Source organism: Tiliqua scincoides, chromosome 8 (genome assembly GCF_035046505.1).
Source record: "Tiliqua scincoides isolate rTilSci1 chromosome 8, rTilSci1.hap2, whole genome shotgun sequence".
In the NCBI taxonomy this organism is placed as follows: Eukaryota; Metazoa; Chordata; class Lepidosauria; order Squamata; family Scincidae; genus Tiliqua; species Tiliqua scincoides.
Genome location: NC_089828.1, coordinates 52,562,338 through 52,706,516, shown reverse-complemented (window position 1 = coordinate 52,706,516; position 144,179 = coordinate 52,562,338). Strand labels below are relative to the sequence as shown.

The following is a 144,179-nucleotide window of genomic DNA, read 5'->3' as shown; positions in this document are numbered from 1 at the left end:
CGGTTTGGCAAGGAAAGCAAAGCAGTCCAGGTCTCGCATCATCTCTGGTGCACTCTGCCATGCACTTCTGTTCCAGGCATCCCCAACATTTGCTCTAACCAACGTGTCAGGTTTTTGTTCTCTTTCTTTTTTTGCTTTCTTCGGCTGCGAGGTGTTGCTAGTAGCAGCTACAAAGACCTGCCAAATTGGAGACAGAACAAAGTGGCGCTACCAAGGGAGGAGGGGGAGAAGGCAGCTGCAGCTCTCACATCTAGGAAGAAGAGGAGAGATGTGCGCATTGAGCATAGATATTCACATCTGTCATCGGTGCACAGCGAGGATAAGAAAAGCAATCAACCTCGCTTTTATTATTGGGCCTGTTGATAATATTGGGAACCTGGCTCTGTGAACAAGCTCCTTACGAGGTGGGCGATAGACAAGCACTAACAAGGAATGAAGCCATAATTCAGCCCAAAGCTACACCAACACCTGATTCTGAGTCAAGTTTCACAAGCCGAAGCAGAGCAAAGGCATGGGAAAATTCCAACAGAGTGATGCGTTGGGAGAGTCTCATGGGAATGGCCAAAGGTGGCGCATGAATTTTGTGCAGGGCCTGCCCATCCATGCAGCCACTTGAAGCGGGTTGCATTGGTGGCAGAGTCTGAGGAATCTGAGGGAGTGGTGGATTTGGGTTGCCTTTTACCCCAGGTCTGGTTCCACCACCACCCTCCAACATGCCACCAAACCAAACCGTACCAAAACATTCCTGCTCACTTGAGTGAGAAGCAGATAATTCCCCTACTTACCATGTCCCTCGTGCACTGCTGTGAAGCCTGGCATTCATGCTGTAAATGAAACCAGAAGTCCTGCACTTCTAGGTTTCCTGGCAGTGCTCAAAGAGCATGGTAAGGGGTTTGTTGTTGTGCAGAGGTGGCAGTCCCAAGACAGCCTCAAGCAGTGTTCTGGATTGCACCACTCCTGCTTTGTGTAGAGAAGGTCCTGGGTTCAAACTCTAGCATCTAAACTTAAAAACAAGGATAACAGGGTCAACTTGTCCCTGAGGCCATTTCAGGCAGTCACCTCAGTGACAGCTTGGCAGAGGGTGTCCGCCTACTTGCCTCCCCTGTTCTTCTTCCCACTCTTTGGTATAGAATAGTATAGAAGACAAGTGGTGGGCTAAAGAGTCTCCAGTACCCCCTAACCCACCTCTTCCACCCCATCCCTCTCTTCCATTTCCAACACAGAAGAGCAGAGGCTCCAGATAAGGGGGGCATGTGCTTAGTTATCTCAGGCTGGCTCTGGGTGTAACTGAAGGGATATTCCATGTACCACATTTCACAGTGAGACACAGTGGTGTGCTTCTTAACATCTCAATTTTTATAAGGATGACTGCCTGAGACCCCACACCCAGTTACTGCATGTTTCTAGAACCTTGCTCTGAGCTGTTCACTGTACTCATCAACTTGCAGCAGAATTGTCTTAGGCTGCTTTAAAAACGTAGAGAGTGTTCTCTGTTTTGGTTCAAAAGGGTCAGACGTTTGTCAAAACTGACCCTGGTTCTCAATTTCTTCTTTTTGTTCTTCTTCCTCAGGTGATTGGAAGGTTACTCTCAGGCCGTTTGGGGTTGGCTGCTGGAGTCTGCAGCTTTATAGGGCTCTACCCCAGTTCCAGATTTGTCCTCATGCCTCAAGGATTGGCAGTCATGTGACATCACCAGAAGTCTCTGGTTTTTGGATATAACTGTAGATAGATACACTTGTCCACGTGTGCACATGTAGGTAGATACATTCACACGCACAAACATATTTTCCTGAAACCAGTGGACATCATAAATCAGTGGAAACAGGTCATCACAGTGTAAATGAATACAAATAAGGAGACTGATGTTAGTACTCTTCAACCATGTGTGGTGGTAGTGATGAGGCCCCTCTGGCTTGAGAACAGGAGTGTTCCATGTTCCCAGTACACCCCTATTTTCCTTTGGGAAACACTGGAAAATATGAAATTGGGGTGAGAGATTTCTTGAAGGTCAGCTGATGTTTATGTAGCTAGCAAGCTGCCAACTGATCTGTATCTTTCCGCAGGACAGGTTGAGGTTTTCATGGATAAATCGCCAACTATCCTCCTGGCCCCACAGTGTAAATGACACCAAGTTCCCATGTAATGTGATGCCAATGATGACACCAGGTGAGTGGCTGAGCAACGGCAAGCCCCAAATAACAATGTATAATTCAGTGAGGCTTTGGAGTTTGGCATTCATTAGACTGCACAGAACATCCCAACACACTCACACCTTTGTTACTAATGCCCAAAGTTCATCCACAAGGTCATTCTGATGTTGGCATGACAGATGTGCAGTGCAGCTATGTACATGCAGCTAGAAAGAAAGGACACTAGGCCATAAAGTTTCAAGCTCATTGTTGTGGACATGCTCCTGTGATCCAGAATGAAGCTGCTGTTATGAATGACTTGTAGTAGTCATATTTAATTAATATAGCATTACTAGAGGTGGTAGAAAATGATTTTTTGGGTGGATTTTGATATTTTCCAAAGTTCAAAGTGCAGAAAGCAGTACTGTGTGTTTTTATTCAAAATTTACATTATAATTACAATTATAGTTGCTTTAAATGCATACTAAGTAGGTGATATCGGTAATATCGTGTCAGCAGATACAGTCATAGTCATTACTGCTACAATCCCATTAAATACAAACCAAATAAAACAGTTTAATTTTTTCTCTGATTTGGGTTTTTTTGTTTGTTTGTTTTACAAAGTTGAGAAGTGCAGAAAGTGGTGTTCTGTGCTTTTATTTTGTTATCACTGTTTTCACCCACCTCTAAGCATTACCCATGTGTATGGCATGTGATAGAGAGAGAGATGATAGATCCCGGTCATAAGAACATGAGTCCCACTGGATCAGTCCCAGGGTCTATCTAGTCAAGCTTCCTGTATCTCACAGTGGCCCATCAGATGTCCTGAGGAGCACAATGGACAACAAGATACCAGTATCCTTTTGCCACTCGCTTAAGAAGCCACTCCTGAAGACTCATAATCTAAAAGAGACACAAGGGAGACACCATGGCTGGATACCTGGATACCTGTCCAGCCATGCCTATCAACAGGGAAGCTGGGCCACCAGTCCAGAGCTAAGGTTGGAGCAGGAAGCAAGAGAGATAGATAAGGCTACAGGCAGGGAACGGAAAGAGCAGGGCAAAATATTGGTTGTGCTTGTAGATGGGCTTTAACATTTGAGCAATGTTATAAAATTATGATTTGTGTATTGATTTATTATGCTATGTAAACCACCTTGTGAACTACTTTTTGTTGAGCAGTGGTATATAAATAACCATCACCATCTTCATCATATTCTCCTCCTACCTGCCTACATTTTCTCTTTCATTGGTTCTCTGCCACCAGCCAGCACTTCTTGAATTAGCCTTGGGGAGGGGAGGGGAGAGGCAACCAGAAGGGATTTGGGTCCTGGCTGCAGAGATGCATGCCTGGCAGGGAGACATTAAGAAGGTCAGTTGGCAACTGATTGTACGCCCAGGAAGCCCTGGACAGCCCAACCAGCCAGGCAGGCATTTTGCTGCTGGTTCTGAATCTTGGTTGGAGCTCAGTGTCACCGCTGCTTTTGGCTCTTGAGGGTGATGGAGGGGTCCTTGAGGCTAGACCAGGGGTGTCCAAACATTTTGGCAGGAGGGCCACATGATCTCTCTGACACAGTGTCAGGGGCCGGGAAAGAAAGAATTGATTTACAATTTAAAATTTGAATAAATTTACATAAGTGAATATATTAGAGATGGAACTTATATGAATGAATGATGGTCTTGGAATAGCTCAAGGTCTATAAAAGGCCTTGCACAAAGCAAGGCCAGCCTTTCCTTCACTGCCACTGCTGCATCACAGACGTGAAACAGCAAGTAGTGAAGGGAGCCCCCATCCCACAGCTCAGATGAGAGGTCGAACAGTTGTCCTCATGCTGAGAGCAGCTGCATTGGGCCAGTGCAAGCTCCAGCAAGTCTTCGGAGGGCCACAGGCTCATTGGAGACTGGGGGCTCCCCGAGGGCCTGATTGGGAACCTCTGAGGGCACAAGTGGCCCCCGGGCCGGGGTTTGGGCACCCCTGAGCTAGACTGATGATCCTGATGGAGGATGCTAATTCCCAGGGCTTCTCAGAGGGGACATCTCCATGAGGGGCTCTGTCTGCTCAGAGCTTGTGATTCTCATTGGATACCACCCCCCAGTCAGTGCAGGACACTGAGCTTGGGTCTCCACTGCCTCCTTTCTCCCAAAGATCTCATTTAGGGTCTGAGTCTTAATGGATTCTGACACAATAAAGGAAGGGTAGTGGGTGCAGAGAAAAATGGGTGGATGTTATTTAATGTACATTTACTGAGACCTGGACCTAATGAATGGTGCATTCAGCATTAAGGGTGCATTCAGCATTAAGGGTGGATATTTAACAAGGCCTTGTTTGAGTCTTCCTAAGCCCAGTAGCCAAAGCAAACCATATCAATAGATTATCTAGAAAAAAAACACCCACATTCCAGTCCTCTTGAGCCTGCAGGCACATAGATCAAAGATGAAAGGGAAGGAATCATGCCAAACAAATGGAACTCTTTTTGGCTTGGACGGCCTCATCTGCAGAATTAGGAAAGATGTCAGGCACCAATGGAATTCTGCTGGAGCTGTAGATGGTCACAATTTGAATGCCACCACATACAGGAGGAGGAGCTCCCCAATCCATGTTATGCTCTTGTTCTGCAAGTAGAGGCTTTCAGTGGCAAGGGCCATAGCCACAGGATTTGCATTACCTGGTGCGAGAGCTCATTGTATCACCCCCATGATGAACCCCATACAAGATCATAGAGCAGGGGTGCCCAAACCCCGGCCCTGGGGCCACATGTGGCCCTCGAGGCCTCTCAATGTGACACTCAGGGAGCCCCCAGTCTCCAACGAGCCTCTGGCCCTCTGGAGATTTGTTGGAGCCCGCACTGGCACAACGCAACTATTTTCAGCTTGAGGGCGACTGTTTGACCTCTCGCATGAGCTGTGGGATGAGGGCTCCCTCCACTGCTTGCTGTTTCACGTCTGTGATGCAGTAGCAGCAGCAAAGGAAAGGCCAGCCTTGTGTTGTACAAGGCCTTTATAGGCCATGAACTATTTCAGGGCCTTCATTCATTCATATAAGTTCATCTTTAATATATTCATTTATATAAACTTATGTAAATTTATTCAAATTTTAAATTTAAATTAATTCTTTTTTTCCTCAACACAGTGTCAGAGAGATGATGCGGCCCTCCTGCCAAAAACTTTGGACACCCCTGCCATAGAGAATAAATTACAATATCATACGCACAACTTAAATGCAGTGACATCACTAGGGTTGGTGTAATCCCATTAACTTTATTTCTTTAAATATATAACAGCATAGGTCACCCCATCAAATCACTAACCAACAAAAAAATCAATGGACAACTTGATGGCACTAACACAACTGAATAAGGGCCCAATCCTATCCAACTTTCCAGCACCAGTGCAGCCGCAATGCAGCCCCAAGGTAAGTGAACACATGGTCCCATACCTTAAGGATGCTTCAGTGACTGCCCCTCCACCTCAGGATGCAGCACATGCCCCATTGGTATAGCTGCACCAGCACTAAAAATGGGATAGGATTGGGGCCTAAGAGTGCTATTATTAGCTGTAATACATGGAAATGAGAGCTGACATACTAACGCCTCATTGGTTCCCTGCTGTGTCATAATAACATTTCAATGGCTCTCAGAGCAATCAGTCTCAGTCAAGTTTGAGTCAAGAAAATCCTTTTTTTGTTACATAAGGCTATTGCGTTTTCCTTTTCCGGTTCTTTGTCCATAACTTTTGGCAAAATAAAGTTATTTAAATGCAGTTTGTCTCAATACATTCTGCATGAAATTCTGCATTGAATGATATATAACATGGTAGTATGATTTGAAAATACCTAGATTTCACAGTTTAGGCTAGTAGTGGTGTCACCCTCCCGAAGTGTGTCACCCAGTACGTTCTGCACCCTCCGCATCCCCTAGCAACACCACTGGCCATAGCTCAGTGGCAGAAAACCTGTCCTCTCTTTCTTAGATGCTCGTGGCCATCACCAACCCCATGTTGTACCGGTGCATGCCATATTTTAATTATGCACTGCGGCTGTTCTGAACCTATGCTAAAATAAATGTGCTAGCCTTTAAGAGCCACAGGGCTCTTTGCCCCTTTTGCTGCTCCCGACTAACGTGTTTCTACTTCTGGAACTTATTACCCCTTGGTTCCATTGGCTGACTGAGTTATTGTATTATGAAAGAGGGATTAGAATCATTATCTGTTCCTCCCCTCCTCCAGGCCATTCATAATTTTAAAAACACCTATCACATCTTAGCCATCCTTTTTTTTTTTCCAGGCAGGCCTATCTTACTGTGCTGTCTGATGGGCTCAGTTGATATTAGATCACACTTCCTTGTAAGTTGGTTGTGTCATTACTCCTTCTAAGGAAACGTTTGCTCAGTGACAAATGAGAATGCTCTTTATCTATTCTTGAGGATGCTTATTGATTATAATGCAGTAGTCTCCCACAGCATTCTCAGGGAGCGGCCTACAGCGGCAGAGAAACTCATCATGGCTTCTGACCGTTTTGATGCTGGAGATGTTTTGCCTGTAGATCTGCATGGCTCACCTGTCGTGCCCGTTTTTCCAGTTCCAGCACTTTATAGGACACCTAGGCTTGCTTCTTCAACAAGTTTCCAGATTGTGCAACTTTTAACCTGGAGTCTCTGGTAGTTCTGGAGATAAGAAGAACACTGCCAGATGAGACCAGAGGCTTATTTAGTGTAGCATCCTGCTTCCCATGATGGCCCACAAGCTGGGCATGAAGCCAATAGCCTTCCCTTGTGTTTCTTCACAGTAACTGACATTCAAAGGTGTGTTGCTTCTGAACATGGAGTTTGTTTGGAAATGACCAGCTAAGGGCACAATCCTAACAAGGTCTACTCAGAAGTAAGTCCTATTTTGTTCAATGGGGCTTACTCTCAGGAAAGTGTGGTTAGGATTGCAGCCTAAAATAACTTTCCATTGAACCATCATGACTAAGAGCCATTGACAGATCTCTCTTCCTGAATTTGTCTAACCTCCTTTGAAAGCCATCTAAACCACTGGCCATCAGTCACACCTTCAGGCAGCCACCATCATCAATCCATTCTGCACCGTATGCAAGAGGCACTTCCTTTGGTCCATACTTCCTGAATCGAGTTCCACTCTTATGAGAGAGGAAGTATGAGTTTTCTGCTTCTTGCTGTACCAGGTGTAATTTTTAAATTGCATTATTATGAAGAATAATATATACTATATTGCTTTTCAATAACAGAAGTTCTCAAGGAAGTTAAGATTGTCAAAGAAAGAAAAGATGGTTCCCTGTCTGAAAGGGGTTCACAATCTCTGAAAGGAGATACACAGCCCAATCCAAACTAAATACCATAAATCATCATCCCCCTAGTGCAGGGGTGCCCAAATCCCGGCCCTGGGGCCACTTGCGGCCCTCGAGGCCTCTCAATGCGGCCCTTAGGGAGCCCGCACTCTCCAATGAGCCTCTGGCCCTCCAGAGATTTGTTGGAGCCTGCAGTGGCCCAACGCAACTGCTCTCAGCATGAGGGCAACTGTTTGACCTCTTGTGCGAGCTGTGGGATGAGGGCTCCCTCCACTGCTTGCTGTTTTATGTCTGTGATGCAGTAGCGGCAGCAAAGGAAAGGCCAGCCTTGCTTTGTGCAAGGCCTTGAGCTATTGCAAGACCTTCATTCAGTCATATGATCATCTTTAATATATTCATTTATGTAAACTTATGTAAATTTATTCAAATTTTATTCAAAATTTATTTTGAAATCAAAATTTATTCAAATTTTAAATGTAAATTAATTCCTTTTTCCCTGGCCCCTGACATAGTGTCAGAGAGTTGATGTGGCCCTCTTGCCAAAAACTTTGGACACCCCTGCCCTAGTGCAGCACCACTGGAGTGCACACTGCATCCTGTAGAGGGGGACAATTGCAGAGTTCTCTTCTGGGGTAGCCTCCATTAGCCTATTGGGTCACCTTGGATTTGTGCCAGCTACTTTGTTGGCACAGGTCTGAGGTGCGTAAGGAGAGGGCATGGGAGAAATACAGGACAGATATCAGCGCTGCCACCAATATCTCCCTCATTCCACCCATCTTTCTGCCCCTCCTCAGACACTCCCCCATTCCTCCCCTCCATACCCTGTTCCATCCACATTCTGCCCCCCCCCCCCCGCACTGGCTACCGGCTCTAGCAGGGGCCATGGGTTGTGGTGGTGAGGCTGCAGTGCTGCTGCGGCCCCTTGGGGCAGTTCTTGCAAAATGGCCACCAGTGGCATGCTGCATGCACCATCGGCACCCATTTACACACACACACACCCCATGCTCCAGTTAGGATTGGGTCCACAAGACACAAAAGAGACCCTAACTGGGAGAGATGCTATTCAGAGATGAATAGGAACAGTTGTTCTCCCTCTGTTCCATATAAGAGAGCAACCTCTGTAAAAGGTGATTCTTTGCCCAGTTAGCAGGGAATAGTTAATTGAATTATGATGATGCTGATGCCATAACCTTTATCATGTTCCCCCCTTGTTCATTGCTTTTCTAAACTAAAACCCCAAATTTTAACTTGCCTTGCAGGAGAAATTAAGGGCCTGTTTCCCATTTTTATTACCCTCTTCTGCACAAACCAGTGACAAGAAGGGATAGACACAAACCTCTCTTCCTCCTCCTCCCCCAGGTGCCACCGCCGCTGCTCTTGTTGTTGCCATTTGGGTAAGGGAAAAGGGTTAGTTGGGTGGATGGTGGGGATGGCAGTTGGGGAGAGGTAGAACGGACAAGGACAGGGAGAGGTAAGCTGGGAATCCTTTTGGATGATTAAGTGACAATTCATTGGCTATGCCAAATACAGTATTTAGCAATCAGAGGCAGAAGCTGCAAGGAAGCCTCTAAATGGCAGTTTTAGGGGACTTACATCTGATTAAATATTGTAGATGGATCTTGGCCATGGGGGCAGGCGTACAGACTTTTTTCATCATGTGGAGCTGCCATTTAAATTCCACATCCAGCGCTAAAGGGCCTTTGTGTAGATGCAACCAGACTGACCAATGTTCCGTTATCTATCCGCTTTTGGCATTGCCTGGAAAAGAAACCTGATAGAAATGAACTGATTTCCAAAAATAGACTGCCGCCTTTAAATTTTGGTGGAGAATTTTCAGGAAAAAAAGAGCCAATGCAAGGCTTTTCTCCTTTTCCCCATAAACTTCTGGACATATTTATTTTGTGAAGGAGACAACTGTCATAAATTACCATCAAAGTTCTGAGAGACAAATCCTGCAGAGTTAATAAGGCCTTCTGTAATTGCTCTGTTGGAATGGATCCATCCCATAATTCATTTACTGGGGCTGTGTGTGTATGTTTTCTTAACTTGGTTTCTTTTATAGCGTAAGCTTTGGGGAATAGGGACTGAATGACATTCATGGGGCTAGTGGACACAGGGCGATGGAATGGGAGACTTACTTGAGACATCACAAAAGTTGATCATTTTGTGACAACACAAAAGTTGATCAAAGCAGAGATGAGTCAGAAACAGTGGGCAGATTCCAGTCTTGTGGAATCTACTTGATTTTTGACTGGAATCCTGAAGTCCATCAGCTGGACCCAAATGCAAAATAACAGCTGGGGGATGATGGTAAGTGTACACTTTGAATTAAACAACAACAGGGCACAATCCTAACCAGGTCTACTCAGAAGTAAGTCCTATTTTGTTCAATGGGGCTTACTCTCAGGAAAGTGTGGTTAGGATTGCAGCCAGAGTGCTTTTGAACTTATGCTCAGGCCCCAAAATTTGTTTCAGTGCTGGAACTGAGATCACACTCCTTTCCCACAACACTTCTGAGGTTTACCCTCAGACCTTCCTCATTTTGACAGCCAAGGTGGTATATCTATATACATGAGGTGAAGAAAGCAAATATTACTCAAACATCTCTAGAGGAAGTCAAAGCTTGAGCAAGTAGCCCTACTGCAGTAATTCCTCATCACTTGGGACAATGGGAAGCATGAAACAATATGAAGAACAGTTAAGAGGCTTGGCCCCTTAACCTTTGGTGGACTCTAGACAGGCCAGTTTACATGCTGACCACTAGATAACTACCATGGATCACCAAGTGACAAGATTTTTCTGGTTTTTCTCCAAAATTATAAGAAGCTAAACATAGACAGCACAAGGGAGGGGGCATTCAAGAGGTAAGAGTGGCCACGAGAAGGAGTTTGCACCTCATTGCTGACCTTCTGCAGTTCTTGAAGGAAAAATACTTTTCACATTCACAGTAAGTAAGTAAGGGTGCAATCCAGCCTTTGACTTGGACCGAGGAGGGTCGCAAACGTGCCATAAGGAGGAAGCTGGACCTGCGCTCAGAGAAGCCTCCATGCTGGCTTCTTCCACGTGGGTTGTTGGCCTGGCTGTGCCAACACAAGGAATACAGTAGGTGAGGGGGGGAGATGAAGAGGAGGCGGAGGGAGGCATTTCTGGGTGGGGGGGAGGGAGGGCGGTGGGCAACCCCCGGGGGTGGGTGAGTGGGGAGTAGGAAGTGGGGCTGGGATCCTGCAGTTATGCCTGATCCCAATCCCTGTTCCTGCGGAGAACGGTTCAAGCCGCTCCGCTCTCCTTGGACTTGTGCCACCTCAAGAGGTGGTGCAAGTCCGAGGAGACCCATAGGGGCCAACGGCACTTACCCAGAGGTACGGGGAAATGTTTCCCCTTGCCTCTGGCTGAGCCACTTATGGCCCCTATCCTGTGCTGGATACAGTGCAAGCCTCTTAACTTGCCTGTTCCAGCACAGTATAGGATTGTGCCCTAAGTATGTGCAAACAGGTTAAGTTGCAGGGGTTTGTATGTAAGTTGAAACATATGTAGGTCCAAACCTCCAGTTCTTATTGACCCAGTGTTATTGCACCTGCACAAATGTGCCACCAATGGACATATTGCACCTGCATGAAAGCCAACACAGCTACCCCAAAACTCAGGTATCTGTAACTCAGGGAGCCAGCATACTACTATCAGTCAAGAGATAAAGAGCCATTCTCCATTGGCTGTCTATTGGTGTCAGCACTGGGGTGGAGAAAAGAACTTGTAACTGTGAACTTGTAACTTGATCAAAACTAACAGGGCTTGTAACAAACATCACCCCTGGGGTAGGGAAGGACCAAGGGAGACCCCCAACCCAGCCAGGACTCAACCCTCCACCGCCTACACCACCTTCCACAACCCCCAAGAGCAATGCTTATTTATTTTTGCTCATTCCAAGCCCCAGGTCCCATCATACATGTCCCTGGTCAATCACTGCACCCAATGTTTTATAAAAGTTTTTTATTAAAGCTTAAGGGAGCTTCAATTGCTCCAAAAAGACATAACTACATGCATCACAATAGCTTTAAAAACAAGAAAGATCTTACCTAAATAGAGGCTAAAACTACCATCTACAGGTCTCAGTATTACTTCCAATATAAAAGCTGTAGCACCCTTCCTCCTGCTCTCTGTTTTCAGGCACCCCAACCCAGGTTTTATTCTTTAAGTTATTAATACCCTACACCTGGTTAACCAACACCCAGCCTAAATCATCTTAAAGGGAAAGGAACTTGCCCCACCCCGTGACAGGGCTTATTCCAGAGGAGATATGCTTAAGATGGGAGTATTAATGTGAAATATACCCACAGCTGGGTTAAGGTCTGCCAAAGCCTGAGATGGCATAACAAATGCTGCTTCCCCTGTTGTCTAGTGATGTAGTAGCCTCTGCTTCTCTCAATTCCCTGCACTGGAAAAGAGATGGACAGAGCAGAAGAGGAGGTGTGGAGGAGAATGGATGGGCTAGGGCAGGAATGTCAATCTTGTTTCACACAGAGGGCCAAAGTCAGCAGTCAGTGCACTGGCTGAGGGCCAGAAGTGACATCATGAAGCAGGAAGTGATGTCATTAAGCAGATGATGGCCAGAAATAAGCACTTTGTTCTCACCAATCAACTCATTAGCTACAAATGACTGAAGAGAAAATGTACAAATCTTGTTCATATCCTCAAGAGACAAGAGAACCCCATTATCAAGCTGGGAGAGCCCAATTCTAACTGGGACCTGATAAATTGTTTCCAGGGGCCGCATTCAGCTCGCGGACCTTATGTTTGACACCCTTAGGCTAGGGCATCAGAGACTCACTAGCCCACCTCTTTCCTCTTCTCCACTCTTTCTTTTCTGCTCTATCCTCTTCCTTTTCCAGTCCAGGGTGGAGGTTGAGGAGCAATGGAATCAAGTGACAGACAGAGATGGGCACCCCCCACCAAGCCGCTGCCTGAGGAAACCACCTTAGTTGGCCACATGGGTGGGCTGGCCCTGACTATACTATTGTTTCTCTTTCAGAAATCTAAGATGTGGGATGAAGCTCCTTGCCCAATGCACTTTCTCTGTGTGTGCATACCCTCCGGATTGTTTTTCTGCCGTCCCCCTGGTGTCACGCCTAATGGTGACGTTCTTCTCCCACGTGCCCTTGCTGCTGTTGTTGCAATGTGCCAATTATTCCTCTCTGCAACAGGATCCAAGCATGCCCGCAGTCCAGAAACGTCAAAAATGAATGCTTTTATTTATGGCTGTTGCATAAGGAAGCACACTCCAAGTCACTGGCAAAAAAAAATAAAAATAAAAAAAAATCACAGAAAGCATATGACCTGGATACATATTAATAAGACCCAAGAGTCATTTAATATTGGAGATTTTTATTTTGTATTTTCTTGCTATGCAGAAAAAGTGGCAGAGAAATGATGCAGAACCCGAGGAAGGCTTTGCAAACAGACCCTGCTGCTTTGACTGACTGTGACCCTTCAAAGCTTTCTGTTGGTAGGACGCAATCCTAGCTGACGCACAGCCCAACCCTATGCATGTTTCTTTGGAATTAAATCTTGGTGAGCAAAATGGGGCTTTCCTGTCCAGTGAACAAGTGCAAAGAATGACCTAGTCAAAAACTCACCTGGTTGCCTTCTGCTGTTGTAAAACGGCTGCCAATGGCGCTCTATCAGCGGCCATTTTGGGAGCACTGCCACAACAGCAGCAGTGGTTCGTGTCCGTCACTTGTGCCCACTGTGCCCACTGGACCAGGTAAGTGGGGCGGTTGGGTGGGGTGGGTGGGGAGGGTGCAAAATTGGGTGGGGAGGAACAGGGGTGGGGAGGCTGTGGGATGTGGTGGATCTGATATGGCATGCACTAAGAACATAAGAACAGCCCCACTGGATCAGGCCATAGGCCCATCTAGTCCAGCTTCCTGTATCTCACAGCGGCCCACCAAATGCCCCCGGGAGCGCACCAGATACCAAGAGACCTGCAAGGCTTCCTGGGAATTGTAGTTAAGAACATAAGAACAGCCCCGCTGGATCAGGCCATAGGCCCATCTAGTCCAGCTTCCTGTATCTCACAGCGGCCCACCAAATGCCCCAAGGAGCACACCAGATAACAAGACCTGCAAGGCTTCCTGGGAATTGTAGTTAAGAACATAAGAACAGCCCCACTGGACCAGGCCATAGGCCCATCTAGTCCAGCTTCCTGTATCTCACAGCGGCCCACCAAATGCCCCAGGGAGCACACCAGGTAACAAGAGACCTGCATCCTGGTGCCCTCCCTTGCATCTGACATAGCCCATTTCTAAAATCAGGAGGTTGCACATACGCATCATGGCTTGTAACCCGTAATGGATTTTTCCTCCAGAAACTTGTCCAATCCCCTTTTAAAGGCGTCCAGGCCAGTCGCCATCTGGATCAAATCCCTCTTTTAGCAGCCTCCCTGCCCCTTTTTTCTCCTCAGACTTGCGCCAGCAACAGAGCTGGCGCAGGTCCAAGGAGACCCATTGCAGAACAGCAGGCTTATGGAGGGGTAAAGGGAAATAATTCCTCTTTCCCTTCTGAAGCCTCCCAATTCACCCCGCCCCACCTGCTGATGCAGCTCACTTGTTTTTGGTACAGTCGCATTGGTGGGGAGGAAGGATCAGATTGGGTTCTGAGCATGTGAAAAGTGATTTTCTTTCAAGTTATCACAGGAGTCCATGAAAGGGGGGCAGTAACAGAGGGGTGAGCCAATTTTCTGGGAAGCAGTCCACCCCTTGTCCTCGTCTGTTGCCGCTATGCAGCCAGATCCCCAACATTGATATTCTATCCATCCATGACTCCACCATCCTGCCTCTCAGTTGCAGTCCGTCGTCCCAGCAGTAAACTAGTGCAAATGCACCCTTAGGGAAGATGGAACTTCTTGAGAGCTAAGTGCCATCCACTTAGCCTGCAACTGGCTATTCTTCCCGCTCCTTGTTCATCTGCAGCAGCTGAGAAAAATTGCTTACAGAAGTGGAGGGCCTGTTGTAAAAGGGATGGGTCTACTGGAGAGAGAGAGAGAGTGCATCACCAAGCCTTTCTGACATTGTTCCCGGGGGGGGGGGGGCATTTCAACACATGCACACAAGGATAAAGGGAAAGCTTTGAATTAGACACATGATTGCCCACTGAACAGCAGAAGGAGACTTAAGGGATAACAGCCTATTCTGCCAACTTGTAACTATCTAATTGGGTTGCCCTGGCTTTGGCAGCTGGCATGGTCGGGCATTTCCTTGGGCTTGAAGGCACGGTTTCAGAGGTCAGCTTGATGGGGCACTGGCCAAAGGCGCACATTCATTAGATGGCCCACGGAGCCAGGCCAACTCCGGAACTCCTCAGTACCAGTTATAACAGTGGCATGACCTGGCCAAGAGACTTGTGCCACTGCTGCACCCAGCACCCCATCTGTAACATCACAGGGTCTCTCAGGAATCTGCCCACTGGGTGGTAGCAAAGGCTGTCAGAAGCTGCCGCCTTCTGTAATCCATTACCTGCTGCTGGCAGTGGAGGGACCCAATATATGCTGGGCTTCCAGCAAGATTTCAACCAAGGACATTCCTGTTCAAATGGATGGTCACCTTTTCAATCAGCCTCTCTTAAGTGTGCCTCTAAGAGCACTTTGATCTATAGACAAATTAGCAGGTGTCTGGTGTTAAAGGTGCAATGATAGTTTTTCTTTGCTAGCTGACAACCACGTTGATCACGCTCATAGCCACTATGCTCCATTTGCACTCATTCAGGACTAGCCCCAGAACCTTTCAGCATCAGAGGCAGCACCCTAAATGCCACCCCACCACACTCAGTGGGACTCTATCCTCCTCCTCTGCTCCTCTTCTGGCTCCTGCTCCCTGGAGTTAAAAAACTTCCCTGGAGGATGATCTAGCCCACCAATCTCCTCTCCTTCATAGTTTTTCTTCTCCTCTGTTCCCCCTCTTTCTTTTCCAATCCAGGATGCAAGAGAATGAGAAAGAACAATGGAGGCAGGAGGGGGGGCTCTCCCTACGTAGTATTCTCCACCTGAGGCAACCACCCACTGGCGTACCTGGGGGGGGCAAGGGTTGCCAACAAGGCTTTTGGAGGACCAGGGAGGCCTTCAGAGGGTCTTTAAACACCACTTCTGGTTTTCGGGAGGCCTCCGAAGACTGCGTGCTGTCTCCTCTGGCCCTCAAAAGTCCCCCAGGCACAAAGGTGGAGAGAATTCTCCTTGGGGGGGGGGGCATTCTGTGGTTCTGGTCCTGGGCAGCACAGGGGTCAGGATCACCAGTGCAACTGCCTCAGTTGGCTTCATGTACAGGACAGCAGTATTTGGTTTGAAGTATCATACATTTAGTCCTGAAATTCTGGACCTTGGTGGATTTGGGGACAAAATTGTTGCTTGGCAATTAAAAGGGAATCAATTCATGACACAGAAATGCAAAAGAAATTATTTTTCTCACACGCACCTTTGTGCTCTGTATGAATTAATCTGGCAATCGTTAAGAGATTGGGATTTCCACTTGGTCTATAAAGGATGACTTAAAAGACGTGCAGGATGGGGGAGAAAACCACCCTTGTATCATTCTTTGAGTTCCCTAACTTGTACACACCATTGGGGTGGTTTAAATGTGCTACAGAATAACTGATCTGTACTTGTTCAGCGATGTTCAGGATGCGTCTCTCCACCAGACTCTGAGGAGTTAACATTTCCTGATTCACCAACAAAGAGAGAGAAGCTCCATGCCCATATATTTTCAACCAATGGTACTCAAGTGCCATGGGCTTCTAAGTGTTCTCTTGCTCCATTAGTTCCGCAGCAAGTTACGCGCGCTGCCTTCCTCCCAGGCAAATCAATGACCAGTTAACCTGAACCTGGACAAATGCGAAGGCTAGGAAATGGAAGAGCGGACAAGATTACAGTTGTGCTCGGTGAACTTTCTCATTGAAAAAAACCAAAACAGAACAAAAAAAAAACTAGCACAACATTGTCCTGCCATCCCCTTTCCCCTGGAGAGATCAGGTTGACCTTTATAGGGTAAACGTCCTCCAGAAGAGATGGCACTGCAGAGTTCTAGTGTCTTTGAAAGAACCTGTTCATTGATAATGGTTGAGTAAGTCTTACAGGGTTCAGAAGTAAGCACGCAGGTGGTACTTTATTCACAGTGATAACCATCCAGCTCAAATCTCAAAGTGTGCTGTTGCATGCTTCCCACGCTTGGGCTTCCCACCCAAGTTCCAAGGGATAATAATATCTGACTTTGATTTTCTTTGGATGAGGTAACATGGGGGATATTATGGGTTTATAATATCTGCTCTGTTTCCCTGAGCAGCATCAGAAGAGGCAAACAGGAGGCATTTCTACAAAGCAGCAGCTCTGCTATCCCACCAGAGACCCTGGACTCTCACATTCAACTCACAATTGTCCCCTCCTCTCTATGGACAACCACACTCACTCCTTTGCACCCTCTTCTCGGGTGCAGATGCCATTGTCTCTGATGGATATTCCAAAACCTGGAGAGAGAGAGAGAGAGAGAGAGATGCCCCACAATCAGGAAATCACCTACTGATCATTGGTGGAGGACCATCGACAGACCATCCTGGTTTATAAACCAGTAGCTTATTGGACTAATGGACCACTTCTATCTTCAGCCATCTCATAGTGTGCAGTAATACCAGCACAGGCTGTGCTGTATCCTATGGGCTGGCCGGGGACCACAACATGACAGAGTTAAGTAAAAGAATGTTTTACTTATCTACTCCACCACGCCATGGTTCCCAGTGAGCCTAATTGGATCTGCACCAGCTCCCTGGCTGTCGCGAGTTTGAGTGGGCCCAAGGGGGTGTGTTGAAGCCAGAAAGGGAGCATAGGATAGCAGCAGTACTGCTGCCACTGATATCTGCCCCTGCCCTCCCTGACATGCCCCTGGCTGACACGGATCCCTGCCCCTTTCCTCCCCCCCATAGCCCACCCCATTGCCAACTTACCAGCACCAGTGATAGCTGGGTGCTCTGGTGGCATGCACATGTGGTCTCCAGCCAACAGGTGTAATGCCTAGTGGTTCATGGAAGCCCTCCTACCCACCCCCCTGACCTGGGGGGGGGGTATTTGAGTCTGTCCCCACTGCAGCAACTAAGGTAGGGGAAAGCCAGCAAGTGTCTACCTTGGAAACCACCCTACCAAAAGTGATTCCCAAAATCTGGGGGAATCTCCACTTCTGCAAAAACCAGAACAACCAGTAGCAAGGGCTGATCAGTTTGGGAAAGTTTGGCAACCCTCAATTTGAGGAACAAAGACCAGGCAGGCAACAAAAAGGAGTTTATCAAAAGGATGGAAAAACGAGGCAAAAGAAAAGAAATGGGGAGGAGATGCTGATGATCAAAAACACAACAGGCAGGTCAAAAGAAAGCAGGGTTGTCCCAAAATAAAGTTTGGCAAAGTTGGCACAGTGCTTACAAGACTTTGCAAAAAACAAAATAAATCCCTGAAGGCAAGTGGCTAGATGTTTTCTATCTTTGCCTACTCGTGATCCCAGTCTGCAGAGCATCCTGGGTAAATGCGGCTGGCAGCAAGACCCAGGGGAAGCTTGTGATGTCATCGCTAGGTGACACTTGGGGTGGTGTGAAGCCATTTCACTGAGCTTCATAAAAACAGCTTTTGGTGCTCTGGGAAAGGAAGGAAATTAGAGTTAGAGGACACAGAGCTTGATAGATCAACGGTATAAGGGACCTTCATAGATTCAGCTTCCCTAAGTTTCTCGCCCTCATGAATGCGGAACACATGACTGCAATGCAACATAATTGTAGACATACAGTAATAGAGCTGGCAGAGAGGGATTTTCAATGCACACTTTAATATTTTTCATATAATTCCAAGGAAAAATATAAGCTGGGATGGCAGGAGGAGAATTATACTAGGAATGGTAAAAGGACGCTTGTCCCCAGTGGCGTAGCTAGAGAGAGTGCAAAGCACTAAGTTTTGCAAGGCACCTCACCTCTGAGTGCAAGCAGCCCCCTTCCCTTTGGAGCCCTTCTGGGCATCGGGAGCAAAACAGAATGGCTCCAAAGGGGAGGGGAAGAGGCCACTTGCACGCTGCGGTAAGACTCCCTACAAAACTTGGTGATTTGCACCCCCTCTAGCTATGCCACTGCTTGTCCCAAACAAAAGTGCCCCCGATTTTTGCTTTGTCAGCCTTCTGTTCTCCCCCTGGGTGGGATGACACTGCTTCCAACTCCTCCGGCTGTTTGCTGTTCAAAGCCTCCATCTCTCTTTGATTGCATGTGTTGGTTGTCGCTTGTGTAGAATACTGATGAGCGACAGCTTGATCCAGTTGCAACCACTTGCCCGTGCTGGAGGGTCACTCCTGCTGACAGTGGCACCTTGACTGGATCAGTTGCTGGCACCTGTACTGGGTTTGGATGGAGTATCTCGAAGCCTCTGCCCGCTTGTCTTGTGCTGCATCCCTGGTTTTGGAGCCCTGGAAGGAGAGGGAACGAAACCTCTCAGGGCTTCCATCTTGCAGCTCCCAAGTGAAGAAGCTGGTGAGAGAGAAGAAAGAAAAATCAAGTCTTTTATGCTGGCAGCTATATTCATGCAGAACCTACGGCAACATGGTGCAAAATCTCTGCGTTTACTACATCAGGTTTCAGAACATACCTGGCCTAAGATAACCTTAACATGGGAAGCAGCCTTGAGCTGAATAAGGTCCATCTATCTTAGTATTATCTAACTGGCTGGCAGTAACTCTCCAGGGTTTGGGCAGGGGTCACCTTGGGACCAAGCTGAGTGCTTCAGCTCCTGTGACCCTTCACTTCTCAGGAGTGGCGGAAATAGGTAGACAAATACGTATAGGCTTGTCACCCTACGAACTCCTATCTTGTGCACATTTACTCAGGGCTCCACTGAATTTAATGGGGCTTACTTTCTGGTATAGGACTGTAGTTTCACAAGTACAATTTAACAGCCCATCCCTATCCAGCCCCCTACCGCATCCCAGCGTTTTTTGTTTTTTTCCCCAACACTGGTGGCCTCCTTGTGGTAAGCCCCAGCCAGCACAATAGGGTAACTTGAATCTGCACCTGCTAAATGGCTAATGCCACATTACCTCATGTCGACGGCTTGGGCCCAGAGAGGGGGAGAGGATATGGTGCACACCAGGGCCACCAATCCTGCCCTCGCGTGGTCCTGGTCCACCCACCTCCAGTCTGTTGCCACTCAATCTGTTTTCAATAGCTGTCTGAGCATAAGAAGAGAGGGAACCTAGAGGCACACATTGTTTGGGCACCACTACAAAAAAGACTGTGGCTCTAGTATCCTTCTACCGTCCACATCTCCAGAAGTAAGGAGACAGATCACAGGGCCTCTGAAGCTAACCTGAGGGGATGGCCAGGTTCAGGCATAGCATTAGGGTTTGGCCAGAAGATTCACACCCATCAGAGGACCTATTTGGCCTGGCCAATCCCTCATCCCTAAGTATGAGTGGCAGTGGTACTGCCCAATGTGTTGAGGTGAGTAGGGACACTATGGAAGGCCCACTGCAGAGTTTTACTCCATGGTCCCCAGCAACCTGGGACAGCACCGGGCAGGATCATAAGGAGGTTCTTGAGGCAGATAGTCCATAGAATGGGGCTTGGTTAGACATTTTGATTGCTCTCAAAAGTCATCTCCATGAGGTATCCACTCACGGTTGCAACATGAGGAAAGAGTAAGCATTCTACCCAGCCATGAGCCCCCATGTTCCATGCCTGTCTACAGAGGTGAGCGCGGGATGTGGGGAGCATGTGATCAGGAAAGTGCATCAGCGCAGGTGCCTACTTAGCCAAAGAGTTCCCATTTCCCATCTCTCAGCGTTCAGTAAATGCTGGTAAATAATTTATAAAAAGGACTAGACTACCCAAGCATCTGTTTTGCTCAGATTGTCTAAAATTTGGACTTCTAAGAAGACTGAAAGAACCATCCACCCTCCTCTTTGGTTCTGGCGAACACACAAACAGTGGCGTCACTAGGGTTTGCATCACCTGGTGCAGGAGACCAGTGCATCACCCCTAAGATGGACCTCCACCCATGCAGTGAGCGGGGCAACGCCCTCGACGGTGGGTGTGGTGATGTACCATGGCCCCGCCCCACTTGTTTTTTGGCTCTAACTTTTGATAGAATTGAGATATTTCAATGTGGATTGTTTCATTGCATTCTGTATGAAATTCCACTTCGATTAATATATAACATGGTGGTATTATTTGAAAATACTTTACCAGTAGTAGTGTCAACCCCCCTTGCACATGTTACCTGGTGCAGTTCACACCCCCTAGCAACGCCACTGCACACAAAGCAGTTATTGCTCAGACATTATAATATCACCACATGAACAAGAAGAACTGTCTGTGGAGCTTATGGAAATCACTGGCGTTCCAGATGTCATCCTTGAAAATTATTTCTCTCAAGCTAATATTGCAAAGCTGTCCAATTTTTCTTTTTGTCAAATTCCATGTTCTGCATTCTCTCAGGAACAGAAGAACTAACCGAGCCAGTCCCATTAACTCACGCCTATAGTATTTGTACTTGAAGATTTAAACACGTAAATGCGTAGGAACCCAGAAGCAAAATACGTGTTTTGTGCAGAGCTAACCTATCCATGAGTCCAACTGAAGTAGTCACTTCAGGAAGCAAATTGGGTAGGGGCACCAACATCCACACACCCCACCCCCACTGCTAAAACTGGTATTTTACTGGTACTTTACCAAGTAAAAGGTGGAGGCAGCGTTTGGCCTTGGGCACTCGGAGACTTTGGACCAGCCATGGTTTTTGTGGCATGGGAGGAAACAGAGTTTTTTTTTATTAGAGTTGGATGCAACAGCAAGTAAGTAAATACTTCCATACAAATCTAAATTTAATTTTAACCAAAACACATCACACCACCTTAGATGTGAATCAGTTTCTTGTTGAATGCATGCAGTGCACTTCAGTGCATGCAGCATGTGTCACTATTTTGCAGTCAAACCAGGCTCATGCAGAAAGCAGTCACAGTTATAGCCAGAGAATTTAATCTTCGACGTGTTTTATTTATTTTGATACATTTCATTCCTGCTTTCTGTATGAAGCTGCTCTTAAAGCGGCTTGGGGAAAAGTATATGATTCAGCTGAAGGTAAGCAAACGCTTTTCAGTGGCACTTCTTTGTTCGGGTTGGACCCTGTTCAAATGTTCTAGGTATTAAAGAGCTGTGGTTAGTGGTCAGGGGAGAGCTAGAAAGCAGTGGGCAAGCCAAGAGTCAGCACCAAAGTGCCAACCAAAAATGTGCGTCAGGGTCAGGTCATCCCTGTCCAAGCAAAGTTCCAGATGCTCATAAGCCGGCCTGCCTCGGAGAAGCCAATAGCCAGCCTGGATGGCCAGGCCCAGTCAAGAACCTGAGAAAATGTTACTGCCCATGAAGACAGTTCTGGTGGCTGATACCATGAGACAGCCTCACACATAGCTCAGGGCTCACTGTTCCAGCCTCACTAGCTCGTTTGATGGAGTTCAAAAGATGGGCCAACAAGCAGCAGATGAAAGAGATGCTGAAAGATGGTCCATGGCAGTGGCATAGCTATGCCAGCTGGTACCCAGGGGTACAACATTTTTACCCCCCCCAAAAAGGCCTTAGAAAGGCACTTCAGTTTTTGTTAAAACCATAAGTGCCTTTCTGAGGCCTGGTGAGGCTGTGTGTAGCCTCCCAAAGCCTTGGAAGGCATGAGAAGACCTGCCAGGGGCCTTAGAAAGGCACTTCTGGTTCTTGCTAAAACCAGGCCTTCTCAGGTCTCAGGGAAGCCATGCAAGGCTTTGCTGGACCTTAGAATGGCACCCCGACACCCTCCAGGCATGGAACCTGGGGAAATTGACCCCCTAGTCCTCCCTTAGCTATGCCAGTGATCCATGGGAGAGAAAGCCAGAGGTTGGAAGAGGCCATGCTGGCTATTGATCAAGCAAAGGTTCTGGGATTGATGGGAAACGTTTATAGAGATGTTAAGACTAGGCTATTGGCTACCAAGGCTGTCTAACTTGGTGGCCTGGTTGGAAGCCATTGGTCTAAGGGTCATTGATCTAAGCCAGGGGTGCCCAAACCCCGGCCCTGGGGCCACTTGCGGCCCTCGAGGCCTCTCAATGCAGCCCTCAGGGAGCCCCCAGTCTCCAATGAGCCTCTGGCCCTCCAGAGATTTGTTGGAGCCCACACTGGCCCGACGCAACTGCTCTTAGCATGAGGGAGACTGTTTGACCTCGCGCTTGAGCTGTGGGATGAGGGCTCCCTCCACTGCTTGCTGTTTCATGTCTGTGATGCAGTAGCGGCAGCAAAGGAAAGGCCAGCCTTGCTTTGTGCAAGGCCTTTTATAGGCCTTGAGCTATTGCAAGACCTTCATTCAATCATATAAGTTCATCTTTAATATATTCATTTATGTAAACTTATGTAAATTTATTCAAATTTTAAATGTAAATTAATTCTTTTTTTCCCCAGCCCCTGACACAGCATCAGAGAGATGATGTGGCCCTCCTGCCAAAGACTTTGGATACCCCTGATCTAAGCCATTGGTCTAATTTCAGACAGAAAACTGCAGTCTGAAATTACATCCTTCCCTTTTATTTATTTATGTATTTATTACGATATTTATATACCGCCTCCATAGACTCAAGGGGATTACGTTGGCAGACCGAACAGAAATCCATTTTTTCAATTAGATCTTCACAAGTATAGTTCCATGAGACAATCTCATAGGACCTCCAGGTGCTTCCCTTCATAGCAGTGTTGTCATCCTGGTTGTTGGCTCTCACACTTTCCACACTCTCACAGGAAGCTGCAACCAGGCTTCAGACCAATTTCTCAAGTTGTTATCCATTCTTTTTTTCCCTTTTTTTGGCCAGCTGACTCCTCCACACTCCACTCCTCTGCACAGATAACGGCAGCAGCCTCTTGGTCTCCCTCCAGCAACTGATCCTGCTTAGCTTTTTCAGGCAAGGCGACAGCTCAACCTCCAAGGCAGCCCTCCTCCCCTTTTACCCCTCTTATTTCTGTTGTAGTCTGTCTCTTGTATCTGGGCACGCACCTCTTAAAAAAAAAAAAAAGACCAATAGTGTTAAATTATCCCAATAATTATTAATGCTAACAGTGTTGTTAATAATATCCCAGCCCTGTGGTTAGTAAAGTGGTCTATTATTCTCAAAAAGGTCAGGTTATCGCCATCCTTCAATATGATGCCTTAAGCACAGGACAATGGAAGGATGATGACATTGTGTGAACCCCCCTCTCCCCCTCAGTGAACAAAGTTTCCTTCTCCACGACTAATTATGCCACCACTGTGGGTGCCCCTAATCCAGAACAAGGATTTATTTTCTTGATCATATTCAGACGGATGTGGTATTCCATTCCCTGACGCCAATGCAACTATAAACAGAGCCGGCACTGCCCCAGATACCAACCACTGAAAGAAATGCATGTTTCATCAAACATTCCCTTCCGTGGTGTGGCAGAAATGGTTCATTTTCCATAATGCTACGCTGTACAATTTCTCATTTCTGTATCATTTCTGATAGCACAAAACTGACGTATGTGGAGAAAATCCGGACCAACTTTTATGAAAAAGTCCAGCTGAGAGATAGAAGGTGGAGATTCAGGGTCCAATCCAGACGTCTCAGCATCGGACCTCTGAGTGTATAGCAAACATGCTGTAAGGCATGCCTGCAAGATGCACTGCTGGGTCAGCGCTGGTGCCGGCTCAGTACCAGTCTGTGCTGGAGCCTGTCACACATTGCCTGGTGCTAATCCCTTGCTCCAGGCAGTGGAGAGGTGAGCAAGGGCAAGACAGAGGCATTCTGGGATGGGGGAAGAGCAGGGGAAGGCAGGGCAGACCAGATCCAGAATCCCGCATTGGGTCTCCTGGCCCGACACGGGTCGCTTTACTCTGTACCAGTTAAATAACCAGTGCAGAATTGAGTAGCCCCATTGTGGGGACTTCTCCCTTTCCCAGAGGAAGGGGATGTATCTCCCCTTCCCCCTGAGGAGCCAGTGGCAGCCGTTTGTGGCAGCCGTTTTGGTGCCACTGCTCCTCTAGGTTCTGGGCAGCTCAGGATTGGGCTGTCAGATTTCTTATAGCAATGGTGCTCAAGGCAATAAAATTAGGGGGCAGAGGTGGGTGGAATAGGGAGGTAACAGGGTCAGTGACGGGGGTGGATCAGCTCTGGGAATGGGGCAGGTTTGGTGGCAGTGGCGGCCACCAAATCCAAACCCCTTTCCCAGATCCAATCTCGTGACCCCGGTTCACAGGGACCTATGTCAGCAATTTCACTTATGCAGGTCCAAGTAGACCCCTATGCTCTGTGGAGAATTACCCCCAGACAAGTTGAACAAATGTTCCCTTATCCAGAGGAGACCTCCACAGCTGCACGCCTGCAGGATGCCGCACAAGTCATTTTGGCATGGCTGCATCGGCAGGGAAGGGCGGAACGATAGGATGGGGCTGAAAAACAATCATGATGCAAAGCAGGATGACAACAGCATCTGGCATTGATCAACCTTCACCTTGGGCCAGTTGTTCTGCAGAAAAGCCCATATGAAACTTGCTTTCTCCCCCAAGTAGGGTAGAAAGATGGAAGGCCTTGAAACCCAGCAAGGTGGAGATCCATCAGGCACTACTTTGTGTGCCCTCTCAAACCGAGAATCGGCCCTGCTCTTCTCCTCTTCAGAGGAGGTCTCCATAGTTCTGAGGACCACCTGTCAGCAGGTCCCGACTGGAATGCTTCATAGAGCGGTCAGTGCAGCGCTTCGGGGATACTCACACAGAGTACGCGATCAGACATTGAGTAAAAAAGAGGGCAGGGAATTTCTCATTTCTAAGCACTTCCATATGCAGTGCTTTCCAGAGGGCCAATTAACTGATGGACAGCCTGGACATGGGGGTGCTGCTGGTGCCAGAAGCTCTGAAGGATGCAATCGCAGTGAGGCTTCCCTTCTGGTCTGTTCATCTGTGATGGCATTTCAAACACGGAGGCCAAGGAAGTGGTTCCTCTCAGCAAGGCAGCTGGCAAAGGTGGAATGGCCCTTTTGATAAGTCGGTGAATAAAGACTGCTTCAATGGCTACACGCCGGCCATATTTCAAGGAAGAGTGCCTGCCATGTAGGGAACATAATAGAACCAAAGGCTATAGAAGCAGTTCAGAGGCATCCTTTTCAGCAGTTAGAGTTGCCTGCACTAGGAAGGCCTCAGACTGGCAGACAATGCTTGTCTTTTTGCGCTTAGCCCGGCTCCTGTCCAAATGCATAGTGTGAGGGAGGCAATTTAATAGCAAGAAGCTGCCCAACGGAGGAGGGGATTTCTTATTCAGAAAGCTGGAGGTGGCTTGCCAGAGACATCACTGGCTGTGATGTTTACTGGCCTCATTCTACTGCGGTCTCTGGTCAATGAGGAGTTGCAGGTGCCCTGAGTGCTTCAAAAATCTGCTTGATTGAGCAGTGAAGGGGGGCAGATAAAATGAATGAACACTGCAAGGCTGGGCAAGCTTGGCATCTGGAAACATCTTTTCTTTCTGGCCTGAGCTCAGTGGCATACAAAGGAGGAGGAAGCGGGGCCAGCTCTGGGTGCCAAGCTGTGCGGAGGTATCAAAGAGGCTGCCCCAAGATTGCAGCAGTGGTGGAGGAGACCCTGGATGCAGCCAGGATTTGGTTAGCACCGGCCACAGCCACCCGCAAGAGAAGCATGTTTATTGGGGTGATTATATATGCAAAGTTATGAAGTTATATATAAATATGGTTGGTTGGCAACCTTCAGTCTCGAAAGACTATGGTATGACCCTACAGCACCCGGTATTCCCACGCGGTCTCCCATCCAAGTACTAACCAGGCCTGACCCTGCTTAGCTTCCAAGATATGGTTCAATCATATATGAGATTGAATCAAGATTATTTCATGTAGTGAAAATGTGAAATTCTCGTGAAAGTGCAGTGAATTTTCATTGTGATGGTTTTAATTTTTGTGTTAATTGTGATTTATGTTTTATTTGTATTTAAGCTATGTTGTAAGCCGCCTTGGGTTCCTTCAGGGAGAAAGGTGGGTTGGAAATATGGCAGGTAAATAAATAAATGTAGTGTTTTATCATTGCAAGCTAACCTACATGTGCAATGGCAAAATGCCACACAAAAAGAACCTTGATGTAATTGCACTTATGATCACATCAAATTGTTTTTTCACAGTGTTTTATTTATCTGCTGGGTGAAAAAGGAGAATGTGGCTGTACTCCTATGTGGGACTTAAACTGACTAGTTTCAGCAGTCTAAGGTCCTTTATGGCTGCTGCAAAAGGTGTCATGCCAGTGGCGTACCTGGCGGTGGCGGGGGCAGAGTCCAGGGGACCACTTGGGCCTGGGTGGCTGATGGGTAGGGGCGGTATTCACTGTGTTTGAGTGGCACAGCTGCATCGGTGGGGGGGGGGATGGATATGATTTGGTTGCCCATCTTCAAAGATGGCATTTGTCACTGTAGTTTTTTAGTGTGTGTCTGTGTAGGTGGAGTAGTGTGTATACACTGTAGGTAGGCGTGTAGTGTGTAGACACGCACTCCCACACCAATTACATATTGACACCATAAAAAACAATTTAAGTCCCCAGTTTACCATAGCTGGATTATTTCATAATATACCTGATACTAAACCCCAAACCACAACACCAAATATCCAATGGGCTGGTGAAATATCCAGCAGTTGGCAACCCCAGTGCAGGTTCCAGGGTTGCCCTAGGCAACCCTAATGCACCACTGTAATTTTCCAGCTTTTAAAGCTGCATTTTATTAGATGCACAAAAGGAGCATAATTTTCACTCCCCACAATAGTCTCTTATTATTTGTTTCAAGAAAACCACTTCTGGGTTTAAGACCCTCATTGTTCCTCCTCCGGGAAGCCTTACAGTGGACAAGTCATATGAAGACACAGAGCTCTGTTCTGTTGAGTCAAGCCATCGATCCCTCTAGCTCAGTATTTTCTTTCTTTCTTTCTTTCTTTCTTTCTTTCTTTCTTTCTTTCTTTCTTTCTTTCTTTCTTTCTTTCTTTCTATCTATCTATCTATCTATCTATCTCACTTCTGTCTGGTCACTCCAAGCTGAAACAGGCAGCTCAAAGGTGGCTCTACAGCAATAAAACTATCTAAACAAAAATACTTGCTACCATTCTCCAAGATTCGAGAATCAGGGGTCTTCCCAGTCCTGGAGATTCCAGAACTTGTATATAGATTTTGTGTGGTTAATTTAAACACTGTATTACTTATTAAATTTAAAACTACGTTACATGGAATTCATTACATAGAATTTATTAATTACAAGAAGGCTCTGCACTGCCTGCAGGGGCCTGCTCACAGAGAAGAGAATGTTTTAGTGTTTTCCAGGACATGAGGCTAAAAAAGAGGACATGTCCTGGAAAAAGAGAACATCTGGTCACCTTGGTCATATAATAGTAGGGCCATTAGGAAACGTGAGCTCCTGGCTGGCAGTGTGGTGTACCTTGCCAATGGTTCAAAAACTGATGGTGTGCCTTGACAATTTTAGTGCTTTGTCAGTGTGCTGTGAGATGAAAAATGTTGAAAATCACTGTTCTGGACATTAAACCTGGTGGAATCTTCCACATCCAAAACAGATGCCCTGCTATTGATCCAGAGCCTCTTACCTTGCTCCTACCCTCCCACCACTGCCAGCCCACCCATGCAGCTGTCATCCATGCCACCCAATGCAGGGTGCAACAACAGCAGATTGCGGGCCCAATCCTTTCTAATTTTCCAGCCGCAATGCAGCCCCGAGGTAAGGGAACATATGTTCCCATACCTTGAGGAGGCTTCTGTGACTGCCTCCCCATCACAGGATGTGCCAACACACCCCACTGGCACAACTGCATCGGCACTGAAAATTTCAGTCAGGATTTGGCCCTGAGACAAGTCTGAAGGGCAGCAGGTTTGGGGTACCTTCCACCCCGAGTCTGCCACTGTCACCTCCCTCCAAACTGTCACCAATGCCAGCCACAATGTTCCACCTCCTGCTCACCTGAGTGCAAAGCAAATCATTTCCGTTCTCACAGTGCTCCTTGCGTGCTGCCATAAAACCTGGAAGTCTTGAACGTCCAGGCTTCACGGCAGAGCACAAGGAGCATGGCAGTGGTGTAGCTAGAGGGGGTGCAAAGCACTAAGTTTTGCAAGGAGCCTCACCGCAGCGTGCAAGTGGCCTATGGGGCCATTCCAAATGGTGGGTGCAAAACACCTCACACCCACCACCCGGAATGGCTCCAAAGGGGAGGGGCCGCTTGCATGCCACGGTGAGGCTCCTTGCAAAACTTAGTGCTTTGCACCTTCTCTAGCTACGCCACTGGAGCATGGTAAGAGTTTGGGGTTTTGTTTTGTAGCACAGAGACAGTGGACCTGAGATGGCGTCAGGTGGTGCTCCGAGATGCATCCCCCCTGCCTCCAACATTTCAAAGGGGAAAAGAGGGACACTGTGTTTTGCCCTGATTTCCATCACAAGGGTTAAAACTTGAGAGCTCACACCCAGTTATTACACATCATGACAACTCTGCCCTTCCATTTGCTGTGTTTGTGGACTACAATAGATTGTCCTGCGGTGCTTAAAAAGCTCAGAGGGTGTCAACACTTTTAGCTTAAGATATGCTATATACACACACACATATATATTTGTCCTAACAATATGTTAACAGCAGTTAAAAGAGATACCTCAGCAGCTGCAGTGTATGAAATGACAGCCTGAGTGGTGCCCTACTGTTTGTGAGCAGGCATTTACCTACATGTGTGGCCACCCGCTCTGCCCACTCACCCACACAAGGGATTTAACTTCTAAATCCTCAGTACTTAGTAGCTGGTATAGGTAGCAGTAAGTATTACTTGTCCTCAGCACCTAGTACAGTACTTTGAGGTAGACTGTCTCTATATATGGAGGTTTCACAAAGTCATCATAGCAAATAGGCTATAGATTGGCTCAGAGGCATCACCCGATGCAAGAGCTTACTGTGTCACCCCCATGATGGACTTCCGCCCATATCAGATCATACAAACAAGTTACAATATCATATGCAGTGGCGTACCCATGGGGGGGCACGGGGTCAAATGCCCAAGGTGCCAGGTTTGGGGGGGGCGGCTCCATGACCTATTTGTCCCCGCCACTGGTTTTTTGCGCAGTTGGGAACTACCAGTACAGTTCCATGCTGATCTCAGGGCCATCCTCTTCTCTTTAAAGAAAGGGGAGGAGAAGAGAGCGACCCTCAGAATGGCTGGGCAGCTATCCTTAAAGTGGTGTGCACCTCCTTCAATTTCAGAGGGTGCCACTTCTAGCTCCGATGGAAAGGTCCATGTGCCGCTTCTAGAGACTAGGAGGCTAGAAGTGGTGTCAGTCTCCTGGAAGTGGCTGCTAGGAGCAGAGTTGGCCTCCTGGGCACTGCTTATAGTGACACGAAGAAGCTCCGAGGGAGCCTTTTGCGCCAGCAACAACATGAGCTGCCTTCTTCCTCTGCCCTTTTTAAAGTGATGACATCACTGCTATTACTTTTTGGTCAGGGGGTGGCAGATGGGGGGGTGGCCCAAATAACACCTCATAGGCTCTCAGAACAATCAGTCTCATTGATCAGTTTTGAGTTAAGGCAATCCTCTTTTTGTCACATAAGTGGAAATCCAAGTTGTGTTTTCTTTTTCTGGTTATTTGGCTACATTTGATAGAATATGGGTATTTCAACACTGTTTCATTGCGTTCTGCATTAAATTACCTATTAAATTATATATAACACAGTGGTATTATTCATAAACACCAAGCAGGGATGTGCTCCAGTCACTGAGCCCACGTTGCGAGTCAAGTCAGGGTCTGTGACGTCCATGACTCAAGTCAACTCGAGTCACCAAAATCAGCATTTTTGTGCAACTCAAGTTGAATCACCCCAAGGTGAGTGCCCATCCGTGATACCAAGGTTTCCAAAGTTTTGGCCACTATTGGTGTCACCCCCCCAAAGGTATCACCTGGTGCAGTCCCCCCACACGTCCCTAGTGATGCCACTATAGCCCATTCTAGCTATGTTTGTCAATGTTTTTCCTCTGCCTTACCACTTCACATAGTCCACCTGTTTGAAGTACCACCAGAAGTAACTGGTGATCACCAGTTACTTCTGGGTTGGGAGGCCGGATGCAACGCAACAAACACCAGTAAGCAGCTCAGATTGAACTGGAGGGTTTTTTCAAGCACAGAAAAGTGTGCTTTGGAGCTCTGCCCCCTGAACTGAGCCTCCTTCATTGTGTTACTTTCAGTATCATCTATGTGCTGATTGGCATCAGGGTTTCAGACAGGGGTCTTTTCCAGCCCTACCAGGAGATTCAGGGACCTTCTGCATGCAAAACAGGTGCTCTGCCACTGAGCTACAGCCCTATACCAAAGGCTCTAAGTGCCCAATCCAATGCATGTCTACTCTGAAGTAAACTACATAATAGTCAATGGGGCTTACTCCCAGGTAAGTAAGGATAGGATTGCAGCCTGAGGGTCCAATCCTATTCAATTTTCCAGGGCTGGTGCAGCCATGCCAATGGGGCATGTGCTGTATCCTTTGGTGGGGAGGCGGTCACAGAGGCCTCCTCAATGTTAGGGAATATTTGTTCCCTTACCTCCAGGCTGCATTGCAGCTACACTGGTGCTGGAAAGTTGAATAGGATTGGGCCCCAAGTCAGTGGTTCCCAAAAATTTTAGCACCGGGACCCACTCTTTAAAATGACACCCTATTGGGACACACCTGGCTTTACAAGATGTTTAAAAAGGTGATGGAGGTAAAAGGTAAATATTTTTATGTATTTATTTACAGGTTATATTTTATTTATTTATTATATTTACAGTATTTATTTGCTCCCCCTGGGGGCTGGGGATAAGAATAGGCCCTCAGTTTGGCTGTACTTGTCCTAAGAGGCGACTAAACAGCCACCGGGTAGATGGGACTCGTCAGCGTGGGAAGGCAGCTCATCTGAGAGAAGGAAAACTCTGTTCCCAAACCTCCACTGCCTTGTGGTTACATCCAGTTATGGAAAAGGCTTCAGGAGTCAGTGTGTATTGGCAACCTTCAGTCTCGAAAGACTCTGGTATCGCGCTCTGAAAGGTGGTTCTGGAACAGCGTCTAGTGTGGCTGAAAAGGCCAATTCGGGAGTGACAATCCCTTCCACACCGGGAGCAAGTGCAGTCTGTCCCTGGTCTGTCTCCCTGGCTATGGGCCTTCCTGCTTTGCCTCTTTGCCTCAGACTGTTGGCAAAGTGTCTCTTCAAACTGGGAAAGGCCATACTGCACAGCCTGCCTCCAAGCAGGCCGCTCAGAGGCCAGGATTTCCCACTTGTTGAGGTCCATTCCTAAGGCCTTCAGATCCCTCTTGCAGATGTCCTTGTATCGCAGCTGTGGTCTACCTGTAGGGCGCTTTCCTTGCACGAGTTCTCCATAGAGGAGATCCTTTGGGATCCGGCCATCATCCATTCTCACGACATGACCGAGCCAACGCAGGCATCTCTGTTTCAGCAGTGCGTACATGCTAGGGATTCCAGCACGTTCCAGGACTGTGTTGTTAGGAACTTTGTCCTGCCAGGTGATGCTGAGAATGCGTCGGAGGCAGCACACGTGGAAAGCTTTCAGTTTCCTCTCCTGTTGTGAGCGGAGTGTCCATGACTCGTTGCAGTACAGAAGTGTACTCAGGACGCAAGCTCTGTAGACCTGGATCTTGGTATGTTCCGTCAGCTTCTTGTTGGACCAGACTCTCTTTGTGAGTCTGGAAAACATGGTAGCTGCTTTACCGAAGCGTTTGTTTAGCTCGGTATCGAGGGAAAGAGTGTCGGAGATTGTTGAGCCAAGGTACACAAAGTCATGGACAACCTCCAGTTCATGCGCAGAGATTGTAATGCAGGGAGGTGAGTCCACATCCTGAACCATGACCTGTGTTTTCTTAAGGCTGATCGTCAGTCCAAAATCTTGGCAGGCCTTGCTAAAACGATCCATGAGCTGCTGGAGATCTTTGGCAGAGTGGGTAGTGACAGCTGCATCGTCGGCAAAGAGGAAGTCACACAGACATTTCAGCTGGACTTTGGATTTTGCTCTCAGTCTGGAGAGGTTGAAGAGCTTTCCGTCTGATCTGGTCCGGAGATAGATGCCTTCTGTTGCAGTTCCAAAGGCCTGCTTCAGCAGGACAGCAAAGAAGATCCCAAACAAGGTTGGCGCAAGAACACAGCCCTGCTTCACTCCGCTTTGGATGTCAAAAGGGTCTGATGTGGAGCCATCGAAGACAACAGTGCCCTTCATGTCCTTGTGGAAGGATCTGATGATGCTGAGGAGCCTGGGTGGACATCCGATCTTGGGGAGAATCTTGAAGAGGCCGTCCCTGCTGACCAGGTTGAAAGCCTTTGTGAGATCTATGAAGGCTATAAAGAGTGGTTGTCGTTGTTCCCTGCATTTCTCCTGCAGTTGTCTAAGGGAGAATACCATATCAGTGGTGGACCTGTTGGCTCGGAATCCACACTGCGATTCTGGATAGCCGCTCTCTGCAAGTACCTGGAGCCTCTTTAGTGCAACTTGGGCAAACAACTTTCCTACAACGCTAAGGAGAGGCAAAATCCAGAGCTGGAGCCCCTGAGGCAGTTCATGGCTGAACACAATCATGTTCTGGCAACTCCTGCGACGCCGCTAGAACCAACCGTATTGGCCTCTGCCTTTCCATTGGACCATTTCAGCGACGTGGAGAGGGACGATTTGCTGCATGGGAAACAGCCTATCCTCCATACCTACTTTACCCAGGCTTCGCACACTGGAGAGGACACTCTGTTCCAGAACACTATTCAGAGCGCGATACCAGAGTCTTCTGAGACTGAAGGATGCCAACAAGATTTATTTGTAAAAAACCCCCGATTCATTTCTTGTAACAAGGCAGCCCTAATGAATTGAAGGCTTGAGGGGCTTAGTTATGTGACCCAGCCTTCACCTGCCCCCACTATCTGTCATTGATGGACTTGGAAAAAAACACACCAAAAAAAAAGACGCTCAAACATATATCTCTCTGTACTTACACAAGCTTGCAAACTGCAGGAGCTCAGCTCCTTGTACGGCAGTTAACAGCCCTCTGATTTTTGAATAGCCTCAGGTCTTTAGGCAGTTATCTGATCTTTCCATCACTCTGTTTTTTATTGGAGGCTCTATGGGACCAAGCAGAAATTGGGTCTCGACCCACAGTTTGAGAAACAATGTCGTGGCTTGCTGTGAGCTCTAATAGCACTGTAGCAAGAACTGTTACAAGTTTTGTCTTGAGTTCTGTTCCATTCTTAGAGTTTTTTTTCTTTTTTCCCCAGAAATCAGGATGACTAAGATGGTACACATAGCAAATTTGAGCTTTCTATGTGTTGGGGAAGTACCTTCACAATACTGACACTTTTGTTAATGAATGAGTCAGTGAAGCTCAGGTGCTGTGTTCTTACATTTATAGAAATGTATAGTATCTTTGACTTTCGGTCTTTTTCAAGGCTCTGTTTCATTCTCCTGTACCATAACGTAATTATTTAAAGAAATATATTCCAGGCCCTTCTAGGCAAAGGCAGCTGACAACCTGTGTTCAGGTTCCACGCTTAGTTATGAGCTCACCAGGTGACTTTGGGCCAATCACTCACTCTCAGCCTGACCTACCTCACAGGGTGGTTGTGAGAATAAAATGGAGCTAGCAACGCAGGCTGAACACTTTGGAGGAAAAGTGGGGCAAACATAAAATAAAATTTTATAAAAATAAAAGCTACTTGCATAAGAAAGCTAAAACAATAACATTTAAATTTGGGGGGAAAGCCCAACCAACATGAGAAGCAAGTGAAAACTCCCTGGAATTATCACATAGTTCTGTCCCACTTTACTTTGAAAACCTCCAAGGATGGACCTCTTACAAGCATCATTCTTCACTGCTGGACTTGCCTGAAGAAAAAGCAGCAAGCATCAGTACCCATTTTTCCTGTAATTGCAGCAATGTGATGGGAGAAGCGGCACTGTATAAAAATTCTCCCTTCTATGCCTGGCAGTTCTGCCCACATTAGTAATATACTCATCAGTGGAGACCTTTTGTAATGATGAAGCTTACCTGTTACCTGAACTTAGACAGGATCTTGTTCTGTTCTCAGTAGACAGGATGGCTAATTGTCTTTCTGCTTCCTGATGTCGAGATTGAGGGACCTCCAAGGACAGGAACAATCTATCTTGAATTTTTTTAAGATCTATTTTTAAGATCAAATATAGAGATAATATACTGCATCTCTATATTTGTAAAATGATATCCAAACATCTTGTGGCATCTTAAAGACTCATTTGGTTAATTCATTTCATGTACTAATAAACATTCATTAAAGAGCCCCATTGTTTTCTGTGCAATACATTAACATGACATCCCATGAGAAATAAGATGTATTCAATTGGTATAGTACAGTATATTATGACCCCTCCACCTCTCCCAAAGAGCTACTGTCCATAGTCTGGCTATGTGTTGAATTTTTTTTAGCCCTGCCTGAATTCCGGTGCCATTAGCCTTGAGGGCAGCCATGCAACAGGTGAAGCTTTTCTAGGCATAGAGATGCAGTGCTGGGGCAAGCTGCACCTGTTGCATGGCTGCCTGTGACACAGCTGTAAAAAGGACCCACACAATTGCTTATTTTTTCCCCTTGCCTGAACTCTTGTGCATTAACCTGGAGGGCAACCATGTAACAGCTGATACTTCTCTAGGCATAGAGATGCAGTGCTGGGGTAAGCTGCACCTGCTGTGTGGTTGCTGTGACACAGTTGACCATTTTTTGTTACCCCTGCCTGAACTCCTGTGTCATTAAGCTGGAGGGCAGCCATGCAACAAGTGAAGCTGTTCTAGGCATAGAGATGCAGTGATGGGGCAAGCTATACCTGTTGTGTAGTTACCTGCAACACAGCTATTAAAAGACCAATTTTTTTTTTACTTCTGCCTAAGCTCCTGTGCAACCATGCAGTGGCTGAAGTTATTCTAGGCATAGAGATGCAGTGCTGGGGCAAAGCTGTACCTGTTGCATGGCTGCCAGTAACAGAGCTGTAAAAAGGACCATTTTCTCCCCTTCCTAAACTCCTGTGCCATTAACCTGGAAGGAAGCTATGCAACAGCTGAAGCTGCTCTAGGCATAGAGATGCAGTGCTGGGGCAAGCTGCGCCTGTTGCATGACATCCTGTGACACAGCTGTAAAAAGGCCCATATTTTTTTACCCCTTCCTGAACTCCTGTGCCATTAACCTGGAGGGCAGCCGTGCAACAGGTGAAGCTGCTCTAGGCATAGAGATGCAGTGCTGGGGCAAGCTGCACCTGTTGCATGGCAGCCTGTGACACAGCTGTAAAAAGGCCCATATTTTTTTACCCCTTCCTGAACTCCTGTGTCATTAACCTGGAGGGCAGCCGTGCAACAGGTGAAGCTGCTCTAGGCATAGAGATGCAGTGCTGGGGCAAGCTGCGCCTGTTGCATGGCAGCCTGCAGCAAAAAAAGGACCAAGACAGTCGCTGCCCCAAGGAGCTTCAGAGGGGTCTGAGATGGAGAGGTGCATCAGAGCTCCAGAAAGGCCTCTCCCTCCTCTGAACTCTTTGCACCCTGATCTTGCCAAGCAGGAGCTGCAGCCCAGGGAAACCCAGGAGCCCCCCCCCACCGCGCTCCCCCCACCCCCTCCCCAAACCGGGCTCTGCAATCTCCTCGTGGCATTATGGGAGGAAACAAGATGTAGGCAGAGAAGAGCGAGAGGAGAACGCGGGCGGCCGTGGGGCCAGGCTCGGCGGCAGCCAATGGAGGCGCTGCCTGGCTGAGCCACTGCAAGGGGAGGGGCGCCTATTTCAGCCCAGGGGGGAGAGGGCGGCCAGCCAGCCGGAGGAGCCTCGCTGGGGGAGCGGAGCGCAGGGCGCTGAGCGAGCGGGACGCGCGCCTCTCCATCCCCCGCGTGGGCACCTGGAAGGGGCAGGCAGAGCCTGGGCTTGCAGCCCGCTGGTGGAGGGAGAGGAGGAGGAGGCGGCGGTGGGCGCAGCCAGCCCGAGGTCTTTGTCTGCGCGGAGGCTTTGCCCATCACTGTGACGGTGAGGATGGCTGCAGGGCGCGCTTGCACAAAGGCTCCCCTCCAGCTGCGTGTGCGTGGGGGGTGTTGCATGGGGCAGTCGGCTGGGGGGGGATTGTGGCCGTGGGTGGGAGGTCTGTGGGGTGAGCCCTCCTCCCTGCCTCTTAGTCCACGCCCCCCCGCAGGAGGGGTCTTCCCCCCCAAAGGGCTCTCTGGGGTGACTCTGGAGTCTTCCCCATTTTCTCAGCAAGGGGATCCTGAGTCCACCTTTTCTGCCCTGATCTTCCACCTGGCTGGGGGGGGAGGAGAAAAGGCTGGGTGTCCTGTTCTCTTGGCTTTGCTTCTCACCTCTGCAGCACTTGTGGGGAGGGAGAGGCACTCCTGGCTGCTTTGGGTGCAACTTGCTGCTCCTTAAGCGTTGATCCCCCTCTGCAAGGTCAAGGTTGAAACCCCAAATCTAGGGACTGGGGGGGGGGTGTAGTTGGTGTAAATATGTCCTTTGTTTTCAAGGCGTAGACAAAATCCCTTTCCTCCTCCTGGGGATGAGGATTCTTTCATGGACCAGGATCAAATCTCTGGCTGATGGTCCCTGAGGTTGCCTGGGTGGAGCCAACTTGGCCATCTCAGTCTTTCTCCCTTGGGTGTTCCCAGCAGAGTGGGATGGGGCCCATGTTACAACAGAGTGGGGTTGAGCCCTCTGGAAGTGCCTTAACCTTGCCTCTCCTTTGTGCTCAACTGCCTGCCCTGCTCTGGTTCATGGGCTGGAGCATAGATCCTTCTAGAGTGGAGGGCTGGGTAATGCCAGGGCCCTTTCTGAGCAGGGGAGATGGTTGTCTTCATCACACCTGCAGGTGGAGCTGCTCTTGGGCAGGATCCAGGAAAATGGGGGGGGGGGTTGTTGTGGTGTGTGTGTGTGGTGACCCCAGACCCCATGCACCTTGCCAACTCACTTCTGGTGGAAGAGAGCCTCCCTTTCCGCCAGCTTTTGCAGTAGCCCTGTCGATGGGCAGAAGGAAGGATGCTCTTGGGCAAAGCCACTCTGCTCCAAGTGAGAATGGAAGATGACTTTTGGCAAGCGTAGAAAAACATCCGGGCCAAGTGGAGTTCCCGCAGTTGTCCGCACAGTCTATGGATTTCTTGCTGGCTGGGCAGTGAGTAGCCACAGATGTACCATTTTGGGATGATCCAAGACTCAGCCTTCTGCCCACGTCTGCTGAACTACCTGCATGGTGCTTTTTGATTTGACTTTGTGAGCCAAGTGTGTTTGTGGTTGAGAGGGGATTCCCTTGAGTCCTTGCTCTTATATATTATCGGAGAGGGCACAGTATCTCCCCTATCCCATTGCATCCACTTGTCATCCTCCCTTGTCATTGAGAGGAGAGCTGAGTCAGGCCACCAAGAATCAAGGGAGGAGATTCAGTTCTACCTTCTGCAGCCAGGGTGTTGCAGAAGGCTTAGGAACCCTTCCTGATGTGGCCTGTGGCATCATTACTGCTGTTGCTCCTGCAGGACAAAAGGACGGATAGTTGTAAGGCTGTTATTGCATGCCACAGCAAGGTGTTAAGTGTGTATCCACAGCACGTCTTGGTTATTTTGTATACACTACAAAGGATGGCCTCTTGCTACATTGATCTCCAGCCCAAGGAATGTAGGGTGTTATACAAGGTTCTACCCATCTGAACACTGTGAGGAAGACAAGGCCAATAGAATGAGTGTTTGGAGACTATTCAGGGTGATTTCAGCCCCCAGTTGAAAGGACTGTAGGTGTGGCCCCAGGGTATTCCCTGTGTAGAGGATGTGATCCTTCAGTTCCTCTGAGCTGAGACACTTTTGCTATATCACAAATGTCCCACAGTCACAGTCCGTTCCTTATTTCTCAGGAATGAATAAATTATATAGGAGAGAAACATGGGGTGCATTTGAATGACCCTGGTGGGTTGGGTTTTGTCTAAAGGTGCTTTCTGTCGCCATGAAAAGCTGGCAGCCTCTACGCCTATGATTTTTATCCTCTCTGCAACCCTGTGAGAAAGACAAGGCTAATAGAATAACTGTTTGGAATCTATTCAGGGTGATTTCAGCAGCCTGAAATCGGCCTTTTGTCTGTCTGGCTTTTCTCCATCTTAAATTCTGTTTCTTAATCTCAGTGGGGAGTCTCATTGGCAGATCTAATATGTATAACACATCTAGCTTGCTGTGTGCTTGATAACCCTTAATTGTGCTAACTCTATGTACCCCATTTGCAAAAATGAAAGCAGTGGAGGCAGTGACTGGACCAAGGTTGTTGAGTGAATTGGTGGCAGAGTAGTGGACTTGGGACCAGCCTTCATGTTTCTAAAAACAATATTGGTTCTAGAGATGATGGGCTGGTTCTTAGCATAAGAAAAGAGCAAACTGCTTTCTAAGATTTTTTTTAATCTGACAAGTACTGGTAGAGGCTCCTCTTGTTCAGTTTCCATGAATGCAGCAGCCTTCAGTGTAAAACTGAAGTGGGTGTGTCTGTGTGCATCTCTCTCTCTCTCTCTAATAGAGAAGTGCAGGGAGGGTCAGCCCTGGAACTGCAGGCAAAGCCGAAGGCTTGGGTAACTGTAACCTTGGCCATTGCCATTGTATAACTGGTTCCTCTTCTCTTGGACAGCAGTCTTTAATTGCTGTAACAAAGCTGCTCCTTCAGTTCCTTGGGCCCTTGCCAAGAGATGCAAATCACTTGCAGTTTTTTCTGAAGGGAAAAATCCCCTTGAATTGTGCTGGGTGCAGTTGGCCTCTAGGGCAGGCCAGGTCAGTTGCCCTGGGCACTAGTGGGTGAGATGTAAGAGGTTCTGGATATAGATCTCCATCTCTCCCACCCCTTGCATAGTAGGGAGGGAATCTTATCTGGGAGGGGACATGCTGCAGACTCTGGCTCCCAGTGTTAAGTTGATACATTGCTCCTGTAATGTTACCCAGGGTTAAACATCTCCATTCTCTTCTTTGCAAGTGCCTGCTTGTGCCATAGTACTGGCTGATCTGGGGAGAGACCTGTGCAGAGAGGTCTAGATAGCTGCTGATGGGAAAGGAAGGTGCTTTTCGTGGTGGTTCATTTTTCACTATTGGTCACACCCTTGGCTCTCTCCTAAAAAATGACTTTGAATTATCATGGTTTCATGTCAGAATCATGGGAATTGTAGTCCTGGGAGGTAGTATGGAAGGTTGACTCCCTTAATGGAAGTTCCAACATGTCTAACAGAAACTGGGATGCAGGGAGGGGCTGTGGTGGCTTGCTTGTGGAGTGCCTGCTTTGCATGCAGAAGGTCCCACATTCATTTCCAGATAGAGCTGGTACCTTATCATCCTGAGTCCCTGGAGAGCAGCTGTCAGTGTAAGTGGCAGTGAGTTGGAGGGACCAAGGGTCTGATCTGGTATGGGGCGGTGTCGTACATTCATATTCCTGTTGCTGGGTTGTGCTGTAATGCTGAGGGTGGGTGATCTTAAATGTGGATTGGGGTGGGGCAGGGAGGAGGAACTGCTGGAGGTAAAACTTTGAGCTTGCCTTGCAGTTTTTTCATGGTATCTAAACGTTTTGAAGGATACCATATGTAAGAATAATAAATGGCAAATCCACCTGGCAAATACTGTATTTTGTTGTGAGTAGGCAGTGCATAATTATGTGGAGTGGCAACTTACTTAAAAGGATGGTTTTAGCTGCCCTGGCTTCTGTTGTCCCATTTGAAATTCCAGAAGTTGTGGAACTTGCCATGCAGATCTCTAATTGCATCACTTAATTAAAATTCCCCCAGGCACTACTGAAGACCCTTTATGGGTTAAGCCAGTTTAAAACTGGGGTTTAGGCTTTTGCAATGTGGACATGCCCAAAGAGCTCTTGTGTCTCCTCTGCTGCCATTGGCATTTCGCTGATTAAATCCTCAGTTGTCCTGCAGTGTTTGTGGCTAAGGTTGCTGAGTGGGGAGAGACTTTCATATTTGTGGATGTGTGTGGGTAAAGGGCTATTTATGCCCGCGAGCTCCTGTTTATGAACAAGCTTGTGCATGACCAAGTTATTTAGGTGGGTGGCGACTGTGAGTAAGTGTGAGTGCAAAAGCCTTTAATATTGCTGTTCTTGGCAACTTCAGGAGTGATCCTGCACCCAATGCTGGCTTGAAGCCCTTGGAAGGGGGTGGAAGACTGGAGTGTCTGTGTTGATTGCATAGCACCATTGTGGTGCTTACAAGAGAAAAGGTCCCTGTCTAGAGTAACCAGCAGTCTCCCAACAGGGGAGAGAAGTAGAGGCAGGGTAAACAGGAGATTGTGATGCATTGATCTCAGTGATGTGTACTGGAGCTTAGGTTGCAGTAGAATATGGGGGCCAGGAGGTTATGCTGAGTGCTTCTTGGAAAAAGGGGGATCTGAAGGCAGTATGGCACAATCTATATTGTAGTAGTAGAATTCTGGGCTGGTCTCCTTCCAGCAGCAGATGTGAGGTCAAATCGTGAAATCCAGAAATGTAAGGCTCTCAGGAAGTGCCATGCATAGAAGTGGCCTTCTAGAAAGGGTTCAGTATGCTTCCTTCGGGCATACCCTGGTGTAGAAGGCAACTTTGTAAAACACGGGTGTCGAACATAAGGCCCGTGGTCCAGAAATGGCCCATGGAAGTGTTTTATCTGGCCCTTAGGATAATTGGGCTCTCCTGGCACCACCATTAATTGCTGAGCTGTGATGTGTCGCCTTGGCAGAAGCAGTGCTGCTGAAAGGATAGCCTGTGTGATGACTAGGCTCTCCCCCATCTTGAAAATATGATGAAGTTTTGCATATTTTCTCTTCTGTCACTTGCTGCTAATGAGTTCCTGGGTAAGAAGAAAGTGCCTATTTCTTATATTTCCTTCTTAATGATGTCACTTCCTGCTTTGTGACATTATTTCTGGCCCTCAGCAGGCACCATGAGTGCTGTCTGGCGCATTCTATGAAACTAGTTTGACACCCTTGCTGTAGGTGTCAGAGCAGAAGTTGGCTGAGTCTTGTTCATTGAACATGAGGCTCACCGATACAAGCTGTGGATACTAAACTACATGTATTTGCCCCTACAACTCCCCCCCGCACTTGTTCTTTACATGCACTGGACAGAGGCTGACATGGACAGAGGCTGTCGAACCCTCTGTCCATGTCTCCCTAGCCCACACTGGCCAGCTTTCAAACATGCAAATCCTCCCCATAGCTTAAATTCTGCAAGCCAGGAAAAAGCCTTTAAAATGTTTGATTCTGCTGATCATGGAAACTGGGTCTAAGTCAGCCCAAGCAATGTTGAATACACAAATATGAATGATGACATGGTTTCAATCCCAAGTATGATTCAGTGGGTGCTGTAGTCTCCTTGGCATCCTCCCTCCCACCCCCATAGTTTGACTAGTGGTAATGGCATAGCCTTAATGGTGGTGGTTCTGAATGAAACACAACATGCTTCAAGTCCTCAAAGTCCAGTGTGTTGCTCTGGGCTCACTGGTTGGAAGGGTACGTTGTATAGTACTGTTACAGTTGTCATCTTTGTGCTTTCAAGGCCGAGAGCTACTTGGTGCCAGAGCAAAACTATAGAGCAGATGGCATGTTTTGTTATATGCAGGTACATGTTACTGTTTGTGGATTCCCTGTTTACAGATCAACATTCCATGTATGTTGTATGCAGGTTATACATGCAGTGAGTGGAATATGTTGCTCTGTACCTCAGTGTAATTGTTTACAGTGATGTGCCCAGGTATGGTTTAACATGCAGACAGCCCTTATATTGCTTTTGCTTTCAAGACTTTTCCAAACTATGGGTTGGAACCCACTAATGGGTCAGGATCTTATTTTTGGTGGGTCACCAAAGGGTGATGGGAAGATCAGATAATCAATTGCCTCAAGTTCTGAGACCATTCAAAAAATCAGATATTGTAGTTGCTAATTACCCTGCAAAGAGATCAGCTCCTGCAGTTTTCAAGCATGTGTAAATATAGGGAGATAAATGTTTCTGGCTGTCTTTCTGGTTATTATAAAGAAATAAAATATTTCTTTTTAGATCTTCTTTTTTAAAAGTCTGGTAAACCTAGGTGGATCCCGATAGAGTATCGTTTAAAAAAGTGGGGTCTGTTACTGAAAAGTTTGGGAACCACTGCGCTAGGGCATTGCACTGATCAGGCCCACAAACTTTATTTTGGGCTGGCTTGATCTCTCCAGCCAGTCTTGGACATCGAATGATGTGCATGTTTTGGCCCATATGGGCCTGTTTGGCCCATAAATTGCCCTTTAAAGGTAGGTTGAGTAGCTCATTCCAAGTGATAGTTTGGATGACTGTCTTCCCCCTCTCCACCTCCATGTTTAGGAAGATTTGTGAGGAAAGCAGGAGCAAGAACATGCATGACCAAGTAATTTGAATGCCTAGGCCTAGTCAGGAGTATGTATAGTCCAAACCAGCTGTTGTGCTTTTGGTTTAATGCTATTACATATAGTACTTTCCTTCCACTTTAATTCTTACAACAACCCTGTGATGTAGGTTTGGCTGCAAGAATGTGACAGGCCCAAGTTTTCCCAGGGAGTTTCTTTGTTGAGGATTTGAACTTGGGTTTGATACTTTTTCTAGCCACTATATTATTCTAGCTCTTGCTTACTAGTTGGCATCAATTGCCCCCCCACAACTCTTTCCCCATCCCACACCCAATCTCTGGTAGGCACAGAGGGCTTGGGAAGTGCTGGTGGTTCGAATGCTGTGGTTCAGAGAAGCACAGGCTGTGTGCTGTTGACCACAAACCGCAATATAGGGGAGAGCTGTAGAGAGTGGTGTGGGTGTGTGTGTGTGAGAGAGAGAGAGAGAGAGAGAGAGAGAGAGAGAGAGCACTGTTATCCTTCTTGCTGGGGTACCTGATCTAACCACCTTACTGAAGCGAAGCAGGTCTGGTCAATACCTGCATGGGAGAAAGGTGAGACATAAATGAGACAAATCAATAAAAAATTGATGGTCTGGCATTGATACTGTTCAAGGCTGGGTGACTTTGACCCACCTTGCTGCGCACAGTGTGCCCCACACCAGTGTGTTTGGAGGCCTACTTGATGAAACTTCTGATTGAATGCAAAAATTGTGTATAGGCCCAGAATATCCTGGGGGCTAGCTAGAATAAGAGCGGGGGGGGGAGGAGACTGTGTCAGGCAGCAAAGTTGTTGAACACACATTTTTTTGTATAGGCGAATTTGCACATGGCTGATGGTGATAAGCAGTATTGTGGGCCGGTTTGTAAGGCTGCTAGAGAAGGCAACAACTGTGCTTGGGAGAAAGTCCCACTGAGATCAGTGGGGTTTGTTGTCCCCCAAAAGGGCAGGCAGTTGTAGCTAGCTCAGCTAAGAAAAGCCCAACTTCTTCTGTCACAGAACATCTCGTGCTCCACAGCCAGAGCATGTTGCAGTGGGGTGGCTAAGTGGCGAGCCCTAGGTGTTCTTGGTGCGTGATTTGGACCTGAATCTCTCCATCTATTTCCACAGGTCCATCATGTCTGACAGAAAGGCCGTGATCAAGAATGCGGACATGTCCGAGGACATGCAGCAGGATGCTGTAGACTGCGCCACGCAGGCCATGGAGAAGTACAACATAGAGAAGGATATTGCAGCGTACATTAAAAAGGTATTGTGGTGCTCGTGCAACAGCATGAGTTGGGAGAACACCTTTACAGCTCAAAGGTCTGTCTAGGCCAGCCTTCTGTTTAACATTGGCTTGCAAGAGGCTTCTGGGAAAGCCCACAAGTGGGGCATAAAGGCACCTTAAATGTCTGTCTCCTGCCCTGGACATTCAGAAGTATACTCTGAACATGGAGGCTCCATCAATACTTCTATGACTTAACAGCTTTTGAGGAACCTGATCTCTTTTTAACTTGCTTGAATCGTGCTAAGGATTCTGTTCTATTAGAGATGGTATTCAAAGCAACTTGCAAACATTTGAAACTAAGTCCCTTTAAAGGGTTAAGCAGAGACACCTTTCAAAGTGGTGCCCTCTTTTATTTAGCAGGGGGAGAACAACTGTCCTCTTCACTCCAGAATGGCATCGTTTCCAGTGGCTGTTGCTGGTGTGGATCTTCTGTATTTTTTGTGAGCCATTTGGGGACAGAGTGCCATTTATTAATTTATTTTACTATGTAAACTATGTAAAAGTTTACTTTTTGAACTACTCATATTGAAAAGTGATAATTAAATATTCTTAATATACTGATGAACTTTATGGCAGTGAAACTATGTTAGTGATTAGCTTAGCTGCCTGCCTCCTGCAGAAAGGCTAGACCAGGCAGTGGCAAGGCTGAGCTGCTGTGGCTGTGCACCTGGAGAGGGACAGCCAGAAGGTTGTAGAAAAGGCGAGAGAGAGTATGCAGGGGAGAAAGGAGTGCTCTCCAAGAATACATGCAGACGACTGAAAGGGTCACGACTTAGAGAGGAGAAAATGGGCAGAGGTGCGTTGCAGGTGGCTGTTGGGTACACCAGTGAGAAATGGCATGGTTACTTTAAAATAACCAGCCAAAATTGGATTGTTGGCTTCAAAAACTTCATTCTGGCCCTGCAATGTAATGGTTTTCTCCCAGCCCCTAATGGGAGCTTATGTGTTAACAGCATGTTCCATAGGGTTGCGTGGCGTTGAGGTATCTAGATCTCAATACTGCTGATGTAGCTATAATTTTTTCTCCTCCCCATCCTTGCTTTGCCTTAATTCTTAATACTGTGTAGGGTGAAGGTTCAACTCAAACCTCTTTGTTATGTGTTTGAGTATTGAGAATTCTGGTTCTTTGCACCTCGTGTCAAAAGGGATCGGAATTGGAAAAGATGGTGGGAAAGGCAACCAAAATGATGGTGGGGTTGGATTTTTTTTTTCAAACGGGGAAAAGCTGAGCATTTGGAGCTTTAGAGTTTTTAGATGCAAGAGCAGGGAAAAAGAGCAGCAAAGACTTGATAGTGGCTTTTTAAATTATGCATGGTGTAGAGAAAGTGGATGGAGCGGTTTTTCTTCTACAAAAATTGCTCGGAATTGATTGACAGATGAAAGGAACTTTCATCAATGCATAATTTATAGAAGCCACAAAATGTGGCCACTGGCTTAGATGGCCTTAAAGTGAGGTTTGGACAAGTGCACTGTCCAAGGGCTATTAGTTATGATGGCTGTATGGAACCTCCATGTTCAGGGGCAGCATATCTCTGAATAACAGTTGCGGATGAGCAAAAATAGGGGAGGGATTTTGCCTTCATGTCCTACTCATTTTGCCTACTTCATGACTTTCAAAAGAGGCATCTGGCCAACTCCTGTGGAAAGCACAATGCTGGGCTAGATAGCCCTGTTGGATCCAACCAGAGGTCTCTCCTTATCGTAAGTGTGTCTCATTTTTACGCTTGCTCCAAATTTGTGTACATTTGTTTAATGCTATTTGTCTTGGGACAGCTGTCCGCTCATTGCCCCTGCAGTTCCTAGTCTCATTGAGTCCCAAATGCAGCTAATTTGAGAAAATGAGAGACTGCTGAGAATAAGGAAGCAACAAGGTACTGCTGCTTGTTAGGAGGCCAAATGGTAGTGAAACCCACTTCTTGGGGTGGGGGGGGGGAAGCGCCAGTTAGTCTCATGTTCCACCCATCCCTGAGCAGCTGCCAAAATGGCTTCCCATTTTTATTGCTTGTGAATGATAACCCACTGTAGCTAAGTGACATGAAACAAAATCCCCTGTTCACCCACTTCCTCCCTTGTAATGAATTTTAGATTGTAATTTCCTTGGGGCAGGGACCTGTCCTCTTGCATCAAACGAAGCACCATACATATTGATGGTGCTATGTAATATTCAAGGTAATTCCTGAACACAAAGTACTGAAGCCAGTGGGAGAAACAATGTTTGTTCTTGAGTTCAGAAATGGATCAAGACGCATCTAGTCCCATGCTCTGTTGTTCTTGCTGCAACAATTCCCAAAGAGTGGTGCTGTAGTTCAGTGGGAGAGCACCTGACTTGCATGCAAAAGGTTCCATTGCTGGCAGCATCTCCAGATTAATTTGGGGAAAAGGCCTCCTGTCTAGAAAGTTGCCGCAAAATACATTCATGCTGCTTTTCCACAAAAGTTTTCAAAGTGTAGCCCAAAAAATGGAGATGACTTGCTGTCCCAAAGGGGCTTTCTTTTGTGAGATGTCCAAAATGGTCCCTGGAAAGAATACTTTCCAGGGACAAATAAAGACAGTTACTCTCCTCTTGCTAAATAGAAGGAAACTGGCACACTTTAAAATGTGCCTCTGTTAATTGGCTGGGTTAGATGTATAGACATCCTTGACACTGGATGGATCTGTGCTATGACTTGCTGGAAGGCAGCTTCATGTGTTTCAGTACATGTGTCAGGTATTGCACTGGGAGAAAGCGGGTTGAGGGAGCAGTTTCCTAGTGGTTAGCATGCATCTCCCTGCCTCCCTTTTTACTGGGTCAGCAGCTGAATGAGGGGTGGGTAGAAACTGGTAACTTCTATCTGTTGTCACCATTTCAGACTACAGAGACCAGATCAGGAGGGATTCCATTCCCAGGATAGCCTAGAATCCCAGTTTCTTACTAAAATCAAAACCACAGGAGCATCTTCAGGAGTGATCAGCTGTGATAATGAATTATCAATGAATGTGGAATTAAACCAAAATGGGTTGGAGGGGAGGAGTACAAGTCAGCTGATGAAAAAATGTCTGAACTTGGCTGTCTGGACACATAGAGAAGCTTATATTCGGCAGTAACTCTTAATGTCCAGCAGATGAAGCCAGGAGGCTACTCAAAAGCAAAGCACACAAACCCACCCCCAGCAATTGCATCCCTAAAGCTTGCAGGCTGGGCTTGGTGTAGAGAAGGGAGCAAACAAAACAGAATGAAACCATTCCCTGATGTCTCCAGGTAGGATTACAGTCCCTATCACTAGCTACTTGTCCAAGGAATTCTGCTCCCTGCACTGAACTGGAGAGTAAGTGGCTGCACCTTTTGCAAACCAACACTGCAGATGTGGCAGAAAACATGCATGTACATTTTGTGCTTGAGCTTAAGGTGACCTAAGTTTTGCTATCATTTAGGCTGCAATCCTAACTACACTTTCCTGAGAGTAAGCCCCATTGAACAAAATAGGACTTACTTCTGAGTAAACCTGGTTAGGATTGTCCCCTAATTTTCCTAAGTGGCGCCCACCTGGCCACTCCATCACTTAGCTAGGGAGGTTTGGCTGCCCATTCAATAACTACAAGTCAGTAGTTTTGCTGCCCCAGGCAGGGCAGAATGACTTGAATCCCCAAAAGCACATGTCTGGTTGTCTGAAATGCTACAATCAAAGGCTATTGTATTGTGTTCTAGTAGCTCTTCGACTGCTGAAGCTGCACAGAGGCTTCTGGGGAAATAGAAGTGTCCAAACCTAAGGGAAGGCATTCATTGCAACATGTAACAAACACATTTATGTTCTTCTCCTGTTTGTTACACCTTTGACAAATTTTGTAAGCTCTTTGGGGCCTTTCCTCCAGTCCTTGCAAAAGAACCATTCATAGTTGTAGCATGTTAATGACTCTCCCTCTTCCTTCTGCCTGTTCCTCTAGGAATTTGACAAGAAATACAACCCCACTTGGCACTGCATCGTGGGCAGGAATTTTGGCAGCTACGTAACGCACGAGACAAAGCATTTTATCTATTTCTACCTGGGCCAGGTTGCAATTCTCCTCTTCAAGTCGGGATAGGAAGCGGGTGTGATGGCGGGGGAACATGGCAAGTGAGGAGGAACATGGACTGTGGTGCACTGAAGGCAGGGGCCCAGGCTTCCTTTACCATGGCTGTACCGCTGCATGGACTGTATACTATATTTAATGTGTATGTTGCAGTAAACACCTAAAAGTTCTGTTTTTGGTTTTTTGGTTGCCTGGGGAAAGAAAAGGCAGCGTCTTCTTGGGTTTTTTTCCCCTTTGTTCTGGGTTACTGCTTATTTTTGTTTGTTCTTTTGCACTAGGAGAACTGTAAATGCTTCAAAAATGGCCTTTAAGTGGGAAGAAGAAATAAATAATAAAACAAACTAATTCCACAAGAGAAATCCCTTGTTGGTTTAACTTTCTTGGAGAACCTCAAAGCTGAACTTAAGCAGACCAAAAAAATTTTTGTTAGGATAGAATCTGGCTCAATTGAGGTATCCAGAGTTCCAGAAACACACATTGGGCTCCCCTCCCAAAGACTCCTTTTCTCTCCTGGTTAAGTCAGATGGGTAGTAAAAAGTAGAGGGCAGAGAGAACCCTCCAATACATGTGTTCTCAGCCAAAATGATCTTTCCCACTTGCATAGTGTTGCCTTCAGTACAAAGGAGAACACAGTTGGTGTTCAGTTGTAGAAATATAATTAAATACCATCTTGATGGATGCATTCAAAACAGATTAACCTGATCCCAGCTACATTTTTGCACAGCACTCCCCCAAACAAATTGAAGGGAATCAACCTCATTTCTGCAGCGGGAGCATGGTCTGGTTCTACCAGGCATGTCCCTTTAATGATGCCAGGCAGTTGTGATCTGTCCTCTTCTCGTCCCTATTTGAGTCAACGTTGCCTTATTGCGACTTGCTTCCAATAACTGTTGTGTGGGAAGATCTGTCCAAAATTGGTGGCTTGATGTTGTTGCGTAGTATAGTGTACTTGTGTTTCTTTCTTCATTGGAGACAATCATCTAGTAGAGGCTAATTTCCCAATATCCATATGCCGTATAGATTTTGTCCCCTACCCACTTAAGCAAAAAGTCTTCAGATGCAAGCAACCAAATTTCTGCATGGAACAAGCTGGTGCTTCAGAAGCAGCCAGTGTGCTCTCCAACAGCCTTGACTCATGTCCTACTTAGTGTAGAGTTGAAAACTCTAGAGCTGTTGCAAAGATGTCCGGTGGTTTTTTTCTTTTGGTAGGATCATTCCTTTCAAACCAAACCATAGAGATGGCTTAAGCAGAATTCCTAGTTTCCTTTAGCAGTCAAGAGCTTCCAGACTGAAGGAGCAGGGGCACAACATCTTTTGTCTAAAACTAGGGGGTAGAAAGTGGTGAAGTACTCTCAGCAAGTTAATGATGACTCCAGGACTCAGATTGTGGGAATGTCGAACGTTGTATGCCTTGGGGGTTGGTGGGAAGAGGAGCTCTGTGTTTCTCTTGGCTGTGAAATGAGGGAGACAAGTTCTTCAGAACAAAACATTCTCCTTGTATTTATACAAAATCCAGAGTATGCCTAAAACTTTGTACAAAACTTTGTACAAAATCTCAGTAGAACCATCTTGTAAAAAAAACAAACGTAAGAGGTTGATGTAGGTGTCGTAATTTCATGTTGACTGAAATCTCTTACCTAATGGAGAGGGGAGGTGCCTTGGACTCAACTGGGGCTCTCTGGTGACTGTTCTATGAACTCCGCTCCTGATCTGAGGAGAAATGTCTGTCTGTTTTTTCTTTTTTTCTTCTGTGCATGAGTCTAACTGTGAGTATGTTCACACTTCATGGAGCGCAAAAACAAAAGTTCCCTTCCCCTCTGCAGTTGCTCAAAATAAACCTTTTTATTTTTCAACAACATTAAAAAGAATTGACACATTTAAAAGAATGGCTTTTGACTTTGTTTGGCTCTTTTCATACAAGGTGGGAGGAGAGCATGGGATGGGATTGCGCCTTAAGAACATAAGAACAGCCCCACTGGATCAGGCCATAGGCCCATCTAGTCCAGCTTCCTGTATCTCACAGCGGCCCACCAATGGGAGATACATTGGAAGAGGCCTGCCTTGGCCTCTTCCATCTTGTGGGGGGGGGGGGAACATGGATGTGCACATGAAGCTGCCTTATTCTGAGTCACCAGTGGTACAGTGGTACTGTTTGAAGTTGGAGGTGTTTTATCATGCACCCTCATTGACAAGCACAGTGGTTGCCTGAGATTCTGACCAGAGAGACTGCTGGATTTCACAGCCAGCTGAAAGTGTAGTGATGCCTGCTTGCTTAGTGGGCTTTAACCAAGGACAGGGCAAATATACATATGACTTCTTATCTACACCTATCATAGCTAAATGGAATCTCGCACTTTAATTTTCTTTTCTGGTATTTGACTAAATACCACACCATAAACTAGAATCCCCAAGTTTTAATTATTCCAGCTTTTTCATAAGTATTTGAAACACTGTCTCTGATAGCCACATTTGTAAGCTGTTAGAATAACTAGTACAATAGATGATCCCATTCAAAAACCTGCCTCTCTTGAAATAGATGAATCTAATCCTTTGAGCAATAGCCCAGATTCTTTCAACCTATCGTTCTCTAGCTGGTGGGGATTGCAAGTGCCATAGCTATTGTGTGCCACTATCAAAACTTGTTGTGTAGTAGTGAATTGGATGGCTGTACAACGCAGTTTTGACACTGGAGATGGCCTAGAACAGGACGTATGAGCCTTGCACTACCCCCAGCTGGGCTGATGTGTGTTGACCCACAAGTAATTGGTGGTGATGTGAGGACATTGCAACCAATTACTTCTGTGAAGTCATTCAGCAGGTTCAGAATGTGAGGAGTAGAGGTAGGTGCAGCAGGGCAATTATATTCCCCTGCTGCTTCTCCAGAGGAGAAGCTGGAATGGTGCAGCAGGGAGACCGAAAAGCTGCTGGCATGTCCCACCCCACTCCAGCTGCACAGTGCCTTTGCCTGTCTTCACTTGAGAGCTGCCAGAACCAGTCTTGCAGGCCATGTGTTGGACCACAGTGGCCTAGAACCTCCATTTCTAAAGGCAGTGCATCCCTGAACTCAATCCTGGGGCAAACTAAAAGAAATGGCTGCCACTTGAGCTGGCTGCTGTTGGATATGAGATTTTAGACCAAGTGGACTGTTTCTGGTAGTGGTTTCTCTGCTCCCTGGCTCTTGTTCTCTTTCCCTCTTCCACTGCTACCCTCTCTCCTCTACCTTCCTTAGTGTCTGTGGTAGCAGTTCCTCTTCCTACACTTGCCACAAATCTCTCTTATAAAGCCCTGTGGCTCTCTCGGGGGTCATCCCTGTTCCTACTGTGGATGGAGGTTATGATAACACTCAGAAAAGAAAAAACACATCCTGTTTCAAAGATCCCCACTACTAATATTCTAGAACAGTTCTAAAAGGAGACCTGTGCCACACAAGCTAAGCTGAACACTGAAAGAAGGGTTAGTGTGTTGGTCTGAGGCCTGGGTTTGAATCCTATCTGCTCTGGTCTAGAGCAGTGAGATTTCCCCACAGACTACCAGAGGGGACAGATAATGGACCGCTTGCGGCCAGCATCTCCAGTGTCTCACCACACACTGCTCCACCGATGAGCATTTAATTGTACTCTGTGTGCAGGGTGGTGGTGTAGGAGTTGCATGTGGTCCACCATGATTCTAGTTTGTGCCTCAGTGATCCACAGGCTCCTGAAGGTTGGGAACCACTGCTCTAGAGCTGGAGTCTAGCACCATCCTCTCAATCTAATCATTTTTGAACCAGTGGTACTTGATGTGGTGTCTGGTGGTACTTGCAGGACCCCTGCCGCCCCACAGTGGTAACACACAGTTCATAACACACAGTGGTAGTTGGTTCAGCTCAGCAGGCAGTGTTCCAAAGCATGATTTTCCATGCTCAAGAAAACCCTCCTCTCCACCCTGACCCTGGTGTTTGTTGTGGTCCCATCTGGCCTCCCAACTCAGAAGTAACTGGTGATGATGTCATTGTTAGTTACTTCCAGTGGCACTTCAAAGAGGTGGACTATGTGAAGTGGTACAGCAGAGGACAGACCTTGAGAAACGCTGATGTAATGTCTACCTCACAGGCTTATTGTGAGGAAGGGGGAGGAAGAATCCTGTCTGCTGCAACACCTGAACTTGCAGGAGAAAGGGCAGGTTACCAATGAAATGAACATAATTTGCAATCAATAAATATAAAAAATAATGAAGGATGTTGCATGTGTTAAACGAATCACAGATCCTGAAGGCCTTTTAACTTTTGTTGGTAAACAGAGTGGAACAGCAGCAAGGGGATGGCTTTGACCCTGCATCCCTCTATAGTTCTAACTCTGATTGACCACCCTTGAGAAATAATTTGTTACATCCATTTGCACAATTTAGCAAGATATGACAAGCACCCATCTGCTGCTTTTATAAATAAACGGCGATGCCTCGCATGGGATTGCAGTCAACTTGACATATAATTTCCAGATTCCCTATTTGTTTGAAAGATTACCCTTATCCTCACGAATGCCTCCACTACCCCTTTCTCCCCACTTCTTTGGTGGGCATATCACCAGGATGGCACAGGTCCTGAGATTCTGTGCAAACTCAGAATTTGGCAGCAGGGGTAATCCCCAATTCTCAGAATATCAGCTTTGATTCTGAATCACAGTAAATTTCTGGCAACCAAAGAGAACTACTACTAATTCTATTGTGGCATAAAATGGAGAGGAAGCAGGCATTTGCACGACTAACCCATTCACCTTCATTAAACAGGTAAGTGATGACAATGGACAGCTGATCTTCTGGCTATAAGAACATAAGAACAGCCCCACTGGATCAGGCCATAGGCCCATCTAGTCCAGCTTCCTGTATCTCACAGCGGCCCACCAAATGCCCCAGGGAGCACACCAGATCACAAGAGACCTGCAAGGCCTCCTGGGAATTGTAGTTTAAGAACATAAGAACAGCCCCACTGGATCAGGCCACAGGCCCATCTAGTCCAGCTTCCTGTATCTCACAGCGGCCCAACAAATGCCCCAGGGAGCACACCAGATAACAAGAAGACCTGCAAGGCCTCCTGGGAATTGTAGTTTAAGAACATAAGAACAGCCCCACTGGATCAGGCCATAGGCCCATCTAGTCTAGCTTCCTGTATCTCACAGCAGCCCACCAAATGCCCCAGGGAGCACCCCAGATAACAAGAGACCTCATCCTGGTGCCCTCCCTTGCATCTGGCATTCTGACATATCAGAGTCCTTTCAGAAGTAAGCAAGGTCTCCAGCCGTCCCATAAGTCAATGGCTATACAATAACAATCTGGCCATCACTGTCACGACGATGGGGTCATAATCCTGTTGCATGTAGTTTGGGTCAGGTCCAGTTCTTTGGTATCTCCAGCTGGGCTGGGAAAGACCCCTGCTCAGAACCCTGGAAGGTCTAGAAACCTGTTGCTGGTCTACAGTAGCCAGTACTGACCTAGATCAACCAATGGTCTGACTCAGTAGAGGCAAGCTTCTCCAGATCTCACAGAGGCTGTAGCTCTGTCCACAAAGGGCTGCAGCTAAGTGGTAGTCGGGACCATTCTTTTCATGCAGAAACTGCCAAGTTCAATCCCTGGTTGCATTTTCTGGTCAGGCTGGGAGAGACCCTGTCCAAAACCCTGGAGTGCCAGTGTCATTGTAGACCAGTGTTTCTCAAACTGTGGGACCCACTAAGTGGGTCATGAACCAATTTCAGGTAGGCCCCCATTCATTTCAATGTGCATTTTATTTGGGGAAATGTTACAGATCTGTACATTTAACAGGTTACTATGTATATGCTTTTAACAATGATAGTCAATGGGGCTTACTCCCAGGTGAGTGTGGATAGGATTGCAGCCTTTAGATGTTTGGGGAATTTTTTTTTAAACAAATCAGCAATTGCTTGGGAGGGTTAGGAAGGTTGTTCTGTATTTTAAATAAATGTTTAAACTTATAAACGTTTAATCTACTTACCTGATTTGGTCATATGAGGGTGGTAAAAATGTTCCTGCTTGATGACGTCACTTCCAGCTATGACATCACTTCCAGGTAAATGACATCACTTCCAGTGGGTTCTGACAGGTTGTCATTCTATAAAGTGGGTCCCGGTGCTAAAACGTGTGAGAACCACTGGTGTAGAGCCCAGGTTCAATCCCTGGTAGCATTTCCAGATAGGGATGGGGGGGGGGAACCGCTTGGAAACCCCAGAGAGCCACTGCCAATCAGTGTAGACAATACTGGATGGACCAATGGAATGACTCAGTTCAATGCAATCTCTTATGTTCACACCATGCACTGCTTCTGAGTGTTCTGGTTTGGCATCTGTTGGCGGCCTGACTTGAGAAAAAGAGGAGTAGGCTAAAGGAATGGACCTAGATCTATTCCATCAAAGCAAGGATTCTGGTCTGAATTTGCATATATAATCAATACACAATTAATTTGCATATGAACTGCAGTCTTAATTTGCATGCTGCTGTGGAAGTTAATTAGCATAGAATGGCAAAGTATTCTTTGTACAGCCTTTAGATTGTGTGTGCATGCTAGACACACATGTGCGCACCACCCCTTCTTACTTGAGTGGAAGCCAAGCATACACTTATCTGTTCTCTTGTTCATCGCCCCCTCCAATCTTCTTTAAATAAGACATGACCGCTGCACTTTGTATGCAATTGTGCTTGGAGGTGGCAGGAACCATTCTGTGTGACTCTGCATTTTCAGCCCCAGCTTCTGCATGAGTTTTGTTTTTTTTGCAGAACCACAAGCCCATATACTACGCTAAGCATCATTGCAATGCAAGCTCGGGTTGCATCCAGTCCATTTATACAGAATCTTTAAACAGGAAGATCAGGCAGGTTGTGCAAGAAACCCAAGGAACAGTCTGCATGATAAGTGGGCCAGTGTTTCTCAGAGGGATTTATCTCTCCCCCCCTTTCCCCTTTGATGCCTAGTCAGAATCCAGCTTGAATTCCTCTTTCAAAATAACTGTAATTATCTCTAATTGCCATGATTATTTCAGTTTTTTAGTATGCACGCAGAGAGCAAAAGTGGTGAGTGTTCTTTATCCAGTCGGGTGCCAGGTTTTCGGAGTGAGATTGCATAGATTATTGTGTGTGTGTGTCTGAGCGAGAGAGAGTGAGAACGCTCTATCCATACAGCCTGGTATATAAATTTGAAATGAGGTGAATTTGACTTCCTTCTTTTTCCTGTTAAGGTGGTGAAATGGCCTCTTTGGTGTCACTGAAGAGCCTGGTATTGTAAGTCAGTGTGAGCAGTTTAGATACTCTCCTCTCTGGTCTCCCTAATCATCTGGTTTCTCTGCAAATACAGGTGTGCGCCACTTAATGACTAGGAAAGGTTTGCTTACCCTTGTTGTTATGTGATTAGGTCATTAAGTGAACATCCAGTTCAATCTATTGCCTTAGTTGTGTAAACAGACACTCCCTGCTGCACAGGCTACTGGAGATAGATTGCCTCTTCTTTGCATTAAGAGCCTCTCTGTTGTGTAAACTCTGCTGCAGGCTATGGGAGACACAATTGCCTCATTATTTATTTTTCACATTTTTATACCGCCCTTCCTCCAAAGAGCTCAGGCAGTTTACACAGCTGCTCCTCCCCTCCCCTCTTTCTTGTACTCACAACAACCCTGTGAGGTAGGTGAGGCTGAGAGAAAGTGACTGGCCCAAGGTCACCCAGGAAGCTTTGTGGCTGAGGGGGGATTTGAACCTGGATCATCCAGGTCTAAGTCCACCTCCCAAACCACTACACCACCCTGGCTCTCATTAGGAGCACCTTGATTGTGCTTTGACCACTGTCATATACGCAATCCATCCTTAAGCGAACAGTTGTTAAGCAGTGCACACCTGCACCAGAAGCCTCTGAGTAAAGATGAGAGAGCTGGAGTGTTGGGTCACAAATAAGAACATAGATATAGCAGGCATAATGGAAACCTGTTATGCCCACTAGGTTTTTAACAGTGGTCTATCAATGGATATTAGTCATGAAAGCTATATGCTGCCTGCAGGTTCAATGCCTCTGAATTACCACTTGTATGGGGGCAATAGTGGGAGAGGTGGGCCACTAGGAGAGAGAGAATGCTGAAGTAGATGGGACTTGGCCTGATCCAGCAGGTCTGGCTGTTATCTGGCTGGCACTTTAGTGCCTCAAAGGCCTGACCAGCATTTCCTTCTGCTAGAGAGCTGTCCAGAAGATGCAGGAGTACGGTAGCTGTGCCCTACTCTCAAGTATCTGGTTTGAACTCTTGATGACTTACAGCTAGGAGCTGCCTCAGATGCAACTGACCTGTGAATGCAACCTAACAGTACTTGTCGACCCCCAGTCCTGCATGGATTGTCATGATTCCAGCCACCTTATGGTTACTGAATGTTATTGGGTTTTACAGGAGATCTTAATTCCAAATTAACTTTTTTAAAAAATGACTTATTTAGATTTGCATTCATCTTTTGGAAATGGCTCAGGCATCCAGGCGAAACCACTTGCAAATAAGCATTTAAGTTGGTCATGATCACCCGTACCATGGCAACATGGTTTTTTTAATGCTTGCTTGCTTATAGTTTCCCCCTTTTGTCTGTTGCAATGAGGCTTAATACAGAACCAAACAAAATCGCATAGTAAGAGGAAGCTGGAGATAGGTGGAAGCCATTTCGCAGTAGAAAGTAAGCAATCTGCAGAGAAATGCCTTCACTTTATGTTAACTTGCCTAGTTCAAAGACATCCAAATGCAGGCATCTTTCCTTTTGCCTGGACCTACCTGCTCTAGGTAGGGAATTAAATTCCCCACCTAGAGCAACTTGGCTGCTGAGACCTTTTTAGAGGCTCCACCAGCACACCATAAGTGCCTGCCATCTACCTGCTGCCTGATTTGTGCCAGTGCTCTGGGGTTCCCTGAGACTCTGCATGTGCACCGGTGGGGCTCCATGAGACTCCTTTTAGGAGTGTAAAATGCTCTGGAAACAAGAAAGTTTCCAAACTGCTGCCCTAGAGCAGGGGTGTCAATCAGACTGAATGCACCCCTGGAAGCAATCTCTCCAGCCCCTATTATAATTAGGATCTCTTATATCTGGAAATTATAAACAAGACTGGCACATTTTCCTTCCTGTCATTTGCAGATAATGAGTTTCTATGCAAGAACAAAGTGCTTATTTATGGCTATTGTCTGCTTAATGATGTCACTTCTAGCCCTCAGCAGACACCATGAATGCCATTTGGCCCACTATATGAAGTCTGACACCTCTGCCCTAGAGTCTTCAAATGCTAAGCCGAAGTGAGGATCTAAGGTAGGTATTAAACCCAGTTAACTAACAGGCAAGACTTGCCCTCTTACTTCCAACCTGCCGGCACTCTGCTGTAGACTTGAGTGTCACAGTGCCAGGTCACCACGATAGCAGTGATGGTCAGCTGACCACATGGGCCAATCCCAAATCATCAAGTCCTATAAAGTTTTATCCTCAGACCTGGCCCATCAGTCTGAAGCACTTGCAGGGCTGGTCTGAGACACGTTGTTGCCTGAGACAAAGGGCAAGATGGCATTTCGTCAACCAATGCCAGGACGCTAGACTCTTCCTTGAACCTTGTCATCCTATGGTACTCCTGAAGTAAAGGGGGTGGGGAGAGGGTGTGGCAGTAAATAGGTGGTGGCGGCCAGCTGAAGACCAGGTAATGTGTCACTGGGAGTTTTTTTTCCTACTCCTGGTACAAGGAAGAGATGCTCTTCCTCCTCCGAGAATATATCATGTTATTATTATTTTATTTATTTTTCACATTTTTATACCACCCTTCCTCCGAAGAGCTCAGGGTGGTGTACACAGCTGCTCCCCTCCTTTTGTCCTCACAACAACCCTGTGAGGTAGGTGAGGCTGAGAGAAAGTGACTGGCCCAAGGTCACCCAGGAAGCTTCATGGCTGAGGGGGGATTTGAATCTGGATCTTCCAGGTCTAAGTCCATCTCTCAAACCACTACACCACCTGGGCTCTCACATGTTCCCACTAGAGTTGCCACCTCTGACTGACACTATTCCTGGATATTCCCCCCCCCCCCACAACATGTTACTGAGCAAGGCTGGGGAAGGGAGTGGAGGGAAGTTCGTAAAAACAGCTGGCAGGGAAAGAGTTTAAGCTCTCACCTGCTTGCCCACCATCTCGCAAAAATGTCCAGCAGGCAGTGTAGCGTAGTAGTTGAGTGCTGGGCTAGAAGCAGGAAGCTGTTGGGATCAAAGCTGTGAAACGAGAAGGGAAACCCTGGACCGGTCAGTCTCCTTCTCAGCTTAACCTGTCTAACAGGGTTGTTGTGAGGATAAACTAGGTTGGTGGTTAAAAACTCTCTCTGTTACCCAGAGATCCTTGAAGAAGTGAAATATAAAAATACAGACCTCCCAAGATACAGACCTGGCCCAAGACCTCCAGGTGCCTGTGTGTCAAATGTGCCCCTATGCATTTTACTTGATCAGCTGCTCCTTAGAGAAAGGGGAACAGAGCAGAAAGGAAATGCCCAAAGTAATCTCACGCTCATTTATTTGCATTAACTGTATTTGGTGGAGAACAGCTGTCTGAATTCTATCTGCATGAGAGTTTTTCCCCACCCACCCTGGGTTTTCTAATGCAACCATGTAAGTACTTTATGGTGATAATGAATCACCCTGCATTTCTGGAGACATGATTTTGGCAATGTGCTTTCCCCAGGCCTGAGAGGCTTTCTTCACATGAATGAAAATGAGATGATGGGATGAGATGAGAGACTGATTTTGCCTCCCTGAGTGGCTGCCTTGCACTGGCTTCTCACAGTCGTGTCCCCCCCCCGCCCCCCGCTTTGAACTGTCCAATTCTAGTGACATAGACAGGCCTTTGAAGTCCACTGCAGACCCAGAGGCACATGCACGAAGGAGCAGGGTTTAACCTGCAGCTGTAAAACCTGGGAGAGATTTCAAACATCCTTGGTAACCGAAGATGGTCTGCGGTTTGCTGTGGATTTGGAAGGGGGGCATACAAGGCCAATAACAAAGACATTTTGCCCTGGTCCAGTTGTGATTGGCACCAGCACAATGTTACTAAAATTAAATTGCATCAACATCTTTCAATTTCAGTTCAGATGAGGTTAGATCAGGCTCTTGGTTGCATCTGAAGAACAGCCAGTCCCTCTCAAGCTGAAACCGAACCATATATAATTTGTAGGCTGCTCGCATTGCTTTGACCTCCACTTTAGAGTTGCAGTTTGCAGAAAGTCTCTGGCTGGTCCTGCATCACTAGGTCTCACCTCAGGAAGCTTTGCATCTTCAGATGCATCTGACCAGGCAGCCCTATTCACCATGGAGAATTCTGCTTGCTTTTCTGGTGACTCATTTGAGGATAAATCCAGAATAAGATCCACCACCACTACTCTTTTTTCTTTATTTATTAGAAACAAGGAGATAGGCATTATATGAGAAGGCAACTGAAAGAAAGTCAAACGCAGGAGGATAGTTAATAGGTGAATTTCTTATCCTTCCAGTTGATGAAGTTTTGCCATCCTAGGCCCGCCCCCGCCCCCAGCAGATATTATTCTGTTGTCTTCTTTTTCTTGTATGTATATAATAGATTAGTATGGGGTGAGCAACTGGAACCAGGTGCAAAATAGTGACTCAGAGGGGTCGCTAGATGCAAAATAGTGGATCAGGGGATGTAGCCAATTACAATAATACAGCAAACCCTCCATTTAATGGACCTTAATTTAAAAGACTTCAGAAATAATGGACATTGTCTGCTTCTTTAAAAACTAGTCATATATATTCTCTACATGCACTAATGTGCAGTGGGTGCATTGTCATAAATGCCTTTGGATTTAACAGTCTTTACTACCCCTTCCCCCATTAGTCCATTAAATCAAGGGTTCACTGTACATCTGATAACAATGTTTCATTTAGTGCTGTTTCATTATACTGCTGTTTGTCCTGAGTTGACTGATAGCTTTTGTAGCCAATGACAGCAGTGCACTCTGGCCAATTTCCTTTATTGGCATCTCCTATAGCATTATTTCAGACATCATTAGCTTTCCAGGAATAGTTCCCTGGTGTTATCAGAGATATTAAAGTACTTCCTTCACTCCATGAGCCATACATTGGGATCGCCTACACATACAAGTAAAATCTGACTTAATACAGATCAAGTATTCAAACATGACTCTAAAACCGGTCAGCAGAGCTGCCCAAAGAACTGGTCCAAAGCAACCAACCCATTTTACAGATGAGGTACACTGAGGTGGTAGTGATTTGAAGGCCACATTTGTAATAGCGTTGGATTAATAGCAGAAGAGATACACATGTTCAAATCCCCACTAGGCCATGAACCTCACTGGCTTTCCCTGGGCTAGTCACTCTCATCAACACCTTGTTTCACAAGTTTATTATAAAATAGTGGGGGGGTGGCACCGGCCACATATGCCACCATGAACTCTTTGAAGCCAGGATGGGACAGAAATGTAACAAATAAGAAAGGTGCCTCTATCACCCCAACTGAGCTGCACTGCCTTTCAAGAGCCTCCACCCCTCTCTGGAGCCATGAATTCTAGATCAATGGTTCTCAAACGTTTTAGTATCAGGACCCACTTTCTAGAATGACAATCTGTTGAGACCCAGTGGGAGTGAAGACATTAACCTGGAACTGATATCATGGCCAGAAGTGACATCATCAATTTAGGCTTCAAACACAAGCCACAATCAATCATAGGTCCCATTATAGCCCGCTTGTGCTGTTATTTTGCTTAGCTCAAGATTCAAGCACTCCAGCTTGAAAGTCAAAGCAGAATGCATATCTGGATCCTTCTCCAACCACACAGCCCTCCCCCCTTTCCAGCGTCCCACTTATTCCGGGCAAAGCGCCATGTCTCTCTCCCAATCCGAAGCCTGCCCTGCCCAGCAGCTCTGTACCCTGTATTTTCAGGTTTATATTTTCAATGGCAGCTGAGCTAGGTGCTACGTGACCCACCTGAAATTGGCTCATGACCCACCTAGTGGGTCTCAACCCACAGTTTGAGAAACACTGTTTTAGGTGTTGGTTTTTAAACTTTACATTGCTGTCCTGACACATCTTTTGAGTAGGCTGTTTTGAAAAAGAAATAGAAGGCTGCTTCTTTGGTTATATTTATCCTGATTAAAATTAGCCTGAAGGAACATCCCTGCAAAGGCAAGAGGTGCCCATATGCCATTCTTCCGCCTCTGTCCCTCAGCATGCTTACTGCTACAGAAAGCAGATGCAGGCCCTGGAGTGATTGTTTGGCCAGGAAGGTAGGCAAATGTGCTGTGATGGGCTCTGTTACATAATATATTATGATTTAAACACTCCACTACCATAAGAAAGCTGCTCTGGGGGGTAAGGAGTAATCTTTTTGCTCTGCATGTGCCTGAATGCACCAAGGGCTGTTCTTTGCAAATGAACATCTCTGGACCTGATCCTGGACCTGATCATGCTGCTACCTGAAAAGATAATTGAACTGCTACCCAATAAGGGCTCCCACCCAATAAGGGCAACAGTGACTTGCCACATTGGGTCATGGCTGGAAATTGGTGTGAAAGGACTTGTTGAACCCATTCAGTTCTTTTGTTCAGAGGCAGCCTGCACTGTCAGAACAGTGGGCAACGAAATAAATGGTGAATGAAACAGCAGGCAAGAGAAGATATTCCAATTGGATATTAGGAAAAAAATTCCTGCGTGTCAGGGCAGCTTGGCAGTGGAATGGATTGCCTAGAGAAGTGCTGGACTCTCCCTTACTGGAGATCTTCAAGCAGAGGTTCGACCTGCTGGAGATGCTCTAGGACAGTGGTTCTCACACATTTATCACTGGGACCCACTTTTTAGAATGAGAATCTGTCAGGACCCACCGGAAGTGACGTCATGACCAGAAGTGACATCATCAAGCAGGAAAATTTTTGACAATTCTAGGCTGCAAACCTACCCACACTTACCCAGGAGTAAGTCCCATTTACTAGCATTGTTAAAAAAAATATACATAGTAGCTTGTTAAAAGTACAGGTCTGTAACATTTCCCCAAATGCAGTCACATCCCATCAAGTCTAGTATATTAAAAATAAAATATTGAAATATTAACCCACCTGAAATTGGCTCGCAACCCAACTAGTGGGTCCTGACCCACAGTTTGAGCAGGAGGATTTCCTACTACAGGTAGGGGGTTGGACTAGATGACCCATAAGGTTCCTTCCAGCTCTATGATTTTATGAAAGAACAGATTTTATTTATGAGCCCACCTTCCAACTTGACAAAAAAAAAATACAACCATCAGCGGATTAATTTCTCACCTTTCTTTTAATCATGAAATTCAAGGTGACACACAGATGGCAGAGGGTTCCTAGGCAGTCTCCTATCCAGGCATGGACCAGCCTTATGGCTCAGTTCTATCTGGGCCTTGCATTGCAAGAACTTGCACTCCGACAGAGCAAGGACTTTTGCAACACCATGAAAGCCAGGAAGTTGTTGTGTGCTTCTAGGCTGCTGTAGCAAATGACCACAGGTGTGGCATGCATGCCAGAGGCTTCAGGAGGCTCCACAGGTGCCAGTACATTGGTGGCAAGGGGGAGGTTTGGGGAGTGCTCCAGGCAGGGGGCAGGGAGTTTGCTGCAGGGGATGGATCTCAGGGCATGCCAGACCTTATCCCTTATTTTTCAGTTCATCTTGCCCCCTTTCTCCCCTGGACTTATGTAACAGTCCAAGGAGGTCCATGGGTGGCCAGCAGGCCTACCCAGAAGTAGGTAAAAAAGTTTTTTACTTACCTCTGATTGGCCTTCTTGCACCCCTCCCCCCCACCATTGGATGCAACATGCATTCCATCAGCATGGCTGCGTTGTTGTCAATGGAGGGGGATAGGATTGGGCTGTTGAGACCGACTTAGCTTCAGGAAGATGCCTGAAAAAAGGAGTACGTAAATAAAATATGCTGTCATACATGTGGGCTCACTCTAGTGATGCTACTCTCAGCATCCTCTATATCTGCTTTATATTGGGCAGACTAGTGCACATGTGGCATCCCACCAGCAGAGGCAGAGCGAATGGAAGACTTCTTAAACAAACAAACTTACGGGTTGTAAGAAAGTGCAAGTTTTGAAGGCCCAAATGAGACACAACTTTAAACACATCTTTTGGCCCTGTGTGGTCCCCGCCCTGCCTTTTAATTATAGCCATCATTGGGGAGTGATCTGGATCAGAAACGACAAGATTTAAGCCTTTGTCCCTGTCATAGTTCCTGCCTGGATCACCAACCCAGGGCTGCTATTTACAAAAAATCCCAATAAACTCAGGGGGCCAAATGTTGTGTTAATAAAGCACAAGCCTATGCATGCCTGCTCAGAAGTCAGCCCCACTGAATTCAATGGAACTTGCTCCCAAGAAGTTGTTTAGCTTGCAGCCTAATCTAATTTAACTGCCATAGATTCCCCAAAGGAATCCTGAGGATTGTAGTTTGGTAAGGGCACATACATACTTTGTTAGTAGGATTGCTAGGTCAGACTGAAACTATTCCTGCAAAATGATGTTTCAGTTTGATGTAATGTCCTGTGGAAGGTCCTGGAGATTGCTTTCTGTAATCACTTGGAGATTGATGCGGATTCCTGGAGGCTCAATTCTAGAGGGTTGGCAACTCCAGGTATTAAGGATGCTTTCCTTTATTGTTCCCAGGACACCCTGTCTGTGGAGAGGGAATTATAATTAAACCAGGTAAAGTCTACTGTGTAGCTAAATCTTCATCTGAGAAAGAACTGGAGGTTTCATTACCTTGCAGCAATGAAGGCAGGAAGCACAGTGAATTAGTGACACCTTCTGGACATAGCAGGAGCACAACTGTCCTTCCATTTTACCAGCAATCATTTTTTAAAAATTTAATTTATTATTGAGAGGGGGTTCTGTTCCCCCCTTTCCGTTGTGAATGCCCTAGTTAACACCCACAAAACATAGCATGAAACCGCCCAAAAAACAATACACCAGACAATCATAAAACAGGAGAAAAACAAAGAAAAAGGAGGAAGCCAGCAATAAATAAATAAATTAGTCTTGCCTAAAAACTTTTTTCTTTTCAAAAAGACATTGGAATGCAGGAAGTGTGGAAATTAGGTGACTTGCATGAGGCAGGGAGTTCCACATTCACTGAAACATCTCCTTTGCTGGCCCTGTATAGTAGGTTGGTTTACCATCTACTGGGGTTGTTGTTGGCAACCTTCAGTCTCGAAAGACTCTGGTATCGCGCTCTGAAAGGTGGTTCTGGAACAGCATCTAGTGTGGCTGAAAAGGCCAATTCGGGAGTGACAATCCCTTCCACACCAGGAGCAAGTGCAGTCTGTCCCTGGTCTGTCTCCCTGGCTATGGGCCTTCCTTCTTTGCCTCAGACTGTTGGCCAAGTGTCTCTTCAAACTGGGAAAGGCCATGCTGCACAGCCTGCCTCCAAGCGGGCCGCTCAGAGGCCAGGGTTTCCCACCTGTTGTGGTCCACTCCTAAGGCCTTCAGATCCCTCTTGCATATGTCCTTGTATCGCAGCTGTGGTCTACCTGTAGGGCGCTTTCCTTGCACGAGTTCTCCATAGAGGAGATCCTTTGGGATCCAGCCATCATCCATTCTCACGACATGACCGAGCCAACGCAGGCGTCTCTGTTTCAGCAGTGCGTACATGCTAGGGATTCCAGCACGTTCCAGGACTGTGTTGTTTGGAACTTTGTCCTGCCAGGTGATGCTGAGAATGCATCAGAGGCAGCGCATGTGGAAAGCGTTCAGTTTCCTCTCCTGTTGTGAGTGAAGAGTCCATGACTCGCTGCAGTACAGAAGTGTACTCAGGACGCAAGCTCTGTAGACCTGGATCTTGGTATGTTCCGTCAGCTTCTTGTTGTACCAGACTCCGACTCTCTTTGTGAGTCTGGAAAACATCTACTGGGGTAGAGCCTGAAGAAGTTAAGGAGTGGTGCAAGTCAGATCAGAGAGTGGAGCTTGGTAGGGTAGGCGTAGGACTTAGCTGTGACTGGTGGAGGCAGGAGATGGCAAGTGGCAGATCATGGGGTGGAGCGCACGTGGGATGCCCAGAGAAAGAGTTGAGGCTTTGTGCCAGCCAGGGGAAGAGGTTGTATGTACCTGGTGCCTTGAAGACTGAACATGAAGGACAGGCTGAGAGCTGAGAGCAACAGTTCTTTAGTTAAGCAGAAAGCACCCCCCCCCCCATTCTAGCTCTTCAGGAAAGAAGATTTCACTCCTCCCTGGGAAACCACAAGATAGACACTGAAGCTAGTATCAGCACAAGACACCTTTGGGTAGCTGTAGAAAACCCAGCACCCCAAGCTGGGGGGAGAGCTACTGCTAATAACATGAATGGATTTGGCTTCCTGGCTCATAAGTAGCCAAAAGTTGCCTTAATGTCCAACACTGCTAGCACATCCTTTTCACTAGAGAAGTGTTTTTCAACCAGTAGTACAGGTACCACCAGTGATACTTGAGGTGGTGTCTGGTGGTACTTGCAGGACCCCTGGACATCTGCCACCCAGCAGCAAGACCAGGAACACAACCAGGATCGGCTAGGTTGGCAGAGCTCTAAAGTATGCTTTTCTGCATTTGAAATAACCCTCCCATCCCCCCTGAGACTCTTACTGGTGTTGGTCATGTCGCATCTGGCCTCCCAACCCGGTATACAGCAGTACTTCAAATACGTGGACCATGTGAAGTGGTACAGCGGAGGACAAACGTTGAGAAGCACTGCACTAGCGGTAATTACTAGTAGTGTAATCATGTGCAGAATCAAACATATGATACCAGCAGCCTTTATTTGCAGCTGTCTGCTTGTCAAATGTGTTTAATAGCCTGGAATTTGTACCATAAGGTTCCATTTTAAGAAAAAAAAAATGCAGGGAATTCCAGACTAATCTCCCCACTTAATCCACTGTACATCTGCTTGGCTTTAATTTGGTCTCTGCTGTATTCAATATTTTATCATTTCACTCTCCCACATTTTCTTTTTCCTCTTTGTACCCCCTCCTCTCGATTAGGCACAGACACTAGACAATAAGCCTCATGCTAGAGCAAGCAAAATGCTGGGCACATAATAGATTTGCAACCACTTATTTGCATAAAAGCTGCAATTTTGCCTCCATAGTAAGTATGACTGATTATTTTTGTGCTGTTGTTTCAAACATGTGAGAAGTATGTTACCACCACATACTGTGTAATGTAGACTTTAAATAAAATAAAGTGTTCCATCCATGATCCAGCCAGCATTAATCAATTTCACATCCCATTTTAAAAACTATTAAAAACTATTTTAAAAACTATTGTTATTATTTGTAAAGCTCCTAAAATTACAAAAAATAATATAGTCCCTGCCCAAACTAAGGTTTGACTGGACAAGCCCCTATTCTGTATGCCACCAGACAAAAACTGACAACACAATTCTATGTATGTTTACTCAGAAGTAAATCCCACTGTAGTCAATGGAACTTACTTCCAAGTAAGTATGCATAGGATTGCAGCCTTCCCCCCACCCCCATAAAAGCCTTTAGTGCTCATCACACTGTTTCTTAGAGCTTTTATACTATTAAAACACCTTCTTGCCATGGTGTTATGCTTAGAGTGTTGGGCTAGAAACAGAAAGACCTGGGTTCAAATCCTCACTTAGCGATAAAGCTTTGTAGCTAACATTCTGTGAGGGCATTTGCCTCAGATGGCAGATGGGGGGGGGGTACCTATAATCTACCTGTGCTGTGCCTTCTCTCCTTATATTTAAAAAGGAAGTGTGGAGAAGAAGAGAGTGTCTGTTCTGTTCTCCTCTTCCTTTTTGAATCCTGGAAGCAGAAGGAAGAGAGACAGGTGGTATTTATTATACAGCTAGTCCCTACTTAAGTACAGATTAGAAGGCAGAGGCCAGTACTTGTTGCAACATTATTTACCTATCTATGCAACACAAAATTGTGAACAATTTTCTGTAGTGGTTGAAAAATGGCATACAAATATTTATTTCTATGAATAAATTATCTATAAAATAGATAATAATTCACTTGCTATATTAGATTGTTACCCTGCTTTTTTGTTGTGTAATGTACAAAATGGGCCTTAGAGCAGCTTATGGCCCAATCCTAAAGGCCATCGAAAGCAGCAAGCAGCTGTACTTGGAGAGGAACATGAGTATAGTTTTGTTAAGTATTTAACATGCTGACTTTCCTTTATCCACCTCTTTGGCATCTCCAAAACGCAGCATCTCTCTCTCTCTCTCTCTTCAAAACCAGCATCATTCTCCAAAACCAGTGCTATCATACCTGCACAAATACATTGAGGCAAACAGATCAACAGCCCAATCCTATCCACACTTTCCTGGGAGTAAGCCCTATTGACTCTAATGGGACTTACTTCTGAGTAGACATGCATAGGATTGGGCTGTCAGGCTGCAATCCTATGCACACTTTCCTGAGAGTAAGTTGCATTGAAGACAATGGGACTTACTTCTGAGCAGACAAACATAGGATTGTGCTCTGAGCCTGCAAAGTCAAATGTCCTTAAGTTGAGTAATACCTGTACTGACTCAGGCTGCAATCCTATCCACATTTACCTGGGAGTAAGTACCATTTACTATAATGAGACTACAATTTACTATAATGAGACTTACTTTTGAGTAGACATATATAGGACTGGGCTCTCAGGCAACATAAGGTTTTGTGCTAGGCCTGGCCAATCACTCTCCAGCCTAACATACATCACTGGGTAGTTGCAAGGATAAAAAGTGGCATTCACTATATGCTGCTCTTTGGTTCTTGGATTGCAGAAAGGACATTAATGCTAAAATATTTATTATTATTATTATTATAACATTCCAATCCTGTGCGTGTTTATTTCAAAGTTCCCACAGAATTAGCAAGCATTGCCTCCAGTACAGGGTTGTTTGTTAACAAAACTACTGAATGTAGCAGCCTGATCCTAGGCATGCTTTCTGGTAAGTATTGTTAATCGGAGGTGTGGTTAAACAGAAGGTCCGTGAGCCAAATACAGCCCTGGGAAGCAATTTATTCAGCCACCCTTAAAATTGGGCTCTCCCAGCGTGATAATTGGGCTCTGTCGTATCTTGCAAATATAAACAAGATTTGGACATTTTCTCTTCTGTCATTTGCAGCTAATGAGTTTCTATGTGAGAAGCAAGCGCTTATTTCTGGCCATCATCTGCAAAATAACATCCCTTCCTGCCGAATGATGTCACTTCCTGCTGAATGCCATCACTTCCTGTTGATCGGTGGCATTTTCTGCTGAATGAGGGCACCTCCTGTTGATTGATGTCATGTTCTGCTGAATGATGTCACTTCCTCTTGGATGATGGCATGTTCTGCTGAGTGACGTCATTTCCTGCTGAATGACGTCGCACTTCCAGCCCTCAGCAGGCACCATGAAAGCTGTCTTTGGCCCTCTGTATGGAAAGTGTTTGACACCCCTGCTATAACTTGAGTGCATTCAGCTGGATGCAGCCCCAGCTGAGAGCGTCGCATCTGAACCTGAGTTTCCTGCTGCCACGAAAGCGCTGCTGACTTGGCTCTTGGGGATACAGCGTTGGGGATAGACCGGCTTTAACAAAAGAGTTGCTAATGCCTAGAACGGCAGAAGCCTGCACGAATGGCGGCCATGAGCCAATGGCTGCCTTCCATCTTAAATCAGAGTTGCAAATGCCTAGAGCGACACCGCCCGGCACGGATGGCGGCCATGAGCCGACGGCGGCCTTTTTACCGGAAGTTCATGGTCGTTACTCTTTCCGGGTCACGAGCGCGTCGCCATGGTGACTGGTGGTGGCCCAGGGAACATGGCGGCCGAGGTCTCCGCGGCGGCAGGAGAAGCGGCTTCGGCGGCGCCCTTCCTGCGACGTTACGTGGCTCGGCTGGGCGCTCTGCGGCCGGGGCCCGACGCCGGCCAAGCTGCGGGGGGCGAGAGCAGCCGCCGCACCGAGATCCACCTGCTCTTCGACCAGCTCATCTCGGAGACCTGCGGCCCGGGAGGAGCCGCGGCGGCGGCGGAGACGAGGCCTGAGGTGGGGGGGCTGGAGGGGGCCTGGGGGAGGGGGCAGGTCGCCCCCCGCCCCCCGCACACTCCCCGCTTACAGTCATCACGTGTACTTGCGCGTACGTGTGAATGCAGCCTGTACACGTAAGAACCCAAGAACAGCCTAGGCCCGCCCAGTCCAGCTTCCTGCATCCCGCAGTGGCCCAGCCACTGCCTCAGGGAGCGGGCAAGACAAGGTGCCTTGAAGGAGGCCAGGCCAGGCAGCATCACCACATCCTGTGGCAAGGAGTTCCACAGATCAGCCACCGTCTCCCCATTTGCTTCCTATGGAAGGAGAGCCCGCTGGACCAGGCAGAGGCCCAGCTAGACCAGCTTCCTGCCTCTCACAGTGGCCTCAGAAGCCTCGGGGAGCACAGAGGACATCCAGTGACCTCCATCCTGTCACTGTAAATAAATAAATATATTTATATTTATGGTGCTCAGGATGCAGGCGCATATGTGTGTGTGTGTGTATACACAAACATATATATATACACCCACATATATGTATACATACACACTGTATATTTAAACACTGAAGCATCAAATGTATTTGTTAAGCAATTGTGGTACAGCTGTACATAGTTAAAAAGTGGGGGAGGGGGAGAAAGAAAAAAACCAGAAGTTGCTTTGCATATCCATGTGGTTGTATCATATTGTAAACACAAAAAGAAACACTGGATCCCTTATTCAGCGGATAAGGACATAAAAAGTTCCCAGCTGGATCAGGCCAAAGGCCCATCTAGTTCAGCTTCTTGGATCTCACAGTGGCCCTTCAGATGCTTTGGGGAGCACACAAGACAACAAGAGTCCTGCATCCTGGTGCCCTCCCTTGCATCTGGCATTCTGAGGTAGCCTTCTAAAACCAGGAGGTTGCTGATGCCCATCATGACTTATAATCTGTGATGGACTTTTCCTCCAGAAATCCCTTTTAAAGGCATCTAGGAAAGATGCCATCACCACATCCTGTGGCAAAGAGTTCCACAGACTAACTACAGGCTGAGTAAAGAAATATTTTATTTTGTCTGTCCTAACTTTCCCAACACTCAATTTTAGTGGATGTCCCCTGGTACTGGTGTTGTGTGAGAGGGAAAAGAACATCCTTCTATCTACTTGATCCATTCCCTGCATAAATTGCATCCCCTGTGTCTGCACCTCTAATTAAGAGCACAATCCTACCCTGTGCTGGAACAGGCAAGCCAAGAGACTTGTGCTGTATCCGGCGCAGGATAGGGGCCGAAAGTGGCTCAGCCAGAGCTAAGGGGAAACTTTCCTCTTACCTCTGGGTAAGGCACCCTGGCCCCAATGGGTCTTCTTGGACTTGAGGTGGCACAAGTCCAAGGACAGCGGAGAGGTTTGAAGCTGCTCAGAGCTCCCTAGGAATGGGGGTTGGAATCTGGCATAACTACAGGGTCCCAGCCCTGCCTCCTGTTCCCCACCTGCCCTCCCGCCCACCCCTGGTGGACTGTGGTTTGCTTCCAGTTATGCAGAAGTCCACAAAAGCTCATGCTGAAATAATGTAAACAAAACCTGTACAGTGCTCAAACCTTGCTTAATTTATAAATAAATAAATGTTAAACACATTGGCCCATTGACATGAGTGCTCTCTCTCATATGTTTAGGATGGGAGTGATAAGGTGAAATCCATTGGTTGACAAAGTGTGTTGTTCCCTCTGCCCCTCCCAAAAATACATGTGACCCTTCCCTTGCCTTCTCTGAGATATTTTTTCCTGGTGTTGTCAGTGGCAGAATTGCAGAGAAAGAGGTAAGCAAATGAAATAAGTGAATGTCTGGTAGAATTGCATGGGGAAAAACCATGGTAGGGAGGATTAGTGAGAGGGAAAGAATGGGTTGCTAAATTGCAGGGGAAGAACTGAAGGATGGGGAGAATAACCATATAATTATGTGAGGGGGGTGGGGATCAGGGATGAAGACAATGAGGTATCACAGTTGTGGGTGACATTAAGTAAGCTGAAACAGTTCAGGTGTTTGGAACCCTTTAATTTCTCTTCTGGGGTCACTGTCAGAATGATTAAGGAGTATTTTATGAATTGTTATCCTTTTCTTTTTCCTTGTTTTGCTTGGAAGGATGTTTGTGATTTACTGGTCGGAGCTTGTAAACTTGTTCAACTCAATCAAGAGCATCTTGTCAACAAAGTTTGCCAGCTGATTCACCATTTGCTGAACAGATTCCAGGTAAAAAAAGGAGAGAAGATTTCTTTCTTTTTTTCTGACTGAGTGAAGAAGGCAGGGTATCTGCTGTTTTTCTCCTGTCTCTGCTAGTTGTGATCACAAACCTAAATAATTACTGTTGTGGTATTCCTCACATAAGTCTAACAACATCTTGTTGTACTTAGAAAACCCAAAGCCCTTAAGCAGCCTCATTTTTCCCCAGCAATTACTCTAAGTGTTCATTTTACCTATTTACAAAAGCATCGTGCATAGACCTATACTGTGTGCATACAGCTTTGCTGAATGTGAATCTTCCTTCTTGTGATTGTTCTCGTATATCACAATTTAAAAACAAAAGCAACTCAGTTATAGTTGCCAAAGCTTGCACACATTGTAAATGCTGGCAGTTATTTGTTTTCTACCATGAATATTTGAAATTGGGCAGCCATTGGATCTTGAATCCATTTGTCCTTGGCAGAGAATGTTTGTACAATACTTCAAATGTGTTTTCACAGCTGTTTAAGCTAGAAACTGTAGCGAGCTGGCCACCTAGAATTCATCTCCAGCTTTGCTAATATAAGGGCTACTACATTTTTTCTTCGCTCCTGCTCTGTGCTTTACAAGAGATGTGTGTGTTCTAGGTTTTGTATTTTATATTTCCCGGGGGGGAGGGAAGCCATTTTCTCCCAGCAGCCTTTGGTACAATCGAGATCTCTTTTGTACCATGCATGCCCTGATCTAATCCATTCCACGTAATGTCTCTCCAACTCCATCTGTAGGTCTTCTATCAACTGCAAAAGGAGGCCTTTTCATTCCTTTCAGCAGCAATTCCCCTTTCTTCTCCTGCCCCCACGTTCAACATCTAGCCTGACATAATGTGAAATTTGGCAGTTTGCTCACTATTTTGTTATTTGTTGGTCCAAATAAAAATATGCACTACTATTGTGTTTGGATTTTTTTAGTAGACCGATATGGCCACCTTTACGTTTTATAACTAAGATAGCTTCAGTCAGGTCAGTGTTTACCTACTGAAATATTTTCCTGTTCTCAGCAGTGGCAAAATATTGGTTTAAAAATTTATTTCTACAACTGCAGGTTATCGTTGATGAAGAGAGTCTTAAATATCTTCTGCCCTATTTCATCTCTGCACTAAAGCAATGCAGCTCTTGGACACATGTTGAAATTTTGCAGGCCTTGGCAGCTTCTGTTTACAACAATGGACCTAAGTGCCAAAAGGTGAGTTTGAACTGGGAAGGGGGCTGTAACTTTGTGGTAGAGCCCATTATTTGCATTCAGAAGGTCTTAGTTCAATCCTGGCAACTCCAGGTAGGGCTGAAAAAACCCCACGTTTAAAACCTTGCTTCTGCTAGTCAGTGCTAACTACTGAGCTAGATGTTACATCAGTGGAGGGTATCTTCTTATGTTCATAGATGGAACCCTCTTTAGGAGGTTGCTGGAGCCTCGTTCTGATCTTAAGTATTGAAGGTGTGATGTGTGAGTGATGTATTACACAATACTACTGGGCTAGCATGGCAGATATAGAGACAGAGAAACACACCCCACAGCATGTGGGATAGGGATCAGGATCGCTGTAGCAACCTTAGGGTTGTCATGATCTCTGCTTCATGTTTATCTTATGTGTATATGGATATTGGATTTATGGAAATTCTGTCTGAGTTTTCTGAAATTAGGAGATAATTAGCAGTGAATTTTTTTTATTTAGATCTTGCTTGATTGCTTATTTTCCAAGTGTGCAATGACTGTTGTGTGTTTATCTTAGTACCTTCCAAATTTACTGGGGAAAAATGGACTCCTGGTACAGTTCAGTAGCCCAGCTCAGACAGACATCGAACTCAAGAGGGCCGCAGTGCACAGCATGGCAAACCTCTGCCTCAGGTACTAGTTCAGTAACTGAAGTCGCAATCTGACCTTATTTCATAACCTTATGTTAACTTTAAGGCAGGGGCAGGTTACTGCCTAGCCCCGAGGCCCATGGAAGTAAATTGAAAGTTGGAGGGCCTGTGATATATACTGTGGGCCCTCTTTGTCCGTGGGCTTGGCATCCGTGGATTTGAATAGTCGCAAATGCAGACCTGCAGCTGGAGGTCTCGGAACACCTCCCAGATGCGACTGGAAGTGGCTTCCAGATGCATCCGCACATGGCCTCCTCATGCCTTAGAAGTCTCCTGGGTGCAGCTAGAAAGTATTTCTGGTTTGCAGGAAAAACTGGAAGTGGTTTCTAGTCACGTCTTTAGGCATTTTGAGAAAGCCATGAGGCAAAAATGCGACCTCCAGAGAGCCGTCTCCACAGTAAGCAATTGCAGTGCCACATACCGCCACCCCCACAGATTTCATTATCTGTGGAATTTGGTATCCATGGGGAGTTGTGGAGCAGATCCCCCGTGGATGCCACGGGCCTACTATTCAATCAATTTCTAAGCACCTTTAACTGGAAATGAAGTCTCATTCACTGCAGTGGAACTTTTTCTCTGTAACTGTCCTTATAACTGCAGCTTGAATTTCACGCACTAATATAATTATGGAAGAACATATATTTGACCCACAGTCTGCCCTTTTAATCAGATAATTAAATTGCTTAAATATTATCCAAATCTTAGTACAGCTGTCTTTTCCATGTTGAAGGAAGTGTGGCAAAAGCTATTACTTGTAATTAAAGCCTGTATTTATTATTTTTTTGTTCCTTGTTACACACTAGGATTAAAGTGTGAGTAACTAGTAACACACTAGGACTAAAGTAGCCTTAAGAAAGTCTACTCTTTTAATTTTCAGTGCCTCCAATGAAAATGATCCCCCACCAGTAAATCAACTAATGTTATGGTTGACTGATCTACCAGTTTGAAAGGTTGCAGCCCTAGTAATTGGCATGCCAGTTTCATGAACTTGGCATGGTTGATGGTCATGTTGCACTTCAGCCTACATTATTCTTCCTTCAGAACTACTGTGGGATGAAATGTTTAACTTGGCACTTGAAAATGGGTTTAAAGATCTCGGAAACAATTACCTGGATTGGCCGTTTTAATGCTTGTGACATCTTGGCCTCTTCTTTCTTGCCTTTTATGAACCCATGAGTGCTATACATTACTGCTTTGAAGAAATAATTGATGTGTCCTTTGCGTTTCTATGCTTCAGTTACTCAGTAAAATAAAGGGTGGCAGTGAGTGAAACCATTTTGTCTCCAATATTTATCTTGCCTTCTGCTCATGTTTTAGCATCCCTGGGCAACTGCACCTAGAGGATCCTTATAGAGAGCTCTGTTTTCAGACATTCCTCAGTGTGTTACAGTCTTCAAAAGGCTCTGATGTGGATGACATCACCTTTTGCATGGTATGTGCCAGTGGGGTCCTTCTGGAAACTAGGTCTGTCAATTTTTCAAAGCAGGTTTGCAGACAAACCTGTGCCAGTTATCTGGTTGCCTGCAACAAGTAAATAATTTTCTTTAGGCTAGTGGGAGCCCCAAGTACATGCTCTTAGAAGAACAGTGGCTGCATTTTACACCTTAACCTAAGTTATTAAAAGGTGCTCCTACTTTCTTAAATGGCATTTTTTGTAATCCAGTATCTCTGGCAGATGTTTTGTATCCCTTGCCCTTGGTAGTGGTAATCCCTTCATTGGACCAGCTAGGGGTTGAAACTGGAACTTTTGTCTGAAGGAAAGCAAGACCTCTGGTGCAGAGTTGGAACCACCTCTAAGAAGTTTGTTCAAAAGTGGTGTTTATGTGGCAACTCTTCTCAAATGTCATATCCTCTAGTTTAATGTTAAATTGATTTCCTGTGAGGTACTTTTTCCATAAGCCGAAGATTCATGTTTGCCCAAGATAGCGTGCTGATCTTGTGACTCATTCTGGTGAGTTGTTGTAGAAATCTCCCAACTTCTTGTTTGGGAAATCTTTGCATATGAATTTACATCAAATTAGTCTGTGAAACACTTTGTCATAGGATGTGGTGATGGCATCTGGCCTAGATGCCTTTAAAAAGAGATTGGACAAATTTCTGGAGAAAAAGTCCATCACAGATTACAAGCCATGATAAGTATATGCAACCTTGTGGTTTTAGAAGTAGGTTACCTCAGAAGGCCAGATGTAAGGGTGGATAGCAGGATGCAGGTCTCTTGTTGTCTTGTGTACTCCCTGAGATCAGGTGGGCTGCTGTGAGATACACGAAATGGGCCTTTGGCCTGATTCATTGGGCTCTTCTTATGTTCTTATCAACTAAATACTTGACAGTAATTATACCCTGTGCTCTAACATTTTGACCTCAGCAACTGCCAAGATGGTGTGGGCAGCAGTTAATTTTGTTTGTTTGTTTGTTTTTCTCTTGCAGTTATTGCAGAATGCACTGAAAGGAATCCAGTCTCTTTTAAATGGTGGAAAGATGAAACTGACGCAAACGGATCAGCTTGGTTCCCTCCTTGCTGTGTTAAAGGTGATTATTTAGTTTAAAATTGAGATTTTAGCTCTCTCTCATGAAGGTAAATGCAATGGCTGTAATGCGACAAGCTGCACTGGGGGTATGTTTGAACGCAGAAGGCCTCAGTTCAATACTTGGCATCTCCTGGTAGTACTGGGAGACCCCACCTGAAACCCTGGAGAGCTGTTGCCGGTACTGAACTAGATGTGTCAGGTGTCTGGCTTAGCATCAGTTTTCCATGTGCAAATGTAAAACTGCCCTTTGTAGGAGAGACTGCTTTCCCCCTTCCTGCATCCCTTTCTTCCAACATCCTTGTACTCCACTTTGTAGCCTCCTTTTGACTCTCCATAAGCTTCTAGAAGTAGATTTCTGGGTAGTGAAGGGATGCTGCTGTTGATGAAAATAAACTGCTTGCACTGAAAGTGCAGAGAAAGGGCTTCTCTGAATAATATCTTTTGGAAGCTGCCCCAATAGAACAAACAGCATGCAGGATTATCAGGCGATTATAGTATAGCCTCCGCTTTACTTGGTGTATTCACTTTTGGTTGTTGCAATTTTTTAAGAGCCATGCAGTGTGTTTTAGACTTGAGAGTATCAAAGCTGCAAGCATTTCAGATGTATGCTGAAGGAAATCTAACCTGGAACCTGGCAATATCTATTTAGAGAATAAGAAGGGGCAGGGACGATGGAGGATATTGCAAATGTCTACATGTTGCCTCAGAGAAAGAATAGCAATTTTCTGCAACTATTAAGGGAGGCTGCTTGCAGGGGGGGGGGAAGTACTCCTGAAGACTGCCTCCCTCCAGTGAAATAATGTAATTCCAGTGTACGTTTTTGTTGCTGATTCTAGAAATGCATGTTCCACGGACTTCCTGGACTGAACGTAGAAATGCCGGCCATTTTATACCCAGCATTGCTTCCTCAGTATGACAGCAGTGTTTCAGTCCGACAGGAGAAGTCAGAACTGAGCAACTTCAAGCCAGCTGGGGTAAACATTTTCTGTAGACTTTCTCATTTTTATGTCATCTGCATTAAACAATCTAAATTCTGCACCTAAAATAAAGGGAACAAATTTGCATATGCCTGTAGAATTCTGTGTCTTTGTTTAAGAATTTAGAATATTTTCACAAGAACAGAGTCCAGTAAAGCAGAAGGGAAGGGCAGTTATCCATAGGATAAAGATGGATACCCCCAACCTCTCTTGTTTGTGTAATTTACTACAATAATTATAGCTGGAAATAGGCATTTCTTGTCAATTGGGGGGCACAGAGTATTTCACCTCTTAGGAGACTAGCTTGCAGGCATGGGGCAGCCCTTTCTCATAAAGACTTTGTGTGGTGGTTCAGAGCATGAGCTGTGAGCTAAAGGTCCTTGGTTCAAATCCTGCCTCACTAATGAGTGCCCTGGCTGAGCTCTTCCAGATCACTTTCGGCCTCCATCCCTTAACTGTAATATGAGGCTAAATTAGGGGTTCACAAATGTGTCTGGTAGCCTGCCGTGTCTCACTGTTTTCAAATGCCTCAAGAGACTGTCCTTTATGCTTCTTTTATTTCTTTTCTTTTTATGCTGAACCAAATAATAAACAGATTGCAAACCATTTGGTAGCCACTGGTGAGCACCTTTGCTAATCTATTTTATGGGGTTGTTGGGAATAGTGAGCAAATTAAGGCTCTTTGTGCACTTGGAGAAAGCACTGTGCAGTTACAGAATATATACATTATGGTGATTAAACTGTATGTGTGATAGTGGTAATGAGATTCAGCCTGAGGCATTCGAGGCTCAAGCTGTATAGGGCTTTGTTGGTTGGGAAGAGCTCCTTATCGTGTCCAGAAAGCCTAGGGAAGTTGATGTACACGCTGACCATATGTGTTAAATATTTTAATATTTATCAACAGGCCACATCATTGAACGTTTTAAAAAAGTTGTTGGACGGGTCTTCTGTTCTTACTGTAAGAATTCTTTTTCCTTTTGTGTGTGTCCCACTCCAACAGAGCAGGAGGAAAAAACCCAAAGCAAAGCAGAAGATGGATAAGCCAGAGGAAGCGCTAAAAGAAGAGCAAGAATATGACAGAGGAGGGAGAAGAGAGAAACCAAAGTGGCCTGGAAACATGCAGCAAGATCCCAGTCTGGGGGCCCAGAATTGGTCTTCAAAGGAGACTTGCAGTTTGTTCTTGAAGGACAGCTTGCCTTGGCGCAATCATGCATGGAAAAAAATCAGCAGCAGTGACTCAGAGTATTCTGATGCTGAAGGTGGAGCGCAAAACAAAACAAGGTTTGTGATTACCAACACAAAAGGTCTCAGTCCTATCCAACTTCCCAGCACTGATGCAGCTAGTTCAACCTAAGATTGCTTTCTTTGTTCTCCACCTGGGGACCTGTTCCTTGAATTTCTGCACATGGTAACCCTTTTCTGTTTAAAATCCACTGTTCTATGAAGCGTCATACATTCACATGACATAGTATGTGTGTGTTTCAGGTGCAACTCTTATATTAACACCAACATAAATATTTTTGCATTTATAAAAGAAAGTCTCATCCAGGGGGTCATATCCTTTATTGGGTTTGTGCTTCTATTTAGTTCTGTCTTCTGTTATTCATGCAAGGTCTTTCCAAGCTAAAGTTCGCCAGGGGGCTTTAACCTGCTTCCTATCCACTGTGAAATCGATAGAGAAGAAAGTCCTCTACGGCTACTGGCCAGCATTTATTCCAGATGCACCGGGAATCGGGAGTCCCCAGTCTGTGTCCTTGATTACTATTGCTTTAAAAGATCCTTCCCCAAAGGTAAGGGAGTTTGCAGTAGTGAGAACCTTCATTTTTTTTTTAACCTCAATTCAGCAAAGTACTCATTTCAGAATGCCTATCCCTGACCCCTTGAATACCTCACTCAGATGTACTCTGGTAGTTACACCTAAGCTGTTCTTTTGCAACATCTTTCTATTTCAGACTCGTGCCTGTGCTCTCCAAGTTCTTTCTGCCATTTTGGAAGGCTCCAAACAGTTCCTTTGCATTGCCGAGGATGCCACCGATCATAAGAGAGCTTTTACGCCTTTCTCAGTAACAGTTGCCTCCAGCATCCGAGAGCTTCACCGCTGTCTGCTGCTGGCCCTAGTGGCTGAATCCTCTTTTCAGACCCTAACCCAGATAATCAAGGTAAACATTTGCGTAGAGAAATGCCTGTATATTGCAAATGCTTCCAGTTTGCCAGTAAGTGGCCATCTTGTGGGGTTTAATTTTTTTTATTTTATTTACAACACATAGTATTTCTGCCACACTTCGCAGAAGTAGGCAACTTTATTAGAAAAATCTATAAATCCAGTTTTTCTGGTTTAAGACTTGGACTACTCAGGCAGCGTACAGATGCTCATAATCTGTACAGCAGCTCTGTATTGAAATAATTATCCCCAGTCTACAGATACAGTAATGTATCCCATGGGGGATCTGTTTTGGAAAGTGGAGCACTGCGCGAAACAGAGCTGTCCAATAGCAGGAAATGGGAGTTGACTGACAGCTGTTCTAATCAGTGGAGCGGTGCATTCTGTCTGGGCCTGGACAAACAGTGTGTTAATGAATCAGTGCTGAAGGCAGCAACAGTATGAGAGGTATAACTGTAATGAGAGCTGCAGTGTGGAATTCTCCAAGGAGAACATTGGGACGAATTTTGGATAGAAAAAGAAGTTCAGGAGTCAAATTGGCCTGCAGTTTTTTTTACTGCCCCCTCCCCATTGCTGCCACTTATTAACTGGTGTTGTTAACAGCAGTTTTATTGCTGCATGGTTCTTGACTTGCCCAAGGTATTGAGGGCTATGAATTTGGGGGGGGAAAAAAAATTATTCCTGTTGTTTCTGATTGGTTCTTTGCATATTAACAGTGCCTTGCCAACCTGGTATCAAATGTACCATACAGCCGTTTAAAACCTGGACTATTGACAAGAGTATGGAACCAAATAAAGCCGTATATTAGACACAAAGGTATGCATAGTTTCATTAAACTCTCTAAGTATGCGTGTGTGTGCGCATTTGGACAATGGTGCCAGTGTTCTTCCATGTACTAAAGTTTTGTTCTAAGCAACATTGTCTAATAACCCTATCACCTGGAACCCCAGGCAGCCTAGCACATTGCAATTGCTATCAGAGATGCATCTGCCGTCCCTCTCCCTCATGACATCAGAACAGCTCAGCTAGTTACTGCCAGGTGCTTAACCATCATCACTACTATCAAATCCCTAAATTTGTTGCCACACCAGTTTTCTTATCGAGGCATTAGTTTGGAGCAGTCTGGCGTTTAGCTTACTCCAGCTGCAACTCAAATAGTCTTCTCTTAAGTGTATGGCTGTGCAACTGTTACCAAAGCCCCTTGCAGTTTCCCTTTCAGCTCTCTGGAGCTCAAGGATGATGTCATCACCAGGCACTCCACAGCCACCCTTGTACAACTACTGTAGAGCTCTGCGCACTGCAGGTAAAAGTTAAAGGGAACAGTGATACAAATGCTCGGTGTTTTTTTTTTCCTAGATGTGAATGTACGAGTGTCAAGCCTCACACTGCTGGGAGCCATAGTATCAGCTCAAGCTCCTTTGCCAGAAGTGCAGCTCCTTTTGCAGCAGCCCAGTTCTTCAGGACTCTGTGACAGTGGATCAACCACACCCCATCATTCTGGCATGTCTGAATGGCAGGGGAAAGCCCCTCAGGCTCCAGGGGAGCCCCCACTCACTTCGGAGAGCACCCCTGCAGAGCCCTGCTGGCTTGTTCGTCTCTGTATCTCTCTGGTTGTACTCCCCAGGGAAGACTCATATATTGACAGTGATGCTGGCTGCTTAGCGACCGTTAGTGTGTACGAACCATCACCAGTTCGACTGGAGTCCTTGCAGGTATGTAAATGGGCCGGCTAAACGGCTGGCTGGCTTTGAAATTAAAAGCCAGAGTGGGCAAGTCAATTTAAAAATGAGTCTTGTGATACCTTAAAGGGTAATTGATGTATTGTGGCAGAAGCTTCTGTGGTCCAGAATCCATTTCATCCAGTGCAGGTGTGTCCAAACTTTTTGGCAGGAGGGCCACATCATCTCTCTGACACTGTGTGAGGGGCCAGGAAAAAAAGAATTAATTTACATTTCAGATTTGAATAAATTTGCATAAATGACTATATTAGAGATGGAACTTATATGAATGAATGAAGGGCTTGCAACAGCTCAAGGCCTATAAAAGGCCTTGCACAAAGCAAGGTCAGCCGCTGCTGCATCACAAATGTGAAAGAACGAGCGGTGGAGAGAGCCCTTGTCCTACAGCTCACGCAAGAGGTCGAACAGTTGGCTGTCATGCCGAGAGCAGTTGCATCAGGCCAGCAAGTCTCTGGAGGGCCAGAGGCTCATTGGACACTGGGGTCTTCCTAAGGGCCGCATTGGGAGTCCTCAAGGGCTGCAAGTGGCCCCAGGGCCGGGGTTTGGGCACCCCTGATCCAGTGCATGAAGTGCTATCCTCAGTTGGTCTTTCTGTCACACAGCTGTTGCATATTAATAACCTGAACAGAAAAGAGAACAAGCCTTTCCCAGGTTCCCCAAAGCTCAATCTAGTTTGCTTGCAAATGATTCTTTGTTATCACCAGCGACCAGACCAGCTTGCAAACCTGACTCAATATATATCTTTCCCCAACTTTTTCCATCTGCAGGTCTTGACACTCCTTGTTCGGGGCTATTTTGCCGTGTCCCAGAGCTATTTGCTAGAGCTTGGCGAAGTGGCATGCAAGTGCATGGAGGAAACAGATCCTTCTATCCAACTCCATGGGGCAAAAGTAAGAGCATTGATCCTGGCTTTTGCTAAGACACTTTGGTGTGGCAAGGTAGGGAAGGGGTGGATTTTTGAGAGGGAACACAGGCTGCAGCAAATTAGAATATCACTGCATAAAAGCAGGTGTTTTTTCACTTGTGTAATAACAGCTAGTGTAATTTTTTGCTCCTGGCATTATTTTTATTTATTTATAATTCATTTTCATACTGCTCTTCTTCAAGAAGGAGCTCAGGGTGGTGTACATAGATCCTTTCCTCCTTTTGTCCTCACAGCAGCACTGGGAGGCAGGTGAGGCTAAGAGACAGTGACTGGCCCAAGGCCATTCAGGAAGCTTTATGACTGAGCGGGGATTTGAATGTGAATCTTCCAGGTTCAACTCCCAAAACACTACACCATCCAGGCTCATGATTCTGTCAGAGTCTATCCTGGCTTTCAATTCATTAGGCCCCAACAGTGTTGTACACTGCAGTATTGGGGGTGGGGATTAGGGCATGCTAACCATGTGGATGTCAGAATGGGAGGTTATTATTATTATTATTAACAGTATTTATATACCGCTTTTCAACTAAAAGTTCACAAAGCGGTTTACAGAGAAAAATCAAATAACTAAATAGAAAGGTTACTTTCTATTCACAGTTCAACCAGGAGTCTCTTGAGTGTCACTGGGGGTGACAGGTGTTTAGTGTTGGCTCCTTTCAGCTGGTTCCAGATTTCCTTCCTTTTTAGGGTTCCAAAGCAGGGAGGAATAAACAGGTGACTCCCTTCTTGCTCCAATAATAAGAATCATGGTTGGTTCCTCTGTAGTTCTGTAGCCTTAAAGAGACTCAAGATTCCCAAAACTCTTTAACACTTTCTGATACTTCCTTCTAAGACTTAAACTTCCCAGAATTCTTGAATGCTCAAAGGAACCACTTAGCTATTCTGGAAAGAGACGAAAAACTTTGACGCCAAAGACGGGCATGAAAAATAACTTCCGTCTGGGTGCCTACTGATCAGGGATGAACCAAAAAGTTTAAAAAATTTTTTAAGACTTCCAAGTTTTCTTATCTATTTTATAGTGCTGTCCCAAATGAGAAGTTTTATATGCCTCACTGGCCCCCTTTCTGATTGATTTACGCTGAAGTGATATTTCTGGGGCTCACTTTGAGATGCCAGTTTGTTTTCTTGTTTTTGGCAGCTTCTGGACGAGCTTGGGGTAGGAATAGTACAGCAGCACAAGCCAGATTCAGCTGTTCCTGCAGATCAGCGGGTGCCTGTTGCTCTGGTATGTACTTAGTGGCTTCTGTTTTGCAAATGTTGCACTCTAGACTAGGGAGATGCAGAAAACCAAATTTTAGTGTTCACAGACATTCTCAGCAGACATCTAAACAAACTACTGCAGATGATACTACACTAGAAGGAATAATTAGTATCTCAAAAGACAGTAGTAACGTTCTGGGAGACCTTGAGAGTATGGAATACTGGGTTGAAACAAACAAAATGAAATTAACAGAGACAAAAGCAGCATGATTCTATTATATATAACGTACAACCGTATTGGCCTCTGCCTTTCCATTGGACCATTTCAGCGACGTGGAGAGGGGGGATTTGCTGCATGGGTAATAGCCTATCCTCCATACCTACTTTACCCAGGCTTCGCGCACTGGAGAGGACACTGTTCCAGAACCACCATTCAGAGCGTGACACCATAGTCTTCTGAGACTAAAGGATGCCAACAAAGATATAACGCAAATGCCTTTCAGTCTTTTTCTTTCTTTTCCCCCAGTTCCCTTAAAGAGGGAACATATTACAAGCCAAGGCAAAGTTTACAGAAAATTTGTGACAACTGAATTGCATTTTACACAAGCTATACCTATTGAATTTTTTTCTGAATGCCATGTCCTGAAATCCAGAAATTTTGCTGGAGGAGGGTAGTTGCATATACTGATTTAAGGACTGTGCTGGTCCTTGCTCCTATCTTCCTACACACATAGTAACAAAAAGTCTTGCTAAGTATGTAATTGCAGTAAGAATCTTGTCTGTCCTGTAGGTTGTAACATTCTGGACTAGGATGCTGAATGGACCTTTACCTGGTGCACTCCAAAACTCTCAGCATCCAACTCTTCAGACCAGCACTTGCAATGCTCTCTCTTCTATCTTACCAGAAGCCTTCAGTGATCTACCGGTAAGCACATTGCTGTTGGAATTCTTTTGAGGATGAAAAGTTAAAAAGAACCCCAAGTCAATCCTCACTGACTTGGGCAGTAGAAACAGGGATCTACAAACTCACGGGATCTACAAGACACGTGGCACCCTCCAGGACCAGCAGTAATAAAGGGGAAGAAAAGGCAGTATTCCTGGGTAACGTGTTTGTAGCCAGAACTGCATTGGCACCTGTGCCCCTTGAAAGGAAGATGGAATTTAAAATGCACAATATGTGCAAGGAAAACTAAAAATTGTATCATTTACTGAAGTTGGTTGTGCACTGTAGGGTGCTTTTTCTCCAGTATAAATTGTGAAACTAACATTTGCCATTCACCCAGACTGCAGGGTGTGTAATGGGTAGGGGAGTTGTGTAAAATGACTACTATATTATTTACAACAGTTACTGTATTGCAACATTTGTTGGTTATCCCTGAATCTGAACAATACAGTTGTGGCAATAATTGTTAAAGATACAAAGTAAAACCTCAAACATTGCTTTGTATTGATTTAGATGTTATGGGTTGGTTTTTTTTAATGTTTGTACAATATTTTGAGTTTGTCAGGTTAAAAAACAAGATGAATTTGCTGCGCCACTTTTTGAAGGATGATCTCTCTCTCTCTCTCTCTCTCTCTCTCTCTCTCTCTCTCTCTCTCTCCCTCCCCCCCCCCACACCTTGGTTGATTGCAGGATGACAAGCAAATCCTCTGCATTACCATTCTGCTGGGGCTTAATCACAGCGAGAATTCACTGGTGAAAGCAGCAGCTGCCCGTGCACTTGGCGTTTACGTTGTCTTTCCATGTCTTCGGCAGGTCAGAGCTTGATCTCAGTGTCTCTTGTTGCTTTTTGTTGTGCCCAATGTCTTCACTTTTTGTTGGTGGCTGTGACATGGAACCACTAATGTTCTTTAGTGTTATCCAAGCCAACAGTATATCAACGTATAGGGGGGCCTTGCAAATAATTCCAAAAATTACTAGTTAGCTGCATGCATTTAAATCTTTAGGCCAGTGGTTCTCAAACATCTTCGACTAGCAGCTCCCTTGATCTTCTGGGCCATTGGCTGCGGCTCCCCATTAGGGCTACAATTCCATATATTCTATGGGGTGGCAGGTTTTTCATGTGCCTCCCCTGGCTGTTTGCCACTGCTCCCTTGGGGAGTCATGGCTCACAGTTTGGGAATCACTGCTTTAGGTGTTGAGGCAAGTGTCTGGCCCTTGATGCTCCTTTGGCCCAGCTGCCTGCCCTCCCCTCCCCTTCTCAAGCCTGCATTATTAAAGAAGAGAGATGAATGTGGATGTTTGAATAGCAGGCAAAACAATTATTCTGAGAAATGAAATACCTGCTGGGCTATCTTCCAAGGCCCTTTACCTCCTTAGGGTTAGAACTGACATGTCTTTCATTTATTTTCTACTTGGCCTTTCTTCCAACAGTCTCCAAGACAGCATGCAAACAAAAATTAAATATAAGCGAGTCATTTATTCTATAACTTTCTGTCCCACCCTTCAACAAATAATATTTCCAGGCCAGTTCACAAGTTTTAAGAACAACAAAAATCATAAACGCAGAGTGAAATCCAGACGGTTCACTTGAAGCAGCAGGAATAAAACAATCAAATAGGAGAAGCTCATCTGATGTTAAAAGTACCTTGGCAAATAAAAAGGGATTTGCCTAATGTAGAAACAACACTGGCTCAGGCCCTAGTTGAGCGTCCCTGGGGCAGAATTTTGCTTGCCTGTAGCTCAGAGGGAGAACACCTGCTTTGTATGCAGAAGGTTCCAGGCTCAGTCCAGGCTGGAAGCAACCTTAGTCTGAAATGCTGGAGAGCCACTGCCAGTTTGCGTAGACAGTGCTGACAGATTAGTGGTCTAATTCAGAATAAGATGGCTTCGTATGTTCTAATGATAAGTGGGGGTGCCACAACTCAGAAGACCCTCCCCATCAGTTCTTCTCATTCCTTACCTCAGACTGCAGGAGATACCCAGAAAAGAACCTCTGAAGCTCAACTTGGTGCAGAGGCAGGTTGATATGGGAGCAGGCATTGCTCCAGGTATCTGGGTTCCAATCCGTGTATGGTCATGGAGCCACCTTAAACAGACTTCAGTGGAATGACTAGCTGTTAATTGGTTAGGAGGCCATGCCCTCCTGGTTGCTGGTCTAGAAGATAGTAGAACTCAAAGATTCACTTTCAGGCTCCTTTTTGGCTATGGATGTCTTCATTGGGGGTGTGAGGGAATGCCAGTTGCAGGGGAGTGGCAACAAGATGCAAATGTCTTCTCCCTGAGGCATCTGATGGGCCACTGGGAGATACAGGAAGCTGGACTAGATGAGCCCTGGGCCTGATCCAGCAGGGCTCTTCTGATGTTCCCAGTCTGATCTTAGAGTCTTTATCTTTAACACTTTCCAAGCAGACTTGGACTCTGATTTGTAGTCTAGAATTTGTGTATAGGACTTCCAGTTACACATCATCAACTTGGATCCTATACAGATATCTGGGTGGACTGAGGAGGTATTGAATACCTCTTGTATGTTTCAGCTCTAAATTTTATAAGCAGAAGTCTCTCTTGAAAAAACAAACACACCACATACAGGGTGGGCTAGACAGCCTAGCCACTGATGCAGAAGAGTTTAAAAAGATAATTAGCAGTGGCAAGAAAAGAAGAGCCGAGTGTGACACAGAGCAGCAGTTTAGAGCCACAAGGTCACCAGGGAGTACAGAGAAGCAATTAATGTAATGAGAGGGTGTGATTAGTTCAGGCATAAGATTAGTGGGTTGAGGTAATTGCACTTGATTCTAAGTAGCTAGAGCACCAATTAAATGTAAATGTACTCAAAGGCCCTTGTAGCATCAGGAGAGCAGTGGCATTCAGGCACCTTATACAGACTGTTAGTAATTTTATGCTCAAGCAGGGTGATGGGACACACTGGGGAAAAGATTGTGAGATGTCATTTTGTGTAGGAGAAGTCTGACTTTTAAAGCTTAGATGACTTTAAACTGGGATTAGACAAATTTATGGAGGTTACAGTGTATCAGTCACTGTTAGTCAAGGCAACCAAATAGAACCTCTGTGTCCAATGATGGGCTGTTGTTGGCAAAATAGAATGGTGAGCTGGGTAGATTTTTGGGCTGATCTCGCAGGGCTGCCCTTTACAGTATCTGTAGGATTTAGTATTATAGTGAAGGTTGAACAGTTTGACCAATGTCAGGCAGACATGGGGTGAGAGCAGCTCTTCTTATGGCCCCAGGAGGAGCTCCGTAACTCTTCTGGCTGTCTCAGCTCCTCAGTGATATCAGGCAACTGAGCCAGTCCTTGCTGACTGTTTTTATCCCACAGCCATAATTACGTTGAATAAGGTGATATAATTGTTACCAGGCTCCTGGGCATTATGGTCTGTTATACTGTTTTTATATTATGATGCATGTTGTATAGAATGTGTGGGTGAGTGTGTAGAGTTTGACTGTTGGAATTGTTGTATATATTTATGCTTGTATCTCAAAGGTGCATAAAGGACAATAAAGTTACTACTGCTACTGCTACTATTGACACCATCACCATCTTGGTGTGTTGCAGGATGGGCCCAGTCTACACTTCTGGCAGAATGGCTTATATTACCTCAGATTAGCTGGGGAGGGTGCTCACTTTTTTGTTAGGATCACCAACATGGATAATAATTTAAACATAGCAGGGTGTAGGCTGGGCAAGCCCTGCTCTCTCTCTCTCTCTCTCTCTCTCTCTCTCAGCTTACAAGTACATTTTTTCCTAAAATGGGGGGGGCATTCAATAACGGTATGTCACCTGCAGTCTGAGATACATAGGGAGCTTCATTTTATCAAGTCAAACCATTGGTCCATGTAGCCCAGTCTAGTCTCCACTTATATGGAAGTGGCTTTCCAGAATTTCAGAGTCTTTTTCCAGTCTGGCCTGGAGATGCTGGTATTGAGTCCGAGACCTTCCACATGCATAGCAGCTGTTCTAAGACTGAGCTATAGCTCTTCCCCAAGGGGTGTTGCTTCCCTTTGGGAACTCTTGCCCTCAGGTTTTTTATGCCACATGTCTGTTGTGCACATATCCATCCCATCACAAGGGAGCAATTACTTTTCTGTTCCACCACTTCATTGTGTTACATGTGTAATCTAAGTCACATTGTCACCCAAAAGCGAGATTCTTGGTGTGTAGAGTGTGGCATTAAAATAACACGATCATAACTGATTTCTGTCCTTAGGATGTGATGTTTGTGGCTGACACAGCCAATGCAGTCCTGAGTTCACTCTGTGACAGTTCTCCGAATGTCCGTGCCAAAGCAGCCTGGTCCTTGGGAAACCTGACAGACACTCTGATCATCAACATGTAGGTACAGCTCCTGGGGCTCAGCTGTATATGTGAGTAAAAACATGATGAATGCTTAACTGTTTTTCTTGCTATAATTCTGATTTGTTGTCGCCTCTTGTGGAGAGCAGGGAGCTAATGGGGCAGAGTTTCCAGGATGAATTCTCAGATGTGCTGCTGCTGAAAATGTTACGGTCAGCAACTGAGGCATCGAAGGACAAGGACAAGGCATGTACATTCAGATCTGCTCTTGTTTGGGTTACGTGGTGGGCTTGTGTGCAGCTGTCGGATCCAGTTCGCCCACTGGTCCCTGTTGTCTCCGCTGACTGGCACTGGTCTCTAGGACTTTGATGGTGAGAGAGGGAGGGAAAAATTGTCACCAGCCTCACCCGGAGATGCAGGGATTAGACCAAAACTTTCTACGTGCAGAGCCCTGGGAAGCCTCTACTTAAAATTTGTTGTGTGAGAGTGAAAATATTGGAGTGTCGGGAATTATCTTTACCCAGGGCAGGGAGAGAGGTGCTTTCAGAGTCTGCTGGCAAAACCTCTGATGATACACAGAAGCATGGATGTGTAACAGCATCAATTTAGCCACTTTATCAGAACCAGCAAAGAAGCATTTCCTAATTACAGTGAACTGTAAAGGACAGTGAAGCCAGAATTATGGCTACCCTGGGTTGCAGGTGTGGACCTTGATTTATGCTATGAATGAAGGTGTGTCTTGGAAAGTAAGTGCAGGTACCTTTTTCTTCAGGAGCTCCAATTCTCCAGGTTGGATGCTATAGGAGAGCAGCAAACTGCCCTATAGACAAGCCTGGAGGTGGTTGCCATTTTTTAAAATTAATTACATTTCTATTTTGCCATTTCCTCAAGAAGCTTTGGGTGCCATACCTGGTTGTCCCTGTCTTTTTACAGTCACAACAACCCTATGAGGTAGGTTAATTTGAGAGAGTGACTGGCATGAGGCTAGCCAGAGAGCTTCATGACTGAGTAGGGATTTGAGCCAAGTTAATCACTACTCCACACTGGCTCTCTTCTGTATGCTCTCTTGCCACAAGGTGGCAGATTGACTGACTTTTAACTGCTATACTTCCACCCTTTTTCCACATTGTTCCCAGCAGAATACATGATCCACCTTCCCACTTTGTAGTCTCAATAACCTTGTGAGGTAGGTTAGATTCGAGAGAGAATGATTGACCCAAGGTTACCGTGATCTTTGTGGCTGAGTGGGGATTTGAATCTGGAGCTTCACCCGTTGTTAGTTTAGTGCTCTATCTACTTCACAGCCCTGGCCCATGGTATCTACGGGGGATCTGTTCCAGGACCCTCCACAAATAATGAAATCCATATGAGGGCTGCCATAAGTGCCTTCCAGTCGCATCCAGGAGGTTCTTTGAGGCCCTCCGGACATGGGCTCAATATCTGCAGATATTCAGTTGCGTAGATGCTGAGCTTATGGATACGGAGGGCCCACTGTGTAGGTATTTCAGCAGTAGGGCTGTGGCCGTCTGATGGTCTTTGAAGATTGCCTTCTCTGATAACACTGCAGCTGAGTCATGGCTAGGGTGGGGGTGGGGAATAGAACAAACAGGCTATGAAAAGAAGTAGAGAGTGCTGCAGCAACTGCATTTGTAATCTGCTTCTACCTTTCAGTGATCTTGGAACCCTGTGATCCACTTTTCTGGGATCTTTCCCACTGCCTTGTTCTTATCCCATAAGTGCCCATCCCAGTTTAAGAAACAGACTTAAGCTGTTCTCCAGATCAGGCGTAATTTTTCTTACCAGCCACAAAATTTCACAATCTCTTGTAGGTGAAAAGCAACGTTGTCCGTGCCTTAGGAAACGTCCTTCATTTTCTCCAGCCATCCCATATAGGCAACCCCAGGTTTAGTGAACCCATTGAAGAAGCCATCCAGGCCCTGATCTCTACAGTGCAGAGTGAAGCCACAATGAAGGCACGCTGGAATGCTTGCTACGCACTTGGAAATGTTTTTAAAAACCCTGCATTGCCACTGGGTAAGTAGAAGGGGTTGCTGTCTCTGTGCTTCTTGCTCATCTTTGAAGAGATATGCTAACATGAAGCACAGGGTTGTGTGTCGCACACACTCTCGTAATAACTCTCCTGATCTTGTCTTTTCTGGACCATGTTCTATAGGAGAAGCCCCGTGGACAGCCCTAGCCTATAATGCCCTTACCTCGGTGGTAAAATCCTGCAAGAATTTCAAGGTCCGCATCAAGTCGGCTGCAGCCCTCTCCATACCAGGCAAAAGGAAGTGTTATGGGACTCCTGCGCAGTACTCCCTGATCTGGAATGCATTGATCATAGCCTTGCAGAGGAGTGAAGACACTGAGGACTTTTTAGAGTTTAAATACAGCGCCAGCCTACGGACTCAGCTTTGTTATGCTCTGCTTCACTTGCTGAGCCTGGCAGATGAGATGGACCTGCCGGCCATTGGGGCCACAGTGGCTGAGCATGGCCAAGTGATTGGATCCTATATGTTGCAATATATGAAATCAAGAGTTGAGGATGAGGAATCGGGAATAGGGGAGAATTTTCTGGAAAGAGACTCAATCCTGAAAAGGGCCATTGAACACCTGCGCAGTATTGAAGAACTGTCGGGAGGATGTCCAATGAAAAGGGGGGCAGTGGCTTATCTAGAAGACATCTTGGAAACCCACAATGGTTCCACAGCACTTGCAGAAGCTTAAGGGGAGTGGAGTAAGCAGAGAGCAAAGCAAGCTTTCATTTTATATTAGGTGCCCCCCAAAATCCTTAACAGTATGACTGTTGGGGTGTGGACTTGCCTCGTTAGGGCAAGGGGCCTTGCCTCCGCCTTGTGTGGTCCCCATGCAGGGCTGCACAGCCCTGCTTGGCCTGGAGACCGCCTCTGTGGCCAAGCAAACCTGGAAGAGCCAGCTGGTGATCACTGGCTCACAAAGCCTACTGGCACTATCTTGCTGGGGAATACCAGCACATGGACCAAGGGCTGGCGGACCCAGGCACTGCTGCATCACAGAACACCCAGGCCTGGCTCTCATGCTGAGGGACCCTATCAAGTGAGACATGCTCAGTGGTGCACCCATTCAGGCGGCCATGAGGAGTGGGCAGAATGAAGAACTGGGAGGCAGGAAGAGCAGGCCCCTTTTTGGAGCTGTGGCAGCCAGTGGGCAGGGGCCAGACCAATTTGGATATGCCAGTATTTATACTGGGACCAGAGGCTAATGAGGTTGCATACCCTGGAGGCTCTGTCCACATCCCAGAAGCCCAGACAGAGAGGCTGACTCAAAGAGGAAGAGTGCAGCAGCCTCCTGCCCCAAGAATTGTCTGAGGCCTTCTGGCATTACCCAGCCTCGCCGGGCTTGCCCTAGCTGGCATGGCTTAGGCCTCACTACCCCTAGGATGACTTCTCATCCCCAGGCTCCATGAGGCTGTGCCAAAGGACAGGGCAGACAATGACATTGCCGTAAGACTTTCTGAAAGCTCTGTCTTGGTTGCTGTGGCCCCACAGATCAAGTGAGACAAATCCCTTTCTGTGGCTCCAGCTAGCATTGAAAATGTCAGGGCAGATGATCAGCTTGTGGAAAAAAAAACACTTTTACACTAGCTTGTACGTATTTCTAAAAGTAGAGTTAATTGCCCACAGTCTCATTCTTTATCACAGCAGAGGAGTAAATTTTTGAATGAGAGAGGTACAACTCATTCCAGAATCCCTATCACCATTGTAGAAAATGAGCATACCATTTTCAGTGTTTTTTTCTAGTAATTCCAGAATGCAGGCTGCAAGTATAGATCTGTTCCCGACTGCCACTAGAAATCCCTGAAAATATATAAATTGTGTGGCAGAAGAACTTCCCACATTTCTCCATTCTCTTGCAGGCATGGCTGATCCCGTTTTCAGGGTCACAGAGTCCTGATTTGCCCCCTCAAGTGGCAAACCCGAGGCTGACTCGGTTGCCCTTCAGTTCCATCGCATCCACACCCATCTCTTCCATCACGCATGTAGTTTGGCTTGCTCTCTGCTGAAACAATAGCTACTGATGTAAGGCAGGTTTTATGTCTCCTGTATCCAAGGCATTTTTCAGAATTCTCTAGAAATCATGGTGTGACAAACTAGGCTTCAATTTTAGGCATTGCACCAAACCATGGCTAGGGAAATTTGACTCTGGTTTGGCATGATTTCTGAATTAATCAGCTGGGTGTTGCAGTCACCTGGCAGACCAGCACTGGAGATCTTGATTTGGGCTTGCGTAGTTTGTGCTACCTGCAGTTTGGTGTAATGTGTGAATTGACAAACCTTCAGTATGACTGTTGTTCCATCTCCAGAATCTTGTTACATTAAGGAGTTGGAAATGAACTAATGTGTGCTGAAAGGGCAGAAAATGAAAGCAGGCAAGCTCCTTTTAAACCACGGGTTTACATATTAGAATATTTGGAAGCTCAAATCTCAGTGCAGGTTCTAGTTAGTGCAAACTATGCCTTGGTGTAATGTTTGAATTGAGCATTAATGTATCCAGTTTCAGCTGTCCGTCTTATGGAAATCATGTTAGTTTGTATATTGCCAATTTGTCTTTCTCAGATCTTTATGTAATTTCTGTCTTACCAGAATGCCTTATTGAATTAACAGTTTCTGCGATAACACCTCCTTGCTGCTTTTGTTCTGAGCCTAGAACAGATATGTCTAAGTAACACTTGACAACACAAGAGAATATTTTTCCCCCTCTCTTTCTATTATCTAAACTTGAAGATGTTCAGGTGATTAACATCATGCACCTAGCATTCTAGCTGCCCTAAACAGCATTTTCTCACTTGAAAGGGTGTCAAAGTTAGCAAGACTGAGAAGGAATTATAAATTCTCCTGAATTCCATTTTGCTTAGCTGTGCAAAATATGTTCATTTCTGAAGGGTCTTCCTTTTAACAGTGGCATCGCTAGGAGGGTGCGGGGGGTGCAGGCCACACCAGGTGACGCGCCAGGGGGTGATGTTCCCTGGGGGGTGATGTGCTAAAATTGTGGCTTTAGGAGCTATCCCTATGGAAAGTGAAAGTGAGTGGTATCGCGTGTTTACTCGCGAGTAGGCGTACTTGCCATAGTCTTTTGGAAAGGGCAGGCTGAGAGGAATCCAACAACACAGAATGGTCCTGATCCAATGAATACAGCCCCCCAAAAACACCTGAGAAGGTCCCTCCCTCTCATCTGCGAGTCTATTGAGCCCCAAACGAAGCCATGTGGCTGCATTTACTTGCGAGTAGGCAGATGGCCTTGGCTGGTTGTCAGGCCAGGCAAAGGGGAATGTGAGGACACCAGAAGGGTCCCGATCCAATAGAGCTGGAGTGCAACAAATGTCCAGAGGCAGCCTCTCCCCCCACCCCACTAAAAAGGACAAAAAAGAGGCTTCAACTGGTAAGGGGAAAGTTTTCTATTTTGCACTTGCAAAGCCAGGTGGGTCCTTATCTTGATATGCCTGAAATAGAAGAACTTTAAACTGGGCACTGGGGAGGGCTGGAAATCTCACTGATTCTTGGGGGGGGGGGGATGTTATTGCAGGCAGGCTACAGAGTAAGCCCCATTGACCACTATGGGACTTACTTCAGAGTAGACATGCATAGGATTGGGCTCACAGACTGCAATTCTACCCACACTTTCCTGAGAGTAAGCCCCATTGACCACTATGGGACTTATTTCAGAGTAGATTCACTTGGTAGAACAGGACTAGCTGCCCCTTATTTATTTCTTTTATTTTAATTTAATTATTTATTTTAATTTGCTTGATGATGTCACTTCTGGCCATGACATCACTTCTGGTGGGTCCTGACAGATTCTCATTCTAAAAGTGGGTCCCGGTGACACGCAGGCCTCCTGTACCGGGTGACGCGAATCCTAGTGATGCTACTGCCTTTTAATGTTTTTGGCACATTAGAATTCTAATGAGCTTGTTTTGGAAAGAGCTCTAAGAAATTTTTATAAAGAGATTCTGGCTAAGCAGCATTTCCTGCTCTGAACTGACCCATTCCCTGCAGATCAATCTTAGCCATGGAGCTCCACTGGACTGGCCCAATAGTCCGTCTAAAGAAATGGCTGGGCAGTAGATTCCGGACAATGCATCATTGATCTATCAAATTGACTGCCACAAGATGTGACAATGGCCACTGGCTTAGATGGCACTAATAGTAGTAGGCAAATGCATGGAGAAGGAGAAATCTGTGATTACCCATGAAAAATCTGTGTGGATGTAGTGTGCAGCTGAATGCCAGTTTGTAGATGGGAGAGCAGCAGAAGAGCTTCATGGTTGGCCACTGCAGGAAATGGACGCTGGATGAGATGGAGTCTTTGGTCTGAATGGACTTCTGTTCCACAGGATGCCAGGAATGAGCAACTGACACAACCGCATGTGGCCCCAGATAATAACATACGGACATGAACCTGGGTAAACCACCAAGCAGTGTGAGACCCAAACTGTGTTACTTTTTGCTTCTATTTATAGTGCTGTACGGGATGGGGGCATTACAACAATATGTGTAGCAGGAGCTTTAACACTGTTGCACAGTGGCACAGCTAGAGGGGCTGCAAAGCACTGAGTTTTGCAGGGAACCTCACTATTGCGTGCATGTGGCTTTTGGAGCCATTCCTGGCAGTGGGAGCAAAACGAAGGCAAATGCCTCTGTTTTGCTCCCGTCACTGGGAATGGCTCTGAAAGGGAGGGGCTGCTTGCATGCTGCGGTGAGGCTCCCTGAAAAACTTAGTGCTTTGCACCCTCTCTCGCTACACCACTGGTGCCCTGTTGAAGTTTCAGTCCCAATCGTGTACGGTTTTAAAGATCATTATGAAATGGTCAATTGAAAGCCAATAGATCAGTGATTTTCAATCTTTTTTTTTTTCATCTCATGACACACTGAGAAGATACTAAAATTATCAAGGCACACCATCAGTTCTTCTGAAAATTTACAAGGCACGTCATACCATTGGTGGGGGGCTCACATCCCCTACTGGACCTACTAATAAATGACTCTTTCACAGCACACCAGTATGCCATGGCACAGTGGTTGAAAATGGCTGTAATAGACGCTTCTAAAAACATTAAAATGGCATGCAAGGGGCCATGCAAAGTGTTAAGGCCCCCTATCTCCCCCACTACAGTTATTATCAATAAACATTTATATGCTGCTTTTCAACAAAAACTTGTTCACAAAGTGGTTTAACATCACAAAACAAATCAATAAGTGGTTTCCTGGCTTCCTGTCCCTAAAGGGCTCACAGTTTTTCATCCCTGTTGCATGCAAACACAATACCTTCAACAATGTTGTTGAAGATTGAAAAAAATGTGGAGAGCACACTTTGACTCGTAAGGTGTGTAGCCTGGGGAGGCCCTGCTCAGTCATTATTCCCTCTGGATGCCCCATTTGCTCTCTCCCCCTGCTGTTGCATAAGGTGAGTGAGGCAAGGGCCTGTAATCTGCTTAGTACCACACTGTGGATGTTAAGTTACCCAGCTGCAACATAAGTTTTTGTCCTGGACAGTGTAATGTTCCCACCCAAGACAAGGATGCATTGTTTATGTGTGTGTGTGCGTGTGTGTGTGAGATGCTGGATTTTCAGGTACCAACCGTGATCATGGATGTCTGCCACCAGTCTCAATTGAGGAGTTAACCGTGCCTCCTTCACTCAGACAAGAATTTGGCCCCATCACTGAATACTATCCATACATATTCTCCATGGGAGCCATTTATCAAACAAGCATGGTGGAAAGTCCAATAGAAATTGGAGACTGTGCCCATCTGCTTTTTATACAACATGCCCTGTAGTTTGTTTTTAGCCTCATCCTTCTGAATGTTTCAGAATGTTCCCTGCCCCACCTTCTCTGTTCTGTTTGCAGTTGAAGGTGAGGATAAGAGAGGAATTATGGACAGAAGAAGTGGGTAGAGAACTATGTAGGGAGACACACCCTGGCCAAGAGGGGAATTGCCCAAAGTCCTCTGAGTATTGAACCCACGTGCTTACTATGCCTCAAAAGCATAGTGTGCCTTTTCAAAAGCAAGACAGAGTTTCCAGAAAGCAGGGATCGCCACTAGATTTTAAACCAGGGCTGATGGCACTGGATTTTTTTGTTTGGGGTTTTTTGGCAGCCTTGATTGTGAGGAGAGTAGATTCCTGCCACCTCCCTAGCCCAAACTAGCTTTTACTGAATTGCTTGCCTTATTGTTCTCTGTTTGCAAGCCAGGCCCTTTTATAGTCCTCTCTGTGGATTGTTTCAAGGTGAGGGCACTTAGCTTATCAGCTACAGCGATGATTTATTGTAACCTAAGAAGTGACAGGAGACATTCACGCAGTGTGCAACCTCTTTGCAAAGGGGAGCATCAAGACTTGTGCTCTTCTGGATTTTGCTTTGCTCATAGAACAATGATTTGAAAACTTGTTGAGCCGGGGAAACTTTTTCCATGTCAGTTTTTCAGTTGAGAAATCCCTCAGTGTCCTAAAGGGTTCTGGGGCATTTTTCTAGCAATTGGCACCTTATTCTCTGATTTGAATTGTTACATGCCTGGCTCTTGCCCCTGCGGTTAGGTGACCTGTCCTAGGAAGCACACCTGAAATTCCTTAATACATTGCTTAAAAACCAGAGGTATAGCTGTGTTGGTCCATAGGACAAATGCAAATGGCAAAAGCTACTAATAACTTTTATTAGAACTCATCACAATGACACACAATCCTGCACAGCAAGGTTTTGGGTTAATGCAGAGTTCTCAAAAGCTTGCTGTACAACATTTGGTGTCATTTTGATTGGTTCTGATAAAGGTAGTATTAGACTTGGGTGTGTGTGAGAGAGGTCATTGCTTCATGATATATCATATGCCTTATATGCAGAACCTCCCAGGTTCAGTCTCTAGGGAAGGCTCAAGTGAGAAACATGCTTATCTGAAACCCTGGAGAAGCTAGTGCTGGTATATGAGAATCTTCAGCTAGACGGACCAATGGTTTGATTCTATATAAGGCAACTTCTTAAGCTTATTATGGTTAACATAATTGCTTTGGCTATCCTACTGGCTTTGTCCATCCCATGTCTATCAGTGCTTGAAATGGTTAAACAAGCCTGTTGTGGCTCAAAGAGGTTTCCAGCCTGTACTGGTGTTGTTTAGAGTAGTGGCTGTTGTGGGAAGCCCTGGGTTTTCTTGAAAGCTTAAGGAGCTCCTCAGTAATGACCGACAAGCTTCCCTGATAGTTTGTTCCCCCGATACTGATTAACTCCTGCAAGGTAGTCGCAGGTGTGTGTGTTTTGGAATGACTAGCTTAAGGTATAGTTCTCACGGGGGTTCAACCTATGACTGGACTGAACCACTTTGGGCTGCTGTTGGGTTTCCATAATGAATGTCCCTCCATTAAAAAGAAAAATCCCTTCACATAGAAAGCTTGCTCGTCTGAGGAAGGGTTCTAGCTTAACCTACCCTCTGACATATTACTTTTGTATGTGCAGGGAATTTCTGGTATAGAGACACGTTCGTTCCCCTCTTGCACTCTGAAGGGGTATAGTCCAGACACAGGTTCACATCCTCGATGAACATCTTTTAAAATGCTGCATTTATATCCTGTCTTCTTGGAATTGAAGGCAGCATGAGGGTTGTTCCTAGGAGCTCTGGTTACCTTCAACACGATGTCGGCATCATTGCCTTTAGACCAGTGGTTCTCACACGTTTAGAACCGGGACCCACTTTTAGAATGAGAATCTGTCAGGACCCACCGGAAGTGATGTCATGACCAGAAATGGCATCATCAAGCAGGAAAATTTTTAACAATCCTAGGCTGCAATCCTACCCACACTTACCCAGGAGTAAGTCCCATTTACTATCATTTTAAAAGCATATACATAGTATATGTATAACCACTTTGGCTGTACTTGTCGTAAGAGGTGACTAAACAGCCACCGGGTAGATGGGACTCGTTAGCCTGGGAAGGCAGCTCATCTGAGAGAAGGAAAACTCTGATCCCAAACCTCCACTGCCTTGTGGCTACATCCAGTTATGGAAAAGGCTTCAGGAGTCAACCTCGAGGCAAAATCTAGAGCCGGAGTCCCTGAGGCAGTTCATGGCTGAACACAGTCAGGTTCTGGCAACTCCTGCAACGCTGCTGGAACCAACTGTATTGGCCTCTCTATTGGACCATTTCAGTGACGTGGAGAGGGGGGATTTGCTGCATGGGAAACAGTCTATCCTCCATATCTACTTTACCCAGGCTTCGCGCACTGGAAAGGACACTCTGTTCCAGAACCACCATTCAGAGCGCGATACCATAGTCTTCTGAGACTGAAGGATGCCAACAGTATACGTAGTAGCTTGTTAACTGTACAGGTCTGTAGTATTTCCCCAAATGCAGTCACATATCATGGTAGCCTCAAGTCTAATATATTAAAAATAAAATATTCAAATGAATGGGGACCCACCTGAAATCGGCTTGCGATTCATAGTGGGTCCCAATCCACTGTTTGAGAAACACTGCTTTAGACCATGCCCTGTGATTGAGTTCAGGCCTGTTGGGCTCTGTATGGATAGCATCCTGCATGAATAGACAGTGTCCCCTGGAACACACTAGAGCAGTGGTTCTCAAATGTTGTAGCATTGGGACCCACTTTTTAGAAATTTCATGACACACCTAGTGGGTCCCAACCCACAGTTTGAGAAACTCTGGACTAGAGAATTTGCCCTGTGTTGGGGTTCCTCTGCAGACAAGGATGTTTTGACATAGAAAGATTGTAAACCACTGACCTCTAGCATGGAATTGGATCATCTCCCTCCCTCGTGCAAGAATGTTTTTTTTCTCCTTCCAGGCATCAAGCAAGGAAAGGCCAAAGCTCAAGATGCAGCTTCAAGTTATACAGCCCCATTTTATGGCATTGCCTGTGTAAGTCAATACACTGTTTTCCGGTCTGAAAAGGAACAAGCCTGTTTCTTTCTTGACTTTTCCCAACTAGGAGGGCTTCCCAGGCTTTCTGTGTACTCAGAAAGCCCAAGGGGTTAAGGTGACCATGTCAAGCTGTTTTAAAAAGGCAACAGTTCTAAGTGACTCTTAGAAGAAATGTACTCTTTATTCTGTGCTACGTTTTCATATAAGCCTCTAACATCTCACAGAGGAAAATACAGTATGGTCCTGCTTATACCATGTCTGTTAATGAGACATGTCTGTTATTGAGACCCTCTATTTAAGAGGGTACATTCAGTGGGGAAGGCTGTTGCTCAGCTGTACAGCACCTCCTTTGCATACAGGAGGTCCCAGGTTCAATCCTTGGCAGCATCTCTAGGGTAGGGCTGGGAAAGAGTTGTGGTTCGAGAGGTGGACTTAGACCTGGAAGATCCAGGTTCAAATCCCCCCCCCTCAGCCATGAAGCTTCCTGGGTGACCTTGGGCCAGCCACTTTCTCTCAGCCTCACCTACCTCACAGGGTTGTTGTGAGGACAAAAGGAGGGGAGCAGCTGCGTACACCGCCCTGAGCTCTTTGGAGGAAGGGTGGTATAAAAATGTGAAAAATAAATAAAATAAAGTAAAGTTCCCTCTCTGAAACCGTGGCAAAGTGCTGCCAGTCAGTGTGGACACTATTGAGCTAGATGGACAAAAGATGTCTTGGGAGAAAGTGGTTCCATACGTTTACCAGGAGCAACTGTAGCTCTGCAGTAGAATATAAACCTTGTAGGCAGGAGCTCTCTGGTTCAATCCCTTGTAACATGGTCAGGTGGGGCTAGGCAAGAATTGTCTGAGCTAGATGCATTGATGGCCTGGCATACGGCAGCTTCATTTGTTCAGTTCATTATATTCATTATAAATAAGGGTGATTTAGGCATCATATTCAACACATGTACAGCAGTGATACCTGTGATCTGTACTCTGTTTTTCTAGGAGTCCGCTCCCTATGTTTCTTTTAAGAAAATCCATGCACAATCATTCACTCAAATGTGCATGTGCATCTTCAGGCATGCTGTGTAACTGGTGAATAGTTCTTTTGCTCAAGGTTCCTCACAGCCTTGCTCTTTTCCTTCACACTTCAGCTGCCTGCCGTTGAACAGCCAAAGCAGTGATTGATGAAAAGAGCAAGATAATGTGTTATAGAACAGTTGTGTTTATCAACAAAACGGATCTCAGTAGCTGCCGTGTGCCAAAGGTAGGCTGCTCCGCAAGGGGCACGTGGGTTTGCGTGCATGCACCCTAGAGATGAGATGTGTCCACTCCCCAGTCTGATATTTAACTGCCATTTATTTGCTTTTATATATTTAATTCCTGCCTCTTCATTCCTAGGATTCCTGTGCCCCCTGACTGAATGTATTAAGCTAGGGGTGTCCAGCCTTTCAACTTAAGGGCTCCTGGACCTTTGTGTAGAGGAGGGAGTTTTAGGCAGGTACAGCTTGTCATCTATGAGTTGACAAACTGTACCTGCTGAAATTCCCTCCTCGCCATTGCTAAAGGTCCAGGAGCCCTAAAGTCGAAAGGTTGGCCAACCCTGAATTAAGCAGTCCTGAGTGAGGGCCAAACAGAGCTATTGCCTGCAGGTGCTGAGGGCACCTGATGCAACCATTTTTCTGATGCTGAGTAGATCTAGTTCTGATCTCTGCCTGGATATGGAGCCCCTGAATCCTCTGAAGTTCTATGCTGAATGGTGAGATAGACAACCAACACGTATGTTGCGTTCCCCAAATTGTCATCAATAAAGTCTGAGGTGGAGATGAAGCGGCCCCAGTGTGACTTTTGGAAAATGATAGCAATTCCTCTCTCAGCCCAAACCCTGTGCTCTGCAAAGATGACGATAAAAGATGCATCCGGGAAATTCCACAGCTGACCTTTTGACAGATAAAAAGTTCCCAATTTTAAAGGGGGTTCAGATTTGCAGAGCTGCAAACAAACACAGGGTTAATCTTAGGACAAGCAAACCCAATTACCCAGATCACCTGCATGGCAAACGTCTCAGTGACCATAGAGAAGTTTAGTATTGAGTCCAAAGTCTAGGCTCTGGAGGGGTCAGCCGGGAATTGGCTGATCGCAGTGCGTAGAAAGTTCGCTATTCTTTCATCCTTGACTGTTCTCTTTAATTGTCTTACAGCTCACTTGCTGTTAGATTGGGGGGGATGGGTGCTGTTGTGAGATGTTTTAAATGGAAGCTCTGTGGCTAAGTTGGGAACTGACTCACTCTCCTTAATGTGTATGCTGTATTGTGAAGAATCACTGTTTTGCTTTGGAAAAAAAGGCAACTACTGTAGGGCATGATTAAGATTTGTAAAATGAATATAAAACTGTGATATATAACAATACACCAAAATGATGTATGGGGTGGAGAAAGTGGAGAGACAGAAGTTTTTCTCACTGGAAGCAGGGGTCATGATGATTATACACCTCCTTGCATATCAGTTGCAGGGGAGCAACAGTGAACAAGGGGTATGCTTTCATCTCAGTAGCATAACTAGGCTGAGGTTGTCGGGGTCAATTCCCTCCTGCAAAGGAGTGGTGGTTTTCTGCCCTTTCTGCTGGGATGTGTGTGTGTGACAGCATCTCTCCCACCTGTCCTGGCTTCCGTAAGTCTCCAAATGAAGCAGTTTCCGGGGTCAGGACTGAGCCTGCATGGAGGAGGGGGGTGTCTGCACAGGCACAGGGTGTGATGCAATGGCGTGGGGGAGGGCATCAATGCATCACTTGACCCTGGTTCACAGCTACAGTACTGTTTCATCTCCTGCTTGTGGGCTTCCCAGGGGCACCCACTGGGCCACTCAGGAAACAGAATGATGGACTAGGTTGGGCCTTTGGCCTGATCCAGCAGGGTTCATCTTATGCATTTTTACAACACTGACATGGCGTCAATTGCACTGGGTCCTTATCTGCTTCCATGCCTAATTCAAGTGAAATTAACCTTTAAAAAATGAGACTGGGGCCTCAGTACAGAAAAGGTTGTCTTCAACTGTCTGTTTCCTTAGGTCATCAACCAAAACCACCTCTGGTTCTCCTCCCTTAAAGGTAGTAGAGGCCCCTAACTCTGGCCTTTAGAGGTTAGACAGGTTGGTATGAGAGACAGGACTCCTTGACCATTGCATCCAGACTCTGGAACCCTCTAGCATGCTTGGTCCTCATCCTGGCTTTCTGCTGTGGTGGTTTAGCAATTTGGTTTTGGAGGATATTTTGGGCTTGAGAACAAGTTTTATTTTCCTCAGAGTTTATTCTTGCTGTTCTCTGCTATACAGGTGCAGCCTATTTATCCACAGATTTTTTATCTGCAGATTTGTCTCAATGGGGTGTAATGGGGTGGGAGAACTGAAAATGGGGTGGGGGAACTGAAAGTCACACACACCTTTGCCCTGCACTGTTTTCTTGCTCTGTTTCCAGGCAGCCCAAAACACTGTATTGCCCAGGCAGGGAAATAGCCCTGGAGCCATAGAAGAGGTTCCCCTTGCAAAGGAACAGTAACATTCCTGGAGCCCCTGAGCCAGACTGAAGGGGAGAAGGGGGGGACCAAAAAGCTCTGTAGCCAGAAAACGTACAGCAAGGCAGAGAGCTCTCTCTCTCTCTCTCTTTCTCTCTCTCACACACACACACACAGAGGCAGGTGCAGTAGCAACAGAGGGGATTGCTTTAAAAAAAACCCAGGGAGTGTTTGTGAATTCCCCCCCCCCAAGATGGTGCAGGCTATCACCGACACAAGCAAGCCTTTCTAGCAAGCAAAGCATGAGATTTAGCCTACAATTCTCTCTGCAATTTCCTGGGAGTAAGCCCCATTGACTAGAATGGGGCTTACTTCTGAGTAGAAATGCATAGGTTTGGACTCTTAAAAGCTCAACATCCCACCTGTGAAAGAACCAGGACAGCTGGCAATGGGAAGGGCTGAGTATGAAGGGGGAGACAGGAGGGGGAGGAGAAGGGATTGCTTTAAAAAAACCCAGGGAATATTTGCCAAATTTCTCCCCCCCACTGAGAGGGTGCAGACAATCACCGACACAAGCAACCCCCCCCCTTGGTGCAGGCTATCACAGACACAAGCAAGCCTTCTCACCAAGCAAAGTATGAGATATCGCCTACAATCCTCTCCACACTTTCCTCTCCACACTTTGACTACAATGGGACTTACTTCTGAGTAGAAACGCATAGGGCTGGACTCTTAAAAGATCGGCATTCCAACTGTGAAAGAAGCCGGGCAGCTGGCAATGGGGAGGGCTGAGTACAGAGTGGAGGGGAGGGGAGGGGATTGATAACAGCTGCCTTAGTTTCCTTCTATCCGGAAGTGTTAGGCTGCAGTGTATGAATTTAGCACAACGTGTTTTTTGTCAATTGTGCCGAGTCACGGAGTGGAACTAACGCGGATAAATAGGCTCCACCTGTATTGCATTTTTTGTTTGATTTTTTTTAATGGTTATGTTAGTGTGTGTGTTCCTATTGCATACAGTGGCTTTGGGAGTTCGAAAGAAACATGGGATAGATCACAGCTTTTTCTCAACATTTGTCCCCCGCCATACCACTTCGCACAGTTCACCTATTGGAAGTATCACCAGAAGGAACTGGCAATGATGTCATCACCAGTTACTTATGGATTGGGAGGCCAGATGCGATACAGTGGACCCCAGTAAGAGGCTCTTGGAGGGTGGGAAGGCTTTTTAGAGTGTGCAAAAAGTAAATGCTGGAGCTCTGCCCATCAAGCCTCCTGTCACTGCTTGTCGTGTTGCTGGTTTCACTGCCAGGCGGCAGGTCTGGGGGTCTTGCATGTACCACTAGACACCACTTCAAGTACCGCCAGTGTACCACTGGTTGAGAAGCACTGGAGTGGAGGGATTAAAAAAAAAAAAAAAGAATTTGCAGCAACCTTAAAGTCTGTAGGAGATTTGTCATTAGTGCAGGGTGGATCATCAGGTCATCCACAGCAAACCCCAAGCCATGTTCCCCCAGTGGCAATTAGTTGGAAGTATTTTCTGGGGGCACAGAGGCTGCTGTTCAGAGATTGAGCACATGTTGCAGAAGATCCCAGTTTCCGTCCCTGGCAGCATCTCCAGATGGGACTGGGAAAGACCTGTGAGAGCCACTGCTAGTCGATGTGGACATTGCTGGCTATCTAGACCAGGGGTCTGGCTCCACAGAAGGCAGCTTCATGTGTACTTCATGACTTACTTGGGGGTCACATAATACAGAGATTAGTTAATCCTGGACATACATCTTGTTTCTTTTGGTTGATGTGATAAACTGGAAGATAAAATGGTTGTAACAAGGTGTGTGCTTTCTATTGCTCTGTCAATGTGTTTGAGTGGCGCAGGGTGCCTAGCTACACCACTAACACATTTCCATTTTGTGTCGGATTTGTCATAGCTTAAAGAATTCTAGGTGTGGTGGTAAGATGAGGGAGAGCATGTGCCATCCTCTCACTGAACTACACTTCCAAGGGTCCTTTTGGGAGAGGAAATTGCTATAGCCCCCTTCAGACTTACGGCTGCTGACAAGCCTTTAAATTCTCACAGTGCATGAGCTATTCTGATGTGGTGTACTGTTTGGGAATAGACAAATTGAAGGACTTCTCCAAAAAGTCATAGGTTCATTTAGGGCTGGGAAAGATCCTTTCCTGAAAACCTGGACAGCCACTGCCAGCCTGCGCAGACTGACCTCAAGGAATCAAGCATCTGACTTGAGAGAAAGCAGCTTCCTATGTTTATCAGAAACATTTGTGGTTTAGTGGTTAAGCATATGCTTTTGCAAATGGAAAACCCTAGATTTAGCCCCTAAAGATTGACTGCAGGTCAAGGTAGACAATACTGAGCTAGAAGGACCAGCGGTTTGATTTGAGATAAGGCAGTTTCTTATGTTCCTAAACCCCACCTTTGATTTCTTCTCTGTCTAGCGGTCCCAGTGTAATCACCATTTTAGCAACCTAGGACACTGTTGTTTTAATGCATCATTAATGTATCTCTTGGCAGGCATTTCAACTTCCTTTTGAAGTGATTGCAGCACTATCTGTGTGCATTTTGAATTCAGGATTCCTGAGATAATTTGATGAGAGGCTGTGTGTTGAAAGTGCCTTGGCGGCTTGCAGTATGCAAGGTGGGGGTTACTTATTAGAAATGCCCCCCAAAAGAAATCTAACTTGATTGATTGTATTAGACAGTTTATACAAATGTAATTGATAGATTAAATGCTTAGCTTGCATACAGGTAAAAAACACAATTTCAGGAAAAAGACACATTCCCATTTGGTTTTTAAAATACACCTATATGTTGTAGTAGGCATCATCTCAGCACTGCCTTTTATTTGAGAGAATGTCTTGTCTATGGTGGTTCAGCTGCCATCTTTGCAAGTATATATATCTACAAATTATTGTTTTAATCTATTGATTAATTGAAGCACTTTTTTGGCTAACGAAAGATCGATCAATCAATCTAACCAATTGACTTCTGCAGTCCTGTGTTTTGAAAATCAGTGCTCATGTATTTCCCAACTCTTTCCAAAAAAAACAAGGTGCCTCCTTAAAGGTCAGCCCCTCTCTCTTGTTTTGTTAAATCATGTGAATCACTCCCAAATCCCCAGGTACTCAAAAGTTACTATTTGGTTTGGAGTTGTTGACCATGGCTTATCTCCTCTATTTCCTTGTTCAGGGATAGACCAAACAAACTTGAGGAAACTATTTGAAAGGTATGTTGGGCCTCTTTTTTATATCCTTATACTGGAAAGATTGACCCTTTGTCCTGCTGTGCGAGGTGGTATTAAACTTTTTCTGACCCTGGTTCAGGTCTTCCCTACAATGTATACGAGAAGAAGAAGATTTTCTTTTGTTTATTTTCATGCTTCCTATATACAATTGCAGCCAGATTCTTTTTGTGCAGTGTTTTTCTGTTGAGCGTGTGCAGTTGCTAAAACTCAACAGAAAAAGAATCTGGATAAAATCACAGATATGGTCATGTCAAGACTGCTTCTTTGCAGCATTTTATCAATCTGCACCAGTAACATAGATGGGAGGGAAAGATGTAAATCAGGGAAACGGGAAGCTGCAGGGGCAGTAACAGGAAGCTTTTGTTCTGGAATTATTAAAAATTCTTCTAGTTACACTGCAGTTCAGGAGGACTGAAATGCACAGCAAAATTGACCAGAGAAAAAGGAATAGAAGAGGGAAAATTGGGGAGTGACTATTGCTTAGTGCTTTTAAACTTCATGCAGAAGACTCCAGCTTCAATCCATCTTCAGGTAGGGTTGAGAAAGCCTCTCATCCTGGAGAGTCACTGCAGAACAGTGTAGACAACATTGCCCAAGATGAACCATAAGAATGTAAGAACAGCCCCACTGGATCAGGCCATAGGCCCATCTAGTCCAGCTTCCTGTAGCTCACAGTGGCCCACCAAATGCCCCAGGGAGCAGACAAGACAAGAGACCTGCATCCTGGTGCCCTCCCTTGCATCTGACATAGCCCATTTCTAAAATCAGGAGGTTGCACATACACATCATGGCTTGTAACCCGTAATGGATTTTTCCTCCATAAACTTGTCCAATCCCCTTTTAAAGGCGTCCAGGCAAGATGCCGTCACCACACCCTGTGGCAAGGAGTTCCACAGACCAACCACACGCTGAGTAAAGAAATATTTTCTTTTGTCTGTTCTAACTCTCCCAGCACTCATTTTAGTGAATATCCCCTGGTTCTGGTGTTATGTGAGAGTGTAAAGAGCATCTCTCTATCCACTCTATCCTTCCCATGCACAATTTTGTATGTCTCCCCCCTCAGGCACCTTTTTTCTAGGCTAAAGAGGCCCAAAGTTGTAGCCTTTCCTCATAAGGAAGGTGCCCCAGCCCAGCAATTATCTTAGTCGCTCTCTTTGCACCTTTTCCATTTCCACTATGTCCTTTTTGATATGTGGCGACCAGAACTGGACACAATACTCCAGGTGTGGCCTTACCATAGATTTGTACAACAGCATTACAATATTAGTTGTTTTGATCTCTCAATACCTTTTCTAATGATCCCAAGCATAGAATTGGCCTTCTTCACTGCGGCTGCACATTGGGTCGACACTTTCATTGAGCTGTCCACCACCACCCTAAGATCTGATCTGTCACAGACAGCTCAGAACCCACCAGCCTATATGTGAGGTTTTGATTTTTTGCCCCAATGTGCATGACTTGACACTTACTGACATTGAAGCGCATCTGCCATTTTGCTGCCCATTCTGCCAGTCTGGGGAGATCCTTCTGGAGCTCCTCACAATCACTTCTGGTCTTCACCACTCGGAAAAGTTCGGTGTCGTCTGCAAACTTAGCCACCTCACTGCTCAACCCTGTCTCCAGGTTGTTTATGAAGAGGTTGAAGAGCACCGGACCCAGGACAGATCCTTCAGGCACACCGCTTTTCATCTCTCTCCATTGTGAAAATTGCCCACTGACACCCACTCTCTGTTTTCTGGTCTTCAACCAGATCGCAATCCAGGAGAGGACCTGCCCTCTGATTCCCTGGCTGTGGAATTTTTGAACGCCTTCTGAAAGTCCAGATATATAATGTCTATGGGTTCTCCCGCATCCACATGCCTGTTGACCTTTACAAAGAATTCTAAAAGGTTCGTGAGGCAAGACTTACCCTTCCAGAAGCCATGCTGATTCTTCCTCAGCAAGGCTTGTTTGTCTTTGTGTTTTGAGATTCTATCTTTGATTAGGCATTCCACCATCTTACCCGGTATAGATGTTAGGCTGACCAGCCTATAGTTTCCCGGGTCCCCCCTCTTTCCCTTTTAAAAGATTGGTATGACATTTGCTAGCCTCCAATCCTCTGGCACTGTGGCCATTTTGAGGGACAAGTTGCATATTTTAGTCAAGAGATCAGCAACTTCATTCTTCAATTCCTTAATAACTCTTGGGTGGATGCCATCAGGGCCCGGTGACTTGTTGATCTTTAATTTATCAATGAGGTCTGAAACATCTTCTTTTTTAACCTCTATCTGACTTAATTCCTTGGTCAGGAGGGGCTGTTTGGGCAGTGGTATCTGCCCAAGATCTTCTGCCGTGAAGACAGATGCAAAGAACTCATTTAATTTCTCTGCCATCTCTAAGTCTCCTTTTATCTCCCCTTTCCCTCCCTCACCATCCAGAGGGCCAACCGCTTCTCTGGCGGGTTTCCTGCTTCTAACATATTTGAAGAAGCTTTTATTATTCCCCTTAATGTTGCTGGCCATGCGTTCCTCATAGTCTCTCTTGGCCTCCCGTATCACCTTCTTATATTTCTTTTGCCACAGTTTATGTTCCTTTTTATTCTCCTCATTAGGGCAAGATTTCCATTTACAGAAGGAAGCTTCCTTGCCCTTTAGAGCCTCTCTAACTTGGCTCATTAGCCATGCGGGCACCCTCCTGGACTTAGTGGAGCCCTTCTTCCTTTGCGGTATACACTTCTGCTGGGCCTCTATTACTGTTGTTTTAAGCAGTCTCCATGCACTCTGGAGAGTTTGGACCCTCTTTACCTTCCCTTTCAACCCCCTTCTAACCAGCATCCTCATCTGAGGGAAGTCCGCTCGTCAGAAGTCAAGGGTTTTTGTGAGAATCACAATGATGTGACTTTGCAGAAGGCAACTTCATCTGTTGCTACCATTTGCTCATTTCTGTTCCTGTTCTGTTCTAGCAAGCCATAACTCTCATGGTAGGGGTTCTCCGTAACAGCTGTGTGATCCAGCAAGGACGTTCCTAGTTTTAAAAAACATAACCCACAAGTTGGGCTTCCAGCCCAAATCTGGCTGCCCTCTTGAGAGTACATCAAACACCAGCCGTCTACCATAGAAGGAGCTATGGGTGTGGCTGTGTGTGCTTTTTAAGTTATGCCAACTCCTGATTGTGGCTTATTTATCAGATGGATGGCAGCCTAAGTTAGCTATACCCCACAGCGGGGGGGGGGGGGGGGGAGATAGCTGGCCCTGACAGATAAACCAGGATTTAAACAGTATTATCTAATTCTGAGTCCCAATTTAGATAAGAGTAAGTCACCAGTTCTCCTATGTTACAAATCTCAGAAGTACGATGAGTTCCTACTGCGATGCTGCTGAGACTTCCAAGGATTCAGGTCTGGCCTATACCGGCAGGAGAATTAGACTGTAGATTTTGAAGTGGGGTGAACTGTACCACTTCAGACTGCAGGCAAGGAGATGGCATTTTTGAAAGCTCCCTCCCACAGACAAAATTTCTTACAAGGAGAGAGCTAAGAGAGAGAGGCTGCAATGTTTTTCTGTGTTGTCCTAGTGTTGTGCTTGCTGGGAGCCTTACACGAGAAGTACTTAAAAATGAAATTTCCACATGCAACCATGAAGTGATATAACTGTAGCCTGCTCTGCTATTTCAGGACCCTGCCATCTCATTCTACTGCACATATAGACCAGCCCACAGCCAGGTGGTTGGCAACCCTAGGTGGATGGAATATGACAGTCATACCTTGTGTCATCTGTTCTTCTGCAAAGGATCCTGGGAAAGCTGACTTGAATTGCGTGTCGATTTACTGGTGCTCTTAACTGTCTTGTTCATGTCTCCCTCCCTGTCAACAATTGTTCTGGTTGCTTGTACAGTTGGCCCTGCCCTGTTTCTGTGGCCACAGCTGGACCAATACCAAAGCTGCTGAGCAAGCTTCTTGATAATCATAACATAGAAGATTTCTCCTTCCTCTTGGGTGAAGCTGGCAGTTACCCCAATGGGGTTCAGCACAATAACCATGCAAATGTAACTGCCAACTTCAGTTACAACTGATGCAAGCTCTGTACAGGAGTTGATGCAGTTACAGGTTTATTAAACAAGGCTACATAGTGGTGTTACTAGGGGGGTGCGGGCTGCACCAGGTGACGCACACAGAGGGGGTGAAACCGCTACTAGCCAAAATGTTTAATCTTGGTATTTTCAAAACATACCATCATGTTATATATCAATTGAAGTGCAATTTCATGCAGATTGCAATGAAACAAACCACATCAAAATGTCTCTATTCTATCGAAAGTTATAGCCAAAAAACTAGTGAGGCGGGGCAACGGTGCATCAACAGTTGCCCCGCCCTCTACATGGGAGGAGGTCCATCATGAAGGTGACATGCTGACCTCCCACACTGGGTGATGCAAACCCTATTGATGCCAATAAGGCTACAGCCCTTGGCAGCATTCTAAACACAGGCCAGCAGCAGGGTTTGACCTTAGAGCAGCAATGTCATACATAAGGCCCACGTGCTGGATGTCGCCCATGGAAACTCTCTATGGGCCATGTGATAATTGGACTCCCCCAGCGCCATCCTTTCAGCAGTACTGCTTCTGCCAAGGCTCTGGGAGGGATATACAGAAGGAGGCCTCATAAAGCAAGGAACACTTTTGCAGAAGGGGCAGACCAAGAGGAATGGGAGATGCTGCCAAGGTCCTGGGGGAGACCAATTATCATGCAGGCCACCTTTTTAGTAGCACCACTTCTTCCGAGGTGTCACTTTGCAGACCACCTCTCCTGCTGAGCTGCAAAGTGATGCCTCAGCAGAAGCAACATGGCTGAAAGGCGGCCAGCATGATCAATGGGCTTGCCTATGTCCTAAAATGACCAAGATTTGTATGTTTTCCTCTTCTATCACTTGTAACTAATGTGTTCCGATGCGACAACAAAGTGCTTATTTCTGGCCATCATCTGCCTAATGACATCACTTCCAGCTCTCAGCAGGCCCCATGATTGCCATTTGTCCCGCTATATGAAATGAGTGTGACATCCCTGTCCTAAAGGTTTGACTAGATATGACATGACAGTTTTGTAACTGGACCTGAACAATGTCTTGTTCAAAAGACATTGGGAAGGGGTGAGCTAATTAGGATAGAGTGTGTAGCCCAGGGGAACCTGAATCTCCAGGTTAGACAGCAGTGTGCCCCTGAATACCAGTTGCAGGGGAGCAATGGCAAGAGACAGGCATTGCCTTTGGTTGTCCTGTGGAAAACAGGATGTTGGGCTAGGTGGGCCAGTCTCTGGATGCAGCAGGGTTTTGCTTATGCAATTAACCCTTTGCCATCACAATGATCCCTCCTCCTGCATCACTGTTTGCCACAGAAGGAAAAACTTAAAATCAGTTGTGTCCACAAGTTGCCCACTCTGCAGTCAATAGCCCTTTCTGGGGTGGGGGGTGGGTGGGCGTATGTGTGTGGATTTGGATCAGAACTTCAACATGGAGGAAAAGTGTTAGCCCTCCCTTCTGTCGTACCACCACAACCCGGACCCAACCCATCCCCATTGTTATTTTTTGAAAAAGAAAATCATATTGGGAGGTTTGGTTATCTGACAACCACATTGCCTTGATTCTAGAGGAGAAGGAAGGGGTTTCTGGGCTGTACTTAATGGGACAGTGCAATTAGTTAATTGCCAATAATGATTTTCTTTTCAGTGCATTTCCTCATAAAAAATCAGGCCTCCCAAAATCAGGAAAAATCTCCCAGTAGATTTAGTGGGACTGTAGGAGATCTTACAGGAGCAGATAAGCGTGTTTGATTCTCTACAACCCACCTTTTATTACCCTTAAGAATTTCAATGACCCAGGTGTAAACACCTTTAAGGTAATTTAGGTGCCTAGAACAAAATGATCCCTAGGAGTGGACTATGCAGTACACAAAATATTCCTGGCAAACACACTTTTGGAAGAAAACAGATTGCTCCCTCAGAAGGTTGCACCTCTTTTGCCTACCTACATTTATGGTAGTGTCCTAAGAACATAGAGAGCCCTGCTGCATCAGTCCATCTACTAACAGAGCATGAAGGCAACCACCATCTCCTGCTTTTCCTCCATAGAAGCTGGTACTCAGAGGTACAATACTTGGAGGTTCCATTTAGTCATTGTTGCTCATAGCTCTCAATAGATTTCTCCTTTTCCATAACTTGTCTATTTCCCCTTTTAAAACCATCACCACATCTTGTGGCAATGAGTTCTTCAATCAATAATATGAGGTCTACCTTACAGGGCTATTGTAAGGATTATTGACAGGTGAAAAAGCACTTTCAACCGTTGAAATGCAAGATACAGTTACTGTACAAAAATAATAGTGTTTGTTACAAAGTTGCAATGAGAACAAACTCTACCACAATGACTCAATTTAAGCACTAGGTGGTGCCATGTCCAAATATCTGCCTTCCAGACTTCTAACACAATTTAAGTTTATTATTAAAAACAGATTTTAATCAGTACAGTGCAAAAAAAAAAGGCAGGTGGGAGTTTTCTTCTGGTGCAATAATATAATATCATGCTTGCCCAAAATGCCCCCTTTCCCCCACTTCGCATCCTCATTTGCTGCCCCCTGACCTTCTGTGTTAATTTGATTCAGCAACTCCACTGGCTTTGGAGAGTCCAGCAGACATTGCCCACAGTTTTCCAAGCAGGTCTTCAAAGCAATGAGGACTAGTAACTTGCTTTAAAATAAATGAGAACATTCTCAGAAAGCTGAATTCTGTACCCATGGCCACATTCTGTGGCTGGTTTGAGCTCCTGGGAGAGTACGGTGTACACACAGCCCCAATAATGATTCCTGCTTGAACACTTTGAATGGGCAACTCCCCTTCTGTCCAACTCAATTTATGATTGTGTCATAAGAGCGCAAGAAGAGGCTTTTATATTCTTGGGGGACTATAATAAACTGAGGTAGGCAGAAGGGGTAAGAACCTGGCTGATCCGTCCATCTAGAACAGCAGTCACAGTCCTTGCCAAAGGAATCTGCCATTGCCCTAACTATTGCATTCAGGAAAATTAGACTAAGGTTGTTTCCATACTAGCTCTTTCCTTTGGAATATCCATCTTTTTGTTGATTTACTTTTTATGGAGAATCCCATAATATCACTGCATTCCAGTGTGTTATGTGTTGTTCTCCCAGGTACGGTATTTTCCAGCTCTGTTTTGTGGCAAAACTTTTGCTATAAAATGCTATTGCATCAGCAGTGATCTGAACAGTGCGATCCTGCAAACTCTTGGGGCTGTTAAGGAAAATTGTTCCATCTAAATTGAAAGCTTCCTCTTTGCAGGTTCTTACTGATTTCTTTACATTAAAATTAATTTACATTAATTTCTTTACATTAATTAATTACATTAATTTACTGATTTATTTACATATCAAACTTTTAGCACTGGGACCCACTTTTTAGAATGAAAATCTGTCGGGACCCACTGGAAGTGATGCCATGACCGGAAGTGACATCATCAAGCAGGAAAATTTTTGACAATCCTAGGCTGCAAACCTACCCACACTTACCCAGGAGTAAGTCCCATTTACTAACATTGTTAAAAATATATATAGAGTAGCCTGTTAAAAGTACAGATCTGTAACGTTTCCTCAACTGTAGTCACATACCAGGGCAGCATCAAGTCTAATATATTAAAAATAAAATACAATTTAAATAAATGGGGACCCACCTGAAAATGGCTCATGACCCACCTGGTGGGTCCCGGCCCACAGTTTGAGAAACACTGCTTTACATTATTTGTGAAGAGGATAAATGTTTACAAAATACAGGGCAATTATAATGCAATTCAGCACTAATCCCTCATTTCTACTGATCTGGGAAACAATGAAATGGGCTAAAGTCACAAACAAGTGGCTTTTAATTAATGTTCGAAAGGACCTTTGCTGAATGGAAACTTAGGAGTGGACGTTATAGAAAGATATTAGCCTTAGCCTAAATCTAACCCATTTCCCTGCCCTGTATCTGTAATAAATACTTTGATTAAAAAAAAAGATATTAGCCAAGTCATTGGATAATATTGTACTATATGAAATGTTGTGTAGAACCTGTTTTTAATTTTGCTCCTGTCTAGTTGTAGAAATGCAATACAGTTCTTCAACAGTGCTGAAGGGCCCTAGTGTGGAAGCAACCAAAGTCTATATATCAACTTCGTTTGTAGTGGATTGTTAGTTTGTTAATTCCACAAAGAACTACTTGTCCAATTTGCCCGCATATGTCTGTTGTTTGTTTGTACCCATTTAAAAATTTATTTTAAAAGTTTATACACCACCTTTCCACCACAAGATCTTCATAGCAGCTTTCAGTCCAAAACAACACTTTCAGATAAAATCCATATTCATTCTAAACCCCTGAGCACATGATGGTAACATTTTGGTGGTGGCAGTTCTGTGACTATCTGTCTTAAGAGCTCAGCAACTCAACATGTTGCTTTTGTGCAATTAGCGGGACAATGGATGGACAAGCGTTTAATATAGCACTGCATAGCCCAGCAACACCTGCTCCATGGCCAAGATTCTCCTATGCAGGGGTCTCCAAACTTTTTGGCCAGAGGACCGCATCAAATATCTGGCATGGTGTGGAGGACCAGAAAAAAAAATTTATAAATAAAATTGAAATAAATAAATTAGAGATGGAACTTAGATAAGTGAATAAATGAATGAATGGGCTCATTCATTCAACCTCTCTGGCCCTCAGAACACCCTCAAGACACTATCAGAGCACAGTTCTGGTCATGTTCAGCTGAGTGAGCCAGAGGCTTTCAGGAGACAAGAGGTTGGCCGCGGGCTGGAAAAAGGCTGGCTGCGGGCCATAGCTGGCCCCTGGGCCGGGGTTTGGAGACCCCTGCCCTATAGCACTGCTCGCACAAGTAAGTTCCATTCAACAAAGGCCTTTTCTGGTGCTTATCGAAACTTTCCTCTTTGCAGGTTCAGTCTATCTTATTATATCCCAGTCAGTGTAGTTGAGGGATTGGTTGAGTTACCCAGAGACTAGAGAAACAAGGAGAGGCATCTTCTGCTGTTGAACTCAGGATTAAGAGCTCCTGGCCAGCGTGCCTTGCTTCCCAGGATAAGCATCACAGCATGGGGAAGATCGGTCTGGCCTCCAGCAATGGTTAAAGCAGTGGTTCCCAACCTTCAGAAGCCTGCAGACCACTGAGGCAAAAACTGGAATTGTCATGGGCCATATGCAACAGCCCCAACCTTGTACCCACAAAAAATATAATTAAATTTGTAACAGAGAAGATTTATTAAATATTTATTATTTATAGGTGTGGGTTGTGGCTTTTATTGCAGCTGTGGCTCCTTGTGGTCTGTGTGGAAGGTTCCCCCATGGACTACCAGAGACGGCAGAGAATGGACTGCCCACAGCCACAGCTGACACTTCAGTGACAGCTTCAGGTTGCCTGTTCTCCATCCTCTCTGGTGGTCTGTGGGGGAGCACTTGCCCGGGAAGATGCAGGAAGTGATAGGTGATCTTTTTTCTTCTTCTGAGACCTCGCAGACCATTTCTCAGGGCTTGTGGATGACGAGTTGGGAACCAGTGGGTTATGGAGCAGCTACAGAGAGCTTGACTCCCCCTCTCTGCCTGCAAAGAACTCTGCTCCAACAGCCAGTTGCCTGGGTCTGCAGAAACAAATGGAAGCAGTAGCCAGAGTGGCACCTTTGTGGTTTTCTATTATTGTTGTAAGGCCTCCTGGGGATCATTATGATTGGAAGTAGGTATAGATCTGTCAAAGAATATGTTGTCAGCCATCTTGAGTGCCTCCCTTACAAAAGGGGAAAGGCAGGATAAAACTAATAAATAAATTAGTGCTGCACTGCCCCTTAATCAGGAATATGGGGTGCTGCCTTATCAATTGGTCCATCTCACTTAGTATTGTTGACCCTGACCAGCAGCACCAGTTAGTGACCTGGCCTTCATATGCACCACATGCCGAGCCACCGCAGACACCCGCCTATAAGTCGACCCCACAGATAAGTTGAGGGCAAGTTTTGAGCCAACAACCATGAAATTTTCTATGACCCTTGGATAAGTTGGGGGTTAAACTTAGGGGGGGTGTCTGAAATTTTGTCTGATTTTACCCAAGGCCAGATCCTGAAAAATAACCTACCACTAATTGTTACCTAAGAACTGTAGTCTCTAATTTATTAAAAGCACAGTAAAAGATCATAAGATACATTTTTATTCTTTTTACATTCTGGTCTTCACCATTTTTTTTTAAATACTATCAGAGTAAGTGCACTGTAAACTACATACCAGTAAAACAGTGGTTCCCAACCTGGTATTCACATACTCACTCCCAGGGACACTCAACAGGACCTTTAGGGGTACTTGAAAAAGAATGGCAGAATGGCAGGAAAAGGCAGGCCGTGCTCCAGAATGCCTTGCAAGGACCAGCAAGGCAGGAAGGGAGGTAGCTAGTTGGCTGTGAAATCCCCACCAATAGCTAGTTTTTGGTCATCAATTCATGTATGAACCAGTGATTGAAAACCAGTACAGTAAAAAACTGAAACATAATATGGAAAGTGATCAATCACCCAGAATTTCTCAGGACACTTCTGGTGCAAAACTGTGCAAAGGCAGAGTCTTCTGTTCTTCAAACAGATGAAAAGAGAAAATATGTGATGAATACATGAAGTCTGAGAGGAGATGAGGGCTTGTATTATTAATTACAAACTTTTTGCTGATATGAAGGGTACAATTTATGGAAATGGGCTGCCAAGGGATATGAAAGTGAAAAAGGTTGGGAACCACTGCAGGAGATCCATGAATCGTGGACGTGAGGAGAACCATGAATCAAAGACATCATTAAGGTGTCTGGTGTGTTAAACCAGAAGCTCTACATACAACATACAACCCATAACACATAACTGAGAGTGTGCAATTCAATTCACAGCAGAGAGATGAGATATTTGCAACCCTTTTTACTCAGAAGTAGACCCACTGCTTTCCATGGGTGTTATTCTTAAGTAATGGTGCACTGAATTGTAGCCTGGAAAGGAGGGTCCCATCCTGGTGTTTCAAAAAACAGACTTGCTTTGCAAGCATTTGCCAAGCAGAACCAGGCTGCAGCAGAAGGAAGGAGATTAAAAAGTTAACTGTGGCTGGAATTTCCCAGTTGCCATAGAAGCCATCTCTGCCCTGCCTGCCTGGTGCCTGCCTGCTGCTTGAGAAACTTGGTGCCTGCCTGGTGCTTGAGAAACTGTTCAGAGTTGAAAGGCTCTGCCCTCTGACTGACCCGGAGATAAGGCGAAGTGATAATTGGAGCTTGATTACTTGGCAAAAATTTCAAGTACTATACCTGAGTATCTACGGTAATTGAAATTTTCCAAACACTCTGCAGAGTCAGCCCCAGGTACAGTACAGTAAATTGCAGTAGCCCAAGCTTGTGACAATTGGGGAGAGGTGAAGAACCAACGGTCTTCCAGTTTACAGAAGATGTCATCTCTGCTGATCTTTCCTTGCCGTAGGTAGTCAAGTGGATGGTTACCTTCGACCTTGATTTCTTATGCTTCACTTGTAGTAATAAGAATCTGCAAACCCAACCTATTTGTGAAGCCAACTGAGGTAGCTACCTCAGTTAGTAAATTGGTGGATGGGATCTACCTGAGTTTCTGGCTCCCTGCCAGAATATGGAGGTGAGGAAAGTTATGGGTTGGAGCGTTGCAGATGCTGCAACCCATCTCCATCTGTGCATCTCCATCTGTGCATCTGTGGAGATGTGCATCTCCATCTGGGAGACAGACCAGGGACAGACTGCACTTGCTCCCGGTGTGGAAGGGATTGTCGCTCCCGAATCGGCCTTTTCAGCCACACTAGACACTGTTCCAGAACCACCATTCAGAGCGCGATACTATAGTCTTTCGAGACTGAAGGTTGCCAACAAGGATGGAACCTGGTGGATGGGATCTACCTGAGTGCCTGGCTCCCTGCCAGAATATGGAGGTGAGGAAAGTTATGGGTTGGAGTGTTGCAGATGCTGTAACCCATCTCTCTCCTCCACATGTCAGCTCTGTTTCCCTCTTCCTTGTCAAATCCAAGGAAGGAGCATAAGGTGCAGCTTATGGGAAAGGGGGTTGACATTTGGCATCCCACATCAGGCACCAGAAGTTGATGGGGCTGTTGCTTGGCAATGTTGTACCTGCCTGGCATGTAGGCTCTGTTGCTTTCCATAGGAAAACCCTGGCTGAAGCCTGAGGCGACTGTCAATCAGTGCAGATATTATTTGCTGAGCTAGGTGGACTGACAGTGCAAGGCAGCTTCAGGTACATCTTGGTCCAGCCCTGAGCAAACCACTGATTCTTCCATGGATACTACTGTTTGTTTTCCTGCAGCTCTGTTGTGATCAGACTATCAATAAGCCCAGCCACGCTATCTATTCAGTGGCACTATTCCCATGAATCCATTGATTTCCCTAACTTCCTCCTCCCACCTTCCCACCTGTTTTATGATATTTTCTTGTGGTAGCAGAATTCTGAGTTGACTTGATTGATGTGATGTCAGCAGAGTCTCCGCTTGCCAGCGTGGAGGAGGCAATTACAAGTGAATGTGTTTCTGGGATAGATCTGACTCCCTTGTCCTCCCTGCGGCAGTTCAAAGATTTTTGGAGCTCTCTAGAATGATAAGAGAAGCTGGCTTTGGCCTGGGAGCTGCTAGTTTGCTTTACCCTTAAAAAAGGTGGTTTTGTAAAAGTTGTGTGAGATTGATGATGCCCTGTGGATCAGTCAACTCTGTTGCTGCTATTCTAAAACTGCAGGGGAAACTGTGGGGTAATATCTGTACATGCGATATTTACACTTTACAAAATATAAGAGGAACATTTCCTGCCCAGAGAACTTGCAACCTGAAATTCAACATAAAGGAAATAACCAACAAAAGGGGAAACAGAAGCAGGAAGAAACAGGGGATATAAATATGCAAGTATTTCAGTTATGTGTACTTAGACTTCATTTCAGAGTAGGGCATGGGGGCTAGAGTTTGTGCCAAAACTTCACAGAAGAGGAGGGTATGGAAGGCAGGAAGTGATGGGGTTCTGGATAATCCTTTCTGGTTCCACATGCCTAGGAGCACCTCTGATTTATAGGCTCCACTGATTGTGTGAGGCCTGTGACATTTCAGGACTAAGCAGCGCTTCCTTTCTGTACAGGTCTTGAGCATTGCTTCCTGTCTCTCAGCTTGTACTCTTAGAAGAAGAGAAGATACAGATGTCATCTAGTCAATTTAGGCTATTTTCCACACTGATTGGAAAATACAGTGCTGGGGAAGAATAACATGTTTATCTTGACTTTCCGGGGATGGAGGTGAGGTTCTGTTTAGATTCCTGTCTGCCTACTATAGCTTAAGGGCCCAACCCTATCCTACTTTCCAGCACAGATGCAGCTGTACTTCAGCCCCAAGGTAAGGGAACAAATGTTTCATTGGCATGGTTGTATCATCACTGGAAAGTTGGTTAGGACCCTAAAGCTTTTTGCACATTTATATCTTGGTGCATGAGCTTGAAATATCTTTACAACAACCTTATGAGGTAGACCAGGTCTCTGGGTCATCCACAAGGCCATCCTCTGAGTTTCATAGTTGTGCAGAGATTTGACTAGGCATTTTCCCATTCACGTATGGATAGACTAATGGTGAACTTTCATCCCCAAGACCCAGATTCAAATCCCTCTTCATCCATGCAGTTCACAGGGTGACCTTGGGCTCCTTCACTCTTTCTCAGCCCATCCTACCTAATAAGGGAGCTGTGAAGATAAAATTAGGATGGAGGGATATGTATGCTACACTGAACACCTGTAGTTAATGATAATTAGCAACTCTGCTGTGCAGGCCCATGCCTACCTATGGAGATGGAGGGCATGATACCATATCATAAATGTTTCGTAATGTTAACCTCTGAATATGTATTCCTGGTAGGATTGTCACCAGCCAGTATCTAACCAATGTGTTCTGACAGGGAACCAGTATTGGGGTGTGAAAACCCAGAATCTTCCAGTGTCCACCCTTGACTTCCACATTCTGACTTGGCTCAGCCTGCTCTGGACTCTATTTTCTAACCTGTCTTTATCCAGCGTTTGTAGAAATTAACAGCTGACAACTGTCATCCCTTTCACTCAGAAATCCATTTCTTTTCTTTCTTTATGATAAATTTGCAGGTTGATTGACACCTACCCTGCCACCCAAATCCTAGGGCAATACATATTACAGTAGAGCAGTGTTTCTCAAACTGTGAGTCGGGACCCACCAGGTGGATCATGAGCCAATTTCAGGTGGGTCCCTATTCATTTCAATATTCTATTTTTAATATATTAGACTTGATACTACCATAGTCTATGACTGCATCTGGGGAAATGTTACAGACTTGTACTTTTAACAAATTACTATGTATATTCTTTTAACAATGTTAGTGATAGGACTGACTCCTGGGTAAGTGTGGGTAGGATTGCAGCCTAGGATTGTTAAAATTTTCCTGCTTGATAATGTCACTTCCGGTCATGACATCACTTCCAGTGGGTACTGACAGATTCTTATTCTAAAAAGTGGGTCCTGGCCCTAAATGTGTGAGAAGCACTGCGGTAGAGATACCTGCAGGTCTGTCTTCTGTGTCAGGGCCAAACTGGCCATCATGGAATGCCAAACATCATTTTCCTTTTTCAAAAAGATGCCTATGTGAGCATCCTTTGGGATTGGGGCCACGGAGGGGAAGACGGGCTAGCCCTGTTGTTCTCCTGCTGCAGTCCCAATCCAATTCTCCCCACCCCTCCCCAAGGCTAATGTTAGCCGTAGAGAGGAAATTGTGGTGCAGGGGAGAACGGGGAATCTGCTTTCTCAGGACACCAGTCAAAATCCGTCCCCTTCCATCATAACTGCTGTTTGGTGAAGTCCTCAGGAGTTCCAGTCGTGGCATTCACACGTCACACACAGTTTGGCCCTCAGACATGAGGACAGGTGTGAAACCTCCCGCTGGGAACAGTCTTGGCTTTCCAGCTCAGTGACACTGGGCAGCTGGCCTGCGGCAGTCTTGTGGGCGGCAGCAGCTCTGGCGAAATCCGGTTAAAGGCCAGCCCCGCCTGTTCTGAGGGAGACATCGACTTCCCCTGTGGGTCCAGCTGCACCTTGCACAGGGGTGGGTGGGGGCCTGAGCACAAAGAAGCGAAAGCGGTTTTGAAACTTTTTGGGTTGCCTGCCACCGGACCGCATGGTGCAGGCTTTCGCGGAGGGTGGTGGTGGAGGCCCCTCTCTCGCTCTCTGCCTTGCCTGCTCAGAAACGTGTGAAATTCAGCTTTTCCTCTTCTGGCCCTTCTTTTCCCCCCTCTTTTCTCCCCCCTCAAGCGGAACTGTTCTCAGAGAAACATTCCATTTCACAAGCGCTAACGACTTTACTCTGTGCTCCTGCATTAATGAGGCCCGAGCCTGCCCCTCATCGGAGGGAAGCCATGCACGTAATTACCTGCATTTTCAATTCAGGAGGGTTTCGATAGGGGAATCAAAGTCACACACACAGCACAGTTGTGGAGACTGACTCTTGTCACAGGCCGTTGACTTTGCCAATTTTCTTTGATTTTATGTATTTGTGTTGCCCTCCCCCCACTTTGCTTGTCGTCGTATGTGTGTATCTCATTTAAAAATAAAAAATACCAGTGCCAGCCCCACAGAGATTCCTGTCAGAGTTTCACGGCCTCAGGCTTTGGCTTACCGACCGCGGCCAGCCCAGCCCCTGCTCCCGACTTGGTGACTCAAAAGATTATTCTGCACCTGGGCCGGTCTGTGGTCTGGTTCTGGGAGACTGACTCCGCCAACGCTCTCTCCCAGATTGAGTTCTGTCTGCAGAAAAGGTGGTTACGGGTTTGGTAGGAAATGTGCTCAAGAAAGAGGGCTGTTTTCACTGCACCTCCCCCAGCGGGATACCCGAGGTCTCCTTGGGAAGAGAAGAAAATCAAATTAGGGCCTCCAAGAGCCAATTCTGCCTTTGGGAAGGGTCACTAGCTGGTTCAAGGGCCGTGCCTTACACCTTGTGGGAAAGGGGCAGGAGGGCACACCAAAATCTGTACCTTTTAGACGGAGTCAAGGGAGTGAAATTGAACTCTCCAGTCACAAATCCAGCTGAAATTGGGGCAGGGGGAAATCTTCTTTGTCAGGAATAGTCCCTGACATTTTCTAAGACATTTGGATTATGGTGTGTCCAGGCTCAGGCTGTGCCTCTTCAGGTCACAAGTCTCACATGATTGACTGCTCCTCTACAGAAAAAGTCCCCTGCATGTAGCAAATGTAGCATTTCAGAGAAAATGCTAGGCTGGAGCACTTCTCCCTGAGAGGCTAGTTTTCTAGGGGCCCAATCCTATCCAACTTTCCAATGCTAAAGCAGCCATGACAATGGGGCATGAACTGAATTCTGCGGTGGTGGGGGTCAGTCATGGAGGCCTCCTCCAGGTATGGGAACATTTGTTCCAGCATGCCCTGGAAAGTTGGATTAGATTGGTCCCTAAATGGAGGAAATGTTTTGTATGGCATTCAGTCATGAAGATCTGACATGGTTGAGCCACCTCTCTGAGGCCTCAGTCAGGCACAGTGATAAATTTGGTCCTTTCAGGTTGCATTTTGTAATTCCTCACTTCTCATTTTATGCACATAAACACTGACCTTTGGCAGTTCATAAACAGAGTGTTGATCATACAAAATTTATGGTGCAAATGCCCTTAATGTGATGTCTGTTTTTCTCTTTTCACAGAATCTCCCAGGAATGTCTCCTTTGCACCCCTTCGGTGTATTCATCCGGTTGAAAATGGGCCCTTTAGGGTTCGAAGGTCACTGCACCTGTGGTTATATCATTACTCACTTCCCGTGTTTGAAATGCAGTCTGGCACCACAGAGCTGGATCATGACTGTACGGGTATCTTAGGAAGCTGGAACAAGTAGATATGTCCGTTTCACGGAGTGTGAGGGGCAAACTGCACATTATCCACAAGTATGAGTAATGCCTTCAGTTTTTAAATACAAAACAATGGCATTATGCAGGTTTACTCCAGATTTAAGGCCTTGAAAAGTTTGAAAAATCAAGGATTTAAGGCCTTGAAAAGTTCCTTCAGTGGGGACCCTCCCACTGGTAGATCTCTCAGGTTTGGGAAGAAGATTTACCTTGGCAACAGGGTGGACAGCTGCCTCAAACTCTTAGTGGACATTATTTTTTTCGTTTAAACCCACAATTCAATGGCCTTTGCCTAGATGCATCATTGGATTGAGGGGTGTCAGGGGTTATGCCAGGGGAAGGCAGTCTGACCAAGGGGAGTGGCAAGCTTAACTGCTGCCCAAGGATGCTGTGTGATGGTGGCTGTGTGATGATATAGGACTGGCGCTATATAAATAATAATAATAATAGGGGAATGTCATCCACTCCAGTGATGGGCATCTTTAAAACAAAAATATATCAAGCAAAAGGGATTTTCTTTGTCATGCATACTTGGCACACAGGCCCACCTACCTAACTCTTTATATTAACAATAGTCATTCAGTGTACAGAACTGGTGAGCTGGTCAGAGATCTGGTTGCTGCTGAAAAAAAAAATCACTTGTGGTCGTGAACACATGAGCAGTGTCCTCTCCAGCCTTCAGAATGGTACTGCTCTGTAGGTTCAGAAGGAGGCAGTCTGGTCCTTCCCACAACATATATGTCATTTGTCAAGTCAACACAGCTACATGATGTGGTGATGGCTTACAGAGAGGATTAGATCTTGTTCAGCCAACCTGTGGAGCATGCAGGCACCAAGTGCCACATATTCTGTATATGGGTCTGTGGTACAGCTGTATGTCACTATTGTTGTTTACTTGTGAAACATTCTACAAACATTCTGCTGTGGATTCACCTTTAGGGATAGCATAATGTCCTGGTTGTCTTCCTTACATTGATGCAGTTGCCAGCTTCAGGCATGCAAAAGTTCTCTATAAAAAGCTGCATTTGTTTCCTTGCTGTGATGAGGACCAATGCCAGGTGTGTAGAGATGGCCTATCTTTCAATCTTAAGGTGCCTGTTGTGTTATATTAAATGAGGGATGCCACGGGGGTTGAGAAACTGCACCTCTCCCCCATGCTGTAGTCCCAGTGTGATTTAAGGGCCCCTCAGCTGCTACTGAACATAAAGAAAATGGTGGGAGATGTGGTCATCCCATGTATCTCCCAACGTCTCTCTTCATTGTGCCCTGAGCACTGTCATCTCCCAAGTCGCTGGTACAACTGCAAAATGCTACTTTTGAAAGAGATACCTGGAGGATGAAAATGTTGAAAAGGTTTTTAAGTTTGTCCTCCAAGAAAACTAGAAACCTCTGCTTTACCTTTTCCTTGGATTCTTCCTCAAATATTAACAGAAAGCCATCAGACAAACGTGTGCTTAATGGAGCAGAAGGACACATGTTCAAAGTACATGTGTCTTGTGCAAGTATCAGGTCACTTCAGAAGAAGAGGTTGGTTAGGCAAATTTCTGTCGAAGATGAACTCCCTTTTTCTAGTGGTGTCACTAGGGTTTGCATCACCCAGTGCAAGAGGCCAGCATATCACCCCAATGATAGATCTCCTCCCACACAGTCAGCTGGACAATGCGCCGGGCAGTGGGCATGGTGATGTACCGTCACCCCACCCCCTCTAGTTTTTTGGCTATAACTTTTGATAGAATGAAGACATTTCAACAGGGTTTGTTTCATTGCATTCTGCATGAAATTATGCATCAAATGATGTATAACAATATGGTATTATTCAAAAATACCAGGGTTTTAAAAATTTTCGCCAGTAGTGGTATCATCCCTTGTACATGTCACCCGGAGCAACCCTCACCCCCCCTAGCAACGCCACTGCCTTTTTCTAACTATCAAGGCAATGCCACACTCTGCCAGTAGATATCATTGCTAGAGAAATTTCAGGTGAATATATGCAATGATGGTCTGTCAGTGACTATGTGCCATGGAAGTCTAATACAGCGTTGGCCTCCTTTTTCAGAGGACTGATTGACCAGTGTACCAGCTGGACAAAGCCAGCCTGACTGCAGTTATATATGCTTGACAATTGCCAGATTAGACTACTGCAGGAGGATTGCCTTTGAAGTTTGCTTGGAAACTTCTGTGAGGCCCAAATCCTAACCAACTTTTCAGCACTGACACAGATGTGTTAATAGGGCACGTGTTGCACCCTGCAGTTGGGTGGCAGTCCAGGTACGGGAATGTCCGTTCCCTTATCACGGAGCTGCAAAGGTGCAAAAGAGAGCAACTAAGATGATTACGGGGCTGGGGCACCTTCCTTATGAGGAAAGGCTACGGCGTTTGGGCCTCTTTAGCCTAGAAAAGAGACGCCTGAGGGGGGACATGATTGAGACATACAAAATTATGCAGGGGATGGACAGAGTGGATAAGGAGATGCTCTTTACACTCTCACATAACACCAGAACCAGGGGACATCCACTCAAATTGAGTGTTGGGAGAGTTAGAACACACAAAAGAAAATATTTCTTTACTCAGCGTGTGGTCGGTCTGTGGAACTCCTTGCCACAGGATGTGGTGATGGCGTCTAGCCAGGACGCCTTTAAAAGGGGATTGGACAAGTTTCTGGAGGAAAAATCCATTACGGGGTACAAGCCATGATGTGTATGCGCAACCTTCTGATTTTAGAAATGGGCTATGTCAGAATGCCAGATGCAAGGGAGGGCACCAGGATGAGGTCTCTTGTTATCTGGTGTGCTCCCTGAGGCATTTGGTGGGCCGCTGTGAGATACAGGAAGCTGGACTAGATGGGCCTATGACCTGATCCAGTGGGGCTGTTCTTATGTTCTTATGCCCTTACCTCGGTGCTGGAAAGTTGGTTTGGATTGTGCCTGGAATCTCCAAACTAAGGCTATAGAAACTGGCCCAAGGGAACACAGGTTGTCAGTTTGTATCAACTACATTGGCTGATGCTCCATTTCCAAGCACAATTCAAAGTGCTTTCTTTGAAAGCCAGGTACAGATTGAGACTGTGGTACCTAAAGGACCACCACCATGGCAGGAGCACAACCCTCCATGTAAATCAAAGTAGTAGCCCTTAGAGGCTTTTCCCAGGGTGCCCTGCCCCACTCTCTAAAGTTAGGCAAGTGACAAGTGGGGGAAAGTCCTTCTTAGTCATGACACCTCATATTTGTAACATTCTCTCCAGGGAAACTTACGCAGTCTTATGTCTTATTAACATCAGACTGATAATATTTTAGCAGAGCTTTTGCAGTTACCTATGCTGGCCCAACATGTGTTCTGCCGGTGCAGGCCTTGGTTAGGATTGGGCTGTAAGGCAGCTTCATATGTTTATGGCAGACATTCTCTTTCAGAAGGCTTCCCACTCTTCTGCTTAAATCTAATAGGTTTTGTTTTTAGTTCTGCTGTTTAGTATACAGTGTAAGTATAGGTATCAATATATTTCAGTTTGAATATGTTTTCAATTATTTTATTTCAGTATTTTATCAATTTAAGCACTGTGCCACTCTGAAATTTTTATTTAAGAAGCGGGACGTGCATAATTTAAATGAATAAATATTCTCTCTTGTGATAATTGTTGCTGGAGTTTTGTTTTTGTTTTCAGCTGTTGTGCTATTAAAATCTGCTTATAAGGTAGCAACGTTGGCTGGGATATGGGGGGAAGAAGTAAATATGTACTGTATTCTTATTTGGGCAATCTTGTCTTGGGATTTGAGCCGTATCTCTATACCCCTCTACTCTCTGGAACTAAAAAAAGAAAACAACCAGCTGTGAAAAATACATGTTGGCGAATATCCATTCCATCACCAGCATCTTTCTTCCACTCAGTTGTGGGACAGTTTAGCAATTTTTATTTTAAAAAAAATTAAGTTAAAAAGGTGCCTATAGATGAAATGATTGTTAAATCCCAGGTCCTCTTTCAATTCCTAATTTCCAATCCAGTATTAATTCTAGCAATTTGTCTCAAGAAATGCTTTCAGGCTTCTGATTCATGTTCACTGACATCTTCTAAAAAGTCTGACAAGGTTGAAGGTTGATCATGGAGGTGGTTTTTGTACTCTTTGCTTTCTAAGAGAGCGGAGGGGGACTTCAAAGTGTCTTGTTATTTGCCACCAGACAAAGAAAATCCAGTATGTGTTTGCAAAGTGCAAGAAAGTCATCAATTAGTGGGGGCAGCAGACAGCTACATTTGCGAGCACTGCCTACATCACCTGTTCAGCAGAGTCCTTAAGCAGAAAGTACTTTATTCCCACAATGCCCAATTTAGCTTAGGGAATTCACTCCACAAGAGATGGTGATGACCACCAGAGTATGATTGTTGAGAAGGGTTATTAAACGTATTCATGGAGGTTATTAGCCAGGAAAGCATAATTGAACCTCCACGTTCAGAATTGCTCTACCTTTGAATCATGGATGCTCTTATACTCTGCTTGTTAACTCCCAGAGGAATTTGGCTGGCTGATGGAACTTGGGGTGAAGATGTCACTAAACTGTGGTCTGTGGAGTTGTTCCCTTGAGGTGTGAGCGTAGGTTTGCAACTGTACTGTACCCCATCTTGAACATACACTTACCAGCAAGTCAAATGCTGAGACAGGCATCTGCCTTACCCCTTCTCCCATCTTTCTGGGGAGCTGTCTGTTGGATTTGTTTCTGTCATTTCTGAAGCAGAAATTACATGTATATGCTCATCCTTTTTAAAGAAAAGAAACACTTTTTTTTAAAAGTTGCAAATGCTGTGGGGGTGAGGAAAGGTATGCAGGGGATGTTATGGGCACAGAGAAAGGGCAAGCACCTCTAACAAATAGCTCACCCACTGCTGACCCCCTTTGGATGCTAGAAGGAATGACAATTTTTTACGTATTCTTTCTACATAAAGAGCAGTCGTTATGAGCTCACTTCTCTCTTTCAGAAATGGAGTAGGTATGGGAAACAGGCAGCCCAATCCTGAGCTACCTGGCACCCAGAGGAGCAGTGGTGCTGAAATTGCTGCCGCTGCATGGCCACCAAGTAACCGGCAGTTACTCAGGGGAAGGGGGAATTTGTCCCCTTCCCCTGGGTAAGGGAGGAGGCCCTGCAATGGAGCACTCAACTCTGTGCCATATTTAACTGGCGCAGAGTAAAGCAATCCTGTGCCAGGCCGGGAGGTCCAAAGCAGGGCTCTGGATCAGGCGGAGCAGGGCTCCACTGGTCCCACTCCCTCCTCCCGCCCTGCTCTCCCTGCACCCCAGAATGCCTCCCCCTGCCTTGACTTACCAGTCTGCGGCCCAGCACTCACCCAGAACTCTGGGCAGCATATGACTGGCTTCTGCCCGGTGCTGGTTCAGCCAGGGCTTGTTCTGAGCTGGTGGCGGCCTGGCAGTAAGTGTCACAAGTGTGCCTTATGGCCTGTTTGCAACACTGAGCACCTGCACTGGGCCAGTGTAGGATTGAGCCCTGACTGAGGTTAAAAAAACCATGGGGCTTCCTTGGAATTCCTGCAGCAATTTACTGTCTCTAATAACAAATTGCCTGTCCTTCTTCCTCTGCTGGCAGAGGAAGAGGGACAGACAATTTGTTACAACAGACAATTGTCCTAGAAACGGAGCCACAGAATCTAGACGCATCTCCTGGAAGCTAGGGATGACGTTCCAAGAGGATAAGACCATAGAGGTAGGGTAACTTGAGAAGAAAAATGTTGAAAATCATTGCATTAGAGAAAGAAAAGCTATTTAGGATGGAAACATGTTGTTCCCCCCCCCCCCCCAGAAATCTAATGTGTGGGTCAAAGTTTCCTCCCCTTCCTGAAATGCACGTGGCTCCCCCAGTACTTTTCTTCTGGTGCTGCTACAGCAGGGGCAATCAATATTCCATTGCCAATCAATAGTCTTCACAACTGGCTTTTGCCACACATATGTGATACTCCTTTTAAGTGTTCCCTGGGGAGAGAAAAAGCAACATTTGTGCAAGGAAGATGCTTCCAGGCTGGCTCCACTGCACTCAGAATGTCAGATCTATTTTCGCCTTTGTTCTGAACCAGCCTGGTTCTCCTTGTGCCCACCCCGTTCCACCTGTTGTATACACATGCCATTGTTTCCCTGTGCCAAAGAAAAGTACAGTCTGTGGGAGGTTAAGGAGGCCCTGGGGATCTTTGATCACTTGAGGATTCGTTCTACACCTGCAACTTGAAAGGCACTTTTGGAAGATGTAACACCACGTATCCGCAACAAGAGATTCCAATGTTTCCCACAACAGGATGAGTACAATTATGACAAAAATGTTCACAAAGCAGGAGACTTTCCAAAACAGACCAGCTTTACTAAAAGGGACCAGGGCTATTTCAAATCACACTGTGTGTGGTAAAAACTAGTAGGCAAATTGTTGCTGATACTAAAAAATATCTTTGAATCAAGAACAAGGGTGGGCGAACTTTCAACTTTAGGGATCCTGAACTTTTAACAATTGTATAGAAGATGGAATTTCACCAAGTTCAGCTTGTCATCTTACAGAAGTCATCTTACAGATGACAAGCTGTATCTGCTGAAATTCTGTCTCATACAGAATTATTAAAGGTCCAGGATCCCTAAAGTTGAATGTTTGCCCACCCCTGGCTAGAATGTGAACTCTTCGGAATGCTTGTATAATGCAGTATTGAAGGCACACAGGAAAAACTCAGTGTTGCTGTTTTTGTTTTTATTATAATTAGTTTATTTTAAGCATTTTTTCACTCCATTCTTCAGCTGATGAGGCTCCCAGAGTGGCTTACTTAATGTTAGTAAAAATAGCAAATCATTAAAACAAGAAAGGAGGTGTGGTGTTTTAGTTTGGGGCTACTCCACTTTGTTGGCTGGTTTCCTCTTTCTCACAGGGCACTTAGTGGTTTTCTTTGAGTGGAGAAGCATCAGCGAGCGGCAATAGTGATAAATCTCTTCTTCTGTTCAGACTCCTGCCACGTGGGCAAACCAATTCACAGTTTGGAGCGAATGTCTTCCGATGACTGAATCATATACTTTGATGGCACCAGCTTGAGCATTTTATTGGTCAAGCAAAATGAGGTCTTTGATTTAACATGCTACTTTAGCATTCTCTGTGTGTTTATTTGTACAAGTAATATGATAACTCTGAACATAACTGGAGATATATTTGGTATTCAAGATACAATTCTGCATTTCAGATCTGAACACCAGCTTCAACTCTGCCCCTGTTTTCCCAGGATGGGATCAAATTCAAATATATTGCAAAGTATGTATTGTTGCCTTCAGTTCACTCATGGAGAGAACACCTCTTTATCAATGCATGAATTTATTGTGTCCCAAGACAAAGAAAAGTCTTTCGGCACTTTAAATGCTAACAAATATATTTTAGCATGATCTTCCTTGGATTTGGCTTCTCATACTGCACTGTTTTGGACATCACTGGATGCATACATTGTTGTCCTCTAGTTCGTACTGTATATCAGTTGACAGATATGTAGGTCTATAAAGGAAAAATAGCTACAACAAATTAGTTTTCATGATTCTGCTTGAGCGTGCATTTTTAAAAAAAATTTTCTTTTAAGACATTTTAATTAGCATTTACAGTATCTGATTTTTGAATAGCCTCAGGGCTTGAGGCAATTAGTTATCTGATCTTTCCATTGTGCCTTGGTGACCCACCAAAAATCAGTCTGTGACCCACAGTTTGGGAAACATTGATCTACACTGACTGGCAGCCGCTCTCCAGGGTTTCAGACAGGGTCAGCCCTATAGGGCTATGCTGTGGACTCAGTCTGGGACCTTCTACATGCAAAGCAGCTTTTACAGTCCCGTAATAGCTGGTATTGTCTTACTTTGTATTGTATTCAGATACTTCAGTAACTAAAACTGAAACAAGGTCTCTTGCCTGTTATGCTTTACAAGTTGTGAGCCTATCAAATAAATAATTAAAATATAACAATGAAAAGGCTGCAGCTTAAATTTTTTCCCTGGAAAACACCAGTATGTGCTCCTGCCTTCTCAGTGTGTATGGGGACTGCTTGTTCTTTTACCCTCCCACCCCACCCCCCCGCAATATCCTTTTTACACCTACAGCCATTCAGACCGTAAATATTAGGACTAAAATTCGTCCAGTGTGAGTGGATATGATTCAAGTAATGCCACTTGACTGAGCCTGGAGTTAAAAATAAATACATTTTAAAAGCCATTCCTCTTTGCGTCAGCCTCCTTCTTGAAAAACCACAGCTTCCCTGTCAGCCAAGGGCCGGGGATCAAACACAGGTCATATTTAGCAAAGGTGGAGACCAAAGGACCCGGCCATATTACATCACTGTGTGTGTGAGCATGTGGCTGGAGAGAGGAATGGAGTACAAGTTGTAGCCCAAAGGATAAGGATTTTGTGGGTGGTGATAATTTGTAAAATAGGACAGTTTTCTTTTTTGCTTTTTAAATTGCAGATTCCTTCTTAGCCACTCTGTCCAAGCTGAATGGAAAGTTGTCATGGCTTGCAATGGCCCTGTTGAGTTCAGAATTTGCTTTGGTTTTGGCACTCATGTTGCCCTCTGTTGCTGCCCAAAATAGCTCTGATGGTGAGTGGGAAGGGCGCATTGCAGCACCTGCAGTACTTACCGCACCACCCCCTTCTGGCTACATTACTGGGTTGCACAGAGTGCATAGATTTTGCACAAATCTCTGAATGAATGAATGAATGAATGAATGAATGAATGAAATCATCAATGTATGTGTCTTCATGCATTTTGTGATGTGGTTTGTAGCTTATGCTGAAATATTGGTTGGTTGGTGAGAGGCTAGAAGTCACTTTGTGTTTAATTGACTGAATTAATAAGATAGGGCTCATTATGCCACTTGACCATCAAATACCAATTCTTGGGAGCAACCTTGAGAAAGAGCTATTGTTGGGGCTTCCTTAAGACACCTGACTGGCCACTGCAGAAAACCAGATGTTGTAAAGAATGGTCTTTCTTGGTTGATGTGGCATTCCATTGTGACCATTAAAGACAGCATGCAGAGCAATGCTGAAGTCAGGGGTGGATCCAGGGTTTGTGTTGGGGGGAGGGCCATGAGCACTACCTTAACCCTAGAGAGGTAGACCTGCTGAGTGGACCCGGGCTCCTGCCTGGAGCCCAGATCTACCTTCTGGGAAGACCTGGGCTTCCAGTTGAACTTGCTGAGGTTTGCTGGGTGGGTAGACCAGGGCTTCCGCCCGCTCTTGGAGCCCAGATCTACTTGCTGGGAAGACCTGGGTTCCCATTCTGCCTCTTCCAGGTGGGTAGACCTGGGCTCCTGGCTGTGCTTGGGCTGTTCCCCATCGGGTGGTGGGTGCCCTTCCCACTAGCACTACAGTTTGGGGGGGGGCGGCTCATGCACCCATGGATGAAGTACAGAGTAGTAGGCAAGGCAATATGGAACTCTATTCAGCACATTACTTTAAGGTCAATATTTTCAAGATTTGAGGTCTGATACTATGAAACTTATGTAGGTGAGTTTGTCCGTCTTATCTCAAGGAGAAACTGAATTTAAAGGTATTTATATAAAGACCCTTAGACCCCACTGTCTCTCACACACTGCTGAGGCAGGTTTCAACCTTGACAGGTTCCAAAACTTGACAACTTCGAGATCAGTCTGACTGCTGTCATTTGGAAATGAGTATTTTACACACGTGCTGATTACAAAAGAAGTCTGAAAATGGGGCACTTGCACATTGCGATCAACTCTGAGTGCAAAGTCTCCTTTGGAGTAGCAACCAGCAGCATCAAATAAGCTATGGTGCTGCTAGAATGGAACGTTGAGACATGATAATTCTTTTTCCTTTCCGCATCTTTAAAGTAGTTTCCGGGGAAGTGAGCGTGGCAGTCAGGAATATGTCTGAAAAAGCAGGGTGACAAGATGTCCTCTTTTCCCAGGGGTTCCTCTTTTTTTAGCCTAGCATTCTGGAAAAGAAGTTACTGTAAATATCCTCCTTTTCCCTCTGAGCAGCCCCTGCAGGCAGCACATAGCTTTTGTGTAATTAATAAATTATATGTAATAAATTATAAGTAATATTGTTTTAAATTTAATAATAAATAATATACTATTATTAATATATTATTGATATAAGGCCTGGTTAGTACTTGGATGGGAGACTTCCTGGGAATACCAGGTGCTGTAGGCTTATACCATAGTCTTTCGAGACTGAAGGTTGCCAACCATTATTATTGATATAATATTAATATAATATTAATATAATATAATTAATATATTATTAATATATTAATAATAACAACAGTATTTATATACTGCTTTTCAACAAAAGTTCACAAAGCGGTTTACAGAGAAAAATCAAATAACTAAGGGCTCCCTGTCCCAAAAGGGCTCACAATCTAAAAGATGCAAAACACCAGCAGGCAGCCACTAGAAAAGACACTGCTGGGGTGAGGAGGGCCAGTTACTCTCCCCCTGCTAAATAAAAGAGGAGCACCCACTTGAAAAAGTGCCTCTTACCCAATTAGCAAGGGTAAGAGGTAAGGGTGAGCAATGCTTACCTAATTAGCAATTAGCAAATTACGCGCATAAAATCAATATACAAGTGTTTTTAGCTTTTATTTTGTTGTGCCCTACATTTTCCGACATTTTGGAGCGCCTTGTCCTCGTTTGCTGTTTTGACATCTGATCACCCTGTGAACAGGGGACAAGCCACATGTCTGCTGGGCCAGCCTAAGCCCTCCCACTGGGAGGCTTCCTGAATACTGAATACTTCCAGTGCCTGAATACTGCCTCCAAATACCTCCTCTTTACCTGTTGGCCCTCCAGCCACTATTGCTCCTCCTCCCCTCCCCACTCCAGTTTCCTGAATTTTAAAAGGAAATTGAGCAGAAGAGGAAGTGCAAAGGAGAGTAGTGGGTTGTAGTGTTCTAGCCCACTCCTCTCCTCTCCCCCTCTTCCTTTTAAAATCCAGGAAGTGGGAGGAAGAGGAGGAGCAGCAGTGAAGGCAGGCAGATAGAGACAGGCAATGGTCACCAGGACTGAGGAGAGGGAAGCGTCAAGGAGCAAAATTCCCAGGACTAGGCTTCTGGGGGCCTGGGCCATGACAGAACAAACCATCCCATACAAAACATCCTGTGGCAAGGAGTTCCACAGATTAATTACTCCCTGGATCCGTTATGGTCCATTCTTGCAAGTCTCTTCTTGTCACTTCTCCCATTTTCTATCTCTACATCAGCTAATGCCCATTCTCTAAACCCCTTACCACTGAAGAACTTACGTGGTTCCAGCCCGGCACTTCCCCAACCCTTTTTTCCACCAAGCCCGCAATGCTTCTTACCTGGAATGTGGGAAACCTTGGTCTACATGGACTTCTGTGTCAAGTGCATTTTTGTTCCACATTGCTGTCTTAGCCCAAGGGAATTGGCTTGCTTTTAATAACAGTGCTGTTTTAGCTACAGCCCACCTGAGAAAACAGCTCCCCCCTCCACTTGTCCTCTTCTCCCTCCCCCCCCCCATTAGTCCCACGATCTGATTTCCAAAGCAACAGAATTCTTGAGGTTGGAACCTCTGAGAAACGATGCGTCCTTCAAGCCCCTGGAGAACCCACCAGCCCTCACTAAGCATGATGACCGTGATCTTCTGCTGAGAAGAATTAATGAGGTGTGTAGGACAGTTATGGGAAAAAAGCAGCTTGCAACACCCTCTGACATCTTGGCTATGTGAGGGGCAGGGTGGGAGGGGGGTGCGTGGGGGTAGAGGGGAAGCAGAGGGGGGTGGCAGAAAATAGCAATAGGCTGAGACAGATGGACCAGAAAACAATATCCACTTAATTAGCTGGATGTCTCCAAAAGTGTGGAGAGCGGCCAAGGTCCAGGTTACCAAGTGTGACAGAACATTATTATAATCAAATGCCATGGAATTTGCTCAAAGGCCACACTGGAGAGCTGGCTCCCCCCCCCCCCACACACAGGGCTAACTTTTTGCCCAGCAAAACTTTGCTGATGCATCAGCCAGTTCTTAAGACCACTGACCTCCTGGGCTGCAGGCCACTGGTTTAAAAAAAAACAAAAAACGCCTCTGAAGCACATCCTTTAAATGAGATCCTCTCCAGTGTTTTCCTATATGGAACCCCCAAACCAAAACGACACCATGTAGTTTGACTTATCAGATGAATAGATTAAAAACATCTAATCAACAGAAGAGGTGACCCAATTACAATCCTTTGGCTGCTGAATGTTTTAAAGGTTTTAAACAACAGATATTTTTAAAACCTGCAGATAGACCATTTGGTAGAGGCATTCCCCCCTTCTGTGTATAAGAAAAGGGGGAGCGCATTTTTTGAGGTGACACCATCTGTGGCAGACATGCAACGTACCTAAAAAAGCAGACATCCCCTGCCTTAATGGGGTCACAATCTAATTTAGACAGAAATAATCTAAAAGAAGAAGTCCGTAACATACTGTGAGAGATGATCCCCTGGAGAACTTGCATACTTGGGGCCACTTTCTGGGGACAGAACAGTCAAATTCTGGGGCACATCGACAGAAGCTTGATTCTGTGAATACTGCATGGTAGGAATGAATAGGATCTATTTGATGGTCAATTTATTATTTAGGATTGTCTTTTTTTATTTTATGATGTACATATTTGACAAATATTTGTCTTATTTTGGTATACTCCTGATGTATTCCCCAAATAACATTTTAAAAATGTTACAGTCTCAAACCTCCTGTTTCTGGGCAAAGTGATCAAAGCGGTGGTATCTCAGCTTCTGAAGTTCCTGGGCGAAACTGATTATCTGGACCCCTTTCAGTCTGGCTTCAGACTAGTTTAATTGTAAATTGGCTTGCTCGTATGTTTATTATCATCGGCTGCTTTTAAAAATTGTTTTTATTGCTTTTACTGCACTGCAGTTTTTAGTGACTTTTATTATCTCCTGTTTTGTTGCTTTTAGTTATGGTGATGTTTCTGTTCTTGTATTGATTGATTGATGGATTGATACCTTTATTGGCATAAAATCTGTTCTTGTATATTTTATTGTACTTTTAGTATTTTTAACTTCTCTTAGGGCATCCCCTTTGATGGGAAGGGGAACTAGGATATTAGTATTTTAGATAGTAATGCTCCTATACACAATTTACTGGGAGTAAGCTGCACTGAACACAATAGGACTTACTTCTGAGTAAACACATATAGCATTACACTGTAAATTGCATCTCAGATCAAAAACCGATGTTGCCATTTTTAAGCTGAGCATTCTCTTGCCTCTGGCTTGGGGGAACGCAGGAGGGAGAAATGAGGGGGAGGTAGTGACATTAAACATCTCCATGATATCACCCAACAGTCGGTGTGTGAGTGTACTCTTAGACTTAGGTGATACCACAGATGCAAAAGTCTGCACCTAGTCACATGTAACCAGACAAGTTCTTACTCACTCTGTGCTCAGCACTTAAATTGGGGCTTTAGGAAGAATCCATTCTTCCTTTATCATAAGCCAATCAAAAGGTCTCATGCTTTGTAGAAGATCTTGATTTGGTCTTCTGAATGCTGCACATACAATAGTACTACTGGTAATAAATCCCATGGGGAGGAAATATGGAGTAAGGTGTAGGATTGTTTCTTTGGAAACACTTGATGAATATTTGTTATGATGGGGATGATTATATCTTGTATTTTTTTTGTTTGTCTTTAGAAAACTTACGGTCAGTCTTGGTAACAGTGAATGCAACGGTTGGAGCTATTTTACATGCATAAAAGGCTATTTTACAGCATTTTCCAAAAGTAGCTGGGGAAGGTAATTTTCACTACAGCTGCAGAACGCTTGAGGAGGAGGCTAACCCTTTGCTCCTGCTGATCTAGTGAACCCCGCTCAGTACTGGTCAGCCGCCACAGATCCCCATTTGCTAATGAGGAGGATGAGAGGAGTTGCCACCCACTGCCTCCATCAATAAGACTGAAGGGGGCAATGCAGAGCTTTACCAGAGAACCTTCAGCAACTGGGTGCTAGAACTGCTAACCTTGTTGCTGTTCTGTCTTTGGTACCCCCCCCCCATCTCCAGAAGCTGAATCTTGCATGGGGACTGGTTTCCCCTTGTCTTTAGTGTACCTGCACGTAAATCCATGCACATGCTTATTAAGGAATCACGTACTGTACACAGGGTGACCAGACGTACTCTTTTTCCAGGACATGTCCTCTTTTTTAGCCTGGTGTCCTGGAAAAGAACTTAAATGTCCTCCTTTTCCCTGTGAGCAGGCAATGCAGAGCTTTCTTGGAATTAAGAAATTCTATGCAATATAGTTTTAAATTTAATAATAATAATAAGTAATATAGTGTTTAAATTAACCACATGAAATCCATATGCGAGTGTTTCAGCTGATGTTTTGTCATGTCCTACTTTTTTCTTGGATGTCCTTCATTTTGGGGTGCCTTTCGCGGTTATGACATCTGGTGACCCTGACTATACAGGCAGTCATTTCATATGCTACAGTGAGTGAGGTACAAATTGAGTCGTCAATACCATATTGAAGAACAATTATGTTTTGCTAGAAATTATACTTTCTTTTTAAAAGAAGAACAGTTGCTCTTCTGGAATTAAGGCTGGCTTCTGCTGCACAAATTCAGTCTAAAGCAGATGGCTGAAGATCCTTCAGCATCATGTATCTGCGGACCAGGTATAATTTGCAAACTGATCCATAATCTGACTGAAAAGTGGTGTGTGGGGTATATGAAATGTTGGAGAACAGGTGACCCACAGCACAGTAACAGCCCCACTGCTAGAGGACTAGTGCTCCTAGGCTAGACAATGGCTCCAGTGGATACCTTTAGATCATCCATGCGTGTCTACTCAGAATCATTGTGTTCAGTAAGGCTTAGTCCCAGGGGGTGTGTGTAGGATTGTGGCCTAAATTAGAGGGGAAAAAAGTCTACTGGCCTTATGCTTCTTGCTTCTCTCTCAGCCTCAGTGTTCCTTGTCTGTAAAATAGGAGCATTAGTTAATTGTTTGCCTTTGACCAGGACTAGTTTCCTGGTTGCACTGAGACAGTGGATAAACATTAAACAAGCTCACATCTCCCACTGTAAACACCCATTTACATGAACTGGGCCTTGATTTGAGTTTACAGCAATAATATTTACCAATCCCCATAAGGAGACACAGTGCCAATCTTTGGTTTGTCTTCCTTGATTAAAAGAAGCTGTTCTTCTTTTCTGTGAGTTCTTTCGTTTGATAATTGGTTGGAGAAACAACAGCCTCTGAAGATTCTATTGTGTGATTTATCTCTGTTACCTCCCCCCCCCCCAACTCTCCTGCATCCTGGCTGCTGACTTGCAAAGTTCTTCCAATCAGGGCCTCTGGGAGGAATTTTATCAGGGGGTACGAAGTTTCTTTTGGGCCCCTTCCTAAAGAAGGAGGGGGTGAAACAGAGTTGGGGGGTGGCAATGGGGGTGGGCAGAATGGGGGTAAAACAGGCAGGAGGAAAGTGGCAACAGCTGGAATAGTCTTGGAGCCTGGTCTACCAGTCTTCCCAATGCAGAGCTCGGGTCTACCTGCCTACCCGGCGTTGGCAGCTAGATACAGTAATACAGAAAACCAAACACACTCCTAAGACTCTCTAAAATCCTTCAAATATAGAAAATCATTGCAGGAGATTAGTAGCATTGTACTTAGTAGCAGGCTAGAATGAAAAGTGTCCTGTGTGCACCAAAACTGACTTCTGCAGCACCTGCAGTCCCGCAGCTGTGTTGCTGAGCTACTATACACTCCTTCATGGTAAGCGGATCCACAAGCAGAAGAGCTACTGCAGCAGGCCAGTTTCCTCCCAGATGTGACAGTGTTAAGTATGCATTACTGGGCCTAGCTCTTATGGCTTGTGGCTACCATGCACCCATGGTAATGCCCCAAGCATCCTGTGTGAGTCTGGATGAGATTGGAAAATGTAAGATCCCAGGAAATTTCTGAGCCCCCTCTTTTGGCTTCTGGGCCTGGGTACAAATTACCCCCTTTACCCCCCCTTCTAGGCCCTGCTTCCAAGCCCCTGCAACAAAATTTCCCTGGTCCTCCTGAACGGCCAGGAATATGCCCTCATCTGAGTCTTATGGCAATTCTTTATAAAAAGGAAAATAAAAAAATAAAGAGGGTGACTCAGCAGATTTTCAAAGATGGTTATGTATTTCTCAGATGGCTATATATTTCTTTCTCTAGCTCAGGGGTCTCCAAACTTTTTGGCCAGAGGGCCGCATCAAATATCTGACATGGTGCTGAGGGCCGGAAAAAAAGTTTAAATATAAAATTTATTTAAATAAATTAGGGCGCAATCCTAACCGGCACTTATAGGAGCCCCAAAGGCGTCGCAAACGTGCCGTAAAGCACATTTGCACCACCTTAGGTGGGAGCCGCGTCTGTGCATTCAAATGCGCCAACGCGCAGACGGAGGCAGAAGCCTCTGCCGCAGCTCCCGCGCTGCCACAAGCGGCAAAGGTAGGCGTGGGGGGGTGGGGAGGGGGTGGGAGTGGGCGTTTCTGGGCGGGGGAAGGCGGGCCTATGGGCGGGCACGCTGGGAGCTGGGGGCAGGGCTGGGACCTGGCAGCTATGCCGGATCCCAACCCCCATCCCCGGGGTGAACGGAGCGGCTTCCAGCTGCTCCGTTCTCCTCGGACTTGTGCTACCTGCAGAAGTGGCGCACGTCCGAGGAGACCCATTGGGGCGTGCATCCCTTACCCATGGGTAAGGGGAAGAGCTTCTCCTTGCCCGTGGCTGAGCTGTCTGCAGCCAACAAACCTGTGTTGGATGCAGCGCAAGCCTCCTGGCTTGCCTGCTCCAGCACAGGTTAGGATTGCGCCCTTCGAGATGGACCTTAGATGAGTGAATAAATGAATGAATGAAATCATTCATTCAACCTCTCTGGCCCTTGAACACCCTCCAGATGCAACCAGAGCATAGTTCCAGTCATGTTTGGCCAAGTGGTCCATAGGTTTTCAGGGAACAAGAGGCTGGCCACGGGCCGGATAGAGGCTGGCCCCTGGGCTGTGGTTTGGAGACCCTTGCTCTCGCTGGCTGTCCATCTAGTTCAACAACCAGTCAGATATGTTGGAGAAGACTGCAAACGGTATGGAAGTGATGGCTTTTTTTTCTTGATTTTTGACCCCAACATCTAGTATTCAGAGGTATTGCATTCTGACAGCAGCATAACTAGAGGGGGTGCAAAGTACTAAATTTTGCAGGGAGCCACACCGCAGCGTGCAATGGGCCCCTCCCCCTCCCCTTTGGAGCCATTCCAGGCGGTGGGAGCAAAGCGGAGGCCCCTTGCACATTGCGGGGCGGCTCTCTGCCAAACTTAGTGCTTTACACCCCTTCTAGTTACACCACACAACAATCACAGCTTATGGCTGACTTTGAGCACTCCGATGTGGTCTGCCTGTGGAATGTGTTCACATTTTGCTTCATTTTTATGTTACGTGTAACTGATGTACTGTGTACCATGGACTTCCGTTTTCTGCTATGGCCTTTGGGAGGGGGTAATCTAGTTGACCTCTAGCATCTACAGGTAGGGCTGGGAAGGACCCCATCAGAAATCATGGAATACTGTTGCTGCTAGCTCTTGTAGAGTTTCAGCCAGGCACAGATTTTTCCTAACACTGTTACGTGATCGAGTTTTTAAGTTGGAAATATAAGAATTAAAAATGGGTCCTTCTGCACGGCTGGCCCCTCCATGAGGGCAACTGGCAGCCGATTGGTGGATAATGGTGCCCATCTTTGTCCACCAATGTGCCTCTTCTGCTCCTCCTTCCTCTCTCTGTATTGTAAAAGGAAGAGGACAGAGAGGAAGAGGACATGTGGTGGGAAGGAGCTGTAGCGTTACTAGAGTTTGTGTCACATGGTGCGGGAGGCCAGCATGTCACCCCCATGATGGACCTCCTTCCATGCAGTGGGCAGGGCAATGCCCCAGACGGTGGGCGTGCACCATTGCCCCACCCCTGCTGGGTTTTTTTGGCTGTAACTGTGGATAGAATAGAGCTATTTCAACATGGTTTGTTTCATTGCATTCTGCATGAAATTGTGCATCTACTCACATGTGATGGTATTATTCGAAAAAACCAAGATTTGAAACATTTTGGCCAGTAGTGGTGTCACCCCCCTGTGCACATCACCCAGTGTGGCCAACCCCCCATGCCCTTCTAGCAACACCACCGATGGCAAGGAGAGTGCTGAGCTAGAGCACTGGAGAGTGGGAGGAGAGTGGCTGGTCCATCATTGGGTGGGAGGGCAGCATTTGGGATGCTGCCTCAGATGTCAAGAGGATTGAGGTAAGCTCTGACCTTCTGCATGCAAAGCACATGCTCAGCCAGTAGCACAATGTACTGTAGTGTGTCTTGTCAATTGTCAAAAAAAAAACCGATAGTGTGCCATAACAGAACCTTCTCCGTATGCTGTGAGATGGAAAAGGTTGAAAATCACTGGGCTAGATCATCATGGGGTATGGGGGGGGAGGAAGCATTTCGCATACCATCACAGGATCCATAAGCTTTTGGACTGGCCATACTATGGAAGTGCTCTCTGAAGTGTAGTTTGAGCCCAAGTGACGGTAGTACACACACTCAGCACCTGTTTCTCCGTAACATTAAAAATAATATAAAGACATACAAATGGAATTCATGTATTGCTTGATGCTTTTAAAATGATACTGAAATGTTTTGATGAGACAGGCTACAAATACATTAAACCAGTGAGCAATCCTAGTGCAAAGCGAACTGTGGAATCCAGTGAAGGAAACATTTTTCTTTTCCTTTCTTCTCCCCCTCCTAGTTGCGTCTTTTACCCTTAAGCTCCACTTGTATCAAGACCCACTTCAATCCTGTGGTGGAGCCAGATGCAATCCAGGAACCTGTTTCCAAGCAATTGCTTTTGAACTTGCTTTCAACCTCCTGGCTAACTCCATCACCGCTTAAAATAATCACTGCCCACTGGAGTTAACCTCTTTTTGTCCAACCCAGAAAAACCTACACAGTGCCAATTTGGGGCACTTCCTTGTTTAGTGTGTGTGACTTGAAACTGCCTCCTGCTCTCCCACCCTCCTCAAATACACCTCTAGACAGGCTAAAATGGAAGGCGTTACAGCAAAATTACCTGCACTGCCTAAATGGCCTTGGAGCCAGCCATGCCTGCAGGACATTATGGTCCCCTTTTAGCAAAGGCAGGTAAACAAACCCGCAGGGAACAGAAACCCAATTGTCCTTCTGGCCTTTAAACTTCAGCAAGTCTCTTATAGGGACAAGGGGGTGGGTGGGGAGGCAGGGCGTCCCCACTGGAGCTTTTTGAAGGACTCAGGTAGAGAGGCTCTGCCCTCACCTGCCTCCCCACTCATCCCATGTTCCTGGTCTCTTAAGCAATCTGAGGAGAAAGCTCACAATTTTTAATCTCCCAGAAAATGTTTACTAGCTATTTATTTATTTATTTATTTATTTATTTATTTATTTATTTCCTAATATGCAGATGCTTAAAGAAAGCTCAAATATCGAAATGAACATTCTCCAGAATTCTGATTCCCCCCCCCCCTCCAAAGGGTTTCAGAGACACTGATGTTGTCTGAATTCATAATGTATTTGTGTTGAGGTTTCATGAGGTTCTTTTAAAAATATATTTCTGGCCATATGAGATTGACAGCCCATGTCTTTTGATCACATGAGAATGAATGTTGCTTAGCGTTAAAAAAAAAACTAAACTTAAAGGGGGGGGGGAATGGATCTGGTTTTAATATTTGATTCTCCCCACCCTAAATACAGTTCTACTGCCCAAGCCAACAGGATTCACTGGCCCAGAACTGTACTAAGAGGTTCAAGATGTAAAGGGTGGGAGGGTTATTTGGAGGTAATCTGGGGACAATTCACAGCTTGTGGTGAAAAGGCAGTTGTATCTCTGTCTGCTCCCCATCCATGGTCCATCCATCTTGTACAATCTGCTACCACGTGCATGATTGAGGTACCTGTGGCCACTGCTAACAACCCACGGATTTTGTTATATGTTCGCAAGATCACAAATTATTTTTTATTGAAATTATTTCCAAGTCCGAAAGTTAAGCATACACTTAAGCCTGCAATTTTATGTATTCTGCCAGGATTCAGAAGTCAAGTCAGCCTTACTGGACACCTTGGGACTTACTGCTGAGTAAACATGGATAGAATCAAACCGCACAGCTGAAATTCTTTGTACATGTACTTTGGGGATGAGTTCAACTGAACCTCTGGCTGGAAGCAATTATTTGTAAGCACCCCTAAATTCAGGATGCTCACCTGTACCCCCTAATCGAAATACTCACCTGTACTCCTTAGGCTACAATCCTATACACACTTTCCTGGGAGTAAGCTCCATTGAACACAATAGGACTTACTTCTGAGTAGACATACATAGACTTGTGCTGAAAATCACTTCAGCCTTTCTTTGCAAAAAAAAAAAAATCCAGCAGAAGACTGTTTAAGTTCATCCAAAAAGAGACAAATTTTTAAAATAAAATATTGTTTGTGTACTTTTAATAATAATAATAATAATAATGATGATGATGATGATGATTTTTTTCTAATGAGGAATATTTTTATTTGCATGTAGTCAGAACAAAAGCTAAATCACCATTCACAAAAGCTAAATTTCACAAAGCGCAACTTAAAAACAGAACTATAATTTCACACCCTCTGAATTCAGTGGGGCTTACTTATGAGTAAGCGGTCTTTCGATTGCAGTTGAAAATGGTTACAGAAATGCTTGTTACAAAAGTGTACTTTTCTTTTTTAACTTTAGCATGATGATCCCAGCAAATAAATACACAATTACTAGCTCTATTCAGACGCTCAGTAAATAAAATGGATCTCTCACTTCTCAACCAAGGGTCCAAGCAACTTATAGATTGAGGCTACAATCCTCTGCACACGTTCCTGGGAGCGAGCCCCACTGAACATCATGGGACTTACTTTTGAGTAGACTTGCTTGGGCTTGGGCGGTCGGACGCTCCAGAATATTGTTCCTCGAGTTTGGAAAGCAAAAGGGAATCCCAGCTAGAAGCGGACACAGCTACGTCTCACTCTAGTGTTGGCAGTTGTGTTGACGTTTTTGTGGAATAATTCCCCTCCAAGGAGGCTGCAGAAACTGACATGAAATTGGCAAGGCAAAAAATGCCTCGGTTTCCATGGAGCACCTCTGTGGATGAAACTGGTGCCAAAGACGTATAGAGAGAGAGAGGAGAGAAATAGACACATGCCTGGATAAACACAGAAAGTGAAATTGACCAACCTGCTCCAATGAACAAATATGGTCAACGCTCTCCTGGAGCCTCCAGGAACCAGACACCCCATCACACACACACACACACTTTCTTCTTTTCAGTGGGGTGGGTGGATTCAGGCCGGTGGGGGCTTCCTCTGGCTGCCTTTTGATCTCCCCCAGGAGGGAGGTCAACGCGTCCTTGTGCCAACTTCTTCTCCAGTCGCCTCCTCTGG

At 45.6% G+C, this 144,179-nt stretch overlaps 2 protein-coding genes across 2 annotated transcripts; both read left to right on the top strand.

Annotated features, from left to right (window-relative positions):
• The first annotated feature begins 36,296 nt into the window (after positions 1-36,296).
• On the top strand, positions 36,297-50,071 carry DYNLL2 (dynein light chain LC8-type 2). The gene is made up of 3 exons (XM_066636025.1): positions 36,297-36,524; positions 43,979-44,117; positions 48,060-50,071. Exons 2-3 carry the CDS (start codon positions 43,986-43,988, stop codon positions 48,195-48,197), a joined length of 270 nt encoding a protein of 89 aa, XP_066492122.1. The 5' UTR covers positions 36,297-36,524; positions 43,979-43,985; the 3' UTR covers positions 48,198-50,071.
• An 18,919-nt stretch (positions 50,072-68,990) lies between these two features.
• On the top strand, positions 68,991-92,784 carry HEATR6 (HEAT repeat containing 6). Its single transcript, XM_066636182.1, has 20 exons — positions 68,991-69,218; positions 71,318-71,425; positions 72,497-72,637; positions 73,182-73,297; positions 74,632-74,746; positions 75,742-75,843; positions 76,679-76,816; positions 77,820-78,100; positions 78,432-78,609; positions 78,772-78,978; positions 79,697-79,796; positions 80,337-80,692; positions 81,487-81,609; positions 82,783-82,869; positions 83,635-83,769; positions 84,478-84,600; positions 88,010-88,134; positions 88,245-88,341; positions 89,925-90,129; positions 90,269-92,784. The coding sequence occupies exons 1-20, from the start codon at positions 68,994-68,996 to the stop codon at positions 90,820-90,822; spliced, it is 3,516 nt and encodes a 1,171-aa protein (XP_066492279.1). The 5' UTR covers positions 68,991-68,993; the 3' UTR covers positions 90,823-92,784.
• Positions 92,785-144,179: the final 51,395 nt, after the last annotated feature.

Excerpts from the sequence above, each read along its gene's own strand:
- DYNLL2 (XM_066636025.1), top strand. The coding sequence starts at position 43,986 with ATGTCTGACAGAAAGGCCGTGATCAAGAATGCGGACATGTCCGAGGAC. Across the intron at positions 44,118-48,059 it reads TTGCAGCGTACATTAAAAAG|GAATTTGACAAGAAATACAA; the intron begins GTATTGTGGTGC and ends CTGTTCCTCTAG.
- HEATR6 (XM_066636182.1), top strand. The coding sequence starts at position 68,994 with ATGGCGGCCGAGGTCTCCGCGGCGGCAGGAGAAGCGGCTTCGGCGGCG. Across the intron at positions 74,747-75,741 it reads ATGACATCACCTTTTGCATG|TTATTGCAGAATGCACTGAA; the intron begins GTATGTGCCAGT and ends TTTCTCTTGCAG. Across the intron at positions 82,870-83,634 it reads AGCGGGTGCCTGTTGCTCTG|GTTGTAACATTCTGGACTAG; the intron begins GTATGTACTTAG and ends TCTGTCCTGTAG.